The following is a 138200-nucleotide window of genomic DNA, read 5'->3' as shown; positions in this document are numbered from 1 at the left end:
AACATAAACCACCGTCAACAGATCAATACATGAAATGGGTCAAACAAAACCCGGTAATAACCAGCATACCGTGCACAAGCACTACAAGAAACAATTACGGACAAGGACATGGGGGGGAACAGAGAGTTAAATACACAACATGTAATTGATGGAATTGGAACCAGGTGTGATGGAAGACAAGACAAAACCAATGGAAAATGAAAAGTGGATCGGCGATGGCTAGAAGGCCGCCCGAACAAGGAAAGGGACCAACTTCGGCGGAAGTCGTGACAGCCGTCTCTGGTAAGACAAGGGGTGCGGGTCTATGTATATTTGTAAACAACAGCTGGTGCACCAAATCTAAGGAACTCTCAAGGTTTTGCTCACCTGAGGTAGAGTATCTCATAAGCTGTAGACCACACTATTTACCAATTTTCATCTATATTCTTGGTAGCTGTCTATTTACCACCACAAACCAATGCCGGCACTAAGACCGCACTCAATGAGCTGTATATGGCCAAAAGCAAACAGGAAGACGCTCATCCAGAGGTGGCGCTCCTAGTGGCCGGAGACTTTAATGCAGGGAAACTTAAATCCGTTTTGCCTCATTTTTACCAGCATGTTAAATGTGCAACCAGAGGGAAAAAAAACTCTAGACCACCTTTACTCCACTCACAGAGACGTGTACAAAGCTCTCCCTCGCCCTCCATTTGGCAAATCTGACTATAATTCTATCCTCCTGATTCCTGCTTACAAGCAAAAACTCGTGCAGAGCAGTTGAGTGGGGCACAAGCAATTACGGCCTGTGAATGCGAGTCTAATGGTTGCGCCGCCTACCTGCTGCTGTTTGATGGTTATCTTTGTGATCGTGTCATACCGATAAACACCGTAGAAAAAATCCGCTTTATGAGCCTCAATAGAATGTTCTTACCCGGCCTCAGACCTCACGTCACTGGATGGCAAGGTGTAGAAGATTAAGAGGGCTTTAATACATTGAATTATATATGAATGTGCATTGATATGTAAAATGAATACATGTATGCAGTATAATGACATGCATTTAAACCCATTGTTATTCATATCACTGTTTACATTGAATATAAAAGTATTATATAACACAGTTTATACATGACAGTACAACTTGGTACCAATACCTATTCTGGTGTTCTAGAAAGTATCAAACTTTGTGCTATACCATATTGTGCAACAAAGTTATTCAATGAGCTTGGGTTAATAGCACTGCCCAAGTCTAAGACATATTTTCTGGATCAATTCAAGCCACACATTGACATTACTGGATACAGTTATTGAATTTGAATTAGTGCCAAAGAGATTTGTTCATATCTCTATTTCTGTAGTTCTTATTAGTCATAGGGAATGATTAGACATGCTGTATTACTAAGATAGACTATTTATACAAATGTTAACGAGAAGGAATATGAAAAGAGATACAGTAAGAATGCTGTTTTGAAACAAGTTGATACAAAAAATTATTTAAAAAATCAATGCTATACAGACACGATTGTGTGTTCTTAATGTCTGTATATAAAATGTTATATAAAATCATAATGTACACTTAAGTTATCCCCTTCAGTTAAACACAAGTCAGATGATAGAGAAAGCTATAGATACCCAATTGTTTGCTCCTATTGAGAAAACAAAATAGGCTCATCGGACCTAGTGCCTGGCCATAGACCAAGTCCAAAGCAGCAGTTCAAAAGTATGTATGCCTAGCCTACCCACTCTGTGTCCTGTAGCTCTGAATAAACTTAATCAACAATAGATGTAAAACATAGATAAATAAAACATGCAAAACAAAACAAAATTACCCCTTGAGGGATAAATAAAGTCTTTATGAGCAGTTACAAAACCAGTGTTACTCCCACTTCTAACCACGTGCCTCATTCCCCTATTCCCTTACTCCCTTTCACCCAAGCGCCACCCATAAATTCACTTCACAAATTCACAATGTACAATATACCGAACATTGCAGATAGAAATGTGATGAATATAGCTGACATGATTCCTTAATCTACATGTCAGTGAGGCATTCCTGCTGTTCTACATAACTAGTTGTTCAGATAGAAATATGTTACCTCCACAATGTTTTGCCCTACTGAACACAGCTCAGGACTCTCAGTCTCAAAGTAGAAATGCTGATGAAAAATCAGCTTTGCCTATTAGATCATAATAAATAATGTATAATAGGACATGTATGGCTGGGAATTGCCAGGGATCTCACGAATATTATCATGATACTTAGGTGACAATACTGATTCTCACAATTCTATATGTATTGCGATTCGATACTGCAATTTTATTGCAATTTGATGTTCCAAAGATATTGCTCTCTATATGTCTGCTGAAGAGAGACAAGAGAGCATGAGAAAATGAGTTTTGATCAGTCATGGAATTAAAAGCATTGAAAACATGTTGGCTCACTATTTAAAAAGAAGATGGAGAACAACAAAATACCAGCGTTTTGGCGCAGGCATAGCTGACTAGTGCTAGCTAACACTACCTAGCAACAACAACAAAAAGTATCACTATAATATTGTCCAAAAGAATATTGCGATATGTAACTGTATTGATTTTTCCCCAATCACTTGTCCTACTCTGAGACGCTTTGTAAATAAGGTCCCTGGATCCTATATCACCCTTCCCCTCACAGTGGGGTGTTGGTGAGTTTGGCAGAGCAGGGCTCCATGGGCACCTTGGTGGCTCCTCCGAACACCTCTACTTCCCGGTTGGTCCAGGGGGCCACGTTACCCTTTGGCTGGGGGCTGTGCTGGCTGCAGTGGGCCAGGCTGGACACCTCGCTGGGGGTCAGGACCTGCTCCCATACGTTCCACTGGGATAGCTCCCCCACCATGGCCTGGGACGAGTCAAAACGCCCGCCCAGAGTGTCCTACAGGCAGAAGGAGGTGGAGGAGTGAAAGGGGTGAAAAGAGGAAGGGATGTGTCAGAGTTTGGTCTAGTGGTAACTCCGGACTTGGCATTGCCCTGAGAGACTGGTGTTTAATGCTCAAGTCCCCCACTTCAACTTTGCATGTTCCTCTCACCTGCCCCCTCTCATTTCATCCCTGTGTCTATATCTCAATGAACAATAAAATATGCTCTCCTTTAAAAACAACAACCCCTATAGGTCTATGCCGTTGCGGTCTCTTCAACCAGACACTCCTGACCTCACCAAAATACAAATCCCTCCAGGTCTTACCTGTTCCTGCCCCAGGATGAGGACTCCCCCAGGCCTGATGTGGTGCCAGGCTGCCAGGCCCTGCCCCTCTCCTCTCAGCTTGCCCCCCTGGTAGGCCTGCCACGCCCCACCTCTCTGGCTCCAGCTTACACAGATGTGGTGCCAGCTGCCCCGAGACAGGTTCAGAGGTAACTGCGCCACCTAGGGGTGGGAGGACAACAGTTCGGGTTAGTGTGAGTGTTATTGCTATAGTGCAGGTAATGCAGTGATACTGCAGACTATATTAGACTGCAAATTGAGTATTTAAGATGGCAACAGCAACAAATCAATGGACCATCAATCATATGACAAAGTGGTTCTCAGTACTGACCCTAAACCATGTGTTGTACAGAATATCCTAGACTAAAACTCAATATTATATTAAATAAAATATTGTGCTTTTTAAGTGTTGATATCTTGCTGCTTAACACACTGTATGGAGACATTAAACAAATTTCCCCCTGGAATATATTAATCCAGCTCTTTTATTACAGTAACATTTGGGGACTGCAGCATTACTTTTTCAAAGGCACGGACTGCACTTCCTCAAGGGCACAGCCAGCTAGGTAGCTCTCTATGCCTTCCAGGCAATGTATTACCATAATGGCATCATGCTGATCTACACTACACTCCCAGCTCTAGCCTAAACGGTGCTTTGTCTTTGTCCCAAATGGCATCCTATTCCCAATGTAGCACACTACTTTTGACCAGGGCTCTGGTCAAAAGTAGTGCAGTACATAGGGAATAGGGTGCCATTTTGGTCGCAGACATCATTCTACAGTAAACTCTCAGGTACTGTTATAGCTCCATCTTAAATTGTGCTGTGTCTAACTCAGTGTGCCCTAAAATACTTCTGCTCTGTTTCCTCCATTACCTTGTCGTTAATGAGCAGCTCCACAGGGGTATGCATGCCCTGCAGCAGAACTAGCTCGTTTGGCTGCTCCGCTACAGCGTAGGAGAAAGGGGTGCCGATGCCCCCCTCGGTGGGTCTCAGCCAGAGGCACACGGTGAAGGCACGCAGCTCAGGGATGGGGTGCTGCACCACTGCGTACATATAGTTGGTACGCGCTGGGAAGGACAGCTTGTAGCCCTCGGGATAGGTGTACTCTGAGAGTCCTGGGGTAAGGAGGTATGGGTGGAGAAATAGGGAGGGAGGGAAAGAGTGTTTGAGTAATGAGGTAATTTGGTAGGGGGGGGATGTTGAATAGACTTGCCTTATTAGGACTTTGTAGTGTATTTGTAGATTTATACAATGACTACATCACACATTTGACTTCTTTCCTGCACCCAGGATATCTCATCTCTCTTCTATGATATATCCACTTGGATTTTCTTTCTTGTTATGTACTTTTTTCTTATTCTGTATCATAATGTGATGATGCCATTTTCATAGATTTATAATAAGTTACCTTTCTGGTACATCAGTTACGGTTTCATGTCCCCGACTCTTAACCTCCCCCACCATATAAATTAATATAATTCAGATATGACTATCACTCATGACCATTGATCTTCTTTTACACCTAACCCTCTGCCCCTAATCTCACCCTCCTCCAGGCCAGCGATGCGGTGGTGTAGGGAGTTCATCCCCTGGTCGATCTCCTGCCTGTGTCTTTGGGATTCCTTTCGCAATGCCTTCCTTTCCTTCTCCAGGAGTTCCAGCTTCCTCTCAAGCTCTCCTTCCAGATCCTCCATCCATGACCACTGCTTTGGTCCATCCCCTACCTGTCCCCCTGGCCCTGCCTCACCCCAACCATCAGGGGCCTCAGAGAGCCCACCAACACCACTTCTTGAAGTCATCGCAGTTGCTGCATCTGTGTGGTTGTGAGGGAACGCCAGCGGTCCGATATCTGACTTCATGGGTGGGAGTGTGGGAGGGAGGGAAGAGCAGACAATGAAATAAAAAGACAAATGAAGCCAGCAGTGTTGTAGTACAGTCCGGTCTCAAGACCACATTTTGAGTGTCTCTGTCTTGTCTCGGTGAGGACAGTGAGGACTCGTAATTTCTTCCCGAGACCAGCGGAGTAAAAAACTCTGAATTATAAGCTTCCATTCAATAAGCACATAAAACCGCTTAGCCATATACACTCCTGTCTTGAAACATTAATACCTGAACAGTCTTTATATCTATTATAGACATGTTTGGGCAGTGGCGAACCTATTGGACCTAGGCCTTCAGTGTGTGACAGGTTTATGATTCTGAAAGGACAGCAACGGAAATACCAGTGCACTCATGTACGAGAGCGCACTTTTTGTAAAACACAAAGGGCCAGTGGTGAGGTGGAGACTATATATCAAGGCACAAGGCAAGACCCAAATGCAGACACAGGCGGCAGATGGTTGGAGTCTTACAATGTTTATTATTCCAAAGGGGTAGGCAAGAGAATGGTCGTAGACAGGCAAACAGGTCAAAAGCAAGTCAGAGTCCAGGAGGTACAGAGTGGCAGACAGGCTTGTGGTCAAGGCAGGCAGAATGGTCAGGCAGGCAGGTACAAAGTCCAGAAACAGGCAAGGGTCAAAAACAGGAGGACTAGAAAAAGGAGAATGCAAAAGGCAGGGGAACAGGAAAAATGCTGGTTGACTTGGAAACCTACAAGACGAACTGGCACAGAGAGACAGGAAACACAGGGACACAGGGATAAATAGGTCCCGTGTGGCTCAGTTGGTAGAGCATGGTGTTTGCAATGCCAGGGTTGTGGGTTCGATTCCCACGGGGGACCAGTACGGGGGGCAAAATGTATGAAATGTATGCCTTCACTACTGTAAGTCGCTCTGAATAAGTGTGTCTGCTAAATGACTAAAATGTAAATACACTGGGGGAAATAAGCAACACATGGAGGGGGTGGAGACAATCACAAGGACAGGTGAAACAGATCAGGGTGTGACACTATATGCAGGTAAACACTGTAAACCCACTTTTTTTCAGTGGGTATTGCATATACAGTTTTATTCATTTCAACTCTATATCTGACATGGTACAGGTGTCTTTTTTTAATCCCATAACCATGTGTGTGTTTTTTTTGTTTCAAAGTAGATTTGTTTAAGTACCAAGAATCACTCTGTGTGACCCTGATTTAGCCCACTGCAGTAAAACGTTAACTTCTTGTTGAATGTTATTCTTGAAAAGGGAGAAGCTAACAAATTTTCATCATCCTCTTCGATAACACCTGCTGCAGCTGCTGCAAATTAGTCTACAACAAAGGATAGCTAGCTAGACCATGTGAAATCTACTGCTTGCTAGTGCGCAGTGACCCGTTGGCCTTTGAGAAGAGAATGCTTTCTGTTAAAATCATCCCACCGATTACAAGTCAAAATGTGATTGATTGATTCCACTGTCACTCCAAAATGTTTCCCTAATACAGTTGAATGGCAGATGCCTTCTATCTAGCTTCTGATGGCCTAGCCAATGGCTGACTTAGCTAGCCCCAGAGATGACCAAAGAAAAATCCTGATTGGATACGTGTTAACCCTTTTCTTTCCAACAAAAACTGAAGAGATTAAATCAGAACATAATTGAAAAGAATAATATAATTACAATTATTATTGTTATTATTCTTTTATAAATTCTTTGCCCTTCTCTGAAGGCGTAGAAGGCCCTCATTGTTCCCCACTGTGTTTGGGTTAGTAATAATTTGTAGAGTGGCTCTATTTGCCTTCCGCATGCATTTTTTTCACCATTCTAAACGTCTAAGAAATCCATACTGTATGTTCTTCTGAAATATGAACACAGATACTGAACATTTTTAACTCTTATTAGGGTGGCGATTTGACTAAATTACAATCATGGTCTTGAATTGGACTCAAATTTTTCTGGTCTCTGTCTTGACTAGGTCTCGGACCCCTTGTCCCCCTCCCGGTCTCAGTCTTGACTCGGTCTCACCCCCCTCCGATCTTGGTTTTGACTCTGACTCGATTTGCTCCGGTCTTGGTCTTGAATTGATCTCGCTTTAGGTGGTCTCGAACACAACACTGGAAGCCAGTTCGATTTTTAGAGCTGCACACACTTTTTAATGGGTTGTGATTAATGTGGGCCTTTGTGTTAGATAAGCACTCTAATCTCTGGATTTGTTATTATTTTTATTATGGACAATCAATTATGTGCAGAGAAATGCAGAAATAGTGCCAGGAAAACAAAAGTAATTGAAGGTCCTCTCAGTCATTAGTCAGCCAAGGAAAAATACTACAACTTCAGCAAAGCGAAGTGCAGTCAAATAGACACACAGACAACGCAACATATTATTTACAGTGAGGCACATGCTGTAAGTTACATATAGAGGAGTGGTTCTCAACATGAGGTACTAGTACCCTTGGGGGTACCTCACCTTTCCACATGGGGTACATTTGTTAAGACTATAGGCCTAATGATCAGTTGCACCGTGACTGGGGGTTCAGTGACCAAAGACGGTAGGACCACAGATACAGAGGTACAGCACTGATATAGTATAATACTAGTGTGCTAGGCAGAGGCTGAAAAAAGAATATGATGGTCTCTGCTCTCAACAAATATAGGTAACTGGTCGGATGAATAATTTATTATATTTTCTCCAGAAGAAATGGGGGTTATACATCACATGTTGCTTGGCAGGCAGCTATAAAGCCACTTTGTGTTACTCTACTCTCCCCTCCCTCCTCCATCCCCCCTCTTCTCCTCCCCTGGGTTAGTTATGTTGGGAAGCAGAGGTGCCTGGAATAACAAATGCTCATGTATCTGTAGACTAGGCCTAATCAATTATCCTACAACATTCTAGTTTTGGGGTTTCCATTCATCAAATTGGCTAAATTTAACTTGAGTTTGTGAAGCAGTGTTGAGAAGACATTTTAATGATGCAATAGCAACAAGTGATACCAAAATATGTAAATAGATTTTGGTGAAGTAACTGATTGGTTCCTCAATATTGAGTTGAACTCTAATAAGCTATAGCCAAGTCGAATATAATGCATCTAATCAATTTTAATATAATGCAGCTAATCAATTTTCAGCGACAATAAGTCAAAGATGTTGATATACAGGTAACTGTCAAAATAAAGGAAAGACTTGAGTAAACGAGGGATATAAAGTACATTGAATGCAGATGCTTCCACAGGTGTGGTTCCTGAGTTAATTAAGCAATTAACATCCCATGCTTAAATTCCCAGTTGCCCATTATTATCCCAGATAGCAATAACCTTTATTTTAACCATGGATACAAAAATAGATCTCAGTGACTTTGAAAGATGGGGTCTCAAAGGAGCATAGGAAGTTTAAAATGTGTGTGTGTGTGTGTGTGTGTGTGTGTGTGTGTGTGTGTGTGTGTGTGTGTGTGTGTGTGTGTGTGTGTGTGTGTGTGTGTGTCACCAGATCTCAACCCATTGGAACACTTATGGGAGATTTTTGATCAACGTCTGTGACCGTGTTTTCCATCAACATAACAGAATGGTGTCACATCCGTCCAATAGAGTTCCAGGCACTTGTAGAATCTATGCCAAGACTCGCTGTTCTGGCGATTTGTAGTGGCTTGATGTGGGTGTTTCCTTTATTTTGGCAGTTACCTGTAGGCCGTCATCTCACCTAATCTAATACTGTCCCTGATTTCTATAAACTGGAAATGGTCTCAATTAAACAGTAAAACCACGCAGCCACACCCACACCGACATACTTCCGTCAGAGACGTGAGCAGAAATTCAGATTGAGTGAGTAAAATCGAGGTCTGCCAAGCAGGTCAACTGACACACAAGAGCGGCAGAATTAGCCTATTCTCTGCTTTATTTAACGATACAATAACAGTTCGTTTAAAATAAAGATATGTGATAGTGGAATTCAACACCAACAGACATGACACACACGTTTCTCCCATTCCCCTTACCTCCAGTTTCTCTATGCGGTCTTTCATCTGAACGATAGCCTGTTCCAGCTCGTCCACAGCCTGAGCGGTGAGCAGCTGTGCCACAGTCGACGACGGAGCACTGTCCCGAACCACGAGCCGGCCCTCATCTACCCTCTTACCTCCCCAGAGCCCCGCGCCTCTACGCCCCTCTATTCCGCTCTCACACTCCGAAAGCTTGCCTGACAGATCCCTAATGGTTCGCTGGTCGGTGATAATCTGGTCCTTCTGCTGGAGCACTGTCTGTTTGAGTTCCTCTGCCGTGGTGCGGAGGTATCCCCAGTCCTCGCCGGCGTACAGCGACGGGTCGTCGGCTTGTTGCTGAAAGTTTTTGGGGTTGCATTCTCCGGCGGGGACTGGGGTGCAGATAAGTCGGCTAACCTGCCTAGTTCCACCAATGGCATCTGAGCCGCTGGCGACGTGGAAGAAGGTGGGCGCTTCTCCGTGCTGCCTTTCAGAACCATGGATAGCGCCCAGGGGACCCGCTCGCGCCACGGAGCCGCCGGGGAAAGTCTGCTGCACTCCAGCGTATGGAGACTGCGACTGGTTGTCTGCCACAGGCTGCTGGGTAGATTCGGCAGCGGAGCCGGTATGGACCGCGGCTATGATGCAGATGACTGCTCCAACGAAGGCCACCATCCCGGCGGCCAAGATGATAACGATGAACTTCAGGTTGGCGGCGTAAGAAATCAATAATTATGAGAAAATAACTTATCTATCTAGTTCAACAACACTGAAATAGCGCCGCCTGAGTAAAACATTTTTGGCAGATCAAAAGATCCATGAACATATGAAATACGCATTTTATGGCTTTGCTAGGCTTTTAGTCAATACATAGGATATGTCCCACTTCATTTAATAATTAGGCTATAATGAATGCAGATACGTGCTGCAACCGTTTCTATCTCATCCCTCTGTCTCTTGGCTTCAGTGTTGTAAGGCTCCTCTATCTCGTTATCACCAGGACAACCAGAGAGAGAGAGAGAGAGAGAGAGAGAGAGAGGAGAGAGCGAGCGAGCGAGCGAGAGAGAGAGCGAAACAGTATGCAAGTCAATATCAAGAGGCGGGAACGGGAGATGGTGCGAATGATATGAGACGGTGTCTCGCATCACACCAAATTTAGATCGAGGTGCTTTTCATATGCTGTGGTCGCTTGATGTTATGTATTGATGTCGATGAATGCATAACCTAAATAACAAAACAGGCTATCTCGTGGAACTGTAGTAGCCTAGGGTATCATAAAGCTCGCACAGCGGGTTCTCATCAGGAACGATTCGCGGGCACATAGCACACATTCTAGCGCGCGTCCTCATTAGTCAAATCCAAGGTTCCCGCGAGACAGGAAGACTGATGGTGGAAGTGTTGTAGGCAGTGGCGGTTCTAGCTTGTATGGCTCCCTGGGCGAACCCCCCCCCCCATTCAGCCCCCCCACCCCCCCAAAAAGAACCATTCTGCACTAACTGTCATTTTTATTCAGACATTTGGAACAACACAAATAAATAATCATAACATTTAAAACTATATAAATATTTATACAAAAATACGACTCATAAATGTCAAAAAGAAGTAACAAAGACAAATAGAAACAAATTGTAGTATATAAATACAAATAAAAAAGAGAATCAAATTATTACACTATCACCCTATTGCTGACCAAAAAATACAAATACAACTACATTGCACAAATATCACACAAATACAGAAATAGAATAACACACTTATAAAGAAGAGAACCTGATTATTACACTATTGCATTTCAAAACAAGAAACACACAAAATAAATTGCACAACTAATTGCATTACTAATTGCATTAGTACTGTACATAGTTAGAGATGCGCTATTTGATAGATTCTCCCGCTCTCCGTACCTTGGGCTTCCACTGGGGAGACCTGAGGTAAACCTACCCCCGCCCCCTCCCCATCTCGTACTTCTGAGTGGGAGACATTCCCAGGCAGTAGCCTGCCTAGCTCACAAACTAGAATCAGGGCGCCCACTCCGAGGTTAATTGACACACAGTCCCATACGGTGACATGATATCATTGACCTGACGTGTAAATGAGCGATAGAAAACAGATCGCGCAAATGTCACCATTCTGAATATTTGTTTTTATTTTTTTAGAATTAATTAATTTATTATTTTATTTATTTCTTGTGCGGCGCCCCATGCCACCCCGGCAAGATACGATTAGCGTACCCGGATAACCATGAGATCATTCCTAGCACGACCGGGTCATGTTAGCAAAGGTAATGTCATCTAAACACAGCACATACGTGCAGAGTGGTGTGTGTGTGTGTGGGCGCACTCTCTCTCGCTGGCTGCTCACACATAAATGACTGCAAAAGGAGATTGTGGTGAAAGAAGAGTAGACAGCCTAGGTATGTTTATGGAAAGCTTTTCCTCTGCGAGGCAAGGGAATAGGTTCTATGCTCTAACATGTGTTTCAGAGAGCAGAAAAATGCCTAGACTCAAAGTGTGCCAACACTAGGCTCTGGGTTAGCTTTATAGAAGCATAGTAAAATAGGCTGGTGTTGGCACTCTCTCAGAGACCGAGGTTGAAGGGGAATTCATAATAAAAAGAGACAGAAAGGGAGATAAATTCAATGGATGACAACCCAACAGTAACAGGGCATGTATCTGTTTTCCAATTAATAATTTCCATTAATTGATCTCAAATATTAAGTATTTTAGGTTACAGTTTTATCCATAAAACAACTACAAAGCTTGCCTGAATCCAGTCCAGGAGAGTTCATAGGGTTCACTGGATCACCACAGGTTATACATGTAATGACAATATAGGACTACAGCTGTGGCATCACATCGCAGTACTTATTAAACCACATCACCATTTAGATTTGGATAAATCTGCATGCAATCCCTTACTGAAAAAACACCTGATTTCACATGTAAAGTCATGTGAAAATTTGTTTTTGGAACACTTCATGTGTCACATTGAAATATCACGTGAAGTTTTCCAAAAACATATGATTTCAGTTTAATGGTATCACATTTTGAAGTGTTGCATCCCCAACTTGTCACATTTCTTTAACATGAGATCATGTTCTCACATGTGCTCACATGTTGTCTTGTGTAGTTTCATGTTATCACATGTTGCTTCACACGAGATCACATGTTCACATGTGTTTTTTCCATAAGGGATTACATGCATAATAGTGGTATGTATTGCTGCTGCATAGGCCTATATCCGTAGGCAGCCTTTAGGGTTCCATTCAAACTGTAAAGGGTTTTAGTGTAGGGTATGCTACATCGCTGCTGCTGAATGTGAGAGGCAAGGATGTATCTCTATGGAGAGTGCAGCTGTTTAAAATTCCAGTCATGTCTCCGGTGGTTTTATGGTGCCACCTAGTGTACAAATAGCCATTAGACAGACAGACCATGATTACTGCGCCACTAGTTTCATGAGAGCTCAAGGGCCTTCTCTGTCTCTCCTCGGTCTCTCACTTTCTCTTTCTCCCCCGTTTTCTGTTCTCTCTCTGTCTCAGATCTCTTTCTCAGCTCTCTCTCCCTCTCTTTCTTGTTCTCTTTCCCTTCCGTTGTTTCTTTCACTCTCTCCATCTCTCTTTCTCTCATCAATCAATCAAATGTATTTATATAGCCCTTCTTACATCAGCTGATATCTCAAAGTGCTGTACAGAAACCCAGCCTAAAACCCCAAACAGCAAGCAATGCAGGTGTAAAAGCACGGTGGCTAAGAAAATCTCCCTAGAAAGGCCAAAACCTAGGAAGAAACCTAGAGAGGAACCAGGCTATGAGGGGTGGCCAGTCCTCTTCTGGCTGTGCCGGGTGGAGATTATAACAGAACATGGCCAAGATGTTCAAATGTTCATAAATGACCAGCATGGTCAAATAATAATAATCACAGTAGTTGTCGAGGGTGCAACAGGTCAGCACCTCAGGAGTAAATGTCAGTTGGCTTTTCATAGCCGATCATTGAGAGTATCTCTACCGCTCCTGCTGTCTCTAGAGAGTTGAAAACAGCAGGTCTGGGACAGGTAGCACATCCGGTGAACAGGTCAGGGTTCCATAGCCGCAGGCAGAACAGTTGAAACTGGAGCAGCAGCACGGCCAGGTGGACTGGGGACAGCAGGGAGTCATCATGCCAGGTAGTCCTGAGGCATGGTCCTTGGGCTCAGGTCCTCCGAGAGAGAGAAAGAATGAAAGAGAGAAAGAGAGAATTAGAGAGATGATATGAGAATTATGTTCTCAAGGTTAACTTCAATTAACTTCGCAGGGCTACGTGGGACACTAGCGTCCCACCTGCGGGACACAGCCAGTGAAATATCAGGGGGGCAAATTCAAAACATCAAAATGTCATAATTCAACTTTCTCAAACATACAACTATTTTACACCATTTTAAAGGTACACTTCTCCTTGATGTAACCACATTGTCCGATTTCAAAAAGGCTTTACAGCGAAAGCAAAACATTAGATTATGTTAGGAGAGTACATAGACAAAAATATTTACACAGCCATTTTCCAACCAAGGACATGTGTCAATAAAACCCAAAACACAGCTAAATGAAGCACTAACCTTTGACGATCTTCATCAGATGACACTCCTAGGACATTATGTTACACAATACATGTACGTTTTGTTCGATAAAGTTCATATTTATATCCAAAAACAGCATTTTACATTGGCGCATGATGTTCAGAAAATGTATTCCCACCAGAACTTCCGGTGAATGTGCACATCAATTTACAAAAATACTCATCATAAACGTTGACAAAATAGATAACAATTATTTAACCTCTCTAGGGTAGGTGGGACGAAATCGTCCCACCTACTCAACAGCCAGTGGAATCCCGTGGCGCGTTATTCAAATACCTTAGAAATGCTATTACTTCAATTTCTCAAACATATGACTATTTTACACCATTTTAAAGACAAGACTCTCGTTAATCTAACCACACTGTCCGATTTCAAAAAGGCTTTACAACGAAAGCAAAACATTACATTATGTCAGCAGAGTACCCAGCCAGAAATAATCAGACACCCATTTTTCAAGCTAGCATATAATGTCACATAAACCCAAACCACAGCTAAATGCAGCACTAACCTTTGATGATCTTCATCAGATGACAATCCTAGGACATTATGTTATACAATACATGCATGTTTTGTTCAATCAAGTTCATATTTATATCAAAAACCAGCTTTTTACATTAGCATGTGACGTTCAGAACTAGCATACCCACCGCAAACTTCCGGTGAATTTACTAAATTACTCACGATAAACGTTCACAAAAAACATAACAATTATTTTAAGAATTATAGATACAGAACTCCTTTATGCAATCGCTAGGGGGCAGTATTGACACGGCTGGATAAAAAACGTACCCGATTTAATCTGGTTACTACTCCTGCCCAGTAATTAGAATATGCATATAATTATTGGCTTTGGATAGAAAACACTCCAAAGTTTCTAAAACTGTTTGAATGGTGTCTGTGAGTACAACAGAACTCAAATGGCAGGTCAAAACCTGAGAGATTCCTTTACAGGAAGTGGCCTGTCTGACCATTTATTGTCTTTCTTTGACATCTCATTCAATTACAAAGGATCTCTGCGGTAACGTGACAATTCCCACAGCTCCAATAGGCTCTCAGAGCCCGGGAAAAACCTGAATGTCGTCATTTCAGCCCCAGGCTGAAACACATTATCGCCTTTCTCAAGTGGCCGATCAAGGGACTGTGGGCTTAGGCGCGTGCACTGGTCGCCCCCGTCTTTGTGTTTTTTCCTCTGTTTGCCGAAAAGGAGATTCCCGGTCGGAATATTATCGCTTTTTTACGAGATAAATTGCATAAAAATTGATTTTAAACAGCGGTTGACATGCTTCGAGGTACGGTATTGGAATATTTAGAATTTTTTTGTCACGAATTGCGCCATGCGCACGACCCTGATTTACCATTTCGGATAGTGTCTGGGACGCACGAACAAAACGCCGCTATTCGGATATAACGATGGATTATTTTGGACCAAACCAACATTTGTTATTGAAGTAGCAGTCCTGGGAGTGCATTCTGACGAAGACAACAAAAGGTAATCAAACTTTTATAATAGTAAATCTGATTTTGGTGAAGGCTAAACTTGCCGGGTGTCTAAATAGCTAGCCCGTGATGGCTGGGCTATGTACTTAGAATATTGCAAAATGTGCTTTCACCAAAAAGCTATTTTAAAATCGGACATATCGAGTGCATAGAGGAGTTCTGTATCTATAATTGTTAAATTAATTGTTATGCTTTTTGTGAACGTTTATCGTGAGTAATTTAGAAAATTGTTAGTAAATTCCCCGGAAGTTTGCCCCCCGTATGCTAGTTCTGAACGTCACATGCTAATGTAAAAAGCTGTTTTTTGATATAAATATGAACTTGATTGAACAAAACATGCATGTATTGTATAACATAATGTCCTAGGGTTGTCATCTGATGAAGATCATCAAAGGTTAGTGCTGCATTTAGCTGTCTTCTGGGTTTTTGTGACATTATATGCTAGCTTGAAAAATGGGTGTCTGATTATTTCTGGCTGGGTACTCTCCTGACATAATCTAATGTTTTGCTTTTGCTGTAAAGCCTTTTTGAAATCGGACAGTGTGGTTAGATAAAGGAGAGTCTTGTCTTTAAAATGCTGTGAAATAGTCATATGTTTGAAAAATTGAAGTTTTTGTATTTTTGAGGAATTGTAATTCGCGCCACGCCTATCATTGGATATTGGAGCAGGTGTTCCGCTAGCGGAACGTCTAGATGTAAGAGGTTAAATGTATATACATCATCTACTCCTCGATGGCTGTTTACCACTACCTCCAATCATAACTCTTCTGTTCAGGATTTTTTTATCATGATCTTCATTGAATAAACAGTCTCTAAACATTGAATATAGTCTCATGAAGTTCCGGCTCCTCCGGATTGAATGTATCAACGGTGTCCATCAGGTCTGGAGCTGTATATTGTTCACTCCATTGATCAGACTCTGTGATAGGCCCGTATCTCACCATCTGCTGAGTCACTGCATTCTCCAATGCCTTACCCACCAAACCTCGGACACAGGGAATAAAACAACAACCACATAATACCAGCATACCCATACAAACAATAGCAGCCCCCACAATAGTAGCTACTATAGTTTTCCATTTGCCAAACATTTCATCAAACCATCCGGTCACAGATGTATTCACCCCTGAGTTTTCAGCCCATTCATCACTTAGTGCGGTCAACCCAGCCAAGGCTCTAGTTACAGTCCTGTCTGGTGATGTATTATTTGGAATGAAAGTACAGCAATGACCCCCCACCATTCTACAAACCCCGCCCTTCTCTGACAATAACATATCGAGAGCCAACCTATTTTGCCAAGTCATGAGGGAGGTGGCGGATAATTGGTCAGAGATTCCCTTCACTGCATCTCTAGTTTGATTTACAAATCTTTGCTGATTATAATAGATATAGTTTATCCAATCCACACTCTTATTTGGCGTAACCCACCAAAATAAAGTAGTTGTAAACCCTTCACCTATTTGATTCAACGCCTTGTATTCATCGGGTACTCCTCTAGGGATCCCTATGGAATCCATCCATATGGGGCTACCCTCATCTAGGACCAGACCTCTCTTATTTCTTACTATTTTACTCACCACTGGCCTTTGATGACTAATCCTTACTGGTTGAACCAATAACACCGGGGCGCAGGTACCTACCCACCCTTTTGGTAACATCTGCCTTATGCGTCCTTGGTTAGAATATGCCCACCATACATCAATTACAGGTGCTGTGAGGTTAAGAATCTTCTCCTGCCCTTCCCAATCTAAGTCTGTCACATTCACTACTTTCTTACATCCATTAAAATCTCCCAAATCCCTACTACCATTCCTGTGCCTATAACACTGATACTCTCCAGGAATTAGAGTGAACTGAGGTGGATACGCGGCGCTCTTTAATCTGGCCAACCCCATCCTTGTACAATTGACCTCTTTCTGATTAGATCCTAAGTCTAACACACAAGAGAGCATAGTCTGTGGCATTGGAGCAGTCAACATAGTTGGTCGCCCAGTAGAACATGCATAACAATTAGTTTGGCCCAGTGCCCTGGCCGTGTAATTCATCCATCTTAACCAGAGATTTTCATCTGGTATTCCTTCTATCTCTCCTTGGTTCCTTTCTTGGAGAAGGAAATCCTTCACATCAGGTAGACTAGTGGAACCAAAAGTTTTTCTACCTGAATTATCAATTCCTACTAACAGATTTACTATGGGGTCTATCACTGTAGTGTCTGTCAACTGAAATGATATGCAGGTATCCTTGCCATACTCATCAGCGCATGCCATGCACTTCATTTGCATGTCATTACTTAATTTGCATGTCATTACTAGTTACATTTTGCATAGTTACTACTATCCCCAACATACATGAGGGAATATCCTTATTCCGTTCAACACCCCACTGTGCACTCCATTTCCAAATATTAGTCTCATATTCCCTACCCCATGTGTGTTTAAACACCTGGGACCAGGAACACATAGACCTAGTTGGTTGACACAGATATAAGGGGGTGTTGTAGTCTGTTATCTCATTATAACAGTGTCCCCTTCCGTTAGTCATATTTAGTACCCTCATCCTAAATCTCGCGTTTTGTCCTTCTCTAACCCCTATTTTATATGTTATTCCTCCTTGCCTGTCCTTATTCTGAGTAGTTTGTCTTTTGCTTCTCAACCCTGGTAGAGATTCGGTACGATTTATGCCAACTGATGGTGGATCTGTATGTATCAAAAATATTATTAGTATTATGATGCAGCTTAGGGTCCCCCATATTCCCAAAAATCGCCAACCCTCTCCTGCCTGTAGCCTATCTGCCCGGAACCACCCTATACTCACACTCTAGGAGCACACACAGTGATGACAGGTCGGGTTAGGGAGTCTTCGTTAAGGAGGTAACCCCCGAACCCTATTGGTACTCGGTTCTTCTCCTAACTCTGTGTGTGATCAATAATGCTCGTATGTGTTCCTACCTTCTTGCAGTGGGTAACGTGGACCCAAGTGGCTCTCTCAGCTATTCTAATGGCAAAGGCGGTAGTTAACAGAACCTGGTAGGGTCCTTCCCAACGGGGCTGTTTCCAGTCTCTTCGTTTCAACGATTGGATCCACACCCAGTCTCCAGGCGTATTGTGTGAATCCCCTTCTCCTGTAATTCACCTGTTGGACACAAAATCTTGGACATATGGGTATGGTTAACAAATAGTCTTCTCATGTGTTCTGCTAGTATATCTTCAACTTCTATGTCTACCTGTTCTAATCTCCCTAACTCTGGCATTCTATAGGCTCTCTCTTCCTGATTAGCTAATTCTAATCCATTACTTAAAGAAATAGATCCTAGTAAACCAACTCTAGGGATAATATCTTAACCTATTATTTTAGCTACCATAATCATTTCCGCCACGTAAGTTGGGAACGCTTCTACCCATTTACTATTCTTATCTATTACTGCTAAACACTACTTCTTTCTCTCACTTCGGGATTGTTTATAAAATATATCAATGAGGTCCATTTCCAATAGTTGGAATGGATATTCTACCTGGGGGGTATTCTCCCAGTGGTGCTCTTACTCTACCTTGATTATTCTGTGCACAAATTACACATTTGGAAGAAAACATTTTTTTTTGGTAATTTGTACTTCCGTATGTTGCGAAGTGTTTTCTTATTATTTCTACCATCCCCCCTTTTGATACATGGCTTTGCCCATGCATCAATATTCTTGCATATCTGAACAATGACTTAGATAGTATGGGAAACTTATCCCTGTACCAAGTCCCATCTTAATAGACCGCTCCTAACTTTTGCCATTTTTAAATCTCCTTAACCTGTTGGGTCTAGGGGGCAGCATTTGCACGTCTGGATAAAAAAAATGTACCCGATTTAATCTGGTTACTAATCCTACCCAGTAACTAGAATATGCATATACTTATTATATATGGATAGAAAACACTCTAAAGTTTCCAAAACTGTTTGAATGGTGTCTGTGAGTATAACAGAACTCATTTGTCAGGCAAAACCCTGAGACATTTTCTGACAGGAAGTGGATACCTGATGTGTTGTATTGACTTTAAACCTATCCCATTGAAAAACACAGGGGTTTAGGAATATTTTGGCACTTCCTATTGCTTCCACTAGATGTCACCAGCCTTTACAAAGTGTTTTGAGTCTTCTGGAGGGAGATCTGACCGAACAAGAGCCATGGAACGATGATGTCCCATTAGACACCTTGCGCGCTAGTTCATGTTGGGTACCCTCGTTCCAATACGTTATAAAAGAGTATGCATTCGTCCACCTTGAATATTATTCATGTTCTGGTTAAAAAAGGCCCTAATGATTTATGCTATACAACGTTTGACATGTTTGAACGAACGGAAATATATTTTTTCCCCTCGTTCATGACGAGAAGTCCGGCTGGCTTACATCATGTGCTAACGAGACGGAGATTTTTGGACATAAATGATGAGCTTTTTTGAACAAAACTACATTCGTTATGGACCTGTGATACCTGGAAGTGACATCTGATGAAGAGAATCAAAGGTAATGGATTATTTACATAGTATTTTCGATTTTAGATCTCCCCAACATGACGTCTAGTCTGTATCGCAACGCGTATTTTTCTGGGCGCAGTGCTCAGATTATTGCAAAGTGTGATTTCCCAGTAAGGTTATTTTTAAATCTGGCAAGTTGATTGCGTTCAAGAGATGTAAATCTATAATTCTTTAAATGACAATATAATATTTTACCAATGTTTTCTAATTTTAATTATTTAATTTGTTACGCTGACTTGACTGCCGGTTATTGGAGGGAAACGATTTCCTCAACATCAATGCCATAGTAAAACGCTGTTTTTGGATATAAATATGAACTTGATAGAACTAAAAATGCATGCATTGTCTAACATAATGTCCTAGGAGTGTCATCTGATGGAGATTGTAAAAGGTTAGTGCATCATTTTAGCTGGTTTTATGGTTTTGGTGACCCTGTCTTTGACTTGACAAAACATTACACACAACTCTTGTAAATGTACTGTCCTAACATACTCTAAATTTATGCTTTTGCCGTAAAACCTTTTTGAAATCGTAAAACGTGGTTAGATTAAGGAGATGTTTATCTTTCAAATGGTGTAAAATAGTTGTATTTTTGAAAAATTTGAATTTTGACATTTATTTGGATTCAAATTTGCCGCTCTTGAAATGCACCTGCTGTTGATGGAGTGCACCACGGGTGGCACGCTAGCGTCCCACCTAGCCCCAAGAGGTTAACTGGTGCTCTAGACTGACTAACTTTTAGTAGGGTTTTGTCTATGTTTACTTCCTCTTTCAAATATTGCTGTGTGGGTATCTGTGGTTTAAAGCTTGCCTTTTTCTCTTCTTCATCTGCCTTTCTGTTGCTATTGCTAATTTTATCTGTCTCTTTAATAGGAACCTCACACTTACAAATAGCTAACTTCTCTGGTAAAAGTACATCATCTAATAAGTTCAAAATCAACTGAGCATGTGTAATAGGTTTACCAGAAGTGGTTACCATTCCTCTTATGGCAGAATTCCCAACTGGGGCTGCTCTCTTGGCCAAAACCTTGGAGAATTGCTCTATGCATCACTTTCTCTAATTACACCCCCCTCTACCAAGTCCTCAAAGGTGGGAGTAATCTTTTTTATGGCCTCAGTCTTCCTGTGGGGGTGACAACCCCATTCAACAGAATCATTCAACAGGTTATCTATACATAACCTTGAGTTCAGGATTGGAATGCATGCCTACTCTCCTGACATCCCCTGTTTCATAACCAATGGAGCAGACAGTCTTTCCACTGTCTGATGTCCAGAAGTTCAACAACCAAAATCTTTTCCTCATTTGTTCTTACTCCTTCAGACTTAAATAATATCCTAAATACTTAAAATAAGTCTACCATTATTTAAACTTATTATTGCTAACTTTATAACCTAGTTCAATAACAAAATATAATAATACTTATTATATCAATTTCACAGCCTTGTTGTCTTCAATATCTTGCACTGCCGTCTCATGTGCTTAAATTACAGATATGTCTAAGAACTTTAAACTCCATCCTAATTATCAGTTCTACAAATTTCCTTAAAGTTACTATCACAAGTGACCCTTTTTCTTCATTATCCAAATGGCCCTCCTATGCGGCTGATCAGACCCCACAGGAGAGCCATAATAGAGGTCAAAAGTCATACCACTCCTTCACATAAGGGTTTCTTCCTAGATTAGACAAATTAATGAAAAATCATCCAACTTTATCTACACATTGTATCTCAGGTTCCCAGAACTTCCCTTATAAAAATAATTCACATGTTTAACCTCTCTGGGCTAGGCGGGACGAATTCGTCCCACCTACTCAACAGCCAATTGAATCCTGTGGCGCGTTATTCAAATACCTTCGAAATGCTATTACTTCAATTTCTCAAACATATGACTATTTTACAGCATTTTAAAGACAAGACTCTCGTTAATCTAACCACACTGTCCGATTTCAAAAAGGCTTTACAACGAAAGCAAAACATTAGATTATGTCAGCAGAGTACCCAGCCAGAAATAATCAGACACCCATTTTTAAAGCTAGCATATAATGTCACATAAACCCAGAGACAGCTAAATGCAGCACTAACCTTTGATGATCTTCATCAAATGACAACCCTAGGACATTATGTTATACAATACATGCATGTTTTGTTCAATCAAGTTCATATTTATATCAAAAACCAGCTTTTTACATTAGCATGTGACGTTCAGAACTAGCATACCCCCCGCAAACCTCCGGTGAATTTACTAAATTACTCACGATAAACGTTCACAAAAAACATAACAATTATTTTAAGAATTATAGATACAGAACTCCTTTGTGCAATCGAGGTGTCCAATTTTAAAATAGCTTTTCGGTGAAAGCACATTTTGCAATATTCTCAGTAGATAGCCCAGCCATCACGGCTAGCTATTTAGACACCCACCAAGTTTAGCCCTGACCAAAGTCAGATTTACTATTACAAAAGTTTGATTACCTTTGATGTTCTTCATCAGAATGCACTCCCAGGACTGCTACTTCAATAACAAATGTTGGTTTGGTCCAAAATAATCCATCGTTATATCCAAATAGCGGCGTTTTGTTCGTGTCTAGACACTATCCGAAGTGTAAATAAGGGTCATGAGCATGGCGCAATTCGTGACAAAAAAATTCTAAATATTCCATTACCGTACTTCGAAGCATGTCAACCGCTGTTTAAAATCCATTTTTATGCCATTTTTCTCGTAAAAAAGCGATAATATTCCGACCGGGAATCTGCGTTTAGGTAAAGAGAGGAAAGAAAACAAAGCATTCGGTCGACGCGGGCACGCGCCTGAGTCTCACAGTACTGTAACCAGCCACTACCCAAACGCGCTACTTTTTTTCAGCCAGAGCCTGCAAAGCCACGATTCAGCTTTTTGCCGCCTTCTGAGAGCCTATGGGAGCCGTAAGAAGTGTCACGTTATAGCAGAGATCCTCAGTCTTCAATAAACAGAGGCAAGAAGAACGACACCTTGTCAGACAGGCCACTTCCTGCATGAAATCTTCTCAGGTTTTTGCCTGCCATATGAGTTCTGTTATACTCACAGACACCATTCAAACAGTTTTAGAAACCTTAGGGTGTTTTCTATCCAAAGACAATAATTATATGCATATTCTAGTTACTGGGCAGGAGTAGTAACCAGATTAAATCGGGTACGTTTTTTATCCAGCCGTGTCAATACTGCCCCCTAGCCCTAACAGGTTAATTAAAACTCAGAAAATAAAACTTCCAAAATGCCATGTGTGTATACCCCTTTAAGATATCCTGTCCCTAGGAATTTTTCCAAAGAGAGACAACTAAGCGCTCCTTTTTCCATAAAATAACCACAAACATTTGGTCAGCATTCCTTATAGTACACCGATTCAGAAACCCAAACGTTGACTACAAAGAAAACCTAATAATAACTCCACTGAACTTCCTCAAATCATTAATCATTCGTTTTAAACTTCCTCGATGCTTATGTGTACTTAATTGAACATATACTACCCTTGGATACAATCCTGTACTTCAAATCTATGAAACTCCCCTATTTAACGTACTATTTGATTAATTGGACCCAAGCTTGCTTTACAACCTTAAAACCCCTTCAGTTTGTCTGCAAACAGGCCCATTCTGTTTGCTAGGAATACCCTGCCATTATACACACAACTGTGTTTAATGTGCACTGTCCCTGTAAAAATAAAATTAACTCGACCTGCAATTCACTTTACTGACTTGACATTGTTCCATGCAATGGAAACAGATTATAATGTTAGCTTACATTCACTTCCTGTTCAATTCACTGGTGTTACTAAACAATCAAACCACGAATCAATAACCAGAATCTATCACAGAACTTTTACGATTCCATTATTCAGACCAGAATCGCTTCCAACCACATATAGTCCAGCGCTCACAACCAACTCTCCTCTTTATACCCGTAGGGAAAAACATGACCTCTTTTCAAACAACGTTCTGCCTTACCTCTATCGTAAGATTAAAACCAATGTTACAACTTTCTCCTCTCTTTCAGCTTCACTGTCATGAAATGTCCCAGACTTTAAAAATACCATGTAAATCGCCAAATTTATAAAATACTACTTTCAACTCTTTTAGCATAAAAATAAACACATTTCGGTGTGTACAATTCTATCGCAATTACCTATCCGCTCCTTATAATTCATTAGATTTAGGTAACTGCCTTTTCCTTGATTCCGTCATTCAAATACAACTTCCATTCTCTATATATCCTTTCAGCAGGCCATTTAGACCACAAACAACGTACTTTATCGAATTCGCCTCGCTATTATTTTGAATGAATTAGTCTCTCAATTTAAACTAAACAAGCTATCAAAACGTTCGGTTTCTATCTTAATTAAACAAACACTAACAACCGTATCGTTCCAGGCAAAACATACCAATAGTTAACTTAAATTTTAGTTCCCTGGTGCATGGACTGGGATACGAACCCAGGGCTTCCGCATGGCAGGTGAGAATTCTACCACTGAACCACCAATGTTATTACTTAGGGATGCAATTTCGGTGGTTGTGTCCTACTCGGTCACAATGTTTACAGGGAGCCTTACTACACTCCCAGGCGAAATGTCCTGTCTTATCGCAATTAAAAGGCCTTCTATCGTCTGGTTCTATCCTTTTTCTACTCTCCCTGTTTCCCACTTTCGCTTACTCCTTTTGACAATCTCGGTTATTATGTCCCGTTTTGTTACAATGTTTACACGGTGCTTCACAATCCCTTGCATAATGCCCCGCCTTCTGACAGTTGAAACATGTATTTGCCTTATTCCTATCCATTTTTTCTTTTCTTTTTTTCTTGAACACAGTTACCCCGACAGTTACTGTTAGATGCTCTACCTCAACCAGTTCGCTCTTTTTACAGTCTAGGTTATTATGACCTACTTTATTGCAGTGTTTACACGGTGCCTCACCTGTTGGGGCTAGGGGGCAGTATTTTCACGGCCGGATGAAATACGTACCCAATTTAACCTGTCTGGGAACCTGGGAAGCTTGCGTCCCACCCTAGTCAACAGCCAGTGGAATCGCGTCGCGCGAAATACAAATACCTCATAAATGCTATAACTTCAATTTCTCAAATATGACTATTTTACACCATTTTATAGATACACCTCTCCTGAATCGAACCACGTTGTCCGATTTCAAAAAGGCTTTACAGCAAAAGCAAAACATTAGATTATGTTAGGAGAGTACCCAGCCAAAAATAATCACACTGCCATTTTCAAAGCAACTAGCATGCATCACAAATACCCAAAACACAGCTAAATGCAGCACTAACCTTTGACAATCTTCATCAGATGACACTCCTAGGACATCATGTTACACAATACATGCATTTTTTGTTCGATAAAGTTCATATTTATATATAAAAACAGCATTTTACATCGGCACGTGACATTCAGAAAATATTTTCCCTCAAATGCTTCTGGTGAATCAGCGCTACAATTTACAAAATTACTATTCGAAAACATTGTTAAAATTTAATATTGTCATTCAAAGAATTATAAATTAACATCTCGTGAATGCAACCGCATTGCCAGATTTAAAAATAACTTTACTGGGAAATCACACTTTGCGATAAACGAGGTCCTATGCTCCGAAAAATAGGCTAGGCGATACAGGTTAGCGCCATCTTGGAACCATCTAAAATCAAATATACTATTGTAAATATTCCCTTACCTTTGATTATCTTCATCAGAAGGCACTTCCAGGAATCCCAGGTCCACAACAAATGTAGTAGTAATCTACTAATTATATGCATATTCTAGTTACTGGGCAGGAGTAGTAACCAGATTAAATCGGGTACGTTTTTTATCCGGCCGTGCAAATACTGCCCACTAGCCCCAACAGGTTAACCTGTTAGGGCTAGGGGGCAGTATTGACACGGCTGGATAAAAAAACATACCCGATTTAATCTGGTTACCACTCCTACCCAGTAACTAGAATATGCATATACTTATTACATATGGATAGAAAACACCCTAAATTTTCTAAAACTGTTTGAATGGTGTCTGTGAGTATAACAGAACTCATTTGGCAGGCAAAACCCTGAGACATTTTCTGACAGGAAGTGGATACCTGATGTGTTGTATTACCTTTAAACCTATCCCATTGAAAAACACAGGGGCTGAGGAATATTTTGGCACTTCCTATTGCTTCCACTAGATGTCACCAGCCTTTACAAAGTGTTTTGAGTCTTCTGGAGGGAGATCTGACCGAACAAGAGCCATGGAACGATGATGGCCCATTAGACACCTGGCGCGCGAGTTCATGTTGGGTACCCTCGTTCCAATACATTATAAAAGAGTATGCATTCGTCCACCTTGAATATTATTCATGTTCTGGTTAAAAAAAGGCCCTAATGATTTATGCTATACAACGTTTGACATGTTTGAACGAACGTAAATATATTTTTTCCCCTCGTTCATGACGAGAAGTCCGGCTGGCTTAGATCATGTGCTAACAAGACGGAGATTTTTGGACATAAATGATGAGCTTTTTTGAACAAAACTACATTCGTTATGGACCTGTGATACCTGGAAGTGACATCTGATGAAGAGAATCAAAGGTAATGGATTATTTACATAGTATTTTCGATTTTAGATCTCCCCAACATGACGTCTAGTCTGTATCGCAACGCGTATTTTTCTGGGCGCAGTGCTCAGATTATTGCAAAGTGTGATTTCCCAGTAAGGTTATTTTTAAATCTGGCAAGTTGATTGCGTTCAAGAGATGTAAATCTATAATTCTTTAAATGACAATATAATATTTTACCAATGTTTTCTAATTTTAATTATTTAATTTGTGACGCTGACTTGACTGCCGGTTATTGGAGGGAAACGATTTCCTCAACATCAATGCCATAGTAAAACGCTGTTTTTGGATATAAATATGAACTTGATAGAACTAAAAATGCATGCATTGTCTAACATAATGTCCTAGGAGTGTCATCTGATGGAGATTGTAAAAGGTTAGTGCATCATTTTAGCTGGTTTTATGGTTTTGGTGACCCTGTCTTTGAATTGACAAAACATTACACACAACTCTTGTAAATGTACTGTCCTAACATACTCTAAATTTATGCTTTCGCCGTAAAACCTTTTTGAAATCGTAAAACATGGTTAGATTAAGGAGATGTTTATCTTTCAAAGGGTGTAAAATAGTTGTATGTTTGAAAAATTAGAATTTTGACATTTATTCGGATTCAAATTTGCCGCTCTTGAAATGCACCTGCTGTTGATGGAGTGCACCACGGGTGGCACGCTAGCGTCCCACCTAGCCCATAGAGGTTAAACAGGTTACTACTCTGGGCCAGAAAATAGAATATGCATATTATTAGGATATTTGGATAGAAAACACTCTGAAGTTTCTAAAACTGTTTGAATGGTGTCTGTGAGTATAACAGAACTCATATGGCAGGCAAAAAACCTGAGAAAAATTTTATCAGGAAGTGGGAGAAATTAGAAATGTAGTTTTTCTTTTGAATCCATTGAAAAACTACAGTGACATAGGATTTACGTTGCACCTCCTAACTCTTCCATTGGCTGTTAACAATCTTTAGGAACTGGTTTCATCCGTCACCTGTTACCGGGCAGAAAATTGTGGCTCAGTCAATCACTGGCCAGTCTGAGGACAGGTGTCTTATGACGCGGTGCACGTGACTTCGTTGTTTTTTATTTTTCTTCTGGGATGAATACCTATTGCCCGGTTGTAAAGTTATTGCAATTTTACATAAAAAAATACCCTAAAGGATTGATTGTAAACATCATTTGACGTGTTTCTATGTATTTGCATCCACGCCACATGGCATTGTAAAGTGTTCTGGATGGGTCAACAAAACGGACATATTTGGACATAAATGATGGACTTTGCAGAACAAATGAACATTTCTTGTGGAAGTGGGTGCCCATCCGAATGCATTCTGCCGAAGATCAGCAAAGGTAAGTAAATATTTCGAACATATTTTTAGAGATTTGTCGATGCCGTGGTTGTAGGCTAACTGTATAGCTTAGCATTGAAGGCTAAGTTCTGTACTCAGAATATTGAACAATGTGCTTTTTCCGTAAAGTTATTTTGAAATCTGACAAAGTGGTTGCATAAAGGAGTAGATTATCTCGAATTCTTTAAATAATTGTTATAAATTTTGTCAACGTTTATGAGTTCTTCTGTAAATTAAATGTGCCTATTCACCGGAAGTTATGGGGAGAAAGCATTTTCTGAACGTCACGCGCCAATGTAAAAATTGGGTTTTTGGATATAAATATAAACTTGATCGAACAAAAAATGCATATATTGTCTAACATGATGTCCTAGGAGTGTCATCTGATGAAGATTGTCAAAGGTTAGTGCTTAATTTTAGCTGTATATCTGCTTTGTGATGGCTATCCGTGCTTGGAAAATTGCTTTTTTTTTTGCTAAGGTGCTATGCTAAAATAATCTAATGTTTTGCTTTCACCGTAAAGCCTTTTTGAAATCGGACAATGTGATTGGATTAACGAGTAGAGTATCTTTAAAATGCCGTATAATACTTGAATTTTAATTTTGAGATTATTATTTTTTTAATTTTGCGCCGTGCTATCTCACTGGTTGTTGTCCAACCAATCCCTTTAGCGGGATTGTATCTCGAAGGGGTCCTCAAGAGGCTAGCGAAATGACCCGGTTTGTTACAGTTAAAGCATCTATCTCCCCCTTTCTTTTGTCTCTATCCACTTTTCTTGACTTTCTCCCTTTCTCCACCTCTATCCACTTTGTCAATAAGTTTCCTAAATCCTGTTCTCCTATCTGTGTCTCTGTGGGGCTCTTGGGAGTCCTCTCCGTCTGAGAGGATTTCCTACTCATGTTCGTTCAATTACTACCTGTTGTTATTATACTTCTCCTCCCAATTTATGTGGGTGTTCTATTACCCTCTATGTGTGTGCTTACACCATTATTTATCCTTAACCTCTGTTGATAATTACATACCATTAATCTTTCCTAGAATTTTAGAATAATTATTTGTATGAATCCTGATATATTATTTAAATCTCACACGTATACGACTATAAGTTATACTTATTTATGTCATTTCTTGCGACTTTCGACTGATCAATATATCTATCTCACATGCAAATAATTATCTTCTTATTCTATGTGTGTGCTTTCAAAACTCTGATTCCATTACTTCTATGTGTATTCCTTACCTACTGTTGATTTCCTCTAGGATCTTAGAATAATTATTTTTATGACTTTTGATAGATTATTAGGTCTCGTCTCACATGTATACAACAATAAGCTATTTCCCAGAGGTTGTAAGGCCCCTGGTTAACAGCCCATTTTTCCATTGTTTCTTATGGCTTTTGACTGATCAATATGTCTATCTCACACGCAATTATCTTTTTACCCCTGTGGAAATTTCCCAATGTGTCTATGTGTTGCAATTACTATCTCTTTCTTGAAACTTTATCTATAGAGGTGACTTTTGATCGGACATTAGGTCTCATACGTACATGACTATAAGCTATTTTCCAGGGGTTGTAAAGCCCTAGTTAACAGCCTATTTTTCTGTCGTTCCTTGCAATTATTGACTCGTTAATATCACGTATCTCACTCCACTATATTAGGTTTCCCTTCTTCAATGGATAATCAGACCTAGATGTGCGCCTCTGGAAGAACTGAGCATCCCCTTCTATCGTCGTTATTTCAATTACTATCTCTTTATTTTCTTGTATAATATATCCTTGATCAGGTTTAACAAATCGTTCTCTAAGATCTCAATATTAGCTAGTTTACACTGGTAGTGCAGATACCCTATGTCATTTCGGACAAAGTCACTGAGGACTTAACAATTCCTAGGTGGCTTCTACTCCCAATTCCTGTCTTCCAATTGCATAGAATACTACCTATATCAGGGTTCTCTACACAACATTCTAAAGATAGGTCACCAGGTTAGAATGCGCAATCAGATCTAGAGATCAATGTCCAAACCACACAAGAATCATTAAAATATTTATCTGAATATAGCCTAGATGTTAATTCCCCAAATCCGTGAATAAAGATTTACTGACCTTCGTCTTGTAGGCTGGGAAAAGCAATGTAGGTTAGATCCAGTCACCGTCTCTGTCGACCGTAGATATTTACCGGCCTGTTATGGAACCCCAATTTTAGGGGACAGGTCTTTAATTAACGAGTCAATGACCCGCCCGTGCACGGTTTTCGGCGTGTTACCTTAGGAAGACAGGGACAGATTTTTGGATCCGGCTCGAAGGACCAATTGATATGAGAATTATGTTGTCAAGGTTAACTTCAATTAAAATACTCAGTCTGCCACCCAGAATGTGTAAGATTCTGGTTGAATAACACAGACAGAGGACCAGCTTACAAGAATCAGAATTGTTTATTCAGGAGAGCGCTCTGAAGTCCATTGTACAGAGACATCATTATATACCAGGCTCCGTATTCACACACACACATACACACTAACATTAAGGCCCAGATCCCTTAACCCTGTAGATCATTACCCAGCCAACAGTTTCATTCCTCTGAGATTAGGGAAACCTTGAGGGGGACTCCCTCTCATATCTTAAACCCTCAGAGTCCTAGCTAGGTCAGGTCATCCACAGTTTAACAGTTCTTGGTGTTTACTCAAACACACAGACCCCCATTCCTCTCCTATCCTAGTCAATCTCATGAGACTTATGCTTAACCCTTTAGTTACTCATTCTACAGGCTATATAGACCATATCCCTAAATTCAGGGTAGAATTATTTAATCATTACTCTCAAGCAGGAATTCCTTTAACAAGAGAGCATACTTAAATTCACACAGGACACCGGATAAGACAGGAGAAATACTCCAGATATAACAGACTGACCCTAGCCCCCCGACACATAAACTACTGCAGCATAAATACTGGAGGCTGAGACAGGAGGGGTCAGGAGACATTGTGGCACCATCCAATGATACCCCAAGACAGGGCCAAACAGGCAGGATATAACCCCACCCACTTTGCCAAAGCACAGCCCGCACACCACTAGAGGGATAACTTCAACCACCAACTTACCATTCTGAGACAAGTCCGAGTATTCCCCACAAAGATCTCCACCACGGCACAACCAAAGGGGAGGAGCCAACCCAGACAGGAAGACCACGTCAGTGACTCAACCCACTCAAGTGACGCACCCCTCCTAGGGACGGCGTGGAAGAGCATCAGTAAGCCAATGACTCAGCCCCTGTAATTGGGTTAGAGGCAGAGAATCCCAGTGGAGAGAGGGGAACCGGCCAGGCAGAGACAGCAAGGGCTGTTCGTTGCTCCAGTGCCTTTCCGTTCACCTTCCCACTCCTGGGCCAGACTACACTCAATCATAGGACCTACTGAAGAGATGAGTCTTCAGTAGAGACTTAAAGGTTGAGGCCAAGTCTGCATCTTTCACATGGGTAGGCAGACCATTCCATAAAAATGGAGCTCTATATGAGAAAGCCCAGCCTCCAGCTGTTTGCTTAGAAATTCTAGGAACAATTAGGAGGCCTGCGTCTTGTGACCGTAGCGTACGTGTAGGTATGTACGGCAGGACCAAATCGGAAAGATGGGTAGGAGCAAGCCCATGTAATGCTTTGTAGGTTAGCAGTTGAACCTTGAAATCAGCCCTTGCCTTAACAGGAACCCAGTGTAGGGAGGCTAGCACTGGAGTAATATGATCTTTTTTTTGGTTCTAGTCAGGATTCTAGCAGCTGTACCCCTAACTCATCCAGAACGCCGCAGCCCATCTGGTGTTCAACCTTCCCAAGTTCTCTCATGTCACCCCGCTCCTCCGCACACTCCACTGGCTTCCAGTTGAAGCTGCATCTGCTACAAGACCATGGTGCTTGCCTACGGAACTGTGAGGGGAACTGCACCTCCGTAACTTCAGGCTCTGATCAGGTCCTACACCCAAACAAGGGCACTGCGTTCATCCACCTCTGGCCTGCTGGCCCCCCTACCTCTGCGGAAGCACAGTTCCCGCTCAGCCCAGTCAAAACTGTTTGCTGCTCTGGCACCCCAATGATGGAACAAGCTCCCTCACGACGCCAGGACAGCGGAGTCAATCACCACCTTCCGTAGACACCTGAAACCCCACCTCTTTAAGGAATACCTGGGATAGGATATAGTAATCCTTCTAACCCCCCCCCCCCCCTCAAAAAAAAGGATATAGATGTACTATTGTAAAGTGGTTGTTCCACTGGATATCATAAGGTGAATGCACCAATTTGTGGATAAGAGCGTCTGCTAAATGACGTAAATGTAAATGTAAATGTTAGTGGAGAACGACAGGGTGTTGTCCAGGGTCACGCCAAGGCTCTTAGCACTCTGGGAGAAGGACACAATGGAGTTGTCAACCGTGATGGCGAGATCATGGAATGGGCAGGTCTTCCCCGGGAGGAAGAGCAGCTCCGTCTTGCCGAGGTTCAGCTTGAGGTGGTGATCCGTCATCCACACTGATATGTCTGCCAGACATGCAGAGGTGCGATTCGCCACCTGGTTATCAGAAGGGGGAAAGGAGAAGATTAATTGTGTGTCATCTGCGTAGCAATGATAGGAGAGACCATGTTAGGAGGAAAAAGGGGGAGGCTTGCAAGCCGAAAAACACCATCCCAACCGTGAAGCACAGGGGTGGCAGCATCATGTTGTGGGGGTGCTTTGCTGCAGGAGGGACTGGTGCACTTCACAAAATAGATGGCATCATGAGGCAGGAAAATGATGTGGATATATTGAAGCAACATCTCAAGACATCAGTCAGAAATTTAAAGCTTGGTCGCAAATGCGTCTTCCAAATGGACAATGACCCAATGCATACTTCCAAAGTTGTGTCAAAATGGCTTAAGGACAAAAAAGTAAAGGAATTGGAGTGGCTTGTGGAAGGCTACCCAAAAAGTTTGACCCAAGTTAAACAATTTAAAGGCAATGCTACGAAACACTAATTGAGTGTATGTAAACTTCTGACCCACTGGGAATTTGATGAAAGAAATAAAAGCTGAAATAAATCATTCTCTCTACTATTATTCTGACATTTCACATTATTAAAATAAAGTGGTGATCCTAACTGACCTTTGACATGGAATTTTTTACTGTGAGTAAATTTCGGATATTGTTAAAAACTGAGTTTAAATGTATTTGGCTAAGGTTTATGTAAACTTCCGACTTCAACTGTATGTAAAAAACCTTCCCTGGCAAAATATATCTAGGTAGCTTTCCACGCTTGTTGGTTAGCTAGCTAGCCAACATTAGTTCTCATCTGACTGGTAACTTATTCTGTGGTATAACGTTACATTAGCTAGTTAGCTAAAGTTACAGCTGCTGGCTAGCTAGCTACCTAACGTTAGCTAATCAAAACAAAACCACATTCAGCTCACTAATAACAACCAACCCATTTTTCATGTTGGACAATTATCTGTATGCATTTATTGATTAACCTCATCTTGAATACCAACATATAGCTGTCTATAGTAAGCCTAGGTTTGTCCTCAACCACTTCTTATCATGGCTGGCTGCCTGGCTGATAGAGGCGACGACCTGTTTGTGTTGGCGAGTTGCTGAGCGACGGAGCTGATTGCCCGGCTTGATAGAACTCTGAGATTCAGATGAAAAAATGTTAGCATTGTCAGAAATGCTACAAAAGGTAGCACATCATTGCTTTTTAATGGACAGAAATGTGCACATGAGAGCGAAAAATTATCAATTTCATAAAAACTGTTGCACCTACAAACTTAGTCTATCCGACATTGTTTAAATTCAATGGTCACTTTATGGATGCTATAGTCTCATATTGGCTTAGATAAAATTATTGGGAGATTTGAATTTAACAGTGAGCTTCAACCAATACCTATATAGACGAGACTATCATCACGTTTATAATACATTTTGGCAGTTACCTGTATATAAATAGGAAATACAATGATTCTTCAAACCTATTGTAATATTAAATATTGTAATCATGAATCTTATTCATAGTTGGAAATTGGGAACTATAGTTCTAGCTACTATCCCCCGCATCGGTATGAATCTATTGTACGTGAACAGAAAGGTTATTAATAGTAGTCTGTGGGGAGATGGGAAGGTTATTTATTATTGACTAGTTCACTGCCTCTGCTCACATACCTGAGAGTTGTATGTGTTTGAGGTCATAGGAAAATCTGCTAAATTGTTCTCTATTGGTCTTATCTCTTTGATTGGGTCAAGGCCCCTATAGTTCCCCCAGTGATACATCTGAACCCTCATGCTGGGATAGCTCACACACACACACACACACACACACACACACACACACACACACACACACACACACACACACACACACACACCACACACACACACACACACACACACACACACACACACACACACACACCACACACCGATACGCACACACACTATCCTGGGTGTGAACATGAGCTCATGCTCATCAGATTGTGAATGTTATAAAAATCACTAATTTAATCATTCCGGTTAACTTTAGCATCTGATTAAAGTGTTGATGATGGTTGAAATGTAGCATTAAAGGGCAATTCCGCTACTTTTTAACCTACTATTCATTATCTCCAGCATCATACCAGTGTCTACATATTTGAAAATGGCGTGTTTCTATAATCTGTGTTTAAAAAGGTAAAAAAAATGCTTCTCTGTGACATCACAGGGTAGGATTAAAAGTAGGAAAAACTGTGATTTTCTAAACCTGCAACTAGTTTCTAGCCAGAGGGATGGGTATTTTCTTGCTCCCCACATCACCCGAAACCCATAGTGTTTGACAATCACTATCTTTAAACTGTTTTAACTTTTGATGATGTCATCGGGTAGAACTTTATGTATTTTTCTACAAAACGTAGAAATGCACCATTTTCTTGTAGACACTGGTATTGTGCTGGAGACAATGAAAATGGCCCTTTAAGGCCCCTACTTACACTACTAACCTATCTTTGTAAAGCTTAATGAGATGTATTTTTCCCGCCAGGTCACTAGTCGCAGCGTGTTCTGTGTTGTTGAGTCGTTTATAGCTTTGACTTGATTAATAATTTACAATAGTCCTCTCTGAGCTCGTGTCAATTCCTCACACGTTCTGTTGTGCTCCTCGCCCAGTTTCCTGTGAATTAGAACATCCACGTTGATACAGATAGGGGACTTTCGGGACTGTCGCCTTATGTTTCACAACGTATAAATAAATAGATTAAACATTTCATAGGCAGCCAGTGGGAACACTTTGAGCGTCCAAATGTCTAGACAAAACATCGACCAGTTGCATCGCTCTACTTTGGGCATATATGCGGTGAGTGAGATTGGTTTGAACTCTTGACAATTTTTTAGCATGGCCCTAGATATAAACTTCAACTGAAGGCCTAATTTGCAATGCACATTTGTTGTTTGTATGTATATACTGTTCAATTTGGCGCACTATACTTGTGAGCAGTACTGTATTCTATGGATAAATACAATATGACTTATGAACAGGGTGTATCTATACAGCTAACTGTCCAAGATAAGCACCACGCCTTTCAATGTCTCACTGTGTGTGTGTGTGTCTCTCTCTCTCTCTCTCTCTGTGTGTGTGTGTGTGTGTGTGTGTGTGTGTGTGGTGTGTGTGTGGTGTGTGTTAACAGAGCCTGATGGATCAGTTCAACCCAAGTCTACAGAAGCTAGTGTCTTTGGGAAACAGCTACATGCAGGCTTTCCAAGGTGAGCATGAGAAAGAAAGGAAATGAAACGGATGACCTTTGTGGCATGCATTTGAATACGATGAAGTGTTCCAATAAAATAGAGTAAATGTGACAAAAAAGTCATTCTCAGCAGTCATACATACAGTATATGACTCTGATTTCTACTAGAGGTCCTTCTCAGAACTATACAATGCTTCCACATCGTTACTATTCAATCCCATCAATGAGAGATCCTTGGCAGTGCCCCTCCTGGAAATGAATGCAAATGTATTTTCATTTTGTCAGAGTTCATAAGGTTTCACTTGTAAAGTACTGCCATATCACCTGGGAATATTTATTACCATGGACCTATAGGCCATAATATAACCTACACATATAGGTTATATATATAACCTATAGGCCATAATATAACCTACACATGTTTCTATTGGTTGAGCTGCTGAATGTAAATATGTCTGTCCATTTATTGTTCTGTCTGCAGCAGTACTTTTCCACTCCAAGGCAATGAGTTATGGAACATGTATATGTGATGGGCCCAGCTAATTGAATGAATTATAGATTAATCTGTTGATGCATATTAAACAACCTTTCTGCAATTTTCTGCTTTCAGATGAATGTGTTCGTTGTGCTTTTAATGGCATGAGTCTAACTCTGGGATTGTCAGCAAAGTGAATCATATCAACTGGATATGCAATTCAATTGCATGTTTGTTTCTGTGTGTGTGTGTGTGTGTGTGTGTGTGTGTGTGTGTGTGTGTGTGTGTGTGTGTGTGTGTGTGTGTGTGTGTGTGTGTGTGTGTGTGTGTGTGTGTGTGTGTGTGTGTGTGTGTGTTTAGCTCTTGCTGTAACCAGTGAGGCTTACTTCAGCACCCTTGCTAAGATAGGGGAGCAGGCCTTCCACACCATGTCGTCTCGCTCTATTGGTAAGAACCTCTTCATTCCCTGTGTGTGTGTGTGTGTGTGTGTGTGTGTGTGTGTGTGTGTGTGTGTGTGTGTGTGTGTGTGTGTGTGTGTGTGTGTGTGTGTGTGTGTGTGTGTGTGTGTGTGTGTGTGTGTGTGTGTGTGTGTGTGTGTGTGTGTGTGTGTGCGCGTGCACATTACATATGTGCATGTGTCTGCCGTATGGTGTGTATCAGGTCAGTTAAAGAGTATGAGAAAGGTAGAGATGTAGGAACAAAGCTAGAGAAACACAAAGGACCCATGTACTGTATCGGTCCTTTGTGCTGTTTATGGTTGTGGTTATTACCCCAATCACTGCAGTGTCCTTCACCGCACATTGGTACACTTCCTTTTACCGTCACAATACCTCTGGAGCTTTCTTAGACATTTGCGTGTGTGCATGTGTGTGTATGGGACAGAGGGTGGACACTGGGTTGGGTGGGGTTGAATAGCAGATGTGGTGTATGCGTATGAGTTATTTTCTTTTTTTGTTGCTATACACAGTATGTCTGTTCCTGTTTGTATAGAGCAGAGTTACAGAGGTGCGTCTATCTATGTTATTTTTTACCCCATAGTGGAATATGAATTAAAATGAACTTTGCCCACATCAATGTGACTGCAATGTTGATGCATTTTGAGATAACAAGACAACCTATGCGTGAGTCTAACCATAACAACTGGTCCAGAGTCAGTCTTCCCATTTCACTCATAATGCTAATAAGAGGTATAATGCAACCGGAGCCCTTGTTGGGGGGGTGGGGGGTGGGGGGGAGGGGTGTGGGGGGGTGGGGGGTGGGGGGGTTGTCTGTACAATAGCAGTGGAATCCAGGGACAGACAGGTAGTCTTCAGAGCCATATGAATAATAGAGTGTAACAGGCTGTGGGTCCTGTTAAGTTCATTTAACCCAGCCTGAATCTAGCCCCTTACAGACACTGAGGCTAAAAGGCATTGTAGGATTTTAATTTGATCACCCTGTTGCAAGAGTACTTTCCTGTAATTCAGGAAATGTCAAACATGTACTGTATTTGAGGTTTAATAAAAAGGCTTCTGAAGTTTGCAATTTACACTTTGAAATTTCAGACATGATTTACCTTACGGAAAATGTATCAACCCCTACAAAAAAGTACATTAATTATACATAATAATTCACATTTCCTGTTGCTCCAGGATTATTTTCCTGCTGTAGCAAACTGGCTCAAATTAAGATCCTACATCTGACTACTTTTACTTCATGACATTCCTAAAGCATATTATGTACTTTTTACTCCATACATTTTCCCTGACACTCAAAAGTACTCGTTACATTTTGAATGGTTACCAGGACAGAAAATGGTTTAATTCACACACCTATCAAGAGAACATCTCTGGTCATCCCTACTGCATCTGATCTGACGGACTCACTAAACACATGCTTCAATTGTAAAGGATGTCTGAGTGTTGGAGCGTGCCCCTGGCAATCGGTTAATAAAAAAATCGAAGGGAATGGTGCCGCCTGGTTTGCTTAATTTGAGGAATTTGATACTTACAGTAGTAGTAGCAAGCTAACAAAATTAACCTCCGTCCTTCTCATCTTGTCGCCCGCATGCGCTCATCGAAATATAATTTCTTTGGACGAATCAAAAATGACTTTGGAAAACCACTTTGACTCCGCCTCCTAAAGTGCCGTGCTGATTTTAGGCAGCACTAAAAAGGCAGGGGAGGACAGGGCTCTTGATTGGAGTATTCCGTGTAATGCAGTGTAGCCTAGTTTGTTTTACATCATCCCAGCAGGGCAAAAGACTCGGGGCTGAGACAAAATCATTTGGGGCTAAAGCCCCAAAAACTCGTCTGGTGACGTCAATGTTCAGACCCCTTGACTTTTTCCACATTTTGTTACGTTAAGGAATTATTATAAAATGTATTCAATTGTTTTTTCCCCCTTCATCAATCTACACACAATACCCCATAATGACAAAGCAAAAACAGATTTTTAGAATTTCTTGCAAATTTCTTACAAAATAAAAATACAAATATTTCACATTTACATATGTATTCAGACCCTTTACTCAGTACTTTGTTGAAGCACCTTTGGCAGTGATTACAGCCTCGAGTCTTCTTGGGTATGATGCTTCAAGCTTGGCACACCTGTATTTGGGGAGATTCTACCATTCTTCTCTGCAGATCCTCTCAAACTCTGTCAGGTGCGTTGCTGCACAGCTATTTTGACGTCTCACAAGACATGTTTAATCGGGTTCAAGTCCGGGCTCTGGCTGGGCCACTCAAGGACAATCAGAGACTTTTTCCGAAGCCACTCCTGCGTTGTCTTGGCTCTGAAGGTCCCCAAGACCACAGTGACCACAGCTGGACGCCCTTCCATACAGGAAAAAGCATGGTGGTGGCAGCATCATGCTTTGGGGATGTTTTTCAGCGGCAGGGACTGGGAGACTAGTCAAGATCGAAGAAAAGATGAATGGAGCAAAGTACAGAGAGATCCTTTATGAAAACCTGCTCCAGAGGGCTTAGGACCTCAGACTGGGGTGCTCCACACTGCCCTTTCCCACCTGGACAAAAGGAACACCTATGTGGGAATGCTGTGCATTGACTACAGCTCATCGTTCAACACCATAGTGCCCACGAAGCTCATCACTAAGCTAAGGACTCTGGGACTAAACACCTTCCTCTGCAACTGGATCCTGGACTTCCTGACGGGCCGCCCCCATGTGGTAAGAGTAGGCAGCAACACGTCTGCCACACTGATCCTCAACACTGGGGCCCCTCAGGGGTGTGTACTTAGTCCCCTCCTGTACTCCAGGTTCACCCATGACTGCGTGGCCAAACACAACTCCAACACCATCATTAAGCTTGCAGACGACACAACAGTGATAGGCCTGATCACAGACAACGATGAGACAGCCTATAGGGAGGAGGTCAGAGACCTGGACGTGTGGTGCCAGGACAACAACCTCTCCCTCAACGTGATCAAGACTAAGGAGATGATTGTGGACTACAGGAAAAGGAGGACCGAGCATGCACCCCATTCTCATTGACAGGTCTGTAGTGGAGGAGATTGAGATCTTCAAGTTCCTTGGTGTCCACTTCATCAACAAACTAACATGGTCCAAGCATACCAAGACAGTCGGGAAGAGGACACGACAAAAACCTATTCCCCCTCAAGAGACGCAAAAGATTTGACATGGGTCCTCAGATCCTCAAAAGGTTCTATAGCTGCACCATCGAGAGCATCCTGATTGGTTGCGTCACTGCCTGGTATGGCAACTGCTCGGCCTCCAACCACAATGCACTACAGAGGGTAGTGCAAACGGCCCAGTACATCACTGGGGCCAAGCTTCCTGCCATCCAGGACCTCTATACCAGGCGGTGTCAGAGGAAGGCCCTAAAAATGGTCAAAGACTCCAGCCACCCTAGTCATTGACTGTTCTCTCTACTACTGCACGGCAAGCAGTACCGGAGCGCCAAGTCTAGGTCCAAGAAGCTTTTAAATAGCTTCTACCCCAAGCCATAAGACTCCTGAACATCTAATCAAATGGCTACATAGACCACTTGCATTGCCCCCCCCTCATCTTTTACGCTGCTGCTACTCTATTATTATCTATGCATAAGTCACTTTAATAACTCTACCCACATGTATATATTACCTCAATTACCTTGACTAACCGGTACCCCCGCACATTGAGGTAAATTACTTCTATGCTCGCTTTTATGCATAGAGTAATGCCTCACGATTGTTATTTTACTGCTGCTCTTTAATTATTTGTTAGTTTATTTCTTATTTTTTGGGGGGTATTTTGTCTTAAAACTGCATTGTTGGTTAACCTCTCTAGGGTCGGCGGGATGAAATCGTCCCACCTACTCAACAGCCAGTTGAATCCCGTGGCGCGTTATTCACATACCTTAGAAATGCTATTACTTCAATTTCTCAAACATATGACTATTTTACACCATTTTAAAGACAAGACTCTCGTTAATCTAACCACACTGTCCGATTTCAAAAAGGCTTTACAACGAAAGAAAAACATTACATTATGTCAGCAGAGTACCCAGCCAGAAATAATCAGACACCCATTTTTCAAGCTAGCATATAATGTCACATAAACCCAAACCACAGCTAAATGCAGCACTAACCTTTGATGATCTTCATCAGATGACAACCCTAGGACATTATGTTATACAATACATGCATGTTTTGTTCAATCAAGTTCATATTTATATCAAAAACCAGCTTTTTACATTAGCATGTGACATTCAGAACTAGCATACCCCCCGCAAACTTCCGGTGAATTTACTAAATTACTCACGATAAACGTTCACAAAAAACATAACAATTATTTTAAGAATTATAGATACAGAACTCCTCTATGCACTCGCTATGTCCGATTTTAAAATAGCTTTTCGGTGAAAGCACATTTTGCAATATTCTAAGTAGATAGCCCGGCATCACAGGGCTAGCTATTTAGACACCCACCAAGTTTAGCACTCACCAAAATCAGATTTACTATAACAAAAATGTTATTACCTTTGCTGTCTTCGTCAGAATGCACTCCCAGGACTTCTACTTCAATAACAAATGTTGGTTTGGTTCAAAATAATCCATAGTTATGTTCAAATATCCTCTGTTTTGTTTGTGCGTTCAAGACACTATCCGATTGGTAAAGAAGGGTGACGCGCACGACGCATTTCGTGACAAAACATTTCTAAATATTCCATTACCGTACTTCGAAGCATGTCAACCGCTGTTTAAAATCAAGTTTTATGCCATTTTTCTCATGAAAAAGCGATAATATTCCGACCGGGAAAGCGTGTTTAGGTTCAAAGACGAAAGAAAATAAAAACATGGGGTCGACTCGTGCACGCGCCTCAGCCCATTGTCCTCTGATAGAGCACTTGCCAAAAGCGCTATTGTTTTTCAGCCAGTGTCTGGAATTACATCATTCAGCTTTTTCCTGCCTTCTGAGAGCCTATGGGAGCCGTAGGAAGTATCACGTTACAGCAAAGATCCTCAGTCTTCAATAAACAGAGTCAAGAAGCTCAAGGAATGGTCAGACAGGCCACTTCCTGTAAGGAATCTGCTCAGGTTTTTGCCTGCCATATGAGTTCTGTTATACTCACAGACACCATTCAAACAGTTTTAGAAACTTTAGGGTGTTTTCTATCCAATGCCAATAATTATATGCATATTCTAGTTTCTGGGCAGTAGTAATAACCAGATTAAATCGGGTACGTTTTTTATCCGGCCGTGTAAATACTGCCCCCTACCCCCAACAGGTTAAGGGCTTGTAAGTAAGCATTTCACCTTAAGGTGACCTGTTGTATTCGGCGAATGTCACATAAACATTTTGATTTGATTTATTGTTCCAAAAATGCAGTATGATACAGTGTTTTGAGTTAGTGAATTACTGGCAGAAATTGACTGTAGATTTTTTGAACAAGGTTTGTAAAATTCCTGAAACATTGTACAGTATATTACTGTATTCTTGGGGTAGAGCATTCTCACTCACGGATGCAAAAACTATAGCTTTTTACAAGGCATGCCTTAAAATATGTTAGTGGGCCAGAGACTCACTCCCCGCCCACAGCATTTTCTCACAATGCACCATAATTTATTCTGTAAAACACATTTAAGGTATTTTTCTGTGCATTCTACAGTGTTTTACTGCCTTGTGCCATCAAACCCCTGCAACTTGTCCAGAACGCTGTAGCCCACCTGGTATTCAAAGTTCTCCTATGTCATCCTGCTCCTCCGCACACTCCTCTGGCTTCCAGTCGAAGCGCGCATCCATTACAAGACCATGGTGCTTGCCTACGGAGAAGCAAGAGGAACTGCTCCTCCCTATCTTCAGGCTATGCTTAAACCCCACAGCCCAACCCGAGCACTTTGTTCTGCCACCTCTGGTCTTCTGGCCTTCCCACCCACACTCAGCCCAGTCCAAGATCTTCTCTGTCCTGGCACACCAATTGGGGAACCAGCTTCCCCCTGAATCTAGTACAATAGAGTCCTTGCTCATCTTTCGAAAGCACCTGAAACACTACCTCTTCAAACAGGTAGGGTTGCCCCACCTAGCTGGTTGCCCCACTTAGCTGTTTTAGGATGAATACACTACCTGTAAGTCGCTCTGGATAAGAGCATCTGCTAAATGACTAAAATGACAAATTTAAAATTACAGATATGCATTAAAACACATTTATGATATTTTACTGTGAATTCTACAGTGTTTTACTGTTGAAATTACAGAAACGTCTTACAGTGTTGTGAGAGAGAGGAGCCAACAGGCAGACATTTTATATAGGATCATTTCAAGTAAACAGACAAACACAGGTCCATGACCAAATGACAAGATAAAAGTTGTACATGTTCCCAAACAGAGAGGAAACAAAACAATAGAGAAACGTTGGTCGCAGTAAAGGACCTGTTTTCAGAATAAGATGTCCATCACGCCATTGGGCGTTTCAGAATGAGGGGAACCTTCAGAGCTTCATGTCTCCGACGCAACCTGAGTGACGTGACAATGAAAGTTCCATCCAACCTATAATATATTAGCCATATAGAAATTGGTGAGGGTAAGATGGTGTCCGTTTCTGTGGTGACAGCTGGGAGTCACATGACCACGGTTGGATGAGGTGATTGGCCAGGTCAGGGTTGTTCTCAGCCCCACAGCAGACTTAGGATGTTTGGCTCAGGCATTCCAGGATCCCCACCACGAGCAAAACCCAGATAGAGCACCGTGGGGATGAAACCCCAGCGGATGACGAACTGTCCGGCCTGGAATACCGTCTGCAGGCGTTGTTTGGTCTCCTTGCTGAACTTCGCCATGGTACTATGCAGGTAAACTCCGGCGAAGGTAGACAGGTATCTAGCAGGTTCACACAGGTATCTAGCAGGTTCACACAGGTATCTAGCAGGTTCACAACAACAGCACTGCACTAGTCATTTTCCTGTATTAGAATACAAAATGAAGAATTAAGAGTGTATGGCAATTGCACCTTGGTTGTAGTTATTCACCTGTAAAAACAACTCACCATTCTGTGTTTCTCTAGTTCCGCTGGTTCCACTCTGAGGTGCTGCAGGAGATGGACAACAATGTCAAACTGGATAAGGACTACATAGCAGTGAGTAGCCACTCTCCTGTACATACCCCTTTTTCACATACTGTACCCCCTTGTGTTGACAGTACAGAAGTAGTGTAGTAAAGTGCATGGACTGGCACACAGACAGAATCAGAAGGGAGTAGAGAAGTAGTGGGCAGTGCTCAAGAATGGTGGAACATTCCTGATACGGGAAACTGTTGAGCGTGAAAAACCAAGCAGCGTTGCTGTTCTTGACACCCTCAAACTGGTGCATCTAGCAAGGGCACGTAAATATTTTGTCTTGCCCATTCACCCTCTGAATGGCACACATACACAATCCATCTCTCAACTGCCTTAAGGCTTAAAAATCCTTCTTTAACCTGTCTCCTCCCCTTCATCTATACTGATTGAAGTGGATTCAACAGGTGAGATCCACAAGGGATCATAGCTTTCACCTGGATTCACCTGGTCAGTCTGTCATGGAAAGAGCAGGTGTTCCTAATGTTTTGTACACTCAATGTAACCGTGTCTGGCATTGGTGTAATATGTCCTCCAGGGCAGCAGGAGGCGATATGAGATGTAGGTACGGACCCAGGCCACATCTTTGAAGAGGCAGTTGAGGGGAGGGGCTTACCAGGTCAGTCCACTCACTGTGTGTGTGTGTGTGTGTGTGTGTGTGTGTGTGTGTGTGTGTGTGTGTGTGTGTGTGTGTGTGTGTGTGTGTGTGTGTGTGTGTGTGTGTGTGTGTGTGTGTCAGAGGAGGTTGGTGGCACCTTAATTGGGGAGGACGGCTCATGGTGATGGCTGGAGCGGAACAGGTGTAATGGTGTCAAACACATGGTTTCCATGGTTTCCATGTGTTTGATGCCGTTCCATTTGCGCCGTTCCGGCCATTATTATGAGCTGTCCTCCCCTAACAGCCTGTGTGTGTCAGATAAAGAGTATGAGTAAAATAAATAAAAAATAAAGATTAAGAGTGCACCGTGGAGTACTCCATTGTTTTACATTTCTGTAAAGTATTTCCACAGTGTGTGTGTGTCAGAGAAAGTTTTATATTTACGTACTGTGTGTGTGCGCCCACAGGATGAGTACATTCACTTCCTGAGGGATAGTCAGCGCGAGGCTCTGATGGAGGAGGAAAGGAGATACCGTTTCCTGGCTGAGAAACACTGTGGTCTCACTCAGTCCATCATCTATCTCATGAACAAGGTAGTGTAGCTTACTGCGCTCTCATTTAATCATACACACACAATAATATATGCCATTTAGCACACGCTTTTATCCAAACCGACTTACAGTCAGGCATGCATGCATTTTACGTATGGATGGTCCCTCGAAGCAAACCCACTATCCTGGCATTTCAAGTGCCATGCTCTACCAACTGAGCTACAGACCACCCTCTCCAATAGTGTCATAAACCACATTCATCATAGAAAGAACCTTGGCTGGTTTCCAATATGACAACCTGCTCCTGGCCTTTTCCTTGTTTTCTCCAATTTGTGGATTTAAAGGGAATGAATAAGTAGGCTCCACCATACCTAGTTTGATCCTTTCTGTTTTTCTTTTTTTTTGAGAGAGAGAGAGAGAGAGAGAGAGAGAGAGAGAGTCACCAAAGTAAGAGAGAAGAGAGTGCGTTTCCTGACTAGATTAAAGCCAATCAATAAACAAGTTCAATGAAAGTAATGTAATGTGTGTGTGTTTTCGATGGGCCAGACAGGGGCAGGGGGAGGCCTACAGCAGATAGCTGATGGATGGAGAGACCAGGTCAACGCCACCAGACGACCTGGATCCCAGAACCCCTCTCGCCTGGACCAGGACAACACGTCCAGAATGAGGGAGGAGGACAGGGGGAGCCAATGGTCAGGCAAAGAGGAGCAGCCTCTGGGAAGAGTGCCCTCCAGAGGTGGGGGCATGATATACTATATATATGCACTACAGTATACCAAACCGATAGAGTTAGATAGAGTACTCATCTTCATGCCCAGTTGACTACTTTGGTCGAAGCCGTCAATGGCAATGTTCATGATAAAACAGGTTACAGTATGTCCATCAGGAGTCCTCTGTCTGGCTCTGTAACCATACCATAAATAAATACTATGTACATACCATACCCAAAGTGTTCAGGTGTCTTTCCTCTCCTATGACCTGCCCTCCTGGCCCTCTGATGTTCACACATCCTCTCCTCTTTCCTCCCTCCCCTCTCAACCTTCACCCCCCCCTCCCCCCGCCCCCACTCCAGGCCCATCACCCCAAAACACCCGTTCCCGCTCCAGCTCAATTGGGGAGTCCCTAGGTATGGGTGAAGGTGGAGGAGGGAGACCTATGAGAGCTCTGGTGTCCCACCCCGCTAACTCCAACAGCCCCACCCTGCTGCCCTTATCCCGGGGGGAGGTGGTGAGCGTGCTGGTGCAGAAGCCCCGTAACGGCTGGCTCTATGGCCGGGCAGAGAACAGCTCATGGTGAGGGAGAGGGAGGGAGAGAGAGAGAGAGATGCTCCTGCCTTTGTGGCAGAGCTGATCTCACAGAACAACATTGTATAAGGAAAACTTCAATCCGTTTGAGAGATACTCCACTAGATACTGTAGTATTTGGGATATGTATCAGAAAATTTTAACCTGTTTTAATATATATATTTTTAGCTTACTTGCTTATGACGTGCTGAATGTTAGCATGCCATAGCTCTCTGTCCTTCATAGAAACTCATAGAAATGTATCTCTTCTCTGTTTCCCCCCACAGTCAGGGCTGGTTCCCAGCTGCCTATGTGGGGCCACTGGAGGAGGCCCCAATATCAACTGGCTCCAGGTGATCCTCTAGCTCCACTGTCTCTTAAAGGGACAGTTTACCCAAATGTCCCCTCAAGGGAAATTATATGTGAATTATGAAACATTGCTAGTGAGTTATGTTGATCGTGTTTTATATTCTAAAAATACTTGCTAATGCTAATGCTGTTTTGACTTTTGGTGATCTTTGACCCTTCAGTAGCTCCACCCTTAGGAGCACCCACAGTATGGACAACCTGCTAGACCAATCAGGAGGCAGCAGCCACGGCAGACCCCCGCCCCCGCCTCCACCCAATAGACAGACAGAGATGCGTCCAATCACACCCATCATGGAGAGAAGGGTGGAGTCTCACTCTGACAACAAGGTAGTGCTGCCTGGGTGAATGATCACTGAGGATCGATGTTGGCTATGAAAGTCTTGTTAAAGTCTAGTGTTTACAGTGTTTACTCTATGGTGAGCCTGCTGTACTACACTAACGTGGTGTTTCTGATAAATCAATGTTGGTTTGTTATTGTTAACATGATAGTCTGAGGAAAGTCTCTGAGTGAAAGTGATTGCTATTCAGGTTTTTGGTGAGGCATAACAAGTAATGAAAAGCTAGTTATAGTAAAAGCTAGTTAGAATGGAGTTAAAGCTGAAAAGGTTTAATGAAAGCTTCAAATAGAGAAGTTAGTATTTAAAATCTGCTGCATGTTTGTCCTCTGGCCAGCAGGGGCACTGTGGCAATATGCTGTTCTCTGGTGGATGCAGGGGGGAGGCTCCAGCTGCTGACAGTGTAGGGGGGTGAGGAGTGTGTGTGTGTGTGTGTGTGTGTGTGTGTGTGTGTGTGTGTGTGTGTGTGTGTGTGTGTGTGTGTGTGTGTGTGTGTGTGTGTGTGTGTGTGTGTGTGTGTGTGTGTGTGTGTGTGTGTGTGTGTTTGCATGGTGTTGGATCTTTGCATGGTGTGGATTACACACCCATAGATGCTCTGCCCCCCTCTCTGGGTTTCAGCTCTATATGTAAAAATGTTTGCATAGGTTGGAATAGATACCTTTAAAGTTGTGTTCTTTCCTCTCCATGCAGAGAGGAGAGCGCCATGGTGGACCTGTGCCAAACCTCTTCCCAAAGTAAGGAACAACCATTGCAGTTCTCATCAGTCCTTTATTCATTACTAAGAAGTGATATCTAGAGAGATTGTTCAAGATTGACGTCGAAATTGGATGTTTATCCATGTTCCGAGGACGTAGGGAAATGCCATCAAAACAAGCCAATAAGGGCAACAGTGAACGCTATTACCATCAAGTAGGCTTGGGTTTTTCTAGGGCATTATGGACAGGTACGGTGGCTGGGTGTAATCCCATGATTCTGGATCAGAAGGTTGTGTGTTGGATCCCAGTTATGGACAGAAACAAATAGTTCAGAGTTCCTCTGTCCAGTGTCTGTGTTCTTTTGCCCATCTTAATCTTTTATTTTTATTGGCCAGGCTGAGATATGGCTTTTTCTTTGCAACTCTGCCTAGAAGGTCAGCATCCCGGAGTCGCCTCTTCACAATTGACGTTGAGACTGTTGTTTTGCGTGTACCATTTAATGAAGCTGCCAGTTGAGGACTTGTGAGGTGTCTGTTTCTCAAACTAGTCACTCTAATGTACTTATCCTCTTGCTCAGTTGTGCACCGGGGCCTTCCACTTCTCTTTCTATTCTGGTTAGGGCCAGTTTGCGCTGTTCTGTGAAGGGAGTAGTACACAGCATTATACGAGATCTTCAGTTTCTTGGCAATTTCTCTCATGGAATAGCCATAATTTCTCAGAACAAGAATAGACAGACGAGTTTCAGCAGAAAGTTATTTGTTTCTAGCCATTTCGAGCCTGTAATCAAACCCACAAATGCTGATACTCAACTAGTCTAAAGAAGGACAGTTTTATTGCTTCTTTAATCAGAACAACAGTTTTCAGCTGTGCTAACATAATTGCAAAAGGGTTTTCTAATGATAAATTAGCCTTTTAAAATGATAAACTTGGATTAGCTAACACAACGTGCCATTGGAACACAGGAGTGATGGTTGCTGATAATAGGCCTCTGTAGATTTTCCATAAAAAATCAGCCGTTTCCAGCTACAATAGTCATTTACAACATTAACAATGTCTACACTATATTTCTGATCAATTTGATGTTATTTTAATGGACCAAAAATGTACTTTTCTTTCAAAAACAAGGACATTTCTAAGTGTTCCCAAACTTTTGAATGGTAGTATATACGTATATATAACATATCCCAAACCTTAACCCTTACTTTAAAGTGGCAATCAGCAGTAAAAACAATAACAAAGCAGACTACCCACCCCTGGTTCGATAAAAAGGAAAGTGATGGGGCTGGAGAAATGAAATCACTCTCAAATTCATAGACAGAGCTATGAATACGAAGACTGGCCATCCATGATATCAAAATGATAGTTTTAACCGTTTTCTTTGTTTACAAATGTTGAGGCAAAATAAGCTTACACTTTAAGTTCTATTGGGGTATGACAGTTGAACTAAGCTCATGAGGCATTTCTAAATTATATTCTTCAAGAATCAATGGGTACATATCATGAATTTATAAGTCCAAAAATGTATTGATTGCCCCTTTAACCATTGGAATAAGTGCCTGAACTTCATGTTTTAACCCTATCCCAAACCTTAACCCTTACCTTAACTATTGGTATGAGTGCCTAAACCTAACCCTTAACTTCAAAATGTGACGTTTGGAGGAACGGAACGATACAGAGGAGCAGGAGTCAACCCAGGTTGTCAAAAATATTTGGAGCGACTCTCGAAATTAGATGGGGGCTCCTGAGTGGCGCAGCGGTCTAAGGCACTGCGTCTCAGTGCTTGAGGTGTCACTACAGACACACTGGTTCGATTCCAGGCTTCATCACAACCGGCTGTGATTGGGAGTACCATAGGCCGGCGCTCAATTGGCCCAGTGTTGTCTGGGTTTGGCTGGTGTAGGCTGTCATTGTAGATAAGAATTTGTTCTTAACTGACTTGCCTAGTTAAATAAAGGTTTAATAAAGAAATAAAAATAATATTGTTACAATATCATGTGTGAACTGAAATATCTCTGTTCTCTCAATCTGTCTTTGTTGTATAGGGGCACTAACCCTTTCGCCACTGTCAAGCTGAAGCCCACATCCACAGATGACCGATCTGCTCCACGGCTTCGTCGGTGAAGAGGTCACGCCCTTGAAAGGTACTGGGCGCGTTCCAGGTTGACTACATTTCAGTCGTTGGATTGCGTAAAAAAATGGTTTCATGCCACTTTATTGACTGTGCAGTCGACTGCTATATCATATGATTCACTGATCTGTTAAATAAATATTTATCCAGGCGGGTCTGAAATGTAGTCAGCCTAAAACGCGTCCACTACCATGCAGCAGGGGTTTTAGGGTTGATGACCTAAAATTGCCCCAAATCTTCCCAAATTGTTGGAAACTGTCTTAAAACTGCCCCAAACTTTCCCTAAGCAGCCCCTAATACCAATCTTGTACAGTAGGTTATTTATATCCATATTATGTAGTTTATTAGATGACTACAGTGATAAAAGAACTTCAGGGGGCAGTGTAAGATGCCAGAAACCCTAATAGATGCTTGGTGCACTGATTGACCTGAAAAGTGCAATGATAATTTTTATTTAATTAGTGAGACAAATCTTTGAGAGTGCTCATTTATGCACTTTTCTTCAGAATCAGGGATATACATGTCAGGTACAGGAAATATCATGGTAGAAGAAGTTGTTTTATCAAAGCCTTTTGCATTGTTGTCTTCAAGTAGCTCTTTTATTTAGCTTTGCTTGTACAGTACCAATATGGCAGTTTAAACCAATACGTAACTTTGATGCTAAACTACAGTGAACCACAGTGAGCTAATCTTTCTCTTAGGAATGCCATGTAGATAGATTGTTATGACAAGTGAGTTTGAGCTACTAACTTAACAGTGCTGTTTTATCCAGTGCCTTTAGTAAATGTACTATAAGATTTGTATGTGTTTCTTTGTTCATGCTGGCAGTAGGGTGGACTACTACTGTAGTGAAGAACCCAGGGTTGTCAATTGTAATCCACCAATGGGGATACTTAACCTAAATTACCCTTAGTATGTACCCAGCTATGTAAATGGGTGACGTGAGAGTGTTGAGCTAATGTTATAGCTGTAACTGAACAAATCATTTTTACTTTACTGCTAGAATAAAAATGGCAGCTGCTTTTCACATTGTTCCAAATTCCTTTAATCAGACAGAAATACATCCTCTGATTCTGAAGTTTTTTAGTTGCTGTCGATATTTTAGTAGTTATTGAGGGCCACTCGGTAGTGCTGAGCGATTAACCAAAATGTATTTTTTTGGGGGGGGGTGGGGTGGGGGGGGGGGGGGGTTATTGAACAACCAATTGACCAACGTTGGTTCATTTATTTGAATTCCATATAGTTATTTTTTTGTGAGACCAACGTGCCGTTTCTGTAGAGAGAAATCAAATAATTCACAAGAGAAAGTAAGTCAAGAACTATGTGGGACGCTTGGCTGTATTATTAAGCCAATAATTAAACCTAAATCAGCACAGAAATGTGGTAATTAACTACAATGTTAGATACACACAGACCAAATAGACCACATGAGAGGAATGTACACAACACAACGACGAGAGGGATAGAGACAATCTGTGAAAGTGTTCCTTTTCTCCTTTGAAGAACTAGTAAAATTATTTCGGCAGACTGCTCTGCAACATTATTAGACAGGCTAGCCTAGCTAAACAGGATGACAAAAGACAGTACAGTATAGGGAGCACAGAGATACTGTAACGTTAGATGGTTGGGCTGGCTGGCTGCTACTACTTGAGCAGAGATAAGATGATGACTTTAAGAAACGAAAAATGATAAAGTCATCAGGTAAAAACGAAGTAATGTACACAACTGAAATATGTTATTATTATCATAGTAATTTTCTATTTTTTCTATTGATGTCTACGCAATGTGGACCTGACAGAGACAATGGAATATTTGTAATGTTTTGGCAATTGAATGTTCACTATTTTTGGTTTGTAGCTTTAAAATCATTTAAATTGTTTTATTTTGTAATGCATTTAACGTGTACCCCTTTCCTGCATTCAAATGACCACATTGCTCTCTAGTGGCCTCATTGATGGAATGTTATTAATAGTTTACATAATTTCACAATTAATAAACATACTTTTTAAAAAGCCGCCGAAAATCTGTCAAACGATTTTGATATATTTCCGTCTTCTGTGATGTAATATTGGGATGAAAACTCAAAATGTAATACATTTCATAAACATGTGAATGAGGGGTACACTTTTGTTTCAAAGTAGATTTGTTTAAGACTACCAACACTCTGTGTGACTCTGATTTAGCCCACTGCAGTAAAAGGCAAAATATATTATCGAAACCAAAATCGAAAACCGTGATTACTTTTTTGTAATCAAACTGAAACCGAACCGACCTCAAAAAGTACTAATCGCTCAGCACTACCAATTGGAGAAGAAAGGAGACAAACAGAGGAGACCTTAAAGGAATGAGTGAGTCAGTTGTTCTTGAGGCATTTTTATATTTTATTTTATTTTGTTCTTTCACAGTTTCATCTTTTGGTGTGTTTTTACAACAGCTCATTACCAAAGGAGAGAGGGATGGAGGGATGGGGAGGAAAGGAAAGGAGGAGAGCAGTGCCAGAAAGTTGAAATAGAGATAGAAAGAGACAGAAACAAGTGACAGAGAAAGAGAAAGAGTGGGGGAAGAGGGAGAGAGAAAAAGGGGGGTGAAGTAAAATCAACCCAAAGGAGATATGACTTTCTCTCATTTTGAAATATCTACATTATTATTTTAACATGAGGTTATTGGCCTTTCAGGCGTTCTGATAACTATACATAAACAGAAATACATACGTTTGTATAAAAAGGAAAAAATAAATAGGTTGGGGTTGTGGGTGGGAGTGGGAGTGGGGGAGAGGGGTAAGTTAGCGGGGTGGGGGCGGGAGCCACGACACCCTTCCTCCAGGGCAGTAGTAGTCGTGCGCTTGAGTGGAAGAGAGCTGGGTGTCAGTGAGGGCAGGTGGAGGGATGAGGTGGGGGAGGAAGGGTCGCGTGTGGGGGTCGGCTGCAGACTGGAAGAGGGGGAGTATCGGGGCTGGGTGGTGGAGCACTAGTCGGTTTAGGAAGGTGTCTATTACTCGTGCACCAGGGCAACGAACTCTGAAAGAGAACAAGAAAAGACAAGAGGTTAGAGCACTCTGTAGACGCTGTGGAAAATCTGATTACACTATGATGATACAGGTGTGTAGATGTGTCCGTCGGTCAGAGAAATAGTTTATTTACCCTCGATGCCGATCATGCCGTCTCCATCCTTGTCAGCTTCGTTTAAGAATGCTTTGGTTTCTTTGTCGGTCAGGTCCCTGCCGTCTGAGGCAAATCCCTTCAGTACAAACCTATGGACAACAGGAAGAGGGCAGAGAGACTTGAGTACAGACAGTACAACTACTAGGAATTCTCTGGTGCCTAAACAGTTAACCATGAGTGTTTGTGTGTGTATATAGGATGGAAATGCATGTCCACGTGATCACTGGTCAGTCACCACGCACTGTATATTGTTTAATAAATCACGGAGTGTGTAGTCAGTCAAAGTGTTGGTGTGTTTCTCTCTCTGTCTGTCTTTCTCTGTCTCTGTGTGTGTCTCTCTGTGTGTCTCCCTGTGTGTGTGTGTGTGTGTGTGTGTGTGTGTGTGTGTGTGTGTGTGTGTGTGTGTGTGTGTGTGTGTGTGTGTGTGTGTGTGTGTGTGTGTGTGTGTGTGTGTGTGTGTGTGTGTGTGTGTGTGTGTGTGTGTGTGTGTGTGTGTGTGTGTCTCTTACTTGAGCTCCTCCTCCTCTATGAATCCGCTGGCGTCAGCGTCCAGCACCAGGAAGGCTTTCTTCACATCCTCAGCTGACTTGGCCTTCAGACCCACCATCTCAAAGAATTTCTTATGGTCAAAAGAGTCAGCCGCTGCACGGCATAATACACACACAGTTTAGTGAACACACACACACACACACACACACACACACACACACACACACACACACACACACACACACACACACACACACACATAGAGTACAAACACAAATGGAGGCAGACACACACACGTACGTACATACAAACACACGCAGACAGACAGGCACGCATGCAAGGATGCTTGCACACACACACAAAGTACAAAGTACAAAAAACAGCAACACTCCAGAGGCTAAACGTTAATGCCAAACAATCATTAAGAAATTACTATTTTTACACTATGATACAGCGTTTGTCTGAGTGTATGTGCGTGTGTGGATTCAGAGCATGTGTTGTGCCAGTGGTCATATCAATTCTATAGGTTAGAGGACTGTGCCAACCCCAGGACTAGCTGGCATCCTCTGGCATATGTGTTGCACAATATCAGTTATTACACTATCAGAATTATGTCAGATATGATGTGCTATTACAGTATCATAATTATGTAAAAATGTGTTGATCCCAAATGGCAACCTATTTGCTACATAGTGTACTACTTTTGACCAGGACACATGAGGTTCTGGTCAAAAGGAGGGCACTATAGGGAATAGGGTGCCATTTGGGACGCATCCGATGTGTATGTTGGACCAAGGGGCTCCTCCTGTTAACACTCTAGTAGAGAGAACACATATTCGCCACTAACGTGCAATACAAAAAGTGAAATATACCTTTACTAAGTATTATTAGCCATTTATTTTGCCTCTATTCAGTGTTTTCTTGTTTACACATTATGGGACGGTTTCCCATACACAGATTAAGCCTAGTCCTGCAAAACAGGAAAACTTTCAATGGAGAATCTTCATTGAGAGTGCTTCTTAGTCCTGGACTAGGTTTAATGTATGTCTGGGAAACTGTTCCTAAATGTGATGTAAGAAAATGAAATGGAGTAAAAGGTGTTTGGTCACCTGCGAATGCCTCTAGGGCTTTCTTGATGTCGGCAGCGTTGAGAATGCTGTTCATTGCCATCTCAGCAGCTGGAATGTCAGGAAAGAGGGGGGGGGGGGGGAGGATTACAAGAAAAGGAGGGAACAAAGTTAAACACGAGGGTACATGAGCGCAAAGGGAACATATTACACTGCTGAGACTTGTGAACTGGAGCAAGAAATCAGGGCGAGTGCGAGATATTGAGAGAACGAATTAGAAAGGAAGGAGAGGAGGGAGAGGAGGGAGGAGGAGAAAATGGAGGAGGGGTGGGGGTGCTCAGCTCTCCATTTAGTTTGTGTGTGTTTTTTGGGAGCGGGTTGAGGTTGGGGGTATGAAAAGAGAAACGTGGCTGGTCTCCAGGTGTCTACTCAGTAGGGTTAGCACCATAGGATCTGTGCCTTGTGCTGTGTCTGACATACCATAGAACAAGAACGAGAGCTGTGGAGCTAGGAGGCCGTTGGACACACCACAGAGTTAGAGCTGTGTAGAGTAATAGTGCGGACAGGGGGCTCCTTATGTCTCACACTTTGAAAGGCGAGCTGTGTGTCCAAACCTCTTGGTCCTGTGTGTCCAACCCTGTGTGCCATTGAAGTCAATTGCTTCTCACTTACAAATGTATCACTTTACCCTTCCTAATCCCTCCCCCCAGCTCCCATCTGTCTCCCAGAAGAGGAGAGGAGGAGGAGAGGAAAGGAGGAGGAGAGTTGGGGAGTGAGTGGTGTTGACTAAGGGGTTATTGAGGAACGGATTAGTAGGTTGAGGTGTGGTTGCCATGTGGCGGCCTTCCTATGATATCGTGCGAGGGCAATATTTAAGTCTATTTTTGGATAAGTTTACGTCTGTAATGGCCCCCGAGGGGTGGCCCTGCTCCAGGGCGTTAGGACCGCAGGGCCAAGTAGGGTGCTCTAAGATATTTCCCTAAGACACTGCTGCAGCAAAGGCTCATGGGATAAATGAGTGAAAAGGCCAGCTAGACATATATAGAACAACAGAGTTCGCCAGCTTGTAGTCCTAAAAAATGGAAATGCATTGCCTCTGGTTCGTTCGGCCGTTCCTATGGGGGAAATTAATAGGGAAAGAATGGGGTTTTGGGGTAAACGCCTAAAATAACATCTGAGTTTATTACAGGCTTAGGAGATCTTGTACTTTTTGTTCTATAAGATATCAGCTAGTTAAGATTACCTTTATGAATTATGAAGCCTTTCCCTTACAGAAAAACACACCATTTCACATGTGAGATCATGTGAAAACGTTTTTTCCGTAATGGGGATGCCAGCAATCTGAATTTCCTGCTACACAACCATATCTGTGGCCACAGATTAATAGGCAAGAATACAAGGTCAAAGGTACACATAAGGTACCTTCAGAGGTACACATAGGAATTCACATGGTACTGGCAGAGCCGGCTGGTCATTTATGAACATTTGAACATCTTGGCCATGTTCTGTTATAATCTCCACCCGGCACAGCCAGAAGAGGACTGGCCACCCCTCATAGCCTGGTTCCTTTCTAGGTTTCTTCCTAGGTTTTGGCCTTTCTAGGGAGTTTTTCCTAGCCACCGTGCTTCTACACCTGCATTACTTGCTGTTTGGGGTTTTAGGCTGGGTTGCTGTACAGCACTTTGAGATATCAGCTGATGTAAGAAGGGCTATATAAATACATTTGATTTGATTTGTTTACCCAAAAAACACAGTATATATTATACATATATATAATATTCTGCAACCGCCAACCACAGGAGGATTCTGGAGCCAACTGTCAATGAGTGTAGATAGCCTTCTGCTGCCTGGTGCCACTCTGCTAATCGTTAGATCGGGGGAGGAGATACATGTGACTGGTCAATTGTGTGAGTCAGGGGCATGGCCCAAGCCCATAACAGACCCAAGAGGCAAAAACAATTATTATATATATTGTGGCAAAGAAGGGGGTCGAGTGATAAATGGCAGATATGTGAGGGCAGAACTAATAAACGGGCTCTGCCCGATCACTAAAATGGCCACCCCGATCAGAACTACAGATCACAAAATGGCCGACTGCCAAAACTACAATTCCCAGAAGCAAGGGGAACCCTCAGAAGGTGGAGCCGACCCACAGATAAAAGGTCAAGAAAAACCAGGAAGAGAGAGAGAGGGCGGGAAGGATCTATGAACCATAGAGAAAGAGACAATCTACATTGGCTGGATTTACCGTGTACGAGCTGGACTGTTTTGGACTTACCTGTTGGCGTTTAGACCTGGACCTACCGAGAACCAGATTTGTGTACCGAACCCTGCTATCCTTGACCTTACCTGCGGCCTGGGTGGACCAGGACAGCGAAACAAACACACAGATACTGTCATGTTCGAAAGAACTTTCATTCTGGGCTGACTTTGGTGACAGTTTCCCACGTAATTTGTGACAAACGCTCCTAACTTTGAAGAGGTTTGCCACAATATATCTATTTTTTTATCCAACCACAGGAGCCCATCCTCAATGTTCAAAATACATCAGAGAGCATAACTTTGCCAGATTTCTTAATCTGGCCCTGGGTACTGGTCAATATCTTTTAGGGTACATCTGCAGATAATCTAGTATAATGTTAATTTTTTCTAGGTATAATTACGACTGCACTTTAAAAAAAATGCTGGGTTAAAAGCAACCCATAGTGGACAGACACATGCTGTGTTATTTTTGACCCAGCCAGTTGGGTCACTTAGTTGGGTTATTGAGCTATGATCCATCAGGTCAGATCAGAATCCTGGAGGCGTGGTGTTCAGTTCTTTTTGGCCACCTGTGAAAGTAAATGTCGTTCCGGTTCATCTGTTCTGTTGTATTGTCAACACATGTTAAGGTTGCGCACTGACACTCTTTTGTAGCTTAATGAAGCTTTTTCGACTTTTTTTGTACCACAGGGAACAACACTACCTTAATTTTTTGGTGTGTCTTAACACGTTCCAAGCCATAAGTATGAACCTGGTGGCACTGCAGAAACATTGATGCCCTCAACCAAGCGGTTGCAAGTTTAAATCCCCAAAACATTAATGTATACTCGATGTCAAGTGTTTTTAGTGCAGGAGGCACTTCAGGTACCTACCAACCAAGCAGTTCTGAGTTCAAATCCCAAATTAGGTTTAGTTCCAAGTAATGCAGGGGACCAAGACTGTTTAAATTAGCGGCAGGTAGCCTAGTGGTTAGAGCATTGGACTAGTAACCAAAAGGTTGCAAGATCGAATCCCTGAGCTGACAACGTAAAAATCTGTCATTCTGCCCCTGAACAAGGCAGTTAACCCACTGTTCCTAGGCCGTCATTGAAAATAAGAATTTGTTCCTAACTGACTTGTCTAGTAAAACATGTTTTTATAAAAAATGGAATGCATGTCAATTATGCCGTTTAAAGTAAAATATTCTCAATGACATTTGACACCTGGGTTTTCACACGTTGTCACGTGTAGTTTTATCGTATCACATGTTGAAATTTGGCATTCCCATGTTGTCATTTATTTCACGAGATCATGATTTTGCATGTGTTTACATGGTCCCATGTTATCACATGTGACTATGTGATCACACGATAACACGTTTTCACATGTGATCACGTGAAATGCATGTGGTTTTTCTGTAAGTGTTATGTGGTTAATGTGCTTGTTTTGATTACATAAATGCTGATTACATAATTAGCTGATGAAGATTAGCTCATAGAACAAAACGTATAAAGTCTCCTAAGCCTGTGTTTACCACAGACCTTATTTTTGCAGTTTATCCAAAACCCGTCAAAAAAAACATTAATTTCTCCATAGGCTTTGGCCAATGAGCCATGGTGGAGTTAGTGCCTACAAAAACATGCCATTACTATTGCTCTCTATAGGAGCCTACAAGATCCTATTTAGTAGTTAGCCTCTTTCCACAGTTTGTCCTATGCGAATGCCTCAACAGTCAGCCTCATCTTAGTGAGATCTAGCACTTCCTTTCACCCAACCTCTTTCTAACACTCCTAAGTTTGACTTACCCTTTGGCTCCAATGAAAAGTATAAATATGAAACCTTTATACTTTTTTCCTGCATGAGAGCCGGCTGTGCCCTTCTTCTCACCCAGAGGTGAGGGAAACCCAACCGTGCCTCATGAGAACGGACCGACTCCTTTCCTTCATTACAACAGCTGCATGGTGTGTGTGTGTGCGTGTGCGTGTGTGTGAGTGTGCGTGTGTGTTTGGAAGAGGGGTTCTGGGTCTAGGCAGGCCGGATGTGGCGACGGATCAACGATCAAGGGAGAATGTACTAGCGTCTCAAGAAACTCGAGCCCCTTAAGTTAAGCCCCCTCGATCTCAGTTTACTATAGCATGTGTATGTTCGTATGCGGTCGTTTGTAGTGTCAGTGTGTGAGTGAGGGTGTGTGTTTGTATGTATGAATGTGTGGCTTTGCTGATATGTCTGTGACGTGTGTGAACTTAGATTTGATCTGTGTGCTTGGTATAGGTTAGGTGTGCACATAGTCAGGGGTGTGTGTGTGTGTGTGTGTGTGTGTGTGTGTGTGTGTGTGTGTGTGTGTATGTGTGTGTGTCTGTGTGCGTGCATGCTCGCTCTCATGGGGCGGGGATGAGTTCGTGTGTGTGTTTATGTACATGCATATACATGTATGTATGTCTGTGTGCTGTTGGTGAGATAATGTTTTGCAACATTGTGTGTCTGGATTCATATACCTTGTAGGGCTCTTACTTACAATTAATTTTACATTTAAATGCCCACTACGCAAGTGAATCAGAGTGATTTAAACACAAATTGGGGACTGTGCTTGTTTAAGCCTTCTGTACAGCAGAAACATTTTATTGGAGGATTTTGATTCAGAATCATAGTCAATTTGTAACTGAATAGTTGAAATTGTGTACAGAACAGCTCAACTGGGTGGCTACAACACAGTGTTGTAGCTCCAACGGTAATGATGTCTTTATTTATGGCTGCTATCTTGTGCTATGTATCCAATCTAATGTTTGCAATTCATCAGAACAAATGCTAGCCTCTCTTGTCATGGTAACAGCGGCATGGCCATAAAAACAACACCCAGATGAATTGTGGGAGATCATCTTTGGACATAACACCAAAGTCCATTATGTTATGTGACAGCATGTGCTGAAAATAACTGCTGAGCTGCCTACCTACTGTACTGCGACAGTACAACTAAACAATCAGACCTGAGTTCAAATACTTAAAAAATACTTTATCTGTACTTGACTAAATGTGACTGTAGCAATGGAACCAATAGAGCGGTCCCAGTGCAACCTTGCCCACCTGGCTATCCAGGTAGGATAATGCAAAAAATATTTCATATAGTATCTGAACCCAGGTCTAGCTTACATTGCGTAGTAGTAGGGACTCTCCTGGATGGCACACAAAGGTACCGCTATGACTCGCAGAATTATTTTTTTATTTCACCTTTATTTAACCAGGTAGGCAAGTTGAGAACAAGTTCTCATTTACAATTGCGAACTGGCCAAGATAAAGCAAAGCAGTTCGACACATACAACAACACAGAGTTACACATGGAGTAAAACAAACACAGTCAATAATACAGTAGAAAAATAAGTAAATATACAATGTGAGCAAATGAGGTGAGATAAGGGAGGTAAAGGCAAAAAAGGCCATGGTGGCAAAGTAAATACAATATAGCAAGTAAAGCACTGGAATGGTAGATTTGTAGTGGAAGAAAGTGCAAAGTAGAAATAGAAATAATGTGGTGCAAAGGAGCAAAATAAATAAATAAATACAGTAGGGGAAGCGGTAGTTGTTTGGGCTAAATTATAGAAGGGCTATGTAGAGATGCAGTGATCTGTGAGCTGCTCTGACAGCTGGTGCTTAAAGCTAGTGAGGGAGATAAGTGTTTCCAGTTTCAGAGATTTTTGTAGTTCGTTCCAGTCATTGGCAGCAGAGAACTGGAAAGAGAGACGGCCAAAGGAGGAATTGGCTTTGGGGGGTGACCAGAGAGATATACCTGCTGGAGCGCGTGCTACCGGTGGGTGCTGCTATGGTGACCAGTGTGCGGAGATAAGGGGGTACTTTACCTAGCAGGGTCTTGTAGATGGCCTGGAGCCAGTGGGTTTGGCGACGAGTATGAAGCGAGGGCCAGCCAACGAGAGCGTACAGGTCGCAGTCATGGGTAGTATATGGGGCTTTGGTGACAAAACGGATGGCACTGTGATAGACTGCATCCAGTTTATTGAGTAGGGTATTGGAGGCTATTTTGTAAATGACATCGCCGAAGTCGAGGATCGGTAGGATGGTCAGTTTTACGAGAGTATGTTTGGCAGCATGAGTGAAGGATTCTTTGTTGCGAAATAGGAAGCCAATTCTAGATTTAACTTTGGATTGGAGATGTTTGATGTGAGTCTGGAAGGAGAGCTTTCAGTCTAACCAGACACCTAGGTATTTGTAGTTGTCCACATATTCTAAGTCAGAACCGTCCAGAGTAGTGATGCTGGACGGGCGGGCAGGTGCAGGCAGTGATCGGTTGAAGAGCATGCATTTAGTTTTACTTGTATTTAAGAGTAGTTGGAGGCCACGGAAGGAGAGTTGTATGGCATTGAAGCTCGTCTGGAGGGTTGTTAACACAGTGTCCAAAGAAGGGCCAGAAGTATACAGAATGGTGTTGTCTGCTTAGAGGTGGATCAGAGACTCACCAGCAGCAAGAGCGAAATCATTGATGTATACAGAGAAAAGATTTGGCCCAAGAATTGAACCCTGTGGCACCCCCATAGAGACTACCAGAGGCCCGGACAACAGGTCATCCGATTTGACACATTGAACTCTATCAGAGAAGTAGTTGGTGAACCAGGCGAGGCAATCATTTGAGAAACCAAGGCTATTGAGTCTGCCGATGAGGTTGTGGTGATTGACAGAGTCGAAAGCCTTGGCCAGGTCAATGAATACGGCAGCACAGTATTGTTTCTTATCGATGGCGGTTATGATATCGTTTACGACCTTGAGCGTGGCTGAGGTGCACCCATGACCAGCTCTGAAACCGGATTGCATAGTGGAGAAGGTGCGGTGGGATTCGAAATGGTCAGTAATCTGTTTGTTGACTTGGCTTTTTTCGAAGACCTTAGAAAGGTAGGGTAGGATAGATATAGGTCTGTAGCAGTTTGGGTCAAGAGTGTCCCCTCCTTTGAAGAGGGGGATGACAGCAGCTGCTTTCCAATCTTTGGGAATCTCAGACGACACGAAAGAGAGGTTGAACAGGCTAGTAATAGGGGTTGCAACAATTTCTGCAGATAATTTTAGAAAGAAAGGGTCCAGATTGTCTAACCCGGCTGATTTGTAGGGGTCCAGATTTTGCAGCTCTTTCAGAACATCAGCTGACTGGATTTGGGAGAAGGAGAAATGGGGAAGGCTTTGGCGAGTAACTGTGGGGGGTGCAGTGCTGTTGACCGCGGTAGGGGTAGCCAGGTGGAAAGCATGGCCAGCCGTAGAAAAATGCTTATTGAAATTCTCACAAATTCTCATGACTCGCAGAATAATAATGTAATCTTATCTAATCAACTAATCACATCGTCTCATAATTACATCTGGAACAATGGGACAATCAATCATCTACATGCAAATGCCAAACATGTCAATAACGAAACCACGTCACGAGACATTTAAATAAAACACAAACAGAGTAATATAATATTATTAAATAAATAAAAATACGTCAATCGCTTAAGCTATCCGTTAGCATTTAAAGCAACATCTGAAGTCTTGAGGTCATATTTCATCATGACACACAAACAACACATTGTATTAATAGCAAATGGCACCATATCCCTTATATAGTGCGCTACTTTTTACCAGAGCCCTTTTGGGCCTAGGACAAAAGTAGTGTACTATAGGGAATAGGGTACCATTTGGGATGCATACATTATTTGTCACAGAGGCTATAGCCACTAAAACAGTTCACTGACTCCATGAATATGCATTAACATGGAGATATGAGTATCAAATGCACTAATCATACTCAACGTAATCACATACAGAATGTTATGTGGTTATGGGAAGGTTATGGTCCCGAGAGGCATCTTTGTTAAAAAATGTAATAACTAAATACTTTTTCACAGTGTCAGCAATTTGCACCATACTTAGTTAATGTCCTCTATATCATTGTTGAAAGGTTTGGTCGTTTGGTTCATATTCTCTATACAGCAGCCATTCCCATTATACAATTAACTAACACCACAAATTGCACCTGCTCATGCTATTTTCCAACACATAACTACCTACATACTTAAACAAGATCTTACCCTCACAACTTTGCATATCATTTTTGTCATTTTTTCCCCCAAAGTAGCTGTTAGTAAGTGTACTGCAAAATGGCCTAAAATTGAATTATAGATATTCTCTACTGTGGTGACCAATTTATGAAGCCTTTTCCATGTTATTACTAGGTCAATTCCATGTCAATTCAATCAATTCAGGAAGTAAACTGAAATCCCAATGTTTACTTCCTGAATTGGCTGAATTAAAATGGAATTGACCCCAACCCTGGTTGTTGACCAAAGCACGCAGCCTTACCTGAGTTAAGGTGAGGAGTAGTATGGAGGAGATGGAGAAAGGGGCCAGAGAGATAGGGAGGTCTGATAAAGAGACAAGGGTCCACTCCTTTCTTTTTTATACCCCTCCCCTCCGCCTATTTTAGGAGGGAAAGATGGAAACCCTATCGCTTCCCTTAACCACACTTAACTAATCAAACCCCTGCTATTAATAATCACCTGCTCAGTCTCCAGCACCCATTCCACCTGACACCTTTTTCTTTACTCTCTCTCTTTCTCGCCTTCCCTCCACGCATCTGGTTTTCTTACCTTCTTTTCTCACGCCTCCCGCTCAGGCGGCTCTGTCCTTAGATCCTCTTTTGATATTTATCTTTCTCACAAACTCTCTCTTTCTGTGTTTATATATCTCTCTCTTTCCACCTCTTTCTGTCACTCTCTTCATCTCCTAAGCTCTCATTTCTCTCCAACTTCCCCTGTCTCTCACACTTAACCATTCTCAAAGCAGAGATGGGTAGTAGTTCTGTTACATGTATTTGAAATACGTACAGTATTGGAATTACTTCTGAGTATTTTGTATGTCGTATTACACTGGGCTGAACTACAGTCCAATGTATTTTGTAACAAGATATTTTCAAAAGCTGTAATTTTCAAAATACAAAATACTTTTCTATACCATTTCCTTATAGAAGTGAAACATTTTGTGGCCCCCTTTCACCCTACATTGTTATAAAAAGTATGATGGCACTATGGTGTGATAAGACTATCTGCTAAATTAAAGTATACTGTAAATGTACAGTATATGTAAAAATGAACAATTGCAAGGCATGCTGAGTATTATTCTAATGAGCGCCGCCCTGAAACAAGGCCAATGACAATACCCAGTGTGCTTTGCAGTTGTTAATTTTCACATATACATTTACAGTACATTTTTGTCATTTAACAGACGCTCTTATCCAGAGTGTCAATGCATTCAACTAAGGTAGATTAACAACAACATATCACAGTCATAGCAAGTAAGACGTTTCTGTAACCGTTACTGAGAATGTTGTTTCTATTCGACTGTTTAGTAGCAATGTATTTTTGTACTTTATAACAAAAAAGACATGTATTTAAATTAACTACAATACTTTACAAAAGTATCTTATATTTTATTTTGATACATTGTCTTTAGGGTATTTTAAAGTTGTATTTTCTAATTGTAATTTCTTATTTATGCCCATCCCTATCTCAAAGTCTCTCTCATTTACCTTTCCTTCTCATGGGGGATTAAAACAATCAGCCAACTTCCTTAATCCATCGCTTTATATCCACCTTCATTATCCTATTCCTTTCTTTGTCTGTCCCTAATGAATCTATATATAGCAGACACAAGTCAAAGCAAAGCTGAAGGTAGATCCTGATCATAACTGTGAAATCTGAGATCCGTGGGCTACCTTATGCTCTATGTTCATTTGAGTTTGTCCCAAATGACACCCTATTTCCTATATACAGATGTAGCATCGTCATTTGACCACTATTGTCATAGCAAAATAATTATGCAGCACGTTTGAACGTTGCTTGATCGGTGGTTAGACTATTAGCTGGTCAAAATTAGGCTATATGAAAAGTACAATACTGTTAATATAACCGTGTTTTAATGTGAATTCTCAGCAACAAAAGGGTGATCAAATAAAGATCCCATAGATGTACAGTGTATGTGTGGTCAAAAGTAGTGCACTATATAGGGGACAGGGTGTCATTTGGGACACAGACTACATTACTTTGTGGGGAAAGAATCCGAACAGGGTCTCGGCATCAATTAATCATAAAACATAGAGGCTGGTGGGTTAGGTCACTCTGGCGCAGGCAACACCCCCCCCAGGAATCGCCAAAGCTTGTCATATATAGATATGTCTTACTGAATATGGCTGTACCAGTGGACTGCACACATCAGCTGTTTCCATGTCTGAGGTATTATTGAAGGGTGTGTGTTTGGGGGTTATTGTGTGTGTGTACAGTGTGTGTGTACAGTGTGTGCATGCATGCGTGTGTGTGTGTGTACTCGTTGACCTTTGTAAAGGTGGGTTTGAAGGCAGAGATGGGGCCTGCGATGTGGGCTGCGGTGCTACTGTATTGTACTTAAAGAGAACAATAAACAGGTTTACTGTAGGATAGGATGGGGAGGCAATGGTGGTGGTGGTGGTGTGGGTCACTGAGTTCCCATGTATAAATGTACTGGGACATGGTGTGATGAGGAGGGATTTGCTGCTCTGTAGGGGACCTCAGTGACTGCAGCTATTAAACCTTATTACCATATCTCATTTGGGACTGTTTATAGAGCAGATGCTGTACTTTTAAAAAAACCTGATAAAGTTTTGTTTCTGGAATGACATGCATTTCTCAAATTAGGTTAATCATGCAGTTTGATTCGTCGTTGAGTCATCGTGACATATTTCCAATCAATGACTTTGATATGGAACACCTCCCCATCTGTACTTCTCTGCAATTTGCCACTCTATAATTTATCCCTCTTTTTCTCCTATCCCTTATTCCCTCTGGTACCACTCATGGGAATGTTATTCCCCCGTCCAATTCTAATACGCTGAAGCACTTTATCTTTTTAACTCTCTCTCCTCTCTTTCCTTTCAACATATCATCCCTTCCGCCTTCTGTTCACTGCATGAAGAGGTATATAAAGCACCCTCCTTTTAAGGGGCCCCTTTCTTCCTTTCTTCCACTAAACTTTTGTGTTCTCCAGCCTTACTTAGACTAAATGTATCATCCTCCTCTCTCTGCCTTTCAGGGCCATGCAGCCAAAAGCCACCAAGAGGCTTGACTTAACCCCATAGAGTGCTTGGTTGTTGTCTGGGGCTCTCCCAAGGAGGGATGACAGTGGTGCTCAGTGGTGGAGCCTGAGTGGTGGCAGAAACGGACTGGCCATAGGGCAATTCTGGAAAATACCAGATGGGCTGGTCCATCTTTAGCTCAGTGGGTCGGTGATACATTTTTTAGGGGCTAATATTGAGGGTCTGCAAAGAAAAAATGGACTGGTGTGGGGTTTCAAGGAAATGCCGGGCCGGTTTCTGGTCACTGACTTTCCCTGGGTGGAGGGGTGGTGCAAGGGGGAAGCGAAAAGGCGAGCTGAAGGGTGGTGAGATGCATAAACAGGTTGTATCAAAATCAGTGTTGATGGGGGTTTTTTCACCCCAAGGTGTCAGGCCCTGGAGGGTGGAGGGTGAAATTACATCGGTTCTCTTCCAAATCTCAACCTCTACCCCAATGCCCTAGCTGTCATTAACATGCATGGCACCTGACACCATCAAAAATCTTTTGAGTAGTTTTGTCTAGGAATTGATGGAAGTTCATGGAATTCTCTGCTCCTTTGATTTCAAAATGACTTTTTGTTTAGATTTCTGTTGGTTAATTTGAAAGGTTTTTGTTGAGGTTGACTATTTGAAAATGGATGTATCAATAGGAAAATCAAAAGTTCCTTGTCGGTTTGTTGACAGGGTGCGTGTTTGTGTTGTTTATCCCCAACAAAGCACACAAAGCACATCGACGGGGCTGTTGTGGAACAGGTCAGAAGCTGGTATTTCTGTTTTTTATTTGTAGTAAATCTGCAAAAACATTTTTTTTAAAACTGTTTTTAGCTTTCTCATTATGAGGTATTGTGTGTAGATTGACGAGGATTTTTTAAATTTTTATAAATTTTAGAACAGAATGTGGAAAAAGGAAAGGGCTGAATACTTTCCAAATGCACTGTATATGTACATATCTACCTCATTTACCTTGTTCCCTACTCATCGACTCGGTACTGGTACCCTGTGCATATAGCCAAGTTATCGTTACTCATTGTGTACTTATTCCTTGTGTTATTATTTTATATTTACTTATTCCTTGAGTTGTTATTTTTTTTAATTGCTACTATTTCTCTTTTTTTATCTCTGTATTGTTGGCAAGGGCCCGTAAGGAAGCATTTCACTGTTAGTCTACACCTGTTGTTTACGAAGCATGTGACAAATAACATTTGATTTGATTTGAAACTGTAATGAGTTCAGTTGTAAGTAATTTAGAGTGTTTTTTGAGTGTTTGATTTCAGTTCGTCTCAGTCTGTTAGTTGAACACACTGACATTTTCACACTAGGCCTACTCTGAAACAAAGTTCTAATATGAAACAAAATGTCAAATATGGCAATAAAACTTGCCAAACCACATATTTCATTTTTACATTTCAGGTGGGCGACTGTCGTTCGAAGGCCTCCTCTTTATAACACACTTCCTAGCGAGAGCCACTTCTTGTGGCTGAAGAAAGCACAAATATGTTTACATATTTCCATGTTTCCCTGCCTGGAATAACAAAGACAGAGTTATTCTGAGGAAGACAAAGTGAGAGGATAAAACTGAATACGTTTTAGAGGAACCCGGATTTTAGGGAACGAAAGAGAGCGAGGGGGGACAGGGGGTGAGGGATGGAGGGAAGCTTTGAAAAAGTCCTAAAAAAGCTCAGCTAAAACAGACAAAATCTCAGTCCCTTTGAAACTGACAGCTTTTGAAGAGGCAGAAGTCAGGGCTGTGCGGCTGGTCCAGGGTGAGATGAGAGGTAGTGGGATCTCCAAATGTCATCTTTGCAGAACAGTGTGGGTCTGGATGAAAAGTTGGATGATATGAAGGCTTGAAACAACCGCAGTTTAAATAAACGCGTCAGCATTTTTCTTTCAAACGAGGTGACATCTTGTTTTCTTCTTCTTTTATGTACATTTTGGAGTGCCAGCCTTTTCTTGTCGCCTGGTTTATTTACTGTATCATTAGTATCCAGTGAAACAGTGGTGAAGTCTGTTTCAGCAAACCACTGAAAGCAGTGCATTGTTTGCTTGTTTGTTTAGCTGTGCTGCGCTGAGCCTTGCCACCTGGCAGTAGGTGTGGGTATGTAGGGGCATTACTGTTGCCGTCTGTCTGGCCTGCTGTGGGACATCACATGATAGACCCATTACTGAGAATCATCGTCCTCCCTTCAACTATTACATTTCTCTGTTTCAGCATTTTCTCCAAAGGAAACACAGAGCGAAAAATGACACTGAAAGTGATGAAGAGAACAAGGGATGAAGGGAACATGAAAGCCATAAAGAAAGAGAGAAAGACCAAGGGTAGGAAATGGAGAGGCAATAGAATGAGATACTGTCCAAGGGGAGGTAGAGAGAGACAGAGAGAGGGAGAGAGAGGCAGAAAGAGAGAGAGACAATGAGAGATAGATAGAGAGAGAGAGAAAGAAAGGACAAGATGGACAAGGACATCCATGGGTCCTGACAGAGGGAATGATAGGAGAATGAGAGCTGGACGGCCATGGGACAGAAATTAATGAGTTGTTTAATAAAGGAGCTACTGGGTCGTCCATCTGCAAGGATCCTCCCTTAGCCTTAACAAATGGGAGTCTGCATTTGAAACATTAAGATGGATGGGCCTCTTCTCTCTCTCCATATGATCAGCCATTCCGTTGCAATGATGTAACGCTGTTTTGTGCCGCGAGCATCTTCTGATGCAAGAAAAGACAGGGCTGAGGAAGACACACCCAAAAGAGAATACCAAGAGATGCACAGAGATAGTAAGAATGATGGGCCAGTCAGGAGGCTAGGAGAGAAATAGTGTGCAGAAGATACAGAGGAAAGAGACAGTAAGAATGATGGACCAGGCAGGAGGCTAGGATAGAAGCAGTGTGCATAAGAAACAGAGGAAAGAGACAGTAAGAAAGAGAAAGGAGCGGCAGGGAGAGAAAGAGGTCAAATAGAGTTTTGGTCGGATGTGGTGTAGGAAGGTTGCTCAATCTATAGGGAAAAACATAAGATGGACAGCAGTGTCTTGTCGTCAACCTCAAAGGACGACCATACAGTCAGGCTGAAAGTTAACTAGCCCAATCATCAACGATGGACAGTGTAATGGAAGTGATTTGGTGAACTGCGCTCGCGTGATTAGTAGCCTAACCTTTTCTTAGACCTGAAGACTTGTGTTAGCTCCTCAAGTTAATGCCTAGGCTTTAGCTTAGCATGCTAACAGACCCAGTTGGTCACACCAGTATGGACAACCAATGTGAATTGTGCCAACAAATCTGAACTAAATCATTTCAATAAATCTTGAAAGCCCCTTGAGATGACGGTGGCCGCAATAGAAAAGCTGAACCTCAACAGAGACGATGGGGTGGGTTATTCACACAGTGTACCCTAGTCCTATATGCAATGTACTCCTTTTGACCAGGGTCCTATGGGCTCTGGTCAAAAGTAGTGAACTATATAGGGAATAAGGTGCCACTTGGGACGCAGGCAGAGTATCAGAGCTGGTCTGTACTGGACTTGGCACAGGAAGGTGTGTAATCCCTTCAACAGGTGCCTTGGGACCAGAGAGACAGGCTTTGGGAGAATAGGAGGTTGTGAAGGGGAGATATGAGGAAAGAGGGAGAACACGGGGAAAGCGATACGAGGAGAGGGAAGAGAGGGAGAGTAGAAGGGTGTGGGGATTTGAGGAGGGAGGTATAAGCGAAAGGAAGGTGAAGAAATATGAGTTTGAGGAAGGAGAGCGAGTGAGCGAGAGGGAGGTGGGGGGAGAGGGAGTAGAGGGGTGAGGAGATTCTTCAGGAGCATCTATCGACTTACAACTCAAGAGATAGGTGTTGAGTTGCACCCGGCGATGCTACAAATGTAATATGGGAGACAGACGCTGTATCCCTGGCAATGTCGTCATAACTAATGTTGGAAGCTGGCAAGTTTGCATTTGCGGAACGATGTGCGTGAATATGTAATAATAGTATGGGTAATGGATGGAAACAAAACAATTTTTCTAAAAGATTCAACCTTTCTCTTTTTGAGTTATTATTAGTGTGTTGACTATCAAAGGCATTTTTGTCATACATTTTCTAGCTCTCCTTGGGTTCTAATGTCAGTGTGTTCCTGTTTGTTTTAGGAAGCATGTCAGCGGGTCAGTGATACCTTCTCTTCCTCTGTAGGCCAACCAACAAAATGACATTTATAACTGTGTCACTTGAGAATCACACCACCAAGCAAGCACAAAAATGCAAGCATGCATGTCAACACATACGCACAGACACAGACGCAGGCGCAGACGCAGGCGCAGACGCACACGCACACGCACACACACACACACACACACACACACACACACACACACACACACACACACACACACACACACACACACACACACACACACACACACACACACACCAAGATCGGTTTGACCTTGAAGTCATAGGCTACGTGTGTCAGATGTGTGGGTGTAGTATATAGTGTGAATTAACTGTGATAATACTCTAAATAGTAACTCTTAGATATATAGCGAGCACTACACCAGCTCAAGGCCTGAGGCAGAGGGAGCACTAATGTTCATTCGACTTAAGAAGCAGTCAGGCTTAAACTGCAGCTCCAAATGGCCACATCACAGCATTATAATAACTACGACAATGATAATTATTCCCCTAAATGTATACTGAACAAAAATATAAACGCAACATGCAACAATTTCAACAAATTTACTGTTAATGTTCATATAAGGAAATCAGTTTATTAGGCCCTAATCTATGGATTTCACTTGACTGGCCAGGGGCGCAGCCATTGGTGGGCATGGGAGGGCATAGCCCCACCCACTTGGGAGCCAGGCTTCAATCAGAATAAGTTCTTCCTCACAAAAGGTCTTTATTACAGGCGGAAATACTCCTCAGTTTCATCAGCTGTCCGGGTGGCTGGTCTCAGATGAACCCGCAGGTGAAGAAGCCGGATGTGGAGATCTGCCGTGGTTACACAGGGTCTGCGCTTGTGAGGCCGGTTGGACGTACTGCCAAATTCTCTAAAACGACGTTGGAGGTGGCTTATGGTAGAGAAAATAACATTAAATTCTCTGGCAACAGCTCTGGTGGACATTCCTGCAGTCAGCATGCCAATTCCACGCTTTTTCAAAACTTGAGACATCTGTGGTATTGTGTGGTGTGACAAAACTGCACATTTTAGAATGGACTTTTATTGTCCCCAGCACAAGGTGCACCTGTGTAATGATCATGCTGTTTAATCAGCTTCTTGATATGCCACACCCGTCAGGTGGATGGATTATCTTGGCAAAGGAGAAATGCTCACCAACAGGGATGTAAACAAATTTGTGCACAACATTTGTGAGAAATATGTTTTATGTGCGTACGGAAATGTCTTTACATGTTGTGTTTATATTTTTGTTCAGTACTAGTTGTTGTTGAACAGATTTAAAAGACTGCCGCTGGTTCTGGCTCGTGTCCATTTAGGGTAGGGGTGGGCAACTCCAGTCCTCGGGGGCCTGATTGGTGCCACACTCTTTCTCCATTCCTAGCAAACACAGCTGATTAATCAAATTGCATTCTAAACTGAAAATCACAATTAGGTGATTATTGGAGTCAAATGTGTTAGCTGGGGCTGGGGCAAAACTGGGACAACAATCAGGCCCCCAAGGACTGGAATTGCACACCCCTGATTTAGTGGGATATGCTATCTCTGTCTGTGTTGCCAAATGTACTACATTATAAAAACATTAAAGAGACGGCAGCGCTCACAAAGACGGAACACACACCCCTGAAATTGAAACGTCAACACCGGCCGGCTGGCCTGGACATCCATTCAGTCAGGGGTGCGTCCATTTAAGAGGGAGTGGAGTGTATTCACATATTAACAAATACAATAGGTTCTTGAAGGGCCCATTAACAAACCACTACTGTTAACTCTACGCTCCCTGTTCTGCCCCGGGACCCAGCCGCATTGCAGTTAAAATGGAAGTCTGTTCATAGGTGAAGGATGCCTTAAGTTGCTTGGTTGGGAAGGCCTGTATTATTACATCACACAATCAATTAGCTGTTACATGGGCTACGAGGGTGGTGTGTGTGTGTCTTTGTGTGTGCACGTCTCTCTCTCTCTCTGTGTGTGTGTGTGTGTGTGTGTGTGTGTGTGTGTGTGTGTGTGTGTGTGTGTGTGTGTGTGTGTGTGTGTGTGTGTGTGTGTGTATAGGCAGCGTGTGGGAGTCAGGGGGTAGCCACCATAGAGCAATTAAGACAAGCTAATGCACCGCCGCCCGTGCACATCGATCCACTATACTCTAATATCCCTCAGCAGTCCCAGTCATTAGTGTGTCCAAAATGGCACTATATGGGGAATTGGGTGCCATTTGGGATGCACCCATTAGATTTATTACAGGCGATCCAATAGCCAACCGCACCACAGTGTAATTACCTAAAGAAGCATTAATCGTTTGGGATATTTATTTAGTAGTGTATAGGTGGTGTTAGGTTTAAAAGTGTGTAGCAGATTTTGAAGTGGGGGGGTCATGAGTGTCTTTTTCAGATGCGCTCTATTGAGCGCATCTGAAAAAGTAAATAATTGTTGCTATCTCTCTCAGAAGAGATAGCAACCTTCACAAAATATCCCATTTCAGTTTCGGAGAAACTAAACAAAATGTTGGTTCATTTCATTCACACTTATTTGGGGGATTCCAGTCGACACATTTCCAACTTAATGGGCGACACACACACACACACACACACACACACACACACACACACACACACACACACACACACACACACACACACACACACACACACACACACACACACACACACACACACACACACGCCGTTGTCTTCTAATTGGGGAGTCAGGGGATTTGTCTCATAGTCTTTGAACAACTCTCTTCAGAATCATTCATGATTTGTGTGAACAAACAGAAACAATTAATCTTTTACCAAAAAGATAGAATAACCAACCCCTGCTGTTACATCTGAGAAAAGCCATAGAGGGATCGCTGGTTAAAATAATTTTGAAACTCACATAAAAGTTAATACTCCCAGCTTCAATTTAATCTTTTAAAATAGAATAGTAGCTGTCATTGCTCCAGTGACCTAATTTATCAGTCATGCATAGGCACAAATCTGTGCGTAAAACATGCGTGAGATCATTTCCACGCAAAGTGTGAGATTTATCAATATAAACGTTTGCTTGAGAGTGTGCATAAATTTACATTCCGCGCCCCCGAGGAAATTAATTAGCATAATAAAAAAATCCCCTAAAAATCTGTACATTTAAACTAGAGAAATATATTTTTTGCATTGGGTGCGTCTCAATCCCCTGCATCCACCTATGTCGCACTTCCGCATCTGAAGTGAAAGGTGACAGAGCTAGAGCTGTGTTTTGTCAGACCATGAAACATGCCGGAAACCGGTCTTCTAACAAAATCCTCTGTAGCTTCCGAACGGTTTGGCCTACATGGAAAGATGACACTCATATGAGCACGATGATGTTCTCCGCTTTGCTCTATGACCTTCACAAGTATCAGGAGACTCTGAAGTTGGTACAGCCGATCTGCCAGCTTCTGTCTGTATCGTCCGAAACGTTTGGGATACCCCCCTTAACGTTTTCATACGTACCAAAAAAACATTTTAAAAAATGTAATAAATAAAAATTACAAAAAAAAACAAGTGTGATCATTCTACAGTGGTCCCTGCAGCATACGCTCAAACCTGTGTGATTAGAACGCTTAATTAGAACGTCCGGTTTCGATTGACGCAAGTCAGCATTTGAGCTAGCCACACTGGTTTTTCACAGAAACATTTTGCTCAAACACCGTCCTTACAAAGTTATGTCCTGAATGTGACAAGTTCATTTTTGGATGCAATGTTCAGACATTCACAGAAGTAGCTACCACGTACACAATCATCCAAACCGGAAAATGTAGACTACATTAGTTCTAGCGCTAACTGAGGAAAGACTAAAGTAACACAAGCGGCCATATTTAGAGAATTCTCGGCTGACAGAAACCACAACATGAATTAGCTAATAGCAATTACTATTATAATTCATCACATCACAGGTGAACACAACATTGATCGTAATGACTGAGTAAAACACTTTCTAGAAATCGAAAGTATTCCGAGGATGGGTAGTTTGTGCGCTCCGCCATGTTTGTTTTTTCATGTCAACCAAAGATAATAAGAGGAGAGAAGATGAGTTTGATCTGTTTGCAGTATGCATGTTGAAGGGGGTGTGTCGTCTACGATCATTCACTTCCCTTCATTCACTTCCGGAAGTTTATTCGAAAGATGAGTGAACCATTCCTTCACCCCATTTTAACATCGTTGGTCTGATAGAATGCATTATATAATGTCAACAAACATGGCGCCACACATAGCTGGCAAATAGCTTAGCATTAGCTTATGGTACAGTACAACCTTCAAAAAAGTGAATTGCTTTGACACATTTTTTGCAGTATTACTTTAGTGCCTTGTTGCAAACAGGATGCATGTCTTGTAATATTTGTATTCTGTACAGACTTCCTTCTTTTCACTCTGTCAATAAGGTTATTATTGTGGAGCAACTACAATGTTGTTGATCCATCCTCAGTTTTCTTCTATCACAGCCATTAAACTCTGTAACTGTTTTAAAGTCGCGATTGGCCTCATGGTGAAATCCTAGAGGAGTTTCCTCCCTCTCCGGCAACTGAGTTAGGATCTTTGTAGTGACTGGGTGTATTGATACACCATTGAAAGTGAAATTAATAACTTCACCATGCTTAAAGGGATATTCAACATCTGCTTTTTTTTAAAAATGTTTACCCATCTACAAATTGGAAAACGGTCTTTGTGGTTGAATCTGTGTTTGAAATTCACTGCTCGGCTGAGGGATCTTACAGATAATTGTATGTGTGGGGTACAGAGATGAGGTAGTCAAAAAATATGACTATTATTACTATTATTGCTCACAGAGTGAGTCCATGCAACTTATTATGTGACTTGATAATCAAATGTTTACTCCTGAACTTATTTAGGCTTGCCATAACAAAGGGTTTGAATACTCAAGACATTTCAGCTTTTCGTTTTTAATTAATTACTTAAAATTTTTAAAAACATAATTCCACTTTATGGGGTATTGTGTGTAAAAAAAAACTATATTTAATCAATTTTAAAATCAGGCTGTAACACAACAAAATGTGGAAAAAGTCAAGGGGTGTTAATACTTTCTGAAGGCACTGTATGTTGCCCTAAAAGTTGTGCAAAGTTGGTAGAATCTTAATGAAAATTATTCACAGCTGTAATGGCTGCCAGAGATGCTTTCCGCAAGTTTTAACTCAGGGGGGTGGAGACTTATCCAATTATGAAAATGTGGAGTAGGTTGCATAGATTTATAGGACAAAATCACATTGAACTCCTTTTTAGATTTAATATTGAGGCAGCAAAATGAGAAAAACATTCAAGGGCGTGTAGACTTTCTATGTGCACTGTATGTTGAACGTTTGTGAAATTGTGAGAGTAATAATTAAATAATTTTTCTATTTCATTGTATTTCCATTGTGAATTCATGCAACATTTCTTTACAGGCTATATCATATAATTTGACCACATCAGTGCATTTGTTAAGATAATAATCCATATAATGTACAGTAGTTTGTTAAATTAGAGGCACGCGTGAAAGTGAAACCATTGTTGAAACACTATGAAAGACTGAGGTAATGGTCTCTTTTTAGAGACAGGTGGGACTTTTTTGCAGAAAGTACAGATTTGGTCATCAAATGTTGTTTCACAAAACCAATCTTATAGGATTTTAGCAAGGTTTTAGACCTACTTATGTAAATGTGATATTTCAACAACAAAAAAAGTATACATTTCTAAAATGTTCTAAAAACCATTTCCTTCTTTGTAATTATGGGGTACTGTGATGAGGTTAAAAAAAACTATTTAATACATTTTATAATAAGGCTGTAACTTAACAAAATGTGGAAAAAGTTAAAGGGTCAGAATACTTTCCGAATTGTCACGTCCTGACCAGCAGATGGAGCTGGTGTAGTAGTTTGGGGGTCAGGACGTGGCAGTCTGGTGTGTGTCTTGTGACTCCTGATCAGGAACAGCTGGGAATCGTTGTTCCTGATTGGGAGTCACATATGTAGGAGTTGTTTGTCACTGGGGTTTGTGGGTAATTGTTTCTTGTTTAGTGTGTTTGCACCTGACAGGACTGTTGGCTGTCAGTTTCCTTGTTTTGTTTGTTTGTTATAGTGTTCTTTCTAATTAAATTGAAAGATGAATACTAACTCCGCTGCATTTTGGTCCATTCCTGAAGACAGCCCTTACAGAATTACCCACCAACAAAGGACCAAGCAGCGGAAGAAGGCTGGCGAGGTAAGGGAGACCGGGAGGCACCCCCAAGAAATTTTTAGGGGGGGGCACAAGGGGAGTTTTGCGGGGCAAGAATGGAGCCCCAGGCCAGCTCCCCGCACTAGCATGGAGGTGCGTGTTCGCAATCTGGTACGCCCAGTACCAGCACCACGCACCAGGAGTCTAGTGTGTCAACCCAGCCTCGCCAGTCAACAGTCGTCATCAGAGCTGCCCGCCAGTCAACAGTCGTCGTCAGAGCTGCCCGCCAGTCAACAGTCGTCGTCAGAGCTGCCCGCCAGTCAACAGTCGTCGTCAGAGCTGCCCGCCAGTCAACAGTCGTCGTCAGAGCTGCCCGCCAGTCAACAGTCGTCGTCAGAGCTGCCCGCCAGTCAACAGTCGTCGTCAGAGCTGCCCGCCAGTCAACAGTCGTCGTCAGAGCTGCCCGCCAGTCAACAGTCGTCGTCAGAGCTGCCCGCCAGTCAACAGTCGTCGTCAGAGCTGCCCGCCAGTCAACATTCGTCGTCAGAGCTGCCCGCCAGTCAACAGTCGTCGTCAGAGCTGCCCGCCAGTCAACAGTCGTCGTCAGAGCTGCCCGCCAGTCAACAGTCGTCGTCAGAGCTGCCCGCCAGTCAACAGTCGTCGTCAGAGCTTCCCGCCAGTCAACAGTCGTCGTCAGAGCTTCCCGCCAGTCAACAGTCGTCGTCAGAGCTTCCCGCCAGTCAACAGTCGTCGTCAGAGCTGCCCGCCAGTCAACAGTCGTCGTCAGAGCTGCCCGCCAGTCAACAGTCGTCGTCAGAGCTGCCCGCCAGTCAACAGTCGTCGTCAGAGCTGCCCGCCAGTCAACAGTCGTCGTCAGAGCTGCCCGCCAGTCAACAGTCGTCGTCAGAGCTGCCCGCCAGTCAACAGTCGTCAGAGAGGTCAGACTGCGCTGAACTGCCGGAGCGGCCAGACTGCGCTGAACTGCCGGAGCGGCCAGACTGCGCTGAACTGCCGGAGCGGCCAGACTGCGCTGAACTGCCGGAGCGGCCAGACTGCCCTGAACTGCCGGAGCGGCCAGACTGCCCTGAACTGCCGGAGCGGCCAGACTGCCCTGAACTGCCGGAGCGGCCAGACTGCCCTGAACTGCCGGAGCGGCCAGACTGCCCTGAACTGCCGGAGCGGCCAGACTGCCCTGAACTGCCGGAGCGGCCAGACTGCCCTGAACTGCCGGAGCGGCCAGACTGCCCTGAACTGCCGGAGCGGCCAGACTGCCCTGAACTGCCGGAGCGGCCAGACTGCCCTGAACTGCCGGAGCGGCCAGACTGCCCTGAACTGCCCGGAGCGGCCAGACTGCCCTGAACTGCCCGGAGCGGCCAGACTGCCCTGAACTGCCGGAGCGGCCAGACTGCCCTGAACTGCCGGAGCGGCCAGACTGCCCTGAACTGCCGGAGCGGCCAGACTGCCCTGAACTGCCCCGAGCGGCCAGACTGCCCTGAACTGCCCCGAGCGGCCAGACTGCCCAGACTGCCCCGAGCGGCCAGACTGCCCCGAGCGGCCAGACTGCCCCGAGCGGCCAGACCGCCCAGACTGCCCCGAGCGGCCAGACCGCCCAGACTGCCCCGAGCGGCCAGACCGCCCAGACTGCCCCGAGCGGCCAGACCGCCCAGACTGCCCCGAGCGGCCAGACCGCCCAGACTGCCCCGAGCGGCCAGACCGCCCAGACTGCCCCGAGCGGCCAGACCGCCCAGACTGCCCCGAGCGGCCAGACCGCCCAGACTGCCTGGAACGGCCAGAGCCTGAGCCGCCTCCAGGATAGGTGGGTTGGGGAGGGAGGGTGTAGCACAGTGCCGTCGTTGACGGCAGCCACCCTCCCTTCCCTCCCTTATTGTTTAGGGTTACTGTTTTAGGGTTTTGTTGGGGATTTTGTTTGTTGGTGGTTTTTTGTTGTTGTGGTTAGGTGCATTCTGGGGTCTGCACCTTGAGGGGGGGGTACTGTCACGTCCTGACCAGCAGATGGAGCTGGTGTAGTAGTTTGGGGGTCAGGACGTGGCAGTCTGGTGTGTGTCTTGTGACTCCTGATCAGGAACAGCTGGGAATCGTTGTTCCTGATTGGGAGTCACATATGTAGGAGTTGTTTGTCACTGGGGTTTGTGGGTAATTGTTTCTTGTTTAGTGTGTTTGCACCTGACAGGACTGTTGGCTGTCAGTTTCCTTGTTTTGTTTGTTTGTTATAGTGTTCTTTCTAATTAAATTGAAAGATGAATACCAACTCCGCTGCATTTTGGTCCATTCCTGAAGACAGCCCTTACACGAATGCACTGTATATGGTCAAAATATATATGGTCAGTTGTGGCTTGACCAGTAAAAAATGTAATTACTTAGAGAGGACCATTAGGACAATTCAAGTTACTTTAGCTATGGCAAATATACTTAAAATGAGTAGGCAACACTCATCAATAGGCTATCCATCCTCAACAGTTCCCTCCTGTAGGCGTATAGGTCAACATTGCTGTTCTGCAGAATGAACGAGTCGTGCTATTGCTGTTCTGCAGAATGAACGAGTCGTGTGCTCCACCTGGCCACCTTGCCACCACATTCAACAGCGTCTTTTGCGCATCACATCACATACTGTAACCATAGTTGAACTCATTTTGGGATAGTGCTTTTATGGCGATGTGGGTGACGTCTATTGCTCCATTCGAATTTGGGAACCCATTGAAGGCAAAGAAACCCCTCTGACATCAACCTGTTGTGCGCTGGTGTATGGAAAGTGTACGTAACTGTTTGTTTTGCTGATTATTGCATCCAAAACCATTGTCTCATCAAAGGCTGTGAGATGCCGATCAGCGAACTCCAGCTGAAAAGTGCCCATTGCCATAACCCGCCGCTTGAAAGCACTTGGATGTGCACCGAAATGGCATGTGTTTGCCTTTTTTAAAGTAAGTTCGGACCCTTTACTCAGTACTTTGTTGAAGCACCTTTGGCAGCAATTACAGCCTCTAGTCTTCGTGGGTATGAAGATACAAGCTTGACACACCTTAATTTGAGGAGTTTCTCCCATTCTTCTCTGCAGATCCACTCAAGCTCTGTCAGGCTGGTTGTTGATCGTCGCTATTTTCAGGTTTCTCTGGAGATGTTCGATTGGGTTCAAGTCCGGGTTCTGGCTGGGCCACTCAAGGACATTCAAGGACTTGTCCCGAAGCCACTCCTGTGTTGTCTTGGCTGTGTGCTTAGGGTCACTGTCCTGTTGGAAGGTGAACCTTCGCCCCAATCTGAGGCCCTGAGTGCTCTGGAGCAGGTTTTCATCAAGGATCTCTCTGTACTTTGCTTCGTTCATCTTTCCCTCGATTCTGACTAGTCTCCCAGTCCCTGCCACTGAAAAACATCCCCACAGCATGATGCTGCCACCACCATGCTTCACCGTAGGGATGGTGCCAGGTTGCCTCCAGACGTGACGCTTGGCATTCAGGCCAAAGAGTTCAATCTTGGTTTCATCAGACCAGATAATCTTGTTTCTCATGATCTGAGAGTCTTTAGGTGCCTTTTGGCAAACTCCAAGCGGGCTGTCATGTGCCTTTTACTTAGGAGTGGCTTCCGCCTGGCCACTCTACCATAAAAGCCTGATTGGTGGAGTGCTGCAGAGATGGTTGTCCTTCTGGAAGGTTCTCCCATCTCTATAGAGGAACTCTGGAGCTCTGTCAGAGTGACCATCGGGTTCTTGGTCACCTCCCTGACCAAGGCCCTTCCCCCCGATTGCTCAGTTTGGCCGGGTGGTCAGCTCTAGGAGGAGTCTTGGTGGTTTCAAACTTCTTCCATTTAAGAATGATGGAGGCCACTGTGTTCTTGGGGACCTTCAATGCTGCAGACATTTTTTGGTACCCTTCCCCAGATCTGTGCCCAAGAACACAGATCTGAGCTCTACGGACAATTCCTTCGACCACATGGCTTGGTTTTTGCTCTGACATGCACTGTCAACTGCTGGAACTTAGTTGACAGTGCATAGGTGTGTATCTTTCCAAATCAAGTCCAATCAATTGAATTTACCACAGGTGGACTCCAATCAAGTTGTAGAAACATCTCAAGGATGATCAATGGAAACAGGATGCACCTGAGCTCAATGTCGAGTCTCATAGCAAAGGGTCTGAATAATTAAGGTATTTCTGTTTTTTATTTTGTATTAATTTGCAAGAATTTCAAAAAACCTGTTTTCACTTTGTCATTATGGGGTATTGTGTGTAGATTGATGAGGACAGTTTTTATTTAATCAATTTTAGAACAAGGCAGTACATTTTTGGGGGGAAAAAGTCAAGGGGTCTGAATAATTTCCGAACGTGCTGTATATGGTTAAAATATTTGGTATCTCTCCAACTTTCTCTTTCTCTCTCACACACTCTCCCTTTCTCTCAATCTCCATCTCTCTCTTTTTTTTTCTTTCTCTCTGCCATCTTCTTATGTCCTTAAACTACGCGTACTATTGCTCTTACTTTGTTCTCGGAAATAACAGATTAAACTCGAACAACACACACGCGCACATGTGCACACTCTTTTTGGAAGTCAAGAACATTGACATTGTCCCAGGAGAGTAACGGATACTATTCAGCCATATCGGCCCAAAGGTCGAGCTATTGATCAAGCTTTAAACCCGCTCACACCCTCTCATGCTTTTCACAGCCTGACGGTCAGAGGAAGGACTAGGGTTTGATATTACGCCCATACTGTCAGCAGCTAGCGAGTAAGGACCCGATAGTGCTCACTCTTAGATTATCGCGCCACTGTAGGCTATTTATTATGCCTGCTGTGTATCTCTCTCTCTGTGCCTGTCCATTGTGTTTTCTTCTGCTCTCTCTCTGCCTACACAGAGAGATGGAGGCATAGAGAAGACACATTTCTATTCACATTATAGGTCTGCCTATATAATGAGGAGGGTTCATGACCCTGTTGGTTCCCCTCGCGTCAGTAGTCACTGAGTCGATGTAGGATGAGGATTACTGTTGTGTTAAGATGTAGGATGGGTCCACGTCGCCTAGGGATGAGAGGAGAGGAGATGAGGGTGAAGAGGAGATGAGATGAGATGAGAGGAGAGCAAAAGTGTAGGGTCGGAGGGTTAATTCCAGGGTTGCAGTCAATTCCATATCAATTACAGTCAATTCCAAAAAGTGAACCAAACTCCAATTCAAATTCAAATGTTTCCTAATTGAAAAGCATTGAAGATAATTTAAATTTGATTGTACTTCCTGAATTGACTGGAAATTAAATGGAATTGACCCCAACTCGTGACTCTTTCCACACAATTACGGGTTGGTGAAAAGAGAAGAGTTGTCTAGGAGGTTATACTAACTGGCCAAAAGGCACGCCAGTGGAGGGACAACAATGCATTTGAAGGAGCCTACTTTTTAAAGACATCACGCTAGAGCAGAGAGACACGAGAGCTCAGTTCAGTTACTCACATAGTAATGTTGCCTGTTTCTCCCGAGGCACTTAGATGCCCACACTTTCACACGAGCTGTCTCTCTCTCATATCCTTCCACTAGCTCGCTCTCCCTCTCTTTTTTCATGTCTTCCCCTATTTCTCTCTATATATCTTAGTCTCACACATATGGGCAGAGGGGTTTTGAATGTGAACAAAAAGAGGGGACTAGTTCATCTGTAGCCAGGCTTCGCTAGAAGCTCTTCTACTAGTGAAAGAGACACATGATAAAGACTATCAGACTGAGGGCAAAAAAAGTATCATAATTGTGTTGGGTTGTAAGGACATTTGATGCAGCCAAACCTTTTAACCAGTACTTTCTCTTTGTCTCGTTCCTCTTATAGAGCATAGGCAGTGGGTAAGTGGACAGAACATAGACAAGGAACACCCGGGGCCTCATTTATCTCAAATACTATTTACGAATGGAATTTAGAATGTTCATACGCATAGAAAAGTGTGATTATAAAACAATCCAATGAGTGTCATACACACACCAGTAGGCGATCACCATTGATAAATGGCAATTGTTCTCAGCCTCAGTGCTCGTGCACAACCTTGGCTATTTGCATTTCAAAACGCCGCTAATTAAACAAGGTAATCCCAAGGAACTGACCAGGGATCAGAACAATGACAATATTTTGAAGTTGGCCACTGTTGTTACCATTCTGCTACCAACCTCTATTTACTGTTGCCGTGACCATAATGGAATATGCTCAGAATGCCAGCATTGGTTTTGAACCTGAAGTGGCCCTGCCAATAAACCACCTGAACTAAAATTGTAGGTGACAGGATGAGAGGGGGTAGAGAGAGGGGAGGAAGGGGGGTGGAGGCTTGGAGACAGACAGTGGGCATAATTAGGAGAGGCGTGTGAGGCTTGTAAGGTGGCAGCGCCCCAGAGAGAGGAATGGAAGTGAGGGAGGCCTCGGAGGAGAGGAGCTGATAAGCTAAACTGCTTCAGTGACGGCCCAGTTAATGCTGCTCTGAGCAGATAGATACAGTGTGATTGAGGTGCCATGCTGCTGGCATGGCTGAGTTTTCTCCTCATTGCTCTGCTCCTCCACATACAACCAGCACCAAATAAAATGCAAGAGTGCCACCTCCTCTTCTTTCCTCTCTTCTCCTCTCCTCCTCTGCCCCCTGTATTTCTGTCAATTGTACAACTGGAGTGGAAATCTGGGGAGCTGTGTAGTATTCTACAATACTACATTCCAGACAGGAGGCACCTCCTTTTCCCCTCTGCTCCTTCTCCAAATAGTTATTGGTTTGTTGTATGCAACTCTCATGTCCTTGGCTCCCTCTCTCTGATTTCTGTGACATATTTCCTCTCTCTTTTTAGCCTTGTTTATTTATTGCTCTTTATCTATTTGTCAAATGTCTTCTCAGGAGTTTCTCTTGAGCCTCTTGAAACAGCAGAGATTAAGAAATGATGTGACTGTCTGCCAGCCATGTTGGCAGTCACTTCTCTCTCTCTCTCTCTCTCTCTCTCTCTCTCTCTCTCTCTCTCTCTCTCAATCTATTATCATCTCTGTATCTCTCTCTCAATCCATTATCATGACTGTATCATTTGGCTCCTGCCCCCTCTGTTCCAGGTGGGTTAGATATAGGACCAGATGTACCTTGGCAGGGAGTCGCTGGCTTTACATTAAATAACATCAGGGTCGTATTCATTATTGCACTTCGTTTTGCAACGGAAAAACAAGCATTCCTTATAAGTTCAGGACGTCCCTCCCCATTTCCAACTGTTTTCTTCATTTTGGTATCTAGTGAATATGACCCTGGTTTTTATGTTACGTCGTTTCTGCTTTAGCTTTCTTTTTCTTTACTGGCCTAGTCATCCCCCTCCCCCCCTTGGTGTCCTCTCTTGGTGGTAGCCAGTCAGTCAGGTGACAAATGTGAATTCCTCCTGAACAGTTCCAGGTTCCCTGACAAGTCATTACCAGATACACTATTTCCGAATGTTCCCTCTCTCCGGTCTCTCCTCTCTTTCCTTTCAAATAGATAAATTCATATTTTCTATTAATAACCCCTGTTTAAGATGGTCATACCATGGCTCATTTAGCTATTTGATTTGGAATTGTAAGACCCCTATCAGTATATACAGTACCAGTCAAAAGTTTGGACACACTTACTCATTCAAGGGTTTTTACTTTATTTTTTATTATTTTCTACATTGTACAATAATTGTGAAGACATCAAAACTATGAAAAAGCACATACGGAATTATGTAGTAACAAAAAAATATATGTTATATTTTAGATTCTTCAAAGTAGCCACCCTTTGCCTTGATGACAGCTTTGCACACTGTTGGCATTCTCTTAACCAGCTTCACCTGGAATGCTTTTCCAACAGTCTTGAAGGAGTTCCCACATATGCTGAGCACTTGTTGGCTACCTTTCCTTCACTCTGCAGTCCAACTCATCCCAAACCATCTCAATTGGGTTGAGGTGAGGTGATTGTGGAGGCCAGGTTATCTGATGCAGCAGTCCATCACCCTCCTTCTTGGTCAAATAGCACATAGACAGCCTGGAGGTGTGTTGGGTCATTGTCCTGTTGAAAAACAAATGATAGTCCCACTAAGCGCAAACCAAATGGGATGGCGTATTGCTGCAGAATGCTGTGGTAGCCATGCTGGTTAACTCTTCCTTGAATTCTAAATAAATCACAGACAGTGTCACTAGCAAAGAACCCCCACACCATCACACCTCCTCCTCAATGCTTCACAGTGGGAACCACACATGCGGAGATCATCCATTCATCCGTGAAGCAGTGAGGAGGAGGTGTGATGGTGTGGGGGTGCTTTGCTAGTGACATTCTCTCAAAGGCACGTTGGTTGGAACCAAAAATCTCAAATTTGGACTCATCAGACCAAAGGACAGATTTCCACCGGTCTAATGTCCATTGCTCGTGTTCCTTGGCCCAAGCAAGTCTCTTCTTATTGGTGTCCTTTAGTAGTGGTTTCTTTGCAGCAATTCGACCATGAAGGCCTGATTCACGCAGTTTCCTCTGAACAGTTGATGTTGAGACGTGTCTGTTACTTGAACTTTGTGAAGCATTTATTTGGGCTGCAATTTCTGAGGCTGGTAACTCTAATGAACTTATCCTCTGCAGGTAACTCTGGGTCTTCCTTTCCTGTGGCGATCCACGAGAGAGAGTTTCATCATAGCGCTTGATGGTTTTTGCGACTGCACTTCAAGAAACTTTGAAAGTTCTTGAAATGTTCCGCATTAACTGACCTTCATGTCTTAAAGTAATGATGGACTGTCATTTCTCTTTGCTTATTTGATCTGTTCTTGCCATAATATGGACTTGGTCTTTTACCAAATAGGGCTATCTTCTGTACACCACCCCTACCTTGTAAAAACACAACTAATTGACTCAAATGCATTAAGAAGGAAATAAATTCCACAAATGAACTTTTAACCTGTTATGGCTAGGGGGCAGTATTTTCACGGCTGGATAAAAAACGTACCCGATTTAATCTGGTTACTACTCCTGCCCAGTAACTAAGCAAAACATTAGATTATGTCAGCAGAGTACCCAGCCAGAAATAATCAGACACCCATTTTTCAAGCTAGCATATAATGTCACAAAAACCCAGAAGACAGCTAAATGCAGCACTAACCTTTGATGATCTTCATCAGATGACACACCTAGGACATTATGTTATACAATACATGCATGTTTTGTTCAATCAAGTTCATATTTATATCAAAAACCAGCTTTTTACATTAGCATGTGACGTTCAGAACTAGCATACCCCCCGCAAACCTCCGGTGAATTTACTAAATTACTCACGATAAACGTTCACAAAAAACATAACAAATATTTTAAGAATTATAGATACAGAACTCCTTTGTGCAATCGAGGTGTCCGATTTTAAAATAGCTTTTCGGTGAAAGCACATTTTGCAATATTCTCAGTAGATAGCCCAGCCATCACGGCTAGCCATTTAGACACCGACCAAGTTTAGCCCTGACCAAACTCCGATTTACTATTACAAAAGTTTGATTACCTTTGTTGTCTTCGTCAGAATGCACTCCCAGGACTGCTACTTCAATAACAAATGTTGGTTTGGTCCAAAATAATCCATCATTATATCCAAATAGCGGCGTTTTGTTTGTGCGTTCCAAGACACTATCCGAAGTGTAAATAAGGGTCACGAGCATGGCGCAATTTGTGACAAAAAAATTCAAAATATTCCATTACCGTACTTCGAAGCATGTCAACCGCTGTTTAAAATCCATTTTTATGCAATTTTTCTCGTAAAAAAGCAATAATATTCCGACCGGGAATCTGCGTTTAGGTAAACAGAGGAAAGAAAACAAAGCATTCTGTTGACGCGGGCACGACTCTGAGTCTCACAGTACTGTAACCAGCCACTACCCAAACGCGCTACTTTTTTTCAGCCAGAGCCTGCAAAGCCACGATTCAGCTTTTTGCCGCCTTCTGAGAGCCCATTGGAGCCGTAGGAAGTGTCACGTAACAGCAGAGATCCTTTGTTTTGGATAGAGATGACAAAGAAGGCCAAGAAATGGTCAGACAGGGTACTTCCTGTACAGAATCTTCTCAGGTTTTGACCTGCCATTTGAGTTCTGTTATACTCACAGACACCATTCAAACAGTTTTAGAAACTTTGGAGTGTTTTCTATCCAAAGCCAATAATTATATGCATATTCTAGTTACTGGGCAGGAGTAGTAACCAGATTAAATCGGGTACGTTTTTTATCCAGCCGTGTCAATACTGCCCCCTAGCCCTAACAGGTTAACAAGGCACACCTGTTAATTGAAATGCATTCCAGGTGATTACCTCATGAAGCTGGTTGAGAGAATGCCATCAAGGCAAAGGTTGGCTACATTGAAGTATCTCAAATATAACATACATTTTGATTTGTTTAACACTTTTTTGGTTACTACATGATTCCATATGTTTTATTTCATAGTTTTGATGTCTACACTATTATTCTACAATGCAGAAAATAGTAAAAATAAATAAAAACTCTGGACTGAGTAAGTGTGTCCAAACCTTTGACTGGTACTGTATATAAATTGGCCTTTACTGCTATAGCCCATAGAAATGCATTGAATAACCCATTTATAAATGGCAAAACAGACAGTCGAAAAATAAATCATAAAGATTTTAAGTGTCTGTCCTATATCTAGGTGATAAGAAAGCTCAGGAATTATTCATTATTATTTTTTGACACATATATTAAACATATTTGCACAAAACGACTTCCATACTTCCATTCATTTTTTTTACCAGTACCGGGCTACGCCCAGAAGAGTCTCGTGACAATTGTGTGGATCATAGTTGGTTATTAGCCCATACTGTTCGGGCGCTACAGAAGTTGGCACATTGTAGCGACTTCAGACGAGTCCCATGGGACTTGTGGGTATCATAGAACAAAACGTAGAACACCATCGTGTATTAGTTTGTAGGCCAAACAGTTCTGACGCTACAGACATTTTCGTGAGAGGATCGATTTTCAGGACGTCTCCTGGTCTGACAAACAAAGCCATAGCTCTGCCACTTTCCACCGTAGGTGTGGAAGGCTGACATTGGTGGATGTGGTGGATTGAGACGCAGCCCACACAAAAAAACAGATATCTCTAGCTTAAACAGACGGGTGTTGGTGGGGATGTTTTGTATTATGTTAATTACTCAATTTTTGTTTTAAGAGACAGTATTTCCGATAACACTCAGACCATTCCATCACTGTCATGCAGGGCTTGACTTGGATTTAAATAGGTTCCGGTATTAATTTTGGGTGCCGGTATTGTTTATATTTTAGGTGCTCCTGTTATGTTATTCCACTGCTACTTGATTTGATTTGGTGGGTCTTGAGATGGGACGTTTGATTTGCCTTTATTGGTAATGACATCATGACATGTGATCTCCCCTATAAACATACATAATCTGGGATTATGGGTAAAAAGTTTAAACGATAAGGTCTTTCCAGTCTATGGTGATCCACTGGCAGTGAAGGATTTATGACAGTCAGTAGTGCTCTTCCTCTCTCCATCCCTCCATCCTCCCTTCATCCCACTGTCTTTCTTCCTCTCTCATCCCTCCCTCGTACATCCTCCCTCCATCTTTCTTCCTTCATTGCATCCCTCCATCCACCCATCTCTCTTACTTCCTCCCTCCATCTCCTTCCTTCCATCCCTCCCTCCCTCCCTCCATCCTTCCATCGCTCTTTGCTGCTTAGGCATTTTTTTCCTTCCCCTTCTCCTCCTGGATGACTGACTGACAGCTTGGCTGAGGCTTCATACATCCGCAGAACACTGCCTGTCCATCCATCACACACGCCTTTATCTTTCTTTATTTTCCTGTCTTTTATCCCTCGCTACTCTGGCTCCTCTCCTCTGTGTCTGGTTTGCATTTTCCTTTTCTTATCTGTTTCTTTCTTCCTCTCTTTCTTACTTTCTTTCTTCCTTGCGTGTCCTCCAGCACCTCCCTTTTGACGGTCCTCCTCCTTCTTCCCATTTTCTCTTGCTCTTTTATTCTCTGTTTCTCTCGCCTTTCTACTCCTCCTCTCAGCTTGTTGTCTGCATCAGTCCGGTCTATCCCGCTCTATTGTGCTGGATCCTTTCTTTCTCTTCCTGGGACAGATTCACTTCTATTCCCCATTCTCCTCATGCCCTTGGCTTACAGTACCAAAAAACTAAAGCGCAACACAATTTATATTCTGCGCTAGTCTTTGATGGGGTGGGGGGTGTGTAGAAGAGTGATGAAAGAGGTGGGAGACAAGGTTTAAAATCACAGTCATAGGCGGCTTAAAATCCTTGAACATAGAGTTTGGGCTTTACATTGTCAGCACATTCTTTGTTTGTCTGGGATTTAACCCATGGTCCTGCAGGCTGCAAACACATAATTATAATTATGCTGTTATTGTAATAACTCGTAATTCATTCTTTCGCTTGTACGACTTTCAAATATCGTAAGGACAGGATAATCGGCAAAGAAGTAATATATTACATAAGTGGCCTATCCATCAGAACTTTGACATGACATCACGTTACTTAACTATGCTTTGTTGTGAGCGGTTGTTTTCATCAGACTAAATATAAACCAGATATTGAGTGTGTGTTCATGTATTTGCATTAGTTCTTGTTGTGTTTTCTGGTGCAGTGTGGGTGACTGGGTGGGTGACCACCATCCACGCATAACTGCACATTCCTCTGCTCATGTTTTTACTGAGTTTATGAGTGAGTCAGGGTGTGTGTGCGTGTGTCCGTGTGTGTATTTCAATGTAGATTGTCGGAGAGCGTGTGTATTCAGAGAGAGAGGCTAAAGCCCCTGTCCCATTGGCAGTGGCTTGCCTTGTCAGCAGTATTGGCAGCAGAAACTCTGCCGCCTGACAACTCCTCTTGTCTTGCAGAAGTGTATGTGTGTGCTCTCGGCTACATAAACCCTCCATTGACCTTGCATTATAAAAGCCAGTCCAGCACTGGGCTTTCCACTCCTCCTCTACTGCTCTCCTCTTCTCTTACTCTGACACAGTCTTCACACTCTGCTGGTGGGAGCTGGGACCAAGCCCCGGGGCAAGCTGAGCTGACTGTGTCCAGCTCACAGCTCCACATAAAAAAAGAGGGAGGGAGGAGGAAGAGGAGAGAGATGGAGAGGAAAGAAGGGGGAGGAGGAGAGAGAAGGAGAGGAAAGAGGGAGAAGGGGGATGCACACATTCATGGTCCTACAAAGGAACAATATGTGCAGTTATTCATAAAGATAGAACAGATAGAGATAGTGCACTACTTCTGACCAGGGAAGTAGTGCACTATCTAGAGAATAGGGTGCCATTTTGGATGCAATCGTTATGTCAGTGTGAGCAAGGGGCTTGCAGTATAGCCAGCGCTAAACGTCTCTGTTTGTTACACTGATGACCTTCATTCACTTGAATGTCATTCTCTATTTGGGAGTGTTAGGTTGAAGCCTTATCAGTGAATGGGCTTTGGACATTATACTGTAGTACTGTAGATTCTCACACACACACGTGTGTGTGTGTGTGTGTGTGTGTGTGTGTGTGTGTGTGTGTGTGTGTGTGTGTGTGTGTGTGTGTGTGTGTGTGTGTGTGTGTGTGTGTGTGTGTGGCGTGTGTATGTGTGAGAGAATCTACAGTACTATGTCCAAAGCCCATTCCCTGATAAGGCTTCAACCTAACACTCCCAAATAGAGAATGACATAGAGGATTTTCGGGACACAGATGAGGTTGCATGTTTCCTGCATTCAGATGATCTCTATGATCAGGGGCCAGTCCGAAATGCTCTCAGCTCCAATCTAAAATAGGGTGACCAGACGTCCCCATTTTCTGGGGATACTCGCTGTTTTTGGTGGCCTGTCCCCGGCTGGAGCTGTCCCTGGAAATGTCCCCGTTTTTAACTGTGCGTTAAAAACAGACTACAAAGTGAAATAATATTTGACATGGCAAGAAAGACCGGGCAGCAGAGCCTACCAGTTGACGTCTCAATCACATTGTGCTTGTTTTGTCCAGCAGAGGGGGTTGCTCACTATATCAGCTTCATTTACTCTTCTTCTACTAACTACTTGCTCGCGCTAGTTTTAGAGAAAACAGCTGTGGAAAACTCGGCCAGAAGCTAGCAAGTGTCAAGTGAATCCACAACATTACCAAAAACGTATTTTCAAGCCAGGCAAGTTACAATTGTTTGAGATACTAGCTAATGATGTTATAATATCGCAATTTATTATATAGATAGATGATCTGCTTTATAAGGTTTTAAATAGGTTATGCTAGCTAAAATTAGCTATGTCGACTAAGTTTTCTTGCTAGGTTAGTTAGATTTTTTCATGGTAGCTAGGTTAAAAAAACGTTCACAAGTAAACATGCAGTGGACAGGCTATTTTGAAAATATGATTATATTAAATTAATGCACAATTAATTCTGAGAATATTTATTTGTAGATTACAATTTTAATGGTTTGGCATTATAATAAGTAGTGTGAAAATATATTTTGAAATTTTCATGGATAACATTAGCATAATGTTTTCTGTTAGAGAGTGGAGAGGAGGAAGACTGGATAGGAAGAAGAGTGAAAGAGAGAGAGGAGGAAAGGTAAAGATATGATTACAGAGCCTGCCAATTTATTACTCCAAACAATGTTTTTGAGATAAAATACAAAAATGAGGCAAGCAATGGGAATCTGTTAACCAAAGTATTTTATCTAATAGTGTACTATTTATTATTAAAGATTGGAGAGGAAGGAGAAGGAAAAATTAAGGGAGTAAAAAGTGTGAAGCGAGGAGAGTGGAGAAGAGTGAGGTGGAAAGGTAAAGAGAAGGAAAGGAAAGGAAGAAAGAGCAGGAAGACGAGTGAAGAAAAGTGGAGGAGAAAGATTGGAGGAGAAGAAAAAGTTAACCTGTTTCGGATAGGGGGCAGTATTTTCACGGCCGGATAAAAAACGTACCCGATTTAATCTGGTTATTACTCCTGCCCAGAAACTAGAATATGCATATAATTAGTAGATTTGGATAGAAAACACCCAAAAGTTTCTAAAACTGTTTGAATGGTGTCTGTGTGTATAACAGAACTCATATGGCAGGCCAAAACCTGAGAAGATTCTATTTGGGAAGTGCCCTGTCTGACCATTTCTTGGCCTTCAGTAGCCTCTTTATCGAAAATACAGGATCTCTGCTGTAACGTGACATTACCTAAGGCTTTCATTGGCTCTCAGAAGGCGCCAGAACGTTGAATGATAACTCTGCAGTCTCTGGGCGAAAAACAGTAGGGGTTTTGGAGAGTGGTACTTCTGAGAACAATGACACTGGTCCGCGCGTGCATGTGACGACTCCATGTTTTACTTTCAGTGTTTGAACGGATACAACGTCTCCCGGTTGGAATGTTATCGCTATTTTACGAGAAAAATCGCATTAAAAATTGATTTTAAACAGCGTTTGACATGCTTCGAAGTACGGTAATGGAATATTTTGAAATTCTTTGTCACGAAACGCGCCGGCGCGTCACCCTTCGGATAGTGATTTGAACGCACGAACAAAACGGAGGTATTTGGATATGACTATGGATTATTTGGAACCAAAACAGCATTGGGTGTTGAAGTAGAAGTCCTGGGAGTGCATTCTGACGAAGAACAGCAAAGGTAATCCAATTTTTCTTATAGTAAATCTGATTTTGGTGAGTGCCAAACTTGGTGGGTGTCAAAATAGCTAGCCTGTGATGGCCGGGCTATCTACTCAGAATATTGCAAAATGTGCTTTCACCGAAAAGCTATTTTAAAATCGGATACCGCGACTGCATAAAGGAGTTCTGTATCTATAATTCTTAAATTAATTGTTATGTTTTTTGTCAACGTTTATCGTGAGTAATTTAGTAAATTCACCGGACGTTTTCGGTGGGTATGCTAGTTCTGAACAAAACATGCTAATGTAATAAGCTGGTTTTTGATATAAATATGAACTTGATTGAACAAAACATGCATGTATTGTATAACATCATGTCCTAGGAGTGTCATCTGATGAAGATCATAAAAGGTTAGTGCTGCATTTAGATGTGGTTTTGGTTTTTGTGACATATATGCTAGCTTGAAAAATGGGTGTGTGATTATTTCTGGCTGGGTACTCTCCTGACATAATCTAATGTTTTGCTTTCGTTGTAAAGCCTTTTTGAAATTGGACAATGTGGTTAGATAAAGCAGAGTCTTGTCTTTAACCTCTTACATCTAGACGTTCCGCTAGCGGAACACCTGCTCCAATATCCAAATCCGAAAACTTCCATTTTTCAAACATATGACTATTTTACAGCATTTTAAAGACAAGACTCTCGTTAATCTAACCACACTGTCTAACCACACATAACAATTATTTTAAGAATTATAGATACAGAACTCCTCTATGCACTCGATATGTCCGATTTTAAAATAGCTTTTCGGTGAAAGCACATTTTGCAATATTCTCAGTAGATAGCCCAGCCATCACGGCTAGCCATTTAGACACCGACCAAGTTTAGCCCTGACCAAACTCCGATTTACTATTACAAAAGTTTGATTACCTTTGTTGTCTTCGTCAGAATGCACTCCCAGGACTGCTACTTCAATAACAAATGTTGGTTTGGTCCAAAATAATCCATCGTTATATCCAAACAGCGGCGTTTTGTTCGTGCGTTCAAGACACTATCCGAAGTGTAAATAAGGGTCACGAGCATGGCGCAATTCGTGACAAAATATTTCTAAATATTCCATTACCGTACTTCGAAGCATGTCAACCGCTGTTTAAAATCAATTTCTATGCCATTTTTCTAGTAAAAAAGCGATAATATTCCGACCGGGAATCTGCGTTTAGGTAAACAGACAAAAGAAAACAAAGCATTCTGTCGACGCGGGCACGACTCTGAGTCTCACAGTACTCTAACCAGCCACTACCCAAACCCGCTACTTTTTTTCAACCAGAGCCTGCAAAGCCACAATTCAGCTTTTTGCCGCCTTCTGAGAGCCCATGGGAGCCGTAGGAAGTGTCACGTAACAGCAGAGATCCTCTGTAATGGATAGAGATAATCAAAAAGGGCAAGAAATTGTCAGACAGGGCACTTCCTGCATGGAATCTTCTCAGGTTTTGGCGTGCCAAATGAGTTCTGTTATACTCACAGACACCATTCAATCAGTTTTAGAAACTTTGGAGTGTTTTCTATCCAAAGCTAATAATTATATGCATATTCTAGTTTCTGGGCAGGAGTAATAATCAGATTAAATCGGGTACGTTTTTTATCCGGCTGTGAAAATACTGCCCCCTAGCCATAACAGGTTAAAATGGTGTAAAATAGTCATATGTTTGAAAAATTGAAGTTTTTGCAGTTTTGAGGTATTTGTAATTCGCGCCACGCTATACCATTGGATATTGGTGAGGCGTTCCGCTAGCGGAACGTCTGTCCCTAACAGGTTATTAAGAGAGTAAGAAGAGTGGCACAAGGAGAGTGAAGAAGAGCAGACAGAGGCGGTACAATGGCTCTTTCCAAGAAACGGAAATGCCATTTTAATAACAACATGAGAGAATTTCCATTTATACACTCAGGTCAAGACGATAGAAGGGTTAACTGCACCCTTTGTAATTCCTCTTTTTCATTTGGCAGTGGGGGAAGAACAGCAGTGGTAAAACATCAACAGACAAAAAGCCTCTCTGATTGCCCAGTGTTGGTATGCCCTCTGTCACCACATTCTTCAAGAAGGTAGAGCCTTCCCAAGAAGAATGTGATTTAGCTGTGCAGGAGGGTGTCTTTGCATACCACACTATGAGACACAATCATAGTTACAGATCTATGGACTGCGCAGCACAACTGACACGGAAGCTTTATGAACCGAAGTTTACATGTGCTAGGACAAAATGTGAAGCCATAGTGAGTAACGTGTTAGCACCATGAGTAACTACTTTGGTAACACAGGACCTAGACCAGGTTGAATTTGTGTCCCTGTCCATTGATGCGTACAATCATGGACATGTAAAGCTGCTGCCAATAGTAGTCAGATATTGTAAGATATATGATGGCAGCACATCTGTAGAAACAAAACTGCTTGATTATGTTGAATTGAAAGGAGAAACAGCAGAGGAAATTGCAGCTGAGGTCCTGGTGGTCATCCAAAAATGTAACCTGGAAAAGAAATTTGTGGCATTCGCTGCCGTCATCATAAATACCAACTTTGGTGGACTGAATTGGCTGGGGAGGGTCAATGTCCACACCAAAGTTAAAAATGCTCTGCAGCGGGAGGTGATTGGGTTAGGTTGTCCTGCCCACATCATTCATAACACGGCCAGAACAGCTTTGGATATGATTCCCCTTGATGTTGAGTACCTGCTCACAAAGATATTTGGATATTTTCACCGTCAGAGTAGAACGACTGAAGATCTTTTGTGATTTTGTTTGCCAGGAGTACCATAACATTTTAGGACACAGCAATGTTCGCTGGCTGTCCATGCTCCCTGCTCTAGAAAGAGTGCTGAAAAGGTATGTGCCATTGAAATCCTTTTTTCTTTCTGAAGACAAATGCTCTGTTGTCGTGTGTTAATGTTCGAAGATCCACTGAACTTTGGCTGGCCTTTGTCCATGGAAACCTGACCATATTCAGTGACACGATCAAGATGCTTGAAGGCCAGGACCGCTGTGCTGTGGAGTCCGCTGCAATTCTGAGAAACATTGAGGCAAAATTGACTGCAAGACGTGATGACAACTTCATTCCAATTTTGGTCAGAGGACTTCTGAGAGAGCTAGAGGAAATGGAGCAATATCTAAAGAGGGCTTTCTCAAAACATCACAATCATTCTTCACTACGGCTGTGAACTACTTGCAAGCATGGGAAAGCACACAGATAATCTAAAAGATTTACATTGTCTCCTTTTAAAAAGGCAACCTCAGCGTGAAGAGACCCAGAAGGCAGCAGGCACACTGCAGGACAAATGCCCAAATGTGACCATCAATGAGGATGCATTGTGTGGCGAGGTTACTGGACTGCAAGAGTTCCTAAAGGGGGATCGCTTGAAGAATGGAAAACATCTGAGACACCGCTTAGTCAGAGATGGAGCACGGTGGTTACCCACTTCAAAGAGAATGACATCCCACACACTAACCTGGCTAGATTAGCATCTGTTGTCATGTGCTTACCTGGAGGTAATGCACCAGTCAAGAGAGTGTTCTCCCAAATGAATGATATATGGACAGCAGCAAGAAATAGGTTCACTGTTCCTACCATCAAGGCCATGCTTATTGTGAAGACAAACTTCAACCTCCCCTGCCAGGAGTTCATGGAGAAGCTGGCCAAAGACAGAGCAATCCTGAAGAATATACATTCTTCTGAGAAATATACAGATTAGGTTGGTATAAGTATATTATGTAGTTACCAACCTCATCATCATCTTATTTCTTTATTATGTTAAGTATTTCACATATACTATTGTCTGTTTTTTCAATTTTGCTCATGTTCTCTTCTGCCCTTATTCTACCTAGATTACCAGGACCACTGAATGACAGTTCAGATTGGACAGTTCTGTCTTTTCTGTAGTGTTTCTGTAATATAGTTGTTTTCTCTATCACAGTGTGCCTGTTAGACTAAATACATGAAACTGGAATTGTCCCCCTTTTCTATTTCATAGATAATAACATTGGATATTTTAATGATATATTGACCGCCGAACTGGAAATGTCCCCGGTTTTAATTTCAGAAATCTGGTCACCTTAATCTAAAATATAATAGCAGGCCGGCAAAGCAATGGGAGAGGAGGGGAGGAAACTTTTATCATCCTCTCCGCTCGTTTTCAGCAGTGTATATGACAGCTAATATTCCACAGCTGATGTGGAATATGATGTGTATTAGTCACAATGACCGCTATTCCAAGTCATGCTTATCTCTTGTATCACGCTGATAATGCAATGATATCTGGTCATCGTAGTCATTGCTAGCAACATAATAGAATACATTGGAACGGAATAGAATAGAGTTTGGTAACTTCTGCACTTTGCCCACTAAATTGGCCTTTCCTGGCATATATTCTCTATGCAGGGAGTAGAGAACAGTAGTTCTAAGATTGAACTGTTCAGCCAGGGACCAGGCAGCAGTCTTCTGTAAGGGGCTAATTATGTAGCCGGTAAGTGGCAGGTTCATGAGAAACCTCAGGAGGAGATGGAGCAGAAGTTTGAGCCCCCATATAGGGAATGCAGCAGTATCTCCATCTACTCATCCACTTGTCTGTGAAACAGTGCCCCTTGTCTCACTTAGATGAACTGTGGTGCAGAGGGATGCTGTTTTAAGGTCACAGAGTAGGAGTACACCTTTACAAACGATGTTGGGTAAGAAGCGTAGTTTGTTGTGCTGTGTGTGTGTGTACATCTGTGTCTATATATCATCCACATCCACTGACTCTCCCAAAAGAGTAAGGACTTTAAGTCACACCGCATCAAAATAGGTCACAATGTTACATTATCATCCCATTCATTTAACCAAAAACTCCCTCCCTCCGTGACCCATAAAAATGAAACTCTCAATCCTCTTTCGTCTCCCCAGATGACTTCCATCCATCCCAGCACGCTAATGATCTCATTTAGGAGTTTGTGGATGTTTTAATTGCTAGGCCTGACTCCTGCAGCGCTGCGGTGACCTCTGTGTCACTTCTAAAGTTAGATTCGCTCTCAGCGACCTCTGTTGCTCGGGCGGTTTAAAAATACGTTGGCCTTAAAAAATACATGGCCAAATCTCTAAAATAGATCGACTGAACTTTGGCACAAAGTGGGAAGTGTTCCCTTTTCACACCTTCATTTGGATGGGGAGAGCGCTGGTGATAGAGAGAAAGAAAGAAAACGTGAGGAAGTAAAATTGTGAGGAAGAGAGCGAGAGAGAGAGATGCAAGAAAGTGAGTGTATTGCAGGTGTGGTGGCAATTAATCAACAGAAAAATCAATCATCCATCAAAACAATACAATTTTCCCCTCCACACGTTAATATGCTTACTGCACGATAACACAGGTAGTTTGTAAAAGAAGAATGTCTGAAATCATATGATCTAGAGGCAAATGTAGATGGAACAACAGCTGATGTTCCAGCACCATTAGCACTAGCATGGGTGCCAGTCTGTTTCTGCTCTCTTGCCAACTCCTTATGGAATGCCAATGGAGTAGGGAAAAGCACAAACAGATCTGGGACCAGGCTACATTACACCACAGCCATAATTCTCTATTAGCAGGTGGCTCAAAGTTATGGCTCCCTTCCAGCTTCTGGCTTCTAACTTCCAGCCCTGTAATGCCACTTGGTCCCACATGTGCTGTCATCTGATCAGTAAACACGCGCACACACACACACACACACGGTCTTGTATAGCTAACCTTGTGGGGACACACAATTCAGTCCCATTCAACATCCTTTCTCTAACCTCTAACCATGAACATAACCCTAACGACAGGGGCAACAGGTAGCCTAGTGGTTAAAGAGTTGGGCCAGTAATCGAAAGGTTGCTGGATCGACTCCCTGAGCAGTTAATCCACTGTTCCCCGGGCGCTGTGGATGTTGATTAAGACAGCCCCCCGCACCTCTCTGATTCAGAGGGGTTGGCTTAAATGTGGAAGACACATTTCAGTTGAAGGCATTCAGTTGTACAACTGACAAGGTATCCCCCTTAACCCCAAAGCATTGTGAGTTGGAGGATGATGGGAGAGGTCTAAGTGCATTTTGTTGGCCAAAGTTCAAGAGATGAATGCATTGCATTGGTGACCTGACCGTGGGACTTTATGTAGGTGGAGACGGTCTTGTGCTGTTCTGCTGAGCAATGGAAAAACTAAATGTCCTCTTCCGGAGCGGTGTGTAACATCTCGCTATGTGTGCATCTAGGTGAAGGGGTTTGTAAGTGCGCGTGTGTATCCGTGTGTGCTCGCACGAGTGGTGGTTAATACAATAATGAGTTGACATGAGTGTCAAACTACATTGGGATCAATCCCCACGATACTGACTGACTGGCAGGCAGGCAGCAGCCTCTGAGTTTCCCACTCCTTACAGCAGTGGACCATCCTCAGTGATTTTTTTTTTTTTTTAAGTAAAACATTTAAAAAGTTTAGTTTCACTTACTTAGCTAATAAATTCAGCTAGCTAGTTTAGCCTACTCAAACACCCTGCTCAAACAGAGGGATGCTATTTCCAACACAACACTGGAACTCTTCCAAGTCAAGGTGAGCTTTGGGTTTTACAAATGTGTTGTTCTAAACTGCTTACTGACTGTACACTAACATTACTGCATGATTGTAGCAGGTTTACTAACACATTAGTTCTATTAGCTATGTTGACTATGACGTTACTTTAGCTAATATGTTGACAACGATGTAGGCTGTGTGTAGCGGTTATGATATAGTTTGGCTTGGAAAGGTTTTTTCGTCTGGCCACATAGAGCAGAAATCCACAAACTAAGGGAAAAGGTGAGAAGAGGAGGCGAGAAGGAATACAATATGGCTGCTATGAAAGTGAACTGTGTTTACGATTGATCAGGGGTGTATTCATTCAGCTGATTCTGTTAAAACATTTTTTAAACGGAAGCAAACGTTTGCAAATGTTGGACTAATGATTACACCCTAGAACAGCTAGATGCAGGCAAGAGTGTGCAAGGCGGTATTGAATGTGTCACTTTCTGTTGGATAATGATGGCTAATTGCAAGTAACCTTTTAAGTGGGGGAAGATACATATTTTCGTCACATCTCTGTTACACTCTTAGAAAAAAGTTTCTATCTAGAACTTAAAAGGGTTTTTCACCTGTCCCCATAGGAGAACCCTTTGAAGAAACCTTTTGGGTTCCATGTATAACCCATTCCACAGATGATTCTACATGGATCTTAAAAGGGTTCTACCTGGAACCAAAAAGGGTTATCCTATGGGGACAGCCAAATAACCCTTTTGGAATCCTTTTTTCTAAGAGTGTAGTTGTGTGTGTGTGTGTGTGTGTGTGTGTGTGTGTGTGTGTGTGTGTGGGGGCTGTGTGTGGTAGTTTTTGAATTGCGAGTGATGCCTTTCTGGCTGTAGAATGCAGCTGTGCTTTAGTTTCCTACAGCTCAGTTTAAAAGGCTGCCCACATAAAAATTCAAACATGCACTCTGGATCCGTCCGCACACAATTAGCTGGTCCTATCTAACATCTAACAACCTCTCACCTTCACAATCCCACACAAACAAATTCTCTTCTTCCAAGTAATCATGACATTTTCCTATTCTTCCACCCACTGGCACACAGCTAGCTACCCACTCACTCAAACTCACTCAAACATACTGCACACACAGAAAGGCACCCACACACATCTATGTGGAATTGTAGAAAATATATAGATAATAAGTGTAACTGTAATTTGATGTATGTAGGGGTGCTACACTGGTACTGTTACACTGGTACTAGCTGGCTAGATTGATCATCTATGTTGGATTGGTACTCTAATCCCATCCATGGTCATTAATCTGCCCGTGCCTGAGTCAGAGTCAGGGATCGGGGATGACATGCTTCATTAACTGCGGTGCTACATCGCGCTGTAGAGGCCTGCTCTGGTCTGATCTGGTTTGGTTGCAGTCACACACACACAATAACATGCTTGTACTACTCCACTATTATAGACAGGGTTTGTGGAGAGACACCTCAAGAAGAAGGAGGACGAAAGTTACTCTAACACACACTGCAGCAGCAAACCAAACCAGAGGCAGAACCCTTGAACACATAGCTACCACCAAGTGGAAGGTGTACCACACAAGAACTCAGTTACCTGCACTGACACATCCCTTACATCTCCCCACAGTCCCACCCTTCCACCACGCTCCCGTGCACATCCCCATCACTCCTGTGCTGTACTGGGTATTCCAGTCGATCCCAGCTGCCACAAATACGATGGTATATTTCACAAGGCTGTATTTCACACTCCAAAGAGCCGCTCGCCTCTAAATCAGTGAATTCCTAGAAAATCCTGATGTGATATAGTCTAGAGTCATGCATCACACCCCTCACATTCACTTCTAATGAAAGAGGAGTGATGGGGTGTGAGATACTATATGTGGTGAAAAAGAGATGGGCACCGATGTCAATTCAACGTCTATTCCAGGTCTTTTTTGTGAATCGGATTTTACAGCTTTCTGCAGCCGCACAGCTGATACACCAACATTTTCATGACGTTCTCTCTATCCCCTCATCCCTCTCTCTTTCAATCCCTATCTCTCTCTCTCCCTTTCTGCAATTCTGCCCACTGCATGCATCAAACTGTTCTCTCTTTCTATGTTCTCAGACAGTTTCCTCAAGACACACCATTTCAATCTACACATCTCTTTCTATATTCCTCTCTTCTCATAAGTAACAGTGCACTGCATTACCACCTCTCTTTCTCGTTCCGTCTCTCTCTCTTTCTCTCTCCCTCCTCTCTCTACTTCTGTCCCTCACTTCATCACTATCCCTCCTTTCTTCCCTCTATCTACTCCCTTTATTCTGGCTGCCCAAACCTCTATTCCCCTCATTCCCTCCATTTGTCAGTTTATGCTTTCTCTCCTCTCTCTCGCGTGCTCTTTTTCCCTTTCTCCCTTTCTCCCTCTCCCGGTCTCTCTCTCTGTCCCATTAACTCTCTTGTGGTTGCTGAAGTTCTCCCCATCCTTCTATCCCTCTCTCTCCATCCCTCTCTCTCTATCCCTCTCTCTCCATCCCTCTCTCTCTATCCCTCTCTCTCCATCCCTCCCATACATCTTTCAGGCTGCCCGTACTTTGCCGCACCAACGACAGTTTCCCGGAAATATAACGTCACTCTTACAGGCTGCTGTTTGCATGCCAGGAGTGCAGCTCTGTTTCTACAGATGTTATCAAAGGGGAGCAATCTGGAGTGAGAGATGAGGCAATCAGGGAGAAGGGGAAAGGAAGGGTAGGGTGGAGGGCAGGAGGGAAAGTATCCCAAAGTCTGTCGTAAAGTCACACTGATCGTCTCTGTATCTAAAGCCTGCATTATGACAAGTATACCCACCCGCACAGCCAACATCACATTATTTTCATTTGGACCCCCCTCCCTACATTACATCTCGGATTAAAGCGTACACTCCAACTCAGCCCAGCTCTCTCTCTCTCTCTCTGTTAGCCTGCATGGTGTGTGCTGCTGGAGAAGCCACTCAAGCACAGCATTAACACCAGACCCACAGAAGAGCTATCTAATAGACGTTCTATACCCCTCCTCCCTCCCCCTTCCCATTTCCCTCCTTCCCTCTCACCCTCTCTCAATCTCTTTCTCTAATACAGTACATACACACACTGAATCAAACATACACCATTCAGGGACCAATCGGAGTTGCCAGAGTTCAGGTCTTATTTGTGAATGGGATTTTACAGAGAGGCAGAGCTGCCGCTGCTTTATGCTTTCTGTATCCGCACAGCTGATACACCAACATTTTCATGATATTCTCTATATCCATCTCCATCCCTCTCTCCCTTTCTGCAATTCTGCCCGCTGCATGCATCAAACTGTTCTCTCTCTATTCTCAGACAGTTTCTTCAAGACACACCATTTCAATCTAAATCTCTTTCTATATTCCTCTCTTCTCACAAGTAACAGTGCACTGCATTACCGCCTCTCCTCTCCTCTCCCTCTTCTTTTTCCACTTCATCTCTTCTCATTTCTGATTCTCCACACTCCCTCTCTCTTTCTTTCCCTCGTCCTGTCTGCCTCCAGCATCCGTGATAGTTGAGGGAAGCAGAGCCCCGCTCTCCTCTCATCTTCCCCTATTTCTTACCTTTGTGAGAGTCTGTGTCCCGGTTGGTGCTGGAGCTTCAGTGGGATCGTCGGACGGTCAGGCGGATGGGCAGAGGGACAAACAGACGGACCAGGAGCCTGGGAACCTTCTGTGAGCCAAAGGAAGGAGGAGAGAAAAAAAAGAGTGAGAGAGAGAAATAAAGAAAGGGAGAAAGAGAAAGAGAGCGGGCGGTGCTGCTGGAGAGGGAGAGGGAGCGCTGAGTGGCTGGAGGTGAGATGAAGGGGAGAGAGAGAGGGAGGGAAAGATAAATGGAGAGGGAGGGAGAGAGGGCTGGATTGGGATAGGAGGGGATTTTGTGATGTTTAAGAGGAGAAAGGGATTGCAGCAGAGTGGAGGGAGATTGTGGAAGAAGGGATGGGGAGAGGAAGGGTGGCTAGGGAGATGGAGAAGAGTTGAGAGAGGGAGGGTAGTAGAGGATAAGAACTTGAGGCAGAAAAGGAATGAAAAGGTGATGGAAAAGGGAAGAGTGGAGGAGGAGTACAAAGTGATGAACCTCCTATAGATGAAGTGCTGATGAGAGATGGAGATGAGAGACAAGAGAACATGTCAGTTTGGCCTGGGGCTGGGGGTGAGTGCACTTAGGAGTGAAAGGTTACGCGAAGGGGGACAGAGGAAAAAAAGAACATGAATAAATAGAGAGAAAGATTAAATTGAAATTCCACTTCTTTCTATGTCATCTGTCGTATGGTTATTTAGAAGGCTATTTTGAGGCTATTTTATACAAGATGCCTCTAGACAGTAGAAACTGATCTTGGGTCAGGTGTGTGTTTTCACCCTCATGGTTTAAGTTAGGCTTTGTGGGGGTAGGCTGGTTCTAGATCAGTGGCTGAGGATAACTTCTATCCTTACCATATGCATTACTGAATGAGAAATATCCCCATATCAACCTGGACTCAGGGGTAGACATAACATAGTAAATGTAGTAACATAGTAAATGTAAATCCAGGACACCCCATTTCGTATGATATGTTATGTATTACAATTCTTATTATATGTTACAAATTGCAACTCATACAATATGTTACGAATTGCAATACGTAGAATTTGTTTCCGAATTTGCAAAACGTATCATATGTTATGAATTCCAATTTATTGTGGCTAATGTTAGCTAGGTGGCGAGGTGGCTAATGCTAACATTAGCTAGGTGGCTAACATTAGCTAGGCTAGGGTTTAGGGGTTAAGGTTAGGAGTTAGGTTAAAGAGGTTAGGGTTAGGGGAAAGGTTAGCTAACATGCTAAGTAGTTGAAAGTAGCTAAAAAGTCATAAGTAGTTACTAATTAGCTAAAATGCTAAAGTTGTCTGCGATGAGATTCAAACACGTAACCTTCGGGTTCCTAGACGTTCGCATTATATGCCTACCCATCCAGCTTGACCGTCTGTTTTTTGCAACCATACCAAATGTAACATATCATACTCGTTTGAGTGTCCCAGATTTACATTTAGTATGTTATGTCTAGTCTATTAGACTTGGCTGGCTGTTCTAGACCTTGGCTCAGTGTTAGTTCTGGAATTCACAAAGTGTCTCTGAGCAGGAGTGCTGATCTAGGATCTGCTATGGGCTCTAATATTTCATAATGATGACACACTAAGGTTGCACGTTAGTGTAAGTCATTAATGTGACCTAGTAGTCTATCAGTAACAAAAAGAAGAAGCCCTGGAGAAAAACCATTTTATGAGATGTGTGTAAGTATCTCCTGAAAATAAAGGCTTCTTCTGAAAATCTATTTCTGAGAAGAGTGCCTATTAGGAAAACAGTCCATATGATTGTGAACTCACTATGGAATGGTTTTCTAAAAATAAACATCACATTGAAAATGAACTGAAAATTACATTTCCTTTTCTGATCAAGTGAATGAGAGTAACATTTTGTGGTCACTAGATGGGAGTGGTGAGGTTAATATGAATTGCATTTGCCTACGGGCATTTTGAGAGGTTTATTAGCATAAGGGCATTACGAGGGTGCCGGGGGGGCTCAGCTTCCCTGAATGAGACGTTAGCTCCCCAAAATGCAACAAAAGTCTAAATAATAAATAAAAGTCTCTAAATAATGCTAATTTAACCGTTCTCCTATCTGTTTAAAATGCAGTGGTAAATATGTTTTACAGTGGTAAATATAACAAATAAAATGTTTAACTCGCACCTCTGTAATGGTTTAAACCATTTATTTCTATGTGGCAGAGTTGTTCATCCAGTAGTGATGCATTTCGGCCTCTGCTGAGCTCCTTTGCGCATAGATTTTCCTTTGTGCGTCTTCATTTTCACCATTTGTTTGACATGGTTCCCTGATTTAAAAAATAGCGTTTATTCCAATGCATTAGATGTATCCATTGATTTATCGTTGTTTGCTTTTGTCAGTCAACTGTTTAGAGCGCTCATTGCTATGTTTTTCAGGTGCTCGTGGGTACTGGTTTTCTTTATTCCATCAATCATCCAGGCTGTATGATTGGGAGTCCCATAGGGCGGCGCACAATTGGCCCAACGTCGTCCGGGTTTGGCCGGTGTAAACCGTCATTGTAAATAAGAATGCGTTCTTAACTGACTTGCATAGTTAAATAAAAAAAAAACTATATTTGATTTCTTTCCTGGATCAGCTGATGATGGTCGACAATATCACTAGACAACTAGCCTACAGCTAGACACCAATGCGCATCCAATTCATCCAACATACGTTAATGACAGTAGTCCTATAGTTGACTTTTTCGGTTAGAAGCATTACATTTTGCAACGGTATAGGTCTACATTATTTTAGATTTGTGTTCCCATGAAAACTGTTTTCACAGTGAAACGTAATGAAACGTTACGTAGGCATAGTTACACTTAGACCTTACAGTGCATTTTCGCTGATCTCCAAGATCTTTGATTCGTACAGGGTTTAAGTTCAGTGTTCTAATTCAATTGTTAAATGCTTAATAATGACAAATAGCACTGTCATAAATGTCATTAATGTAAGGAAAGAAAGGTATGTTACATGATTTGTGAAGACTCTTAGCATTATCACATGAACTATGGACAACTCATGAACTAGGGTGTAAAACATGTTTTGATTCAACTCGTATTACTATATATTGAATGTAGGATACCTATTCTGGATGTGTTCATGTGGCAGTAGTGTAGGCCTAGTGCAAGGTAAACACAAGCAAACACTGTTAACCACCTTTTTTTATGCGTTGAAGGTATAAGCAGTACTACTTTTTTCACCGCAACCGGCAATCAGAGTTTACGCACATATTTTTTTAAACAATACATCACTGGTTACCGGTAGGCCTTTTAGAAGTTCATGGTAATACACATTGTAGTCTAGTATAGTAAGTCGACCATCCTGTATTTCCCGGGACAGTTTCAGCCCCATTTCAGGTGTCCCGACTTTTCAGGCTACAAAAAAAGGTAAATTTGTCAGTAAGAGCATCAATTAATGTAGGACTAATCAATATAGAACTAATTAATGTAGGCCTAATCAATATAGAACGTATTAATGTAAGCCTAATCAATATAGAACTAATTAATGTAGGCCTAATCAATATATAACTTATTAATGTAGGCCTAATCAATATATAACTTATTAATGTAGGCCTAATCAATATAGAACGTATTAATGTAGGCCTAAACAATATAGAACGTATTAATGTAGGTCTAATCAATATAGAACGTATTAATGTAGGCCTAATCAATATACAACTAATTAATGTAGGCCTTCGATATCACCCTTATGGAGAGTGCGAATTACAATCCTACACAACACCTTTCAAAAACCTAACAATATTACTATTATAATCTAGGATGGGAAGGGTGTTTGTGAACTTGTGTTGAGAACAGTAAGGACTTCCTCATTAGTTACTGTATGTATACATTTCTCTCAACACTATAACATGTGAAAGTGCAACCAACAACTAATATTTGATGCTAGAATATCTCCATCAAATACCACAAAACAATTCTAAGAGCACATTTTTCAGAGAAAGAAAGAGGAACTGCTTGGTTTGACACTTGCTTACAGGAAGTTAAAGAAAGTGAGACACAACAACACATTAAAACATTTCAGAGGGGTATACTACAGAGCAGAATCTAGCCAGCTAACTTTTATAAATAACCAGAAATAACTATTGATTTTCTGGTTAATTAAGAGATGAACTTAGATATGTGTTTTTGGTTGTTGAGCCAATAAGACCATGCCAAGCTTATTTTTAAAAAAGAAATAAAAAATATGAATATTTAGGCAAGTTATCTGGCTAACACCTTGATCCTCCTTAGTTCTGCCGGTCTCCAAATGACAAATAGTTACAATGTGTCATGTCTACTCCTGCTACTGTACTCGATGTTGCCAGTTTACTAACCACCAGTCCTGGCAACCCATCATTACGCACACCTGGCAACCGGCATTATGCACACCTGCGCCCCATCATTAGGCACACCTGGACTTCATCACTTTATTTAGCCCTCATTCGTTATCAGTCCTTAGGTGTTATTGTTTTCTCTCATCTTCAATATGTGTCTCATGTTTGGTCCTCCCGGCATATAAGTTACACAATGTTAAAGCATTTAATTTGCAGACAGATGGTGAATGGAAAAGGGAGTTGAACACAAACAAACTGCAGTATACTGTTGCATCCCATTCACACTCTTTGACCTTAATCAACCAATCAATAACATTTTATTTGACAAAGCCCTTTTGACATCAGCAGTTATCACAGTGCTTTACAGTAACCCGGCCTAGACCCCAAAGACCAAGAAAAGCAGAAGTGAGAGCACAGTGGCCAGAAAAAAACTCAGTCGAGGGAAGAAACATAGAAAGGAGACCCGGGTCAGATGTGTAGCCCATCCTCTTCTGACTGGACTGAGTAGAGATTAAGAGTATGTCAGATTGTTTTAACCTAAACAACAAGGTCATAGTCCAACATAGTATACTTGATAAGCCACAGAAAGTGATGCTTTTGTGAAAAGTCAGGTGTTCTCTCAAATGGTGTTTTCTCAAATGCAAAACAACAAACACACCTGACTGACTAGAGGAGTGTTTCTGAGTACGTGACCAGGTGGATTCTGGTGGGAGTGAAGTGAACAGTGTTGCTGTGAACTGAGAGAATCTGATCTGAGCTCAGGGGTTAATTGTATGTGTGACTTTGATACAGACATGCCAGGTTTGTCATTAGAAGGGCACTGTATGACTGCTGCTCATGAGGGATAGGGGTGAGGGGCCTTAAGGAAATATAATGGAATCCAATATAATTTAATTGAATAGAAATTAATAGAATCAAATAGAATAACTTTATTTGAATAGAACAGTAGATGTTCAGAGAGCTTACAGCCAGGAACAGATGGCAAAGGGCTGGTTTATTTGTGGTAGTTATGGAAGTGAAGTAAAAACAACATAATAAGGCCTTGTTACATCACAAATGGAAACCTACTACTTTGAGTGCACTAATTTTCTGGGTGAAAGTAGTGCATAATGTAGGGAATAAGGTCCCATTTGTGACGCAGACCCTGAATTGATCACAGGCCAGACTCTAGAATATGAGACCCAGTGCCATAATTGAAATTGCGAAATTATGGCACGGGTTTCGTTTTATTTCAATGTAAATGTCCTACCGTTCACTAGTGGCAACGCGAGCGCCTATTACCATCTAGTACGGTCGATCTTAAAGGCTTTCCTAGACGATCACCAAATATTTTTGTGGAAAAGCCAACGAACGATAAAGGCTTTGCGCTTCTTTTTTAAAATCGTGTTGCGCTGTTGCCAGTAGAGGCACTTGATTCAAAAGTCCTGCGCACCGGGTAGAAAAGTGTTTCTATTAGACAAACTCCGCCTACCCGGCGGACCGGCAAATCTGTGACTAAATCGAATGCACCTACTGTGTTGCCCAATCAGATAGCTCAAATCACCGTGCCTACAGAGCTTCCATGGCCTTGGCCATAGCCAAGGTTAATAGGCTATTAGCCTACGTACGATTTAATAACTTTCCAATTCATGGCCACAGAGAGACTGTCAACGAATTAACTGCTGTTTTTATGAGTAAGTTCATGTTTAAGTTTATATTCAGCACTGTCACTGTTTTTATTCAACAATATTACAAAACGCTCGTCTCCGTACTTCCGCTCGGGATGCAGCTGCAATGAATGAGTAGCTAAGTATCGATAGCCCTGCGTTTTATTATTATTAGCAGCTCGTCGTGTCGATTTTAATATTAAGGAATATTTAACTTTCTCTGGTCATAGGAACAATATGAATTTGTGCATGAGGCAGATGCGATGCGACTCGAGTTTCGCCATCAGGTGGAAGACGGTGTCCCCTCTCTCTGGTCAGTCACCGGAGGAAAGGAAGGAGAGAGCGGGGACCGTGAGAGGCGGTTGGGAAAAATATTTTAAAGTCATCCAACTCGGAATTCCAAGTCGGAAACGCGGGCATCTTTCTATAGAGCTCCGACTTTTCGACCTGAAGATCACTGATGTCGTAATTTGATCTCGTTGACCATCAGATGCAGGTACCATCAGTCCAGTAAAATAAAAAAGCAAATTATTTCAATTCATGCTCCACAGTGCCTCACAAGTGCTAAACCAACTGATCTATTTTGTTATCAAAGCTCGAGTTTTTAAATAATAATATGGTCTGATTAACAATATTGGCAGGCCAATCATATAGCCAATATGCTGTGATAATGTATTAGGCCTACTGCCCAAACCTCATTCTTACAAAACTGTTTGTGTGAGGTTAATGTAAAAATAAATCTGAGCAGTAGATCTCAGCTTGCTTTTTGAATGCGAAAGTAATCTTGACTCAGAAAATGTTGGTGACCACACTGATCTACAGTATGCACTTAGAAAAATAGTTGTCAGTTAATCTGACTATTCTCTCATCATTGATTTAATTTACTTATCTCAGTAATCTCAGGGTTTTCTGTATAGTTGTCTAATGTTGGTGGGTCATATTATTCTGTTTTAATGTTACCCCTGAATCACTATGATAAATACAGTAGCATAGTTTTTCTTGAGTATATAAGTCCAAAGTGTAGCAATACAGGTGTGGTGGCATAGCAGAAATATCATAAAGTCGTGAACCAAGCAGTTGTGAGTTCAAATCCCAGATGATGACATAACATACACAATGCAGTCATGTGTGTCAAATATGTAAGATGAAAATACTATGTTAAAAGCACTGTGTGTGTATCATAGACACCGTTTTTGTTGTCCAAAAACACGTTTTCACATGTGAAGTGTTCTAAAAAACCCACGTAAATTCACATGTGAAATGTCACATGAAATTTTCCAAAACCACGTGTGTGTGTGTGTGTGTGTGTGTGTGTGTGTGTGTGTGTGTGTGTGTGTGTGTGTGTGTGTGTGTGTGTGTGTGTGTGTGTGTGTGTGTGTGTGTGTGTGTGTGTGTGTGTGTGTGTGTGTGTGTGTGTGTGTGTGTGTGTGTGTGAGAGAATGAATGAATGTTGGACATATTCACTCAGAGTCACAGTTGTGACAGTGGTATGGTAGTCCTGGGATACAGGCTTGGTGGGCCCATCATTTGCATTCCCAGCACCCAGACCTCCTTAGGTTTGTTCCAACTAACCCTGACCCTTGCAGCCATTAGCTATCTTAAATTTTAGCTACGTTCAAACTTTAGCATTGCTAACTTACATCAAATATATCTACACACCCTGGTTATAAACCTGATATACATTTTGTGAATCTAACGACAAGGCAGGTGATGCCATCGCCAATGTAAATTTGGTCCAAAAAATGTCTTTCTTACCTCAAAATCATATTTTTTCTTTGTGTCACAGTAATGTTGTTCGATTGTAGGTTTTGCCGTTTTGGGTCCGCTTAAAAACCTCATCAGTGGTCTATGTGAGTATCATACATTTAAGAGTCAAATCATCACCCTGCTAGGGACTAGACTGGAGTTCTTCCACAGGTATTGTGCCTCTCCCTTTACTCTACAGTGAGCAGGATAAGCTACTCTAGCAGCCCAGCACAGCTTCCAGTCTCCGTCCCAAATGGCACCCCATAGGCCTCTGTTCATAAGTAGTGCAATATGTAGGGAATAGGGTGCCATTTGGAACACAACACCCAGACTCAGGCATTTCCCTGTCTGTCTGTGGGTTAGCTAAGGACTGGTGGATTTGCTCTGCTACTGAAGTGCAGTCCTGGCATGCCAAAGGGACCGAAATGACCTAAATGACACCATATGTGAACTGATTGCCCCCCCATCTATCTTCAGAGCTCATGCTGCTAGGTGACCTAAACTGGGACATGGTTAACACCCCAGCCATCCTACAATCTAAGCTTGATGCCCTCAATCTCACACAAATTATCAATCAATTTACCAGGTACCACCCCAAAGCCGTAAACACGGGCACCCTCATAGATATCATCCTAACCAACTTGCCCTCTAAATACACCTCTGCTGTTTTCAACCAAGATCTCAACGATCACTGCCTCATTGCCTGCATCCGTAATGGGTCAGCGGTCAAATGACTTCCACTCATCACTGTCAAACGCTCCCTGAAACATTTCAGTGAGCAAGCCTTTCTAATCGACCTGGTCCGGGTATCCTGGAAGGATATTGACCTCATCCCGTCAGTAGAGGATGCCTGGTTATTTTTTTTAAATGCCTTCCTCACCATCTTAAATAAGCATGCCCCATTCAAGAAATTTAGAACCAGGAACAGATATAGCCCTTGGTTCTCTCCAGACCTGACTGCCCTTAACCAACACAAAAACATCCTGTGGCGTTCTGCATTAGCATCGAACAGCCCCCGGGATATGCAATTTTTCAGGGAAGTTAGAAACCAATATACACAGGCAGTTAGAAAAGCCAAGGCTAGCTTTTTCAAGCAGAAATTTGCTTCCTGCAACACAAACTCAAAGTTCTGGGACACTGTTAAAGTCCATGGAGAATAAGAACACCTCCTCCCAGCTGCCCACTGCACTGAGGATAGGAAACTTTGTCACCTCTGATAAATCCACTATAATTGAGAATTTCAATAAGCATTTTTCTACGGCTGGCCATGCTTTCCACCTGGCTACCCCTACCGCGGTCAACAGCACTGCACCCCCCACAGCTACTCGCCCAAGCCTTCCCCATTTCTCCTTCTTCCAAATCCAGACAGCTGATGTTCTGTAAGAGCTGCAAAATCTGGACCCCTACAAATCAGCCGGGCTAGACAATCTGAACCCTTTCTTTCTAAAATTATCTGCAGAAATTGTTGCAACCCCTATTACTAGCCTGTTCAACCTCTCTTTCATGTCGTCTGAGATTCCAAAAGATTGGAAAGCAGCTGCTGTCATCCCCCTCTTCAAAGGAGGGGACACTCTTGACCCAAACTGCTACAGACATATATCTATCCTACCCTGCCTTTCTAAAGTCTTCGAAAGCCAAGTCAACAAACAGATTACTGACCATTTCGAATCCCACCGCACCTTCTCCACTATGCAATCTGGTTTCAGAGCTGGTCATGGGTGCACCTCAGCCACGCTCAAGGTCCTAAACGATATCGTAACCGCCATCGATAAGAAACAATACTGTGCTGCCGTATTCATTGACTTGGCCAAGGCTTTCGACTCTGTCAATCACCGCAACCTCATCGGCAGACTCAATTGCCTTGGTTTCTCAAATGATTGCCTCGCCTGGTTCACCAACTACTTCTCTGATTTCAATGTATCAAATCGAATGGCCTGTTGTCCGGGCCTCTGGCAGTCTCTATGGGGGTGCCACAGGGTTCAATTCTTGGGCCAACTCATTTCTCTGTTTACATCAATGATGTCGCTCTTGCTGCTGGTGAGTCTCTGATCCACCTCTACGCAGACGACACCATTCTGTATACTTCTGGCCCTTCTTTGGACACTGTGTTAACAACCCTCTAGACAAGCTTCAATGCCATACAACTCTCCTTCCGTGGCCTCCAACTACTCTTAAATACAAGTAAAACTAAATGCATGCTTTTCAACCGATCGCTCTAGAACAAAAATAAATGCACACCTATTAAGGCGAGGTGCTGGCTAGCGGAGTAGAAAGCTCTCCCTTATTTTCAAGTTATCTGCACCTGCCCGCCCGTCCAGCATCACTACTCTGGACGGTTCTGACTTAGAATATGTGGACAACTACAAATACCTAGGTGTCTGGTTAGACTGTAAGCTCTCCTTCCAGACTCACATCAAACATCTCCAATCCAAAGTTAAATCTAGAATTGGCTTTCTATTTCGCAACAAAGCATCCTTCACTGATGCTGCCAAACATACCCTCGTAAAACTGACCATCCTACCGATCCTCGACTTCGGCGATGTCATTTACAAAATAGCCTCCAATACCCTACTCAATAAACTGGATGCAGTCTATCACAGTGCCATCACAGTGCCAAGATTATTTATTTCATTCAGATCTAGGATGTGTTGTTTAAGTGTTCCCTTTATTTTTTTGAGCAGTATATAATAACCCACAAACCCCAGGAAGAAAACCCCCACTTAAATATGATATCCAATTAGAGACAACTAGGACCAGCTGCCTCCAATTGGAGATCAACCCCCCAAAAAACAACATAGAAATAGAAACCTAGAACTAAAACCTAGAAATACAAAACATAGAAAAACACAAAACACCCCCGTCACGCCCTGACCTACTCTACCATAGAAAATAACCTCTTACTAGGGTCAGGATGTGACAGGAACGAACTTTAAGCACCAGCTGTCAGAGCAGCTCACAGATCACTGCACCTGTACATAGCCCATCTATAATTTAGCCCAAACAACTCCCTCTTCCCCTACTGTATTTCTTTATTTATTTTGCTCCTTTGCACCCCATTATTTCTATTTCTACTTTGCACTTTCTTCCACTGCAAATCTACCATTCCAGTGTTTTACTTGCTATATTGTATTTACTTTGCCACCATGGCCTTTTTTGCCTTTACCTCCCTTATCTCACCTCTTGCTCACTTTGTATATAGACTTATTTTTCTACTGTATTATTGACTGTATGTTTGTTTTACTCCATGTGTAACTCTGTGTTGTTGTATGTGTCGAACTGCTTTGCTTTATCTTGGCCAGGTCACAATTGTAAATGAGAACTTGTTCTCAACTTGCCTACCTGGTTAAATAAAGGTGAAATAAAAATAAAATAAAACATCAATTGTTTGCATCCCAAATGGCACCATATTCCCTATTTAGTGCACTACTTTTGACCAGGGATCATAGGGTTCTGGTCAAAAGTAATGTACTATATAGGGAATAGAGTGCCATTTGTGATGCACACAATTACTGTAGTAACATGACACTGCCTCAACCAACTAAAGACTTCATTGATCAATTTTCACACTGTTTATTAGCACCTCATTGGAAATCCCCATCACTCATAAAATACTTGGGCTAGAATGTCACCTTTGTGTAACAGCAAGACGATTACAAGATGACAGAAGTTTTAAATAAGTTTTAAATAAATTGTGTGAAAGTGATTCATAATTCATGCATACTATACGTACTATGCTACTTATACTACCCTCAGGGCAGCATTTCATTTCCATACAAGATGTGAAAAGATGTGCACAAGATGTGAAAAGATGTTGAACCTTTTGAAAAGACACCTTTTTGGTTGAAAATATGTTGAAAAGATGTATATCTGGTTGAAAAGTTTTTTTTTTTCAATGTGTTGTGCTCATTGGGAGCATACTGATCACACTGTGATGGAGCTGAATGCTGATTAAGTGTAATTTATGACTACATGGTAAACAGCCGCATGAAAAGAGGAAGCAGATAAAAGTTGAGGCTACAGACAGAACAGATCTGTCTTGAGTCTTGACATTTTCTCGCACACCATAAGTTCTTGGAAATAGGACTACAGAATTCACTGAACACTTAAGAGGAGACTAGGTGAGAATAACTTGCGTTGTCTGTATATATAAGCTTACAAATGTGATAAGTTTTTGGGATTCTTACCATCTCTTTGTATTTTAACCTCTATCCCACAATGTATTCTTAGAATGCTTATTGTTAAATGCACGCACAGAGACACAAACACACACACACTGTATCTGAGGGGGATTTCTCAATGCCACTACAGTCACAACTGTCTCCCACTTCATTTTCATTCTTCTCTTCCAAAGTGTCTGTGCCTGATAAAATGACATTACAATGAAGACAGTACCACTGACATATGAGACAGAGGCGACGTCCAAAATACCACCATAATCCCTATAAAGTGCATTACTTTTGACCAGGTCCCATAGGGTAGTGTGCACTATATATAGGGAATAGAGGGGCATTTGGAACACATACAGACAGAGAAAGATAACAAGGGTAAGAAGAACGGATGTGTGGTCACAGTGGATGGTGTGAGGAACATCAGAGTCACTTAGTGAAGAATATACTGTAAGGGAAGTGAGTGGTAGTGATGTCATTTTTTCTGAGAATTATGATATTTGTGTGCGCATGAGAGAGACCTTTTGTATCTGAGCCATTTTTCTCTGAACCCTGACAGATATAGCAGTCAGTCCACATAATGTGGCCCAGGATGGTCTAGATCTGGAAGGTTAATTACTGAGACCCACCTGCTGACCCTTACCCATGTTCTTCTGCTCCGGGGGACCTGTCCTCCTGCGCTCCCCAGGAAACATGCTTATCTTCTGGATGTCTTGTGGATCGCTTCTCCCTCCCCTGGTCCTCTGCTATAATGGAAAAGAACGCTGCACAATCCAGGAGAACAAACAATATCATGGTAGAGTGGGTCTAAGTCTAAGAATCTTTTTAGCAGATATCGATGACAACAAAATGTATAATTTGGACATATGGTTAAATGTTTAATTGTGGACATTATAGAAAATCTTATTAAGATATAAAGAATATTACAACACTGCCACCCACTTGGAAATGTATTTTTATGCCCTATAGAGAGAACTGTACACTACATCATACAGCACAATGTGGTCTAATTCTATTGTCTATAGCCTTCTTCCCACTCCCTCTCTCCATAGTGTCCCCTGTGCTTGAGTCCCTGCGGTGCTACAATGACTACAGCTCCTACGTCCGCTGTAGCTGGGAAGAGAGTCCGCACGCGTCTTCACAAGCCCCGTTAGCCCTATACTACTGGGACGACACTGAGAACCGGTAAGGATAGAGCTGATGGGGTGATGAGAGGACAGAACGAGGGAGGGAGAAGGAAAATGTGGACACCGAGAAACAATGTACTCAATTAACTCATGTCTCTATCTCTTTCTCTCGCGTTCTCTCCCCTCTCTTTCTCTGTCCCTCCAGTGAGTCCCTGTGTAAACCCTATGGTCAGCCAGCATTGAATGCCAACAACAGCAAGCTCACAGCCCAGTGTCAGTACAACACTCGTGACTTTGGCATCAATACCAACCATGTCTTCTTCTTCAAGACCTCCTGTCCCCCTGCCCTGCTTCTGTTTAAGAATCGTGAGTTTAAACATTACAGGACCCCTGTCATAAATCATTGGTTCTCAATAATTTTTCATCTACATTTTTAATTTTAGTTACAAGTTAGCTAGCAGATTACCAAATATATAGGGTCCTGTATCTGTATTTGACTATTCTGTGTATTACAGTGAGGGTGCGTCCACCAGTCCACTTATCACAGCAGCCTGTAGAGAGAGGGGGCCGTTTGCTCAGCTGGGAAAGCCCCTACCCCCCAACGTCCCTCCTGACCCCCACTCTCAACTATCAGGTCAACTACAGGAGGTCTAACCAGGATGACTGGACAGTATGTACTGGAGTAACAAACAATTAGCTTGAGTGCCATATCTTGTCTGTGCTATATATTTTAAACTCCCTATCACTCATTGTCAGGGATAGCAGGCAAGAGCACAAACAAATCTGGGACCAGGTTAACACACAATGTGCTCTCAAAGACTCCTGTTCATCTAAGACATGTGCTTCTGAATTTCATAAATACAGTACAAACTCTTAGATAAATGGGTTCCAAAAGGGTTCTTTGGCTGTCCCCATAGGAGAACCCTTTTTGGTTCCAGGTAGAACCCTTTTTGGTTCCAGTTAGAACTCTTTTGGGTTCCAGTTAGATTTATTTGGGGTTTCATGTAGAACCCTCCAGGGAAAGGGTTCTACATGGAACCCAATAGGGTTCTACCTAGAACCAAAAATGGTTCTCCTATGGGGACAGCTGAAGAACCCTTTTAGGTTCTGGATATCACTTCTTTTTCTATGAGTGTAGGAGGACTGTTTAGTTAACATATTGCTTATGTCTTCCGACCCTCTTGTAAAAAGACATGCTAACTCTCATGGTTATTCATCATGGCATGAGATATCCCACGCAAAAAAAGCACAAGCATAGGGTAGTTTTGCTCAGTGACAAAATCATTAATCACTTCTTTAGAATCCTTCATTACTACCTCTCTGCTTCCTGCAGATGTCACCAGTTTCATAACATTTGGGGGCTCAGTCCTGAAGACCAGGGGCTGAGGGGTTTGTTGGTGAGAAAAATAAGGAATTTTCTGAAATAATTTCCTGTAATTCTAATGATAATTCTATCACTGGAGACATTACAATAATATTTTTTTATACCACACAAATGATCAAAATGTCAAGCTACTCTGTTTTAGTGATCTCAATATGTAAATGTCAAACAACCCATGTCTTAAATGCAACAAATAACATAGGCCAATGAAAAGAGTGGATACACAGATCTTAGGCCTACAATATGAGTAGGAAATTATAGTCCATCAACTTTCCAGTGGCACTCACGTATTTAAACAGAATTTTCCCGCAATTGTTATTGTATAGGAAGGCCTACTGTTAGAATAATATTTAAAATAATCTATCAGCTAGTAGCCTAGCCTAAAATTACAATAGCATAAATTCAGTAAGTCAATGAAGCCAATAGTGGTTTCAGCTATATTGTTATTAAAACAATGTAGGCCTTACTGTATGACCTTTTTAAACAATAACAAAAAATATGTCAAATGACTTGAATAGCCTATGGGAAAAGTGTACAGTGTGTATTCACATCAGTAGGCTAATTGACTGAAATGCATCAGAAAAGTATTGGAAAGTTCAGGAAAAAATCAGCGTAGCGCAACAGGTAGGCTATAGGCCTAATGTATGTGTGTAGAGAACATCTGCATTGCTTTTAAATGCTAGACTAATGACCATGAGCACTCACCTCAACTTAGCTAACATTACCCAGCATAATTGTAACCTAATATCCAAACGGAGATTCAGTGAAAACAAAAATCTTACATTGCATGCATGCCAACCATTTGATCCCAATCAGTTTCATGGGAATACGGATTTTGATCTTCTTGAATGTTGTAAGTAAGTGTGGCTAACTAGCCGAACTAATCCAATTTTAGAGAAGATTGAGTTAAACACAGCCAGAAAAATGTAATGTTAATTTTTCTACCATAAGCCGCCTCCAACATAATTTTTGAGAATTTGATAGTACGTCCAACCGGCCTCACAACCGCAGACCACGTGCCAGCCCAGGACCTCCACAACCGGCTTCTTCACCCGCGGGATTGTCTGAGACCAGCCACCCAGACAGCTGATGAAACTGAGGAGTATTTCTGTCTGTAAAAAAGCCCTTTTGTGGGGAAAAAGTATTTTTGATTGGCTGGGCCTGGCTCCCCAGTGGGTGGGCCTATGCCCTCCCAGGCCCACCCATGGCTGCGCCTCTGCCCAGTCATGTGAAATCTATAGATTAGGGCCTAATGAATTTATTATAATTGACTGATTTCCTTATATGAACTAACTCAGTAAAATTGTTAAAATTGTTAAAATTGTTGCATGTTGCGTTTATATTTTTTATATTCAGTTGACTATACTTTTTTTTCACCATTGCAGTAGCGCAAAAGATTCGGGGCTGACCCAAAATCATTCGGGGCTAAAGTACCGAAAGCTAGGTCCTGGTGACGTCCATGTTCCTGCTTCGTTCATCTTGCACATCACAATCCTCACCAAAGATTACCGTGCCACTATCTGAGACTGAGAGGATGTCACACGGCGGAAGTACAGAAAACAATGCCACCGGCGGGAGTCAGATAAAGATCAGGGCTCTGTCTCAATAGTCTGAAGTGGTTTCCACCCTTTCATCTGCACTGATTTGAAACCACAGGATGGGTGAAAGCAATTTAAAGATTATTTCAGGAAGTCTACTTTCACCTGTCCAGACCAGGTGCTTCACACTAGTGCAGATGTAGGGAATGAGATGAAGAAAGGAACCCACTGGGCACACACTGGTTAAATCAATGCTGCTTCCACGTTATTTCAATGGAATTATGTTGAACCAACGTGGAATAGACGTTGAATTGATGTATGTGACCAATGGAGAGCTACTTTAGTAAATTTAGATGCACACATAATGTGCCTGCCAAATGGAACCCTATTGCCTTTATAGTACACACCTTTAGACCAGAGCCTTGTGAGGCCCTTTTGGGACTCAACCATAGTCTTTGTGTGTTTCTCTCTGTGCAGGCAGTGAAGGTTCAGGACACCCAGCTGAGTGTGGAGGCTGAAGCTCAGGTGCCTGGCTGCCAGTATGAGGCCAAGGTTAGGGCAAAGGGGAAGATGGGACTGTGGAGTGAGTGGAGCTCTCTAGTGACCTGGATGACTGAGGATGGTGAGTGGCAATCCTACTGTACATAAAGTGATTTCGGAAAGTATTCAGACCCCTTAACATTTTCCACATTTTGTTACATTTTAGAATAAGGCTATAACGTATTAAATATTTGTTTCCCCTCATTAATTTGCACATAATACCCCATAATGACAAAGTGAAAACAGTAAAAAAAATATATTAATAAATGACCTTAATTACATAAGTATTAAGACCCTTTTCTATGAGACTTGAAATTGAGCTCAGGTGCATCCTGTTTCCATTGATCATCCTTGAAATGTTTAACTTCATTGGAGTCCACCTGTGGTGAATTCAATTGATTGGACATTATTTGGAAAGGCACACACCTGTCTATATAAGGTCCCACAGTTGACAGTGCATGTCAGAGCAAAAACCAAGCCATGAGGTTGAAGGAATTGTCCGCAGAGCTCTGAGACAGGATTGTGTCGAGGCACAGATCTGGGGAAGGGTACCAAAAAATGTCTTCCACATTGAAGGTCCTCAAGAACACAGTGGCCTCCATCATTCTTAAATGGAAGGAGTTTGGAACCACCAAGACTCTTCCTAGAGTTGGCCCCCAGGCCAAACTGAGCAATCGGGGGAGAAAGGCCTTGGTCAGGGAGGTCAAGAACCTGATGGTCACTCTGACAGAGCTTTAGATTTCCTATGTGGAGATGGGTGAGACTTCCAGAAGGACAACCATCTCTGCAGCACTCCACCATTCAGGCCTTTATGGTAGAGTGGCCAGATGGAAGCCACTCCTCAGTAAAAAGCACAAGACAGCCCGCTTGGAGTTTGCCAAAAGGCACCTAAAGGACTCTCAGACGATGAGAAACAAGAGTCTCTGGTCTGATGAAACCAAGATTGAACTCTTTGGCCGGAATGCCAAGCGTCACGTATGGAGGAAACCTGGCACCATCCCTACGATGAAGCATGGTGGTGGCAGCATTATGCTGTGGGATGTTTTTCAGAGGCAGGGACAGGGAGACTAGTCAGGATCGAGGGAAAGATGAAACCCTGTTCCAGAGCACTCAGGACCTCAGACTGGGATGAAGGTTCACCTTCCAACAAGGCAACAACCCTGAGCACACAGCCAATACAACGCAGGAGTGGCTTCCCTACAAGTCTCTTTACGTCCTTGAGCCCGGACTTGAACCCAATCGAACATCTCTGGAGAGGCCTGAAAATAGCTTTGCAGTGATTTAACCCATCCAACCTGACAGAGCTTGAGAGGATCTGCAGAGAAAAATGGGAGAAACTCCCCAAATACATGTGTGTCAAGCTTGTAGTGTCATACACAAGAAGATATGATATTTCGTTTTTTTAATTGTTTTTTATCTGCAAAAATGTCTAAACCTGTTTTTGCTTTGTCATTATGGGTTATTGTGTGTTGATTGAGGAGGAGAAGAAACTATTTAATACATTTTAGAATAAGGCTGTAACGTAACAAAATGAAAAAAAAAGTAATGGTGTCTAAATACTTTCTGAATGAACTGTGCATAAACATAAACCATCCTAATGTATTAGTTTTATAGGACTGTAATGAGTTTGTAATTAAATTGTTATCAGTGACTTTATAGCATTGTGTGTGATTTACGTGGGGGTGTCAGGGCATTGTGATCTCATCATGTTATGTGTTTGGAATAGCATTGCTCAGTCGTGCATCAATGTCTTCTTCCCTTTTGTTCACTCACGTCCTCCCTAATTGACTCTCTCTGTCTCTCTCCCCTCCCTCCCTCCCTCCCTCCCTCCCTCCCTCCCTCCCTCCCTTACGCAGACCCTGTGCCAGGCCCCTCCAGTGCGCAGTGTGTGGTGGATGACGAGAAAGTGGTGACATGCAGCTGGGAGGTGAAGAGAGACCTGGCTCAGTTCCTTACCTTCCATCTGTCCAGCAAACACAACCACACTGCACCGTGAGTTAGGATCTGCTGCCAAAGCACTGTGTGTGTGCGTGTGTGCGTGCATGCGTTCATGTGTGTGTGGCCGTGGATGAGAGACAAAACAGTTGACTACACTTCAGTCTCAAGGATGTCTACTCTCCTTCACAGCATTGAATCCATTTCTCTCTCCCTTTCGCCATCTCTCCAGAGCCCAGAAATGCTGTGTTAACACCATGGTCAGCGCTCCATCCAGGGGTCCAATGCTCAAATACAGCTGCTCCTTCCCTGTCCCAGACTCAGAACAGCTAGAGGTGGAGTTCATCCCCACATGCAACAGCAAAACGTTTAAAACACATAAAAACAGTGAGTCATTTTCACTCCGACACAGGGGTGATATTTGAGGGAGAATAAAATCTCATAGCTGAGACTCAATTTATGATGATATTTGTTTTGATGCAATCCAGAAAATATACTGCCTCAGTGATTGTGTATCAATGCTGCCACCTGGAGTTTGTATTGTGGTATCAATACAATTTTCTGCTGATTCCCAAGCGTATTACCAAAAGTGAGGCTTGAAGGTTTTGTATAATTTTAGCCAGTAGTTCATGCTCATGAGCCAAAACTGGTCCAGGGAATTGTGCACAACTGTGTACAACGTCATCCATTTCGTATGATATGTTACGTCCTGCAAAAAATACATACGTTCGTAAATCAGATTGTATTGGTCACATACACGTGTTTAGCAGATGTTATTGCGGGTGTAGTGAAATGCTTGTGCTTCTAGTTCCGACAGTGCAGCAATATCTAACATCTAATATCTAACAATTTCACAACAAATACCTAATACACACAAATCTAAGTAAAGGAATTAAGAATATATAAATATGTGGACGAGCAATGTCAGAGCGGGATAGACTAAGATACAGTAGACAGTGTAGAATACAGTATATACATATGAGATGAGTAATGCAAAATATGTAAACATTATTGAAGTGACATTATTAAAGTGGCCAATGATTTCATGTCTGTGTATGTAGGCAGCAGCCTCTCTGTACTAGTGATGGCTATTTAACAGTCTGATGGCCTTGAGATAGAAGCTGTTTTCCAGTCTCTCGGCCCCAGCTTTGATGCACCTGTACTGACCTTACCTTGTGGATGATAGCAGGGTGAACAGGCAGTGGCTCGGGTGGTTGTTGTCCTTGATGATCTTTTGTGACATTGGGTGCTGTAGGTGTCCTGGAGGGCAGGTAGTTTGCCCCCGGTGATGCATTGTGCAGACAGCACCACCCTATGGAGAGCTCTGCGGTTGTGGGCGCTGCAGTTACCGTACCAGGCGGTGATACAGCCTGACAGGATGCTCTCAATTGTGCATCTGTAAAAATTTGTGCTGAGCAGGTATTCCTCTTGTCCAGATGGGATAGGGCAGTGTGCAGTGTGATGGCGATTGCATCGTCTGTGGACCTATTGGGGCGGTAAGCAAATTGAAGTGGATCTAGGGTGAAAAGTAAGGTGGAGGTGATCTGATCCTTGACTAGTCTCTCAAAGCACTTAATGATGACAGAAGTGAGCACTACTGGGCGATAGTCATTTAGTTCCGTTACCTTTACATTCTTGGGTACAGGAACAATGGTGGCTATCTTGAAACATGTGGGAACAGCAGACTGGGATAAAGAGAGATTGAATATGTCTGTAATCACACCAGCCTGTTTAAGATCAAGTTCAATTTCTTTAAAGATTCTTGATGTCCGATTCTTGATGTATCTCTCTACACAGTTCGTCCAAACCGTCCACTCCACGTGCAGATAGAAGCGAGAGATGGGAACTGGATTCTAAAATGGAATCCGCCAAAATCAAATTTTGAACTCGCCTATCAGGTGCACTACTGGAGTAATGACACTCAGGTAGAAGTATTTGATCTATTTTTGTGCTATAATTTCACAGGAAGTGGGATGATCCAAAAGCAATGTCTTTTCATTTTCAGTATTACATTTGATCATATCTAGGTCATCATCTAAAGAATGCTCATCAAGCGAGATAGACTGTTGCTTTTTTAAGCATCTCATGAATAGATCATTTGATGATGACTGATGTCTCACTTGGTTCTGTCCAACCTTTTCTTTTTCAGGAGGATACTAGGTTCCTCAATGTCTCCCAGGGGTCCCTCTCACTCTCCATCCTGGGGAGGTCCCTGCGCCCCTCTGAGTGCTACCTGGTTAAGGTGAGAGCCATGGTGGTCCCGGGAAGGGGTGATACTTTCGAAGGACCCCCCTCAGAATGGACCGACACAGTGGAGTGGACCTCACGACCAGGTAATGGACCTAGATTGTATCTCCTGGTTGAAGCATGTTTTTAATAGTATTCTATTCTATTGTTCTATTCTATCCTAGCCTGAGGGTCTGTTTTTGCCATCATGCCAACTCCTTGTCACTCATTGTCATGTAATTTGCTATATATGGCTTGATAATGACAGCAATAGAGTTGGCAAGAGCACAAACTTGGACCAAGCTAATTCTATTATTTTTTGCAAATAACTCTGAAAACATATTTTATCATCAGCGATAACCAGTCTGAACTAAAACAAGTACAAATGAGGGGATGTGATCCATATCAAAGCAGCGGAGCTCAAAAAACTATAATGTGATGCTGAATGAAAAGGCACCAAAGTTCAAATCCCTTGAAGAATGTTTTCAAAAACAAACAAAGACTTTCATTATGTTTGGAGAGCGTTTTTTTGCTTCCATGTGTTAGTCTAATGTGAAGCCATGATATTTGCTTTCATGTGAAAAATGAGCTTGGATGAGTTCGATGTTTTATCATTGAACTACCATAATATTGAAATGTGTGTAACACGCCATTTGGAGGGTTCAGAGAGTGAAACAAGAAGAAATTAAGACTAGACTTGATGAAGGCAGCATACAGGAGCTGATAAAATATGACTGTTCTCTTGAAGCAACCGCCATCTCAATCAGTTCACGTGACAGACAGGAATTTCCAGACACTACTAATCAATTACTCATCAATGATCATCAACTACATTTTCCACTCTTACATATGCATGTTTTGTCCCATGTCTCCTGGTAGCTTCCTGGTCCATCACCACCTTCCTCTACATCTTCATCAGTGTACTGGTGGCCATTGTCTTCATCGCTCTCTATGTTACCATACCAGCCTGTCACAGGTGATTAATCAGACTTCTCGAAATGTTTTTATTGTTTTTCTACCATTTGAATTCACCCTTGTGTTATTACTAGTGTTAAACTACAGGTAACTGCCAAAATAATGGAAACACTTGAGTAAATGAGGGATACAAAGTACTGTATATTGAAAGCCGGTGCTTCCACACAGGTGTGTTTTCTGAGTTAATTAAGCAATTAACATCCCATCATCCCATCAGGTCATGTATAAAAATGCTGGGCAGACCATTATTTTGGCTACATGATTATGCCCCCATAGGATGACAATAACCCATCCACAGGCCACAAGTGGTCACGATGAGCATGAAAACAATGTAAACCATGAAAACAATGTAAACCATATGCCATTGCCTTCTCAGTCACCAGATCTCAACCCAATTGAACACTTATGGGAGATTCTGGAGCGACGCCTGAGACAGCATTTTCCACCACCATTGACAAAACTCCAAATGATGTAATTTCTCGTGGAAGAATGGCATTGCATCCCTCCAATATAATTCCAGAAACTTGTAGAATCTATGCCAAGGTGCATTGAAGCTGTTCTGGTTCATGGTGGTCCAACACCCTATCCTTTATTTTGGCAGTTACCTGTCATTCTATTCATTCATTTATCCATCCATTGATTGATTATTTTGTTTTCTGTCTGTAGGCGGGTAGTCCTGTGGGAGGTGTCTGTCCCGTCGCCCCTCAAGAGCAAGGCACTGGGAGAGGTCATTAAGGTAAGTCTGAATACATCTGAATGGCTGAGTATTCATCCAGCATTATTCACAAAGCATCTCACTGTGGACTATTCAGCTATATGACAACTGCACTCAATAATAATAAAAATTGTCTAGACTGTACAAACATTATTTTTCATAACCACTATAAATTACAATGTATGTATCCAGGGCTGTGCACAGACCTTTCATGGGGCAGGTGCTCAAAATGATAAAAGGGGCAATTCATATCTCGAAATTCATAACCTACGTTTTAGCATTGGCCTATTTACACTCATTTACAAAATTGTAAGCAAGCTAGTTACAGTGCCTCCGAAAGACATGATTGATATTGGGAAAAGAGGGTAGGCTATCAGCTGATCATTAATGTTGATTGATGTAAATCTGCTAGTTAGTGAACTTGACGATGTCACGACGACTTGGGGGCAATGGGTTCAGAACAACAACGACAAAAACTGTATACAAAAAATATACCGCCAACCAAAATGGCGAGTGTGAGAGAAAACGGGAGTGGAAGGCCAAAGGGGCAGGTGCTCGGGCACAGGTAGACCTCTATCTGTGCACGTGCCTGCATGTATCCATCTTTCATAGTTCATCACTCACAGATAATGGTATGTCCTCTTTCCCAGAAGTCTCCTGATAGGTTGTTATTTCCCGAGAGTGAGAGAAGTGAAAAGACCTACATCTGCAGCGTACAGACACTGGAGAGCAAGGAGGATATCAGTCTCTGCTTTAGCTGGTAAAATTAGCTCATATCTTTATACTTCTAACCTACACTATCCAACACTTATAAAAGAATACTCGTACACACGGTGACCTGGCTCAACCCTAAGCCGTAACTCACTCTTGTGTTGCAGCTCTTCAGATAATCCATTGTGGTTGACCCCAGATGTAAAGGCCAATGGACTGTTCCATTCCATTACCAAGGAGGGGTGGAAGAAGTATGACCCAAACTTTTCCTCCCTACTTCTGTTGTCTGTGGACAGATCTTGCCCTCCTGCTCTAGACTCATCCGGCTTCAGCTTCAGTGGCCCTTACATCTTGTGTGGTGACAGTTCACCGGCGCCAAGTGAGTTTCTGAGTCTGGAGCCTCCCTGTGAGGAGTCCGACAACACTCTCTCTAACTCTGACCCCTCTTCTCCCTCCTCCTTGGAGAGGTCTGCCCCATCCCTCTTGGAGTCGAGTGAGGGCTATGTGGCGATGCCTCAGGTCAGTGCTGGCCTGTCCAGATCAACAGAGGGAGTGTCTGATGGTCTTATGAGCGCTGTAGTAACGGAAGATAGTAAGAACACTGGTAACAACAACGGCAACAATGTCATCATCATGGCATGGCCCAAGTCAGAGCTCCTCCCACCCCGACCTAGCTCTATGTCCACCTGCTCACCACCCAGTGAGAATGAAGACCCTCCTCCAGCGTACATGCCCCCCACCACCACCACCCCCTTGACCTTGCCCCCAGTGGACCCTACCCTACATACCTCTGGGTACTGCTTCCTCCCGGCTGTACAGGCACTTGGGGGCTGGGGCCATGTGCAGTCTTCTGGGCCACCGAAAGGGATCAGTCAAGAGCAGCAGGCAAGGAGGAGAGAGAGGAGGCAGGAGGAGCAGTGCAAGGAGGATCCCTATGTCAGACTGTCCCAGCTAGCCACTTAGCTAACCCCATCTAATGCTGGAATACATGCTCAGGACATGAGGGCCTCTATAGGCCACTGTTCTCAATATTTGATCCATTCTAACACTAACACACCTGATTCAACTAATCATAAGAGCTTGATTATTAGTTGGACTAGTTCAATCAGGTGTGTTAGTGTTGGAATGGACCACGTGTAAAACTACTGATTTGTGGTCACTGAAGACTGGGTTGAGATTGAGAAACACCTCTATTCCTAGGAGGGAAAACTGTGGCGCCTCATACAGTAGCCTCCCTTGATTACTCACAATGGCCAGCAGATGGCAGCACTGTACTTACTGTGTATCTATTGAACTCAGAGGTGGCCTATGGATTCTACTGTAAGGACTAACTACAAACACAGAAGCATACTGCAGTAAGCCATTCCTCTCTGGGTGGTAAGGTGACTAAGGGCCAGAATCCCAGGTTTCCACCACATCACATGGCATGGATGGTACATGTGTAACAGGGTGGCACTGTTGAGTTGGTGAGCGCAGCCTTATTCCTCTGTCAGTGCCAGTGGCTGTTCCTGTCGTTCTACAGCAGGGGTCGGCCCCCGGGCTCAAAGTGTTGTGTTACAGAATCAAATCAAATGTAATTTGTCACAAGCTTCTTAAACAACAGGTGTCGACTTATAGTGAAATGCTTAATTACAGGCCCTTCCCAACAATGCAGAGAGAAAAATATAGAAAAAAATATTACACGAGGAATAAATACACAATGAGTAACAATAACTTGGCTATATTCACGGGGTACCAGCACTGAGTTGATGTGCAAGGGTATGAGATAATTGAGGTAGATATGTACATATATGTAGGGGTAAAGTGACAAGGCGACAGGATAGATAATAAACAGTAGCAGCAGTGTTAGTGCAAAGAGGGTCAATGCAGATAGTCTGGTTAGCTATTTGGTTAACTATTTAGTAGTCTTATGGCTTGGGGGTAGAAGCTGCTCAGGGTCCTGTTGGTTCCCGACCTGGTGCATTGGTACCGCTTGCCATGCGGTAGCAGAGAGAACAGTCTGTGACTTGGGGTGGATGGAGTCTTTGACAAATGTTTTCCTCTGACACCACCTGGTGTAGAGGTCCTGGATGGCATGACCGTTCACACTACCCTCTGTAGCGCCTTGCAGTCGGATGCCAAGCAGTTGCCATACCAAGCAGTGATGCAACCAGTCAAGATGCCTTTTAATGGTGCAGCTGTAGAACTTTGAGGATCTGAGGGTCCATGCCAAATATTTTCAGCCTCCTGAGGGGGAAGAGACATTGTCGTACCTTCTTCACAAATGTGTGGGTGGACCATGTTTATTCCTTAGTGATGTGGAACTAAGGAGCTTGAAGCTCTCATCGCGCTCCACTACAGCCCCATCGATATGGATAGGGGTGTGCTTGGCCCTCCGTATCCTGTAGCCCACGATCAGCTCCTTTGTCTTGCTGATGTTAAGGGAGAGGTTGTTGTCCTGGCACCACACTGCCAGATCACTGACCTCCTCTCTATAGGTGGTCTAAGCAGCCTTAATGATGGATTGGAGTTGTGCGCAGCCAAGCAGTCGTGGGTGAACAGGGAGTACAGGAGGGGGGACTAAGCATGCACCCCTGAGGGGCTCACATGTCGAGGGTCAGCGTGGCAAACTTTTTACTTCCTTGGTTAAAAGCGAGGACACATTTAAAAAATAGAGGGGGAAGATGTAACAGGGTGGAACTGTTGAGTTGGTGAATGCAGCCTTGTGCCTCTGTCAGTGCCAGGTGTGTGAGATTGTTGATTGTAATTAAGGGTGTGGCCTTCAGTGTTTAACTTGGCAGTTCTTGTTGTTCTACATAGTCGCATTACCATGAGAAGGTTGGCATGCGCAGGGAGGATGGGAGTGGCAACATTGGGCTAGTCCAAATTCTGAAGTATATCCGGGGATTTTGTAAGTGGCAAGAGTACCCGTATGCTAATTTGACCCACTCTGCTTTTCCCTTGGCATTCCCTCCTGAGAGTATTGTGCAACATGTTCTGTGAACACGAGTAATTCATCTGATCTGTGTTATGCCATAGCTCAGGCATATATCGAATAATTTAGGATTTGTATGTCACCTAAAGTTTTTATGTCCTGTGATAGGGAATCAGTATTATCTAGAGCTTCCAAGGAACATGTATGCCTGTAGCTGAAGATTAAAATGGGGTGTAAAATAAATTATTGTTGTTCCTTATACCTCTGCCTATTATTCCCATGCTCCACTCCCTGAGGTTAGAGAACCTGTGTGATTAGTCCCGAGGACCTCCCTTCGCATATAAAAATGTGCCGTACTATCGACTACAGGAATAGATAGATATATGTAAATCTCCCATGTTACACATCAGAAGAGGGCACACAGTAGTGAAGGTTGAGTCCCAAATGCCTCCTTATTCACTATGTAGGGAATAGGGTGTATCCTCCTCTGAAAGGTTATCATAGCGGTGATACTTAGGAGAGACCGGGGATGGTTGTAACACAGGATAGTTGTAACACTCTCAATATCTCTAATCAGGAACAAGCTAGAATCATGTGACTCACTGTGCACAATTTATTGTGAAGAAGCAAGACCCTGTGATAGATTGCTGATTGTATTGAAATAAATATGATTTTGAGGTAAGAAATAAAACAAATTGACCAAATGTATTTTGCAGATAGCATCACCTGCTTTGTCGTTAGATTCACCAAACTTATCAGGTTTATAACCAGTGTGTAGATATATTATATGTACGCTATCAATGCTAAAGTTTGAACATGTGGCTAAAATTGAAGATAGCTCATGGCTGCAAGGGTCAGGGTTAGTTGGAACAAGCCTAAGGAGGTCTGGGTGCTGGGAATGCAAATTGCAACAGGAGGAATGCTGCCAGACATTTTGGTCCAGCAAAAAGATCAGCACACCTCAAATCCAGTGGTTGTGAGGTCAAATCCCAGGTGGAGTTATACTTTAGATGAACAGCTTACCACTTACTTTAAAACCACCATACCATTACTTTATTATAATGGTTTGGAATGGTTTGGGACCATCATGATGTCCTGACGACTGGTAAAACAAGTGTCTTGAGAACATCCACTTGCTTAATCTACAGTATGTCACTTTTGTTTTGAGCCAACTTCGCCGTGGGCGTTGAACAGGGCACCTGGTTCACGCCCGGGAGGTAGCCCGGTTCCAAACCGAACGCAATCACTTTTTACCCAGGGAAAATTCCTCCTGCCGGGGCAACTTGTGTCAGATAATCAAATCCCTTCAATGTCTCATGTGAAGTCTTCAAAAAAACACGTGCACATGATTTAACATGTGAAATGTCACGTGTGTAGTTTCATGGTATCACATGTTGAAATTTTGTATCCTCATGTCACATTTATTTAACTTGAGGTTATGTTCTCACATGTGCTCACGTTGTCACATTTTATCACATTAACTTCACATAAAATGACACAAGATCACACGTGTTCAGTTGTGGAATTCATGAGTTTTTTACATAAGGGACACCACATTCAGTTGTTTAGTCCAGATGTTGTTGTTTAGTTGTCAGATGTTGTTGTAGTGGTTGAGAAGGGCCAGTTAATGGAACGTAAAAATAAGAAACATTTTATGATTTTTATTATTATTTTTATTTTATTATTTCTGCTGCACAAAATGTTAATCAAAATCAAATCAAATCAAATGTATTTAAATAGCCCTTCATACATCAGCTGATATCTCAAAGTGCTGTACCCAGCCTAGTGAAACCCAGCCTAAAACCCCAAACAGCAAGCAATGCATGTGAAAGAAGCACGGTGGCTAGGAAAAACTCCCTAGGAAAAACTCCCTAGAAAGGCCAAAACCTAGGAAGAAAACTAGAGAGGAACCAGGCTATGAGGGGTGGCCAGTCCTCTTCTGGCTGTGCCGGGTGGATATTATAACAGAACATGGTCAAGATGTTAAAATATTCATAAATGACCAGCATGGTCAAATAATAATAATCATAGTAGTTGTCGAGAGTGCAACAAGCACATCCGGTGAACAGGTCAGTGTTCCATAGCCGCAGGCAGAACAGTTGAAACTGGAGCAGCAGCACGGCCAGGTGGACTGGGGACAGCAAGGAGTCATCATGCCAGGTAGTCCTGAGGCATGGTCCTAGGGCTCAGGTCCTCCGAGAGAAAGAAAGAAAGAGAGAATTAAAGAGAGCATATTTAAATTCACACAGGACACCGGATAAGACAAGATAAATACTCCAGATGTAACAGACTGACCCTAGCCCCTCGACACATAAACTACTGCAGCATAAATACTGGAGGCTGAGACAGGAGGGATCAGAAGACACTGTGGCCCCATCCAATGATACCCCCGGACAGGGCCAAACAGGCAGGATATAACCCCACCCACTTTGCCAAAGCACAGCCCCCACACCACTAGAGGGATGTCTCCAACCACCAACTTACCGTCCTAAGACAAGGCCGAGTATAGCCCACAACGATCTCCGCCATGGCACAACCCAAGGGGGGGCGCCAACCCAGACAGGAAGACCACGTCAGTGACTCAACCCACTCAAGTGACGCACCCCTCCCATGGACGGCATGGAAGAACACCAGTAAGCCAGTGACTCAGCCCCTGTAATAGGGTTAGAGGCAGAGAATCCCAGTGGAGAGAGGGAAACCGGCAAGGCAGAGACAGCAAGGGCGGTTCGTTGCTCCAGCCTTTCCGTTCACCTTCACACTCCTGGGCCAGACTATACTTAATCATAGGACCTACTGAAGAGATAAAGCTTCAGTAAAGACTTAAAGGTTGAGACTGAGTCTGCGTCTGCGTCTCTCACATGGGTAGGCAGACCATTCCATGAAAATGGAGCTCTATAGGAGAAAGCCCTACCTCCAGCCGTTTGCTTAGAAATTCTAGGGACAATTAGGAGGCCTGCGTCTTGTGACCGTAGCGTACGTGTAGGTATGTACGGCAGGACCAAATCGGAAAGATAGGTAGGAGCAAGCCCATGTAATGCTTTGTAGGTTAGCAGTAAAACCTTGAAATCAGCCCTTGCCTTAACAGGAAGCCAGTGTAGGGAGGCAAGCACTGGAGTAATATGATCAAATTTTTTGGTTCTAGTCAGGATTCTAGCAGCCGTATTTAGCACTAACTGAAGTTTGTTTAGTGCTTTATCCGGGTAGCCGGAAAGTAGAGCATTGCAGTAGTCCAGCCTAGAAGTAACAAAAGCATGGATTAATTTTTCTGCATCATTTTTGGACAGAAAGTTTCAGATTTTTGCAATGTTACGTAGATGGAAAAAAGCTGTCCTTGAAACAGTCTTGATATGTTCTTCAAAAGCGAGATCAGGGTCCAGAGTAATGCCGAGGTCCTTCACAGTTTTATTTGAGACGACTGAACAACCATCCAGATTAATTGTCAGATTCAACAGAAGATCTCTTTGTTTCTTGGGACCTAGAACAAGCATCTCTGTTTTGTCCGAGTTTAAAAGTAGAAAGTTTGCAGCCATCCACTTCTTTATGTCTGAAACACAGGCTTCTAGCGAGGGCAATTTTGGGGCTTCACCATGTTTCATTGAAATGTACAGCTGTGTGTCGTCCGCATAGCAGTGAAATTTAACATGATGTTTTCGAATGACATCCCCAAGAGGTAAAATATATAGTGAAAACAATAGTGGTCCTAAAACGGAACCTTGAGGAACACCGAAATTTACAATTGATTTGTCAGAGGACAAACCATTCAGAGACAAACTGATATCTTTCCGACAGATAAGATCTAAACCAGGCCAGAACTTGTCCATGTAGACCAATTTGGGTTTCCAATCTCTCCAAAAGAATGTGGTGATCGATGGTATCAAAAGCAGCACTAAGATCTAGGAGCACGAGGACAGATGCAGAGCCTCGGTCTGACGTCATTAAAAGGTCATTTACCACCTTCACAAGTGCAGTCTCAGTGCTATGATGGGGTCTAAAACCAGACTGAAGCGTTTCGTATACATTGTTTGTCTTCAGGAAGGCAGTGAGTTGCTGTGCAACAGCTTTTTCTAAAATTTTTGAGAGGAATGGAAGATTCGATATAGGCCGATAGTTTTTTATAATTTCTGGGTCAAGATTCCGCTTTTTCAAGAGAGGCTTTATTACTGCCACTTTTAGTGAGCTTGGTACACATCCGGTGTATAGAGAGCCGTTTTATTATGTTCAACATAGGAGGGCCAAGCACAGGAAGCAGCTCTTTCAGTAGTTTAGTTGGAATAGGGTCCAGTATGCAGCTTGAGGGTTTAGAGGCCATGATTATTTTCATCATTGTGTCAAGAGATATAGTACTAAAACACTTTAGTATCTCCCTTGATCCTAGGTCCTGGCAGAGTTGTGCAGAATTAGGACAATGGAGCTTTGGAGGAATACGCAGATTTAAAGAGGAGTCCGTAATTTGCTTTCTAATGATCATGATCTTTTCCTCAAAGAAGTTCATAAATGTATTACTGCTGAAGTGAAAGCCATCCTCCATTTGCGAATGCTGCTTTTTAGTTAGCTTTGCGACAGTATCAAAAAGAAATTTCGGATTGTTCTTATTTTCCTCAATTAAGTTGGAAAAATAGGATGATCGAGCAGCAGTGAGGGCTCTTCGGTACTGTCTTTCCAAGCTAGTCGGAAGACTTCCAGTTTGGTGTGGCGCCATTTCCGTTCCAATTTTCTGGAAGCTTGCTTCAGAGCTCGTATATTTTCTGTATACCAGGGAGCTAGTTTCTTATGACAGATGTTTTTAGGGGTGCAACTGCATCTAGGGTATTGCGCAAGGTTAAATTGAGTTCCTTGGTTAGGTGGTTAACTGATTTTTGTCCTCTGACATCCTTGGGTAGGCAGAGGGAGTCTGGAAGTGCATCAAGGAATCTTTGGGTTGTCTGAGAATTTATAGCATGACTTTTAATGCTCCTTGGTTGGGGTCTGAGCAGATTATTTGTTGCAATTGCAAACGCAATAAAATGGGAAGAGGTCCGATAATCCAGCATTATGAGGAAAAACATTAAGATCCACAACATTTATTCCATGGGACAAAACTAGGTCCAGAGTATGACTGTGGCAGTGAGTAGGTCCAGAGACATGTTGGACAAAACCCACTGAGTCGATGATGGCTCGGAAAGCCTTTTGGAGTGGGTCTGTGGACTTTTCCATGTGAATGTTAAAGTCACCAAAAATTTGAATATTATCTGCTATGACTACAAGATCCGATAGGAATTCAGGGAACTCAGTGAGGAACACTGCGTATGGCCCAGGAGGCCTGTAAACAGTAGCTATAAAAAGTGATTGAGTAGGCTGCATAGATTTCATGACTAGAAGCTCAAAAGATGAAAACGTCATAGTTTTTTTTTTTTGTAAATTGAAATTTGCTATCATAAATGTTAGCAACACCTCCGCCTTTGCCGGATGCACGGGAGGTATGGTCACTAGTGTAACCAGGGGGTGAGGCCTCATTTAACACAGTAAATTCATCAGGCTTAAGCCATGTTTTAGTCAGGCCAATCACATCAAGATTATGATCAGTGATTAGTTAATTGACTATAACTGCCTTGGAAGTGAGGGATCTAACATTAAGTAACCCAATTTTGAGATGTGAGGTATCACAATCTCTTTCAATAATGGCAGGAATGGAGGAGGTCTTTATACTAGTGAGATTGCTAAAGCGAACACCGCCATCTTTAATTTTGCCCAACCTAGATCGAGGCACAGACACGGTCTCAATGGGGAAAGCTGAGCTGACTACACTGACTGTGCTAGTGGCAGACTCCACTAAACTAGCAGGCTGGCTAACAGCCTGCTGCCTGGCCTGCACCCTATTTCATTGTGGAGCTAGAGGAGTTAGAGCCCTGTCTATGTTCGTAGATAAGATGAGAGCACCCCTTCAGCTAGGATGGAGTCCGTCACTCCTCAACAGGCCAGGCTTGGTCCTGTTTGTGGGTGAGTCCCAGAAAGAGGGCCAATTATCTACAAATTCTATATTTTGGGAGGGGCAGAACACAGTTTTCAACCAGCGATTGAGTTGTGAGACTCTGCTGTAGAGCTCATCACTCCCCCTAACTGGGAGGGGGCCAGAGACAATTAATCGATGCCGACACATCTTTCTAGCTGATTTACACGCTGAAGCTATGTTGCGCTTGGTGACCTCTGACTGTTTCATCCTAACATCGTTGGTGCCGACGTGGATAACAATATCTCTATACTCTCTACACTCGCCAGTTTTAGCTTTAGCCAGCACCGTCTTTAGATTAGCCTTAACGTCGGTAGCCCTGCCCCCTGGTAAACAGTGTATGATCGCTGGATGATTCGTTTTAAGTCTAATACTGCGGGTAATGGAGTCGCCAATGACTAGGGTTTTCAATTTGTCAGAGCTAATGGTGGGAGCCTTCGGCGTCTCAGACCCCACAACGTGAGGAGTAGGGACCAGAGAAGTTTCGGCCTCCGACTCCGACTCGCTTAATGGGGAGAACCGGTTGAAAGTTTCTGTCGGCTGAATAAGCGACACCGGTTGAGCATTCCTACAGCATTTCCCTCCAGAAGCCATGAGAAAGTTGTCTGGCTGCGGGGACCGTGTGAGGGGGTTTATACTAACGTTACTATCTGTACTTACTGGTGGCACAGACGCTGTTTCATCCTTTCCTACACTGAAATTACCCTTGCCTAACGATTGCGTCTGAAGCTGGGCTTGCAGCACAGCTATCCTTGCCGTAAGGCGATCGTTCTCCTGTATATTATAAGTACAACGACTGCAATTAGAAGGCATCATGTTAATGTTACTTAGCTTCGGCTGTTTGAAGTCCTGACGAACCATGTCCAGATAGAACCTCCGGGGTGAAAAAGTTGAATGAAAAAAGTTGAGTGAGGGGAAAAACTACAAATATAGGGTAATGAAAAAGTAAAAACCGTGAGGTAGTCAGGTAGCAAAGTAAGATCGGCAACAAAACGCACAGCAGCACGTAAACAAGCCACAGAGCCTCATTCCCATAGATCTAAACACTAGCAATCTCTATGGGATCGGTGTCCCCCCCCCCCCCCCACAGGACGGTTGCGCTAACGTGCGCTAATGTGATTAGCATGACATTTTAAGTAGCAAGAACATTTCCCAGGACATAGACATATCTGATATGGGCAGAAAGTTTAAATTCTTGTTAATCTAACTGAACTGTCCAATTTACAGTAGCTATTACAGTGAAAGGTTTTTTGTTGTTGTATTATCTTTTACCAGATCTAATGTGTTTTTGTATTCTCCTACATTAATTTCACATTTCTCCTACATTAATTTCACATTTCCACAAACTTCAAAGTGTTTCGTTTCAATTGGTATCAAGAATATGCATACCTTGCTTCAGGTCCTGAGCTACAGGCAGTTAGATTTGGGTATGTCATTTTAGGCGAAAATGGAAAAAAAGGGTCCAATCCTTAAGAGGAAATGGCAATGTTGTTCTCATGGTCTCAATAAGGCTTTCAATATTTCGTTGCATATCAAGATTTCAGCATTTTTTTAACTGTTACATTTCACCCCAGGTCCTGTTACAACTGACCTGGGAGGTGACATACATTTTAATATTTTACTCCTTGTCTGTTTGATTTAGAGAGATAACACCTGTACCTATTGGTAGCAGACAGATGGAAGCCGTTCCTATCACATTTTGAATGTAGCAGCTCAAACAATCTCTGAGGAATTGACAAAAATGCTAAAAGTGTTTAGAACCATCCCCAGTCTCCCCAAAGTCATGAATGCTTCACCAGCACAGAGCAAATGTTAGTCTTTGGCACACTATATATGCCCTGTTGGATCATCTGGTGTCCTTAACCTTGTGTTAACTATCTGTCGGTCCTATTTATTTCTGAAATATTCAATATAATATACATTTTATATTATGCTTTAAATGAGATATGATAAGCAGTTTGATATATGAAAAATTGTGCCAACTTTGTCCTGTATTTCATGTGTTTTTGTGCTGTAGGCCTATTTCTAGGCGATCATACAATAGATTATGTTGCTATAGTCAGAGGTTAATGTATACATTTATTATTATTTAAGAATAAAATGACTATGGCTTTGGATATGACCTATATGTCACATACAGGGCCTTGAGAAAGTATTCAGACCCCTTGACTTTTTCCACATTTTGTTACGTTACAGCCTTATTCTAAAATGGATTAAATAAATAAAAATCCTCATCAATCTACACACAATACTCCATAATGACAAATTAAAAACATTTTTTTATTTTTTATTTTGCTAATTTATAAAAGATTTAAAACATAAGTATTCAGACCCTTTGCTATGAAACTTGAAATTGAACTCGGGTGCATCCTGTTTCCATTGATCATCCTTGAGCTGTTTCTACAACTTGATTGGAGTCCACCCGTGGTAAATTCAATTGATTGGACATGATTTGGAAAAGCACAAACCTGTCTATTAAAGTTCTCACAGTTGACAGTGCAGGTTAGAACAAAAACCAAGCCATGAGGTCGAAGGAATTGTCCATAGAGCTCCGAGACCGGATTGTGTCGAGGCACAGATCTGGGGAAGGGTACCAAAAAATGTCTGCAGCATTGAAGGTTCCCAAGAACACAGTGGCCTCCATCATTCTTAAATGGAAGAAGTTCAGAACCACCAAGACTCTCCCTTGAGCTGGCTGCCCGGCCAAACTGAACAATCGGGGGAGAAGTGCCTTGGTGAGAGAGGTGACCAAGAACCTGAAAGTCACTCTGACAGAGCTTCAGAGTTCCTCTGCGGAGATGGGAGAACCTTCCAGAAGGACAACCATCTCTGCAGCACTCCACCAGCACTCCACCAATCAGGCCTTTATGGTAGCGTGGCCAGACAGAAGCCACTCCTCAGTAAAAGGCACGACAGTCCGCTTGGAGTTTGCCAAAAGGCACCTAAAGGACTAACAAGGCCATTAGAAACAAGACTCTTTGATCTGATGAAACCAAGATTGAACTCTTTGGCCTGAATGCCAAAAGTCACGTCTGGAGGAATCCTGGCACCATCCCTAAGGTGAAGCATGGTGGAGGCAGCATCATGCTGTGGGGATGTTTTTCAGTGGCAGGGACTGGGAGACTAGTCAGGATCGCTGCCAAAGATGCTTCAACAAAGTACTGAGTAAAGGGTCTGAATACTTATGTAAATGTGATATTTCCATTTTTAATTGTTTATACATTTTCAAAAATGTATTAAAAATCTGTTTTTGCTTTGTCATTACAGGGTACTATGTATAGATTGAGGGGGAAAATAACTATTTAATCCATTTTAGAGTAAGGCTGTAACGTAACAAAATGTGGAAAAAGTCAAGGGGTCTGAATACTTTCTGAATGCACTGAATAAGCCTACAGATACGCTACAGACCAATGGATGCTACTGAGGGGAGGATGGATCATAATAATGGCCGAAATGCAGTGAATGGAATGGTATCAAACACATGGTTATCATCCATTCCAGCCATTATTATGACTGTCCTCATAACGTACAGTATATGCTTGGATAATTCAACCCTCTTTCTTGTGCACCCTTGTCTCCGTGGCCCCTCTCTCTGACATACATCTGGAGTGGGAGAGAAACAGCTGTTCATACACCCCATCTGAGATTTATAATCCCTCTAGTCAGGGCACTCAGCAATACTTCTTTCCTCTCTTCCCTTTTTTTCCTTTCTTTTTCAACCATTACTTATGTTTTATGATGTGCTTGACCCGCCTTCACACTAGAGTAAGAGTATCTCACTTTCGCTCACTCTCTTGTCACCTTGCTTTCTCTGATTTATGCAGTCTCTCCAGAACCTTGCTCTTTTGGGAACTTGATCCTACCCATTAAACCTTATATCATGGCTGGATTCTAGCCTAACCAATAAAGTTAGCACTTTACTTCTTCCTTTGGAGCAAAGAGCCTCAGTAATGCTACTCGATCGGACCCGTTTTTTGCTTTTCTTGGCATCATTCCAGAAAACCTGAAAAAGTGGAGTAGAGATGAGGGATACATCAAGTAGTTTACAGAACATCAAAAATTGAGCACTACAGGGAATAGGGTTCCATTTCGGCCGCATTATCAAGATAGTTTTCCGTCCAATTTGCGACAGATTTTCATGCAAATATTCTAAAATCTGGATAAAATAATATGCTCATTTTCCAAACAGAGATGTTTCCATCAAACTGACTTATTGCAGATAAAAGTAGTGCACATAAAAATAACGTTTACGTTTTAATTCCCATGTACCGAATGAAAAATACAAGTTAAATGGTTCTCATCACATTTTCAACTCTACTGATGGTTTCGTCACAAAAACTGTTGAGCGATGTTATTTTTATTTGTCAAATGGCAGCCACATAGATCATCATGTCACCAGAATAAGACCCTCGATATTTATTGGAAAGGAGCCTCAAGCTCATCACGTGCACTTTCACCAATTTATTTCATCTGTAGCCTAATAAACTGCATGGTTTCCCGAGTCGTGGAGGGAGGACCACACAAAATATCATCCCATGACTCCCAAGATTAGCCTACTTCGATATAGTTATTATATCAATATTTGCGCATAAAAGCGTTTCCACCGCAACTTCACGCATAATACATAATGCAATACCGACACAAATAGATCTCAATGTCCAACGAACAAATTGTTTGTCGGCATTTATAACAGCCCGTCGTTTTTAATGTAATTTATTTTTATTTTATTAACAACAAATCAATACAGGAAGTACATGACGGAACACAAGTATACATGGATAATATACAATGGACAATTGGGCTAGGGGTACAATATCACATTACACAA

The 138200-nt window shown here is 42.5% G+C and overlaps 5 protein-coding genes across 10 annotated transcripts; 2 read left to right on the top strand and 3 right to left on the bottom strand.

The window, feature by feature from the left end:
* Positions 1 to 2531: 2531 nt before the first annotated feature.
* On the bottom strand, positions 2532 to 10035 carry LOC106607437 (neuronal pentraxin-2). Its single transcript, XM_014204376.3, has 5 exons — positions 9058 to 10035; positions 4762 to 5068; positions 4089 to 4330; positions 3197 to 3376; positions 2532 to 2887 (listed from the first exon to the last, which is right to left on the bottom strand). Exons 1-5 carry the CDS (start codon positions 9712 to 9714, stop codon positions 2645 to 2647), a joined length of 1629 nt encoding a protein of 542 aa, XP_014059851.2. The 5' UTR covers positions 9715 to 10035; the 3' UTR covers positions 2532 to 2644.
* A 24697-nt stretch (positions 10036 to 34732) lies between these two features.
* LOC106607403 (BAR/IMD domain-containing adapter protein 2-like 2) lies at positions 34733 to 50360 on the top strand. Of its 2 annotated transcripts, XM_045720656.1 has the most exons (12): positions 34733 to 34967; positions 35299 to 35374; positions 36191 to 36277; positions 43327 to 43398; positions 43913 to 43993; positions 44440 to 44565; positions 45070 to 45259; positions 45596 to 45815; positions 46094 to 46159; positions 46337 to 46502; positions 47201 to 47244; positions 49248 to 50360. In XM_045720656.1, the coding sequence occupies exons 6-12, from the start codon at positions 44485 to 44487 to the stop codon at positions 49324 to 49326; spliced, it is 846 nt and encodes a 281-aa protein (XP_045576612.1). In that variant the 5' UTR covers positions 34733 to 34967; positions 35299 to 35374; positions 36191 to 36277; positions 43327 to 43398; positions 43913 to 43993; positions 44440 to 44484; the 3' UTR covers positions 49327 to 50360. The 2 variants fall into 2 exon arrangements, with proteins under 2 accessions (XP_045576612.1, XP_045576613.1); XM_045720657.2 differs by lacking the exon at positions 35299 to 35374 and having other exon boundaries at positions 34768 to 34967.
* Positions 42556 to 43149, bottom strand: LOC106607438 (mitochondrial import receptor subunit TOM7 homolog). Its single transcript, XM_045720660.2, has one exon. The coding sequence runs from the start codon at positions 43100 to 43102 to the stop codon at positions 42935 to 42937; it is 168 nt and encodes a 55-aa protein (XP_045576616.1). The 5' UTR covers positions 43103 to 43149; the 3' UTR covers positions 42556 to 42934.
* Positions 50361 to 51690: 1330 nt separating the features above from the next.
* On the bottom strand, positions 51691 to 101546 carry LOC106607439 (parvalbumin-7). 4 transcript variants are annotated; one of them, XM_014204380.3, is made up of 5 exons: positions 101415 to 101546; positions 54093 to 54161; positions 53004 to 53136; positions 52474 to 52583; positions 51691 to 52350 (listed from the first exon to the last, which is right to left on the bottom strand). In XM_014204380.3, the coding sequence occupies exons 2-5, from the start codon at positions 54151 to 54153 to the stop codon at positions 52325 to 52327; spliced, it is 330 nt and encodes a 109-aa protein (XP_014059855.1). In that variant the 5' UTR covers positions 54154 to 54161; positions 101415 to 101546; the 3' UTR covers positions 51691 to 52324. The 4 variants fall into 4 exon arrangements, with proteins under 4 accessions (XP_014059855.1, XP_014059853.1, XP_014059854.1 ...); XM_014204378.3 differs by lacking the exon at positions 101415 to 101546 and adding an exon at positions 63853 to 63877; XM_014204379.3 differs by lacking the exon at positions 101415 to 101546 and adding an exon at positions 62628 to 62708.
* A 5729-nt stretch (positions 101547 to 107275) lies between these two features.
* LOC106607440 (interleukin-3 receptor class 2 subunit beta) lies at positions 107276 to 127645 on the top strand. 2 transcript variants are annotated; one of them, XM_082976709.1, is made up of 14 exons: positions 107276 to 107439; positions 113884 to 114120; positions 114377 to 114509; positions 114657 to 114817; positions 114967 to 115121; positions 117848 to 117992; positions 119767 to 119902; positions 120078 to 120232; positions 121643 to 121770; positions 121995 to 122178; positions 122951 to 123047; positions 123713 to 123782; positions 124415 to 124521; positions 124640 to 127645. In XM_082976709.1, the coding sequence occupies exons 2-14, from the start codon at positions 113970 to 113972 to the stop codon at positions 125433 to 125435; spliced, it is 2418 nt and encodes an 805-aa protein (XP_082832835.1). In that variant the 5' UTR covers positions 107276 to 107439; positions 113884 to 113969; the 3' UTR covers positions 125436 to 127645. The 2 variants fall into 2 exon arrangements, with proteins under 2 accessions (XP_082832835.1, XP_014059858.2); XM_014204383.3 differs by having other exon boundaries at positions 124412 to 124521.
* Positions 127646 to 138200: the final 10555 nt, after the last annotated feature.

The sequence above is a fragment of the Salmo salar genome, chromosome 06 (assembly GCF_965601325.2).
Source record: "Salmo salar chromosome 06, fSalSal1, whole genome shotgun sequence".
Lineage (NCBI taxonomy): Eukaryota > Metazoa > Chordata > Actinopteri > Salmoniformes > Salmonidae > Salmo > Salmo salar.
Note: the sequence above shows the minus strand (reverse complement) of the source record. Positions and strands in the feature narration are given on the sequence as shown.

Coding starts and splice junctions, on each gene's coding strand:
- LOC106607403 (XM_045720656.1), top strand. CDS start 44,485: ATGGAGGAGGAAAGGAGATACCGTTTCCTGGCTGAGAAACACTGTGGT. Junction 46,503..47,200: donor AGTCTCACTCTGACAACAAG/GTAGTGCTGCCT, acceptor CTCTCCATGCAG/AGAGGAGAGCGCCATGGTGG. Junction 47,245..49,247: donor GTGCCAAACCTCTTCCCAAA/GTAAGGAACAAC, acceptor TTTGTTGTATAG/GGGCACTAACCCTTTCGCCA.
- LOC106607437 (XM_014204376.3), bottom strand. CDS start 9,714: ATGGTGGCCTTCGTTGGAGCAGTCATCTGCATCATAGCCGCGGTCCAT. Junction 5,069..9,057: donor ACCGCATAGAGAAACTGGAG/GTAAGGGGAATG, acceptor CCACCCATGAAG/TCAGATATCGGACCGCTGGC. Junction 4,331..4,761: donor CATCGCTGGCCTGGAGGAGG/GTGAGATTAGGG, acceptor TCCTTACCCCAG/GACTCTCAGAGTACACCTAT.
- LOC106607438 (XM_045720660.2), bottom strand. CDS start 43,102: ATGGCGAAGTTCAGCAAGGAGACCAAACAACGCCTGCAGACGGTATTC.
- LOC106607440 (XM_014204383.3), top strand. CDS start 113,970: ATGTTCTTCTGCTCCGGGGGACCTGTCCTCCTGCGCTCCCCAGGAAAC. Junction 114,510..114,656: donor TGGGACGACACTGAGAACCG/GTAAGGATAGAG, acceptor CTGTCCCTCCAG/TGAGTCCCTGTGTAAACCCT. Junction 123,783..124,411: donor CACTGGGAGAGGTCATTAAG/GTAAGTCTGAAT, acceptor CCTCTTTCCCAG/AAGTCTCCTGATAGGTTGTT.
- LOC106607439 (XM_014204377.3), bottom strand. CDS start 58,151: ATGCAGGAAAAAAGTATAAAGGTTTCATATTTATACTTTTCATTGGAG. Junction 53,137..54,092: donor AGCCCTAGAGGCATTCGCAG/GTGACCAAACAC, acceptor TATGCCGTGCAG/CGGCTGACTCTTTTGACCAT. Junction 52,584..53,003: donor ATAGAGGAGGAGGAGCTCAA/GTAAGAGACACA, acceptor TGTTGTCCATAG/GTTTGTACTGAAGGGATTTG.